Source organism: Mustela nigripes, chromosome 1, assembly GCF_022355385.1.
Source record: "Mustela nigripes isolate SB6536 chromosome 1, MUSNIG.SB6536, whole genome shotgun sequence".
NCBI classification, from domain to species: Eukaryota; Metazoa; Chordata; class Mammalia; order Carnivora; family Mustelidae; genus Mustela; species Mustela nigripes.
Window position 1 is genome coordinate 171,821,551 of NC_081557.1, and position 144,179 is coordinate 171,965,729.

The 144,179-nt window shown below is 39.5% G+C and overlaps 1 protein-coding gene and 1 long non-coding RNA gene across 2 annotated transcripts; one reads left to right on the forward strand and one right to left on the reverse strand.

Moving 5' to 3' along the window:
- Positions 1 to 13,111: 13,111 nt before the first annotated feature.
- Positions 13,112 to 13,507, reverse strand: LOC132014274 (uncharacterized). Its single transcript, XR_009403264.1, has 2 exons — positions 13,450 to 13,507; positions 13,112 to 13,348 (listed from the first exon to the last, which is right to left on the reverse strand). It is a non-coding gene; the product is annotated as an uncharacterized LOC132014274 (long non-coding RNA).
- Positions 13,508 to 17,905: 4,398 nt separating this feature from the next.
- EGF (epidermal growth factor) lies at positions 17,906 to 115,662 on the forward strand. Its single transcript, XM_059377287.1, has 24 exons — positions 17,906 to 18,510; positions 40,173 to 40,372; positions 42,816 to 42,997; positions 43,366 to 43,593; positions 44,560 to 44,762; positions 58,202 to 58,327; positions 59,423 to 59,545; positions 70,653 to 70,775; positions 71,672 to 71,797; positions 72,877 to 73,013; positions 75,682 to 75,830; positions 80,266 to 80,370; positions 81,539 to 81,762; positions 85,745 to 85,912; positions 86,790 to 86,939; positions 90,028 to 90,138; positions 94,574 to 94,690; positions 95,372 to 95,497; positions 98,839 to 98,961; positions 100,421 to 100,565; positions 105,564 to 105,728; positions 109,084 to 109,201; positions 111,987 to 112,092; positions 114,585 to 115,662. The coding sequence occupies exons 1-24, from the start codon at positions 18,384 to 18,386 to the stop codon at positions 114,824 to 114,826; spliced, it is 3,624 nt and encodes a 1,207-aa protein (XP_059233270.1). The 5' UTR covers positions 17,906 to 18,383; the 3' UTR covers positions 114,827 to 115,662.
- Positions 115,663 to 144,179: the final 28,517 nt, after the last annotated feature.

The window sequence follows — 144,179 nt, forward strand, 5'->3', positions numbered from 1 at the left end:
GCCTTCTAGTAAACCCAGGTTGCTGGGCCATCCCTAGCAAAGGGGACTCTGACCTTATTTCTCTCTTTTTCTCCTAATAGATGTGGGGGCTTCTCTCTCACTCATTTCCCGTGTTAATGGCTATAACTGGAGCCAACTGGGGTTAGTCTAACTCGAGACAGAGACCATAAGGAATATTCCCAAGCAGCAGCCGAAACTCTCTTTGTTTCAGGGAAGTTTCCTTGTCTTCTCTGGCTCTACTTGGACTGCTTAAACCTTCCCCCCTTGCTGGTGGGAAAGCATGGTGTCTGCTCCTCTCTTGGAGCTGATGGGCTCTAAAACTGGGAATCCTTTCTCTGCCTCCTGGCAGCACTGTTTCCTCGTTTCTGTACCAATGTGCTTGCAACCTGCATGACTAGCCTCTAGATCATGCACCAGGGCTCCTTCTCTCTTCACTGTCAAGGAGCAAGAAGAGCAGCCCCTGCACTTAACACCCCCCAATCCAGATCTTCCCATGCATGTCTCAGGTAAACATTCAAAGTGGAGTGGGCTCAGGGGAACATAAATCAGTATTTGAACTAAGTTGTTTTTTTTTTTTTTAAAGATTTTATTTATTTATTTATTTGATAGAGAGAGAGAGAGATCACAAGAGAGGCAGGCAGAGAAAGAAGGAGAAACAGGCTGCGAGCTGAGCAGAGAGCCCGAAGAGGGGCTCGATCCCAGAACCCTGGGAGCATGACCTGAGCCGAAGGCAGAGGCTTTAACCCACTGAGCCACACAGGTGCCCTGTTTTTTTTTTTTTTTTTTAAAGATTTATTTATTTATTTGCCAGAGAGAGAGAGAGAGAGAGAGCAAGCGAGTACACACAAGCAGGCAGAGAGGCAGGCAGAGGCAGAGAGAGAAGCAGGCTCCTCGCTGAGCAAGGAGCCCGATGCGGGACTCGATCCCAGGACCCTTCGATCATGACCCGAGCCGAAGGCAGTAGCTTAACCCACTGAGCCACCCAGGCGTCCCAGAACTAAATTAAGTTTGTTGGTTTAATTAAGATAGACAAGTCTTTGAAGTTAGAGCAGTAAATGTGAAGCTTTTATTCTACCAAAGTTTACTGAAGGTCAAATAAGTTTGTGTTATTTGTTAAAATTTGTTAGCAAAGAAATTACTAAACTGATGTTTAATTGTCTGTCTCAAAGTTTTAATGGGTATTGCTGAAGTAACTTTCAAAGTCTTTAGTAACCTAAAAGTTTAAAGTTTTGGTTGGATGACAAATGGAATTAAATTTGTTAGACATCTAGGTTTTTTCCAGATAGGATAAACTGCTAAGTCATTAATTACTGGATGTAGGTTTGTGCTTTTGACTTCTTACTGCAAGGAAACTAAGAATATTTAAATCTGTTGGTAAACATGTTTTATACTTAACTGATTGATAAGTCTGCCTCTTTTTTTTTTTTTTAAAGATTTTATTTATTTATTTGACAGACAGAGATCACAAGGAGACAGGGAGGCAGGCAGAGAGAGAGAAAGGGAAGCAGGCTCCCTGCTGTGCAGAGAGCCCGATGCGGTGCGGAACTCTATCCCAGGACCCTGAGATCATGACCTGAGCCGAAGGCAGCGGCTTAACCCACTGAGCCACCCAGGTGCCCATATAAGTCTGCCTCTTAAAGAATTCTGTTGTAACAGTTCACAATTGGTTTATATTTTGTCTTCACTAGAGATTAAGACGTTTCTGAGAGTACAAAATTCTGCTAACTGTAAGGCTGATGGAAATGAGAAAGCAACCCTGTATGTAGGAAAGTAGGAGATATGTAAGAAAGATTTAAGAAGTGAGAACGCATTTTGTTAAAAGTAAGAGAAGGTAATTTTGTTCTAAATGAGATGGTTATTTGGAAGGAAATGACTTGGGACAAAACCTGAATGCAAAGGAAAGTTGTAGAAGGTTTGTGAGGGGAAATCTTCAGAAAAAGAATTTTAGGTATGGTCAGGACGGACTAAGATTAACTGTACACACAAAAAGGAGGGCCTAAGAAAATGATTAGTTTTGTCTTAAAGTGAAAATGTCTGGTTACACCAGAACATGAAAGGAGATAAACCGGAGGGTATACAGTAAGTTGTAGAAGGCTTGGGGAAGTGACTTTTATTTGCCTTGGTTTATGAGTTTAAAAGAAAACAGTGAGATACTCTCCTCATATGCATTTAACTTTAACTCTTTATATTTTAAAATTTTTTGAATGTCGACGATATAGGTCGAAGCAGCTGAACGTTTTTGGCATCCAGACTTTTCTCCTCTTCCTTATGCTAGGTGGAAAGACCCCCTGTACAGGCACTTGGAAGGGTCCTGATCCTATCCTCTGCAGAGAACTCGGTTTTGTGTTTTTCCTCAGGATAAAAATACCCAACGCTAGCTTCCAGAAAGATGGTGCCGAATCCTCGCGTCTCCAACAGAGGATGGCTCACCTCACGTTGAACGGCCAGAACAGACAGAGAAGAAGACGTCTCCCCCCTCACAGCCGGAGGGATGTTTCATGCAGAACTCTGGAAACTGGTTGCTGCCCTGGGACCAATCGGAGTGCGAATAGCCAGAAATGGTTATACTGCCACAAAAGACTATAATCTGACTTTGCGGGCCTGTGTTCCTGGACCTTTTTTACTGGTAGTGGGCTTGGGATCAATAGTTCTCATCTCTTTCCAAGGGGGACATCTATTGTATAATATCCATTGTGACCATTGTTGTGTTAACAAATTGTCTACCTGTGTCCCTATTCAGGCACCACTTGTTGCTGCCGGAGTGACAAATGGACCAGGAACGTGAGGGTAATAGGATGAAGAAAAGAACTCAAGAAGCAGAGAGATGGGGGCAGGAGGAGCACTGTTGGACATCCTCCTCAGTGCTCCTCCTGCTCCGATCTGCTTCTCGAGTTCTTTTCTTCATCCTCTTACCCTCACGTTCCTGGTCAATTTGTTGCGCCGGCCGCGACAACTTATTTACTTGAGAGAAAGCATGTATGGTGGAAAGGAGCAGAAGGAGAGGGAGAAGCAGACTCACTACTGAGCAGGGAGACCGATGCAGGGCTGGATCCCAGGACCCCAAGATCATGACCTGATTGGAAGGAAGATGCTTAACCAACTGAGCCACCCAGGTGCCCTGGAATTTTGTTTTTCCATCTTAATATTTTCATGTAAGAAGGTATTACCATGAACCCTTTTGGTACTTTTTCTCCTTTCCCCTTCCCTCATTCTTCAAGCTTCTTTTTCAAGAAGGGGCTGTTAATGTGAAAGTCAAGTGTCAACTGGGTCCTAGTCAGAGGCAGCAGCTTCATACACCTGAGCCTGCCCCCTCCTAGACTGTCTGCCTCATGGGCGCGTCAGGACCAAATGTTTTCCAAGGTGTCTGGTCTTGTGTGATGTGCACACCTAGGCTAGGAAGGAGACAGACCCACTTGCCTACTCTGTGCTTGCTGGGGTGGCTGTCAAGGCAGTTTGGAGTCCTCTATTCTCTTAGTTTCTTTGTCCATCTAGCTCTTCATCCCAATGGCTTCCGAGGAAGAAGGGAGGAAGCATGAAGCCTCATTTTGGTCTAAGCCCAAACCATATTTGCTAATCCATCTTCACCAAGGTGTCCTGTATGCTGTGATTTACTGTGCCTTCAGGACTGTCACTGTTATCTTCATGTATGTAGCAATGGTCTGTGTTTATGGGCTATTGGAGCAAAATCTAGAAGGGAACTAGAATGGGAATAGAGGAAGAGTAAATTGTTGGTACCCCACATTTTCATACATTCTCCTAGAAGCATCTCATGGATGACATCCAGAAAATATTTATGGGGTGTCTGCCATGGATAAAACACTTTGTAGTGGACAAAGTCCTCTAAGAGTTCATGATCTAAATGTGTGTAAGTGCCTGTGGGGTTGAGTACGCTTGACTCTACGTGTATGTTCAAACCTGTACTTAACTAATCATAGTGCAATGTGATGAGTGGTAGAAAAAATATTAGCAAAGAGCAATGAGAACAGAAAGAAGGAGGCATTTGACTCCTCCACTTCTTAGTTTATGTCAGACTTCCATTTCCAGTAGGAGATTTGACAAGTGTGCTTGACAGCCTGTTGTATGTGACAAAAGATCGAGAGATTTGGGTCTCAGTTTGTTCTGCCACTAACTGAGATACCTTTTGTCTATGGGCCTCATTTTCCCTCATTTTCTGGTTAAAAAGGATGTTGGGAATTGGCTTTCCATGATTCCTTATAATATGCTGTGGTTTATTCCTTTCAGGAAATGAACAATAAGCTGTAATTGGCAATTCACTGCCAATCACAGCTCTTACTATCTTTGAGTCAAAAAATACCTTAGAAGCCATCTGGTAACAGCCCTCTGAATTCAGAGAAGGAAACCAGAACCCAGAAGGATGAGTATTTTGTCCAAAGTCAGAGCCATTCTTGGTCCCCAGGTTTCCTTGTGTTAGTGCAGCTGAATTACTCAGACTAGGAGGGGAACAGAATTCAGTTAAGAGTTGCTGGACTAGGGGGCACCTGGGTAATGCAGTCAGTTGAGCATCTGACTCTTGGTTTCGGCTCAGGTTGTGATCTCAGGGTGGTGAGATCAAGCCCCACATTGGGCCCCACCCTGGCAAGGAGTTTGTTGAGACTCTCTCCCCCTCTGCCCATCTACCCTGTGTGCTTTATGTCTCTAAACTAAATAAATAAATCTTAAAGAAAAAAAAAAGAGTTGTTGGACTAAATGCCTAATAGAATTTGACCGAACATGATCAGTATAAAACAAATGCATACAATCCAAGGGATTTTAGGTGAGATACATTCCCTTGAGCAATCAACTGGACATTCTTGGCAGGAGGTAGTAAATGTGATTGGGGAAATATCTGTGAATACCATTCTTTCCGTGCTCCAGAAATGTCACCTTTCTCAGGAATGTGATTAACTGGGTGTTTAGAAACATAAAAAAAGCATGTGAAATAGACAGTTAAGATACTGAAAATTTTCCTCTATTCATTTTAAAACAAATAGCATGTTTACAGCAGATTAAGTAAAAGGCATACTATTGGGTTTTGGTGAGCTTAGTGTTCTCTCTTGATTTGTTTCTTGATTTTATCAGCAACTTCCAGGTGAATGTGAAGTACAGAGTCAGTAAGTACGAACTGCTCCAAGCAGTGTGTCATGCTGGAAAAAATAAAAGAACAGAGCCATCAAACAAAGTTCTGGCTTAAAATAGATTAAGTCTAGGAAAGATCAATCTTATAAATATTAAGGGAATCCAAGCACCAAATTCACTCCTGTGCCCTCCGACTTTGCTCTCAGTTGGCCTCCTTCTTGTCCCCATCCAAGAACAGCATGGACAGCTGTGATAGAAAACAGGGTGTGTCTCTCACTATGGGGCTCAAATGCCACACACGAGATTCTCTCATCATGGCATTTGAGGTTGAAAGCCACATACTGGCTTTGTTCCCTAGGCAGCTGGGAGGTTGTGTGGGGTCACAGGGCTTCTCATATGGGTGCTTGGGTTCACCCTCCCAGTGGCCTCATTTCCTCCTTGGGTAGAAGTGATGCATCTACATTCCCCTTTAGGATTCCTCAGATTTTTCCAAATGATGATTTGGGATTTTACCTAGAGTTGATGTCATTTTGGGGGGATGACTTCTGTGGCAGAAAGACCTTTATATAACTATCACCTTCACAGAGGACTTTTCTGTTAATTGGGTTTTGGGAAACTATTTGCCTGTGGGTAGATTTTTGAGTCTCCATATTTGCATGTGTGCATGAATACACACACAAATGCACACATGCATACTGGAGATATTTTCCTCGGCTTCTTTTTCACTTTCCACTCGCTAGTCATTCATTTCTTCACTTGACAAGGAGACACTAAGTGTCCTCTCTGTGCCAGGCACTGTCTCTATTGATAAGATGTGTGCTTGGTCATGGGACTTAGCAATATGGTAGGAGTACTTTGGAGTAGTTCCAAGATAATTAGCTTTAAATAAAAACAAGCCAGTCATCCATATGAAAAGTTGCTCAGTTTCATTCACCATCAGAGAAATACACATCAAAACTACAATGAGATACCATCTCAAACCTGTCAGGATGGCTAAAACCAACAACACAAGAAATAGCAGGTGTTGGTGAGGATTTGGAGAAAGGGGAAACTTCCTGCACTGTGGTGGGAATGAAAACTGGTGCAGCCACTGTGGAAGACCATGTGGTCCTCAAAAGTTAAAAATAGATTTACCTTATGATCCAGCCAATTGCACTACAAGGTATTTACTCAAAGAATACAAAAATACTAATTCAAAGGGATACATGCACCCCAGTGTTTATAGCAGCATTACCTACAGTAGCTAAATTGTCTATTAACTGATAGATAAAGATGTGGTATATACACACATGTGTGTATATATATATGTATATATATATTATATATATATAAGAATATATATATAATGGAATATTACTCAGCCATAAAGTACTGTATGTGGTAGATAGGTGTATATATACGTGTGTGTATATATAGTATATATACAATGGAACATTACTCAGCCATAAAAATGAATGAAATCTTGCCATTTGCAATGATGTGGATGGAGCTAGAGTGTACATTGCAAAGTCAAATAAGTCAGAGAAAGGCAAATACCACATGATTTCACTCATGTGGCTTTTTTTTTTTAGATTTTATTTCGAGAGAGTAAGAGAGAGAAAGAGAATGAGTTCACAGGGGAGCAGATTCCACACTGGCCACAGAGCCCAAAGTGGGGCTTAATCTCAGGAACCTGAGATCATGACCTTAGCTGAAACCAAGAGTCAGACACTTAACTTAATGAGCCACCTAGGTGCCCCTCCCTCATGTGGAATTTAATAAACAAAACAAATGAGCATAGGACTAAAAAAAACAAAAAACAAAAAGAGAGAGAGGTAAATCAAGAAACAGACGCTTAACTACAGAGAACAAACTGATGGTTACCAGAGGGGAGGTGGGTGGTGGTGGGTGAAATAGGTGGTGGGGATTAAGGAGGGCACTTGGGATGAGCACCGGGTATTGTATGGAAGTGCTGAGTCACTAAATTATACATCTGAAACTAATATACAACATACACTATATGTTCACTAAGTGGAATTTAAATAAAAATTAAAAAAAATAAGTCAGTCACCAAAGAATAAAAATTTTAGAGAGTCATGAAGGAAATGGGAAATTTATAATATCTAGGAATTATACCCAGCATCAGCTTTCTTAGTTATGTGAACATGAGTTAATTAATGTAGTTGATCTTTTCCTCAGAGTGAAGGAGTTTTTTTGGTTTCAGAAGTAGAACGTGATTCCTGTGGTGCTGCAAGACTGATTCAAACTACACCAATGCTTTCAGATAAATGCCTAGCCTATAATAAATATTTTTCAAATCCAGAAGACCTTGTAGTTTAATGCACGAATTATCACTGATATATTAAAAAATGGTAAAAAAAAAATTATGGTTTTCCCCATAAATGTAAGTCTTCAATTTACAGACACAATTTCTACCTTTGTCTTTTAATCCCTGGGCCAATATGATCCAGATCTGACTACCTTCCTGGGGGCTATATTTTTCAACTACAGGCACTGATTTTTTTCTCAAAGAATGGTGAATCATGAAACCAAATGTTCTTGTTGAAGACTCAGATGTGGATAAAGATTATTATGTATCTAATATTTGCTACACAGAAAACAATCCACCTGGAAATTTGTCTTAAAGCCCTATAGTTGTATTACATTACTAGCTTAACACTTATTTGAGCAGAGAGAAATGTTTAACACTATTAAGAAGACAAGCTTGATAGGAAGTGTTGGAAAAGTCTCGTCTTGAGACACATCGGTGAGCCAACTCCAAATATTCTCTAAAGGAATTTAAAAGGATTTACTTCAGTAAATCTGTATGTATACATAAAAAATGGACTGAAAAGAAACTAATAAAACAGTACTAAGTGCATGTTTCCACCCACACAGGCCTAATTTCAAGAATTATGTCAAGTAAACATCTACTTATTGATTTTCAGGGAAATACTATCCTGTCAAGGCTTCTTATGTTTCTCCTCCTGTGCTGGAAACATGTAATACGTTGGATAAAAATTAATTTGCTAACAATGGGCAAGATAGAGATTTGAAATATTAAACCAAGCATCCTTTGGAGAATCGTTTTATCTTATGGCCCAGTTTCTAAATAGAATGTGTTGTTTTGGACTCCTGAATGTTCTTGACATGAACTACTGAGGCTGATACAGAATCCTTACCTATGAGGTCTTGAATTCCAGATGGAATTCTGAGTCAAGTGTGGCTCTGTCAGACAGCAAGGGAACATTCTAAGGGAATTACATTCTAAATGTAATTTTCCTTTTAATAAGCAGGGCTGTCTGAAGGACAGCACTATTAGAGGCAGCACACCCGAGGGCAGGGTTTTTAGGTTACAAGAGAACTGAATTTAATGCTCTTCATCTGAAGGTCAGTGGATATCTTACTAAGTCTCCTTCGAAAGTACAACTGTAGGCCTTAGAGATTGGGACCGGCTGGGATTGCAGAAGGGTCAACATCCTTTTGGCTACAGATTTACTACACCAATCTTAGGAAAGGAAAAGAAAAAAAAAAAAAAAAAGAAATGGCTAGTTCAAAGCCCAGAGTCCTATTTGATGGATGTAAGATGTTCAGGTTGCTACAAGATTCCCACGGTTTTCCACCAGGCTCAGATGGTAGTTCAACAGTGTTGTGCCAGCCAACAGGAGGAAAGGGCAGACTCACAGAGGATGCTCATTTAGAAGAAGAAAGCAGCACTAATGATCTATACCACCTCTTGAATTTGTGTTATCCTGCAGAAAGTCTTATCAGTTCAGTAATTCGATTACTCTACCAAGATAATGTAATTATGTTTAATTTTGTAAGGTATACAACAGTGATCTCCTATCTTGGTGTTAGCGTTTCAATAAAGTTTTGGTTATGGGCAAAAAATAAAATTACAACTTTAAGAACCAAATCTTAATTTAAAAATGAGGGGAAACCCATAACCTCACTGCCTATTCAAATAAATTATTATCAATTTTTCTGTGTCTCTTATCTGTTTTACAAAAATAATAAATACTATAATTATAGGACAGGTAAGAGTTTGTACATTTTTCTACTAATATTGTGGAAAACACCTTCTTTTTAATGAGTATGTCATAGTCTCATAATAATTTCTTAACTATTTCTATTATTGTAAATGAAACTTTCTAATTTTTGCTACCATGAATAACATCACAATACCTTTTTGTATGATTATAACTTCTTTTTTTAGTAGAGAGATTATTCCTTTAGTGAGAAATTGCCAAGAGTGAGATTATATGGTCAACGCCTATGAGTATTTTTATGGCTCTGAAATGTGTTGCCAAATTGCTTGCTAAAAGGGTTGTACCAAATGCAAGTTGGCTTTTAAAGGTCAGACTTATTTTGATACAAGATCAACATATGTGCTATATTAAACTAACCACTTATCAACTAGTGAGGAACAAAACATATCATTTCCTAATTCATAGAATTAGGAATTCTGCCATATTGTGAATGGGCCAGGCAATCACAAACCTCAGTTCTGTTCATTTTGGTTTTAATTCTAAAGTGGATCCCTTCTGGAAGTTACATTTAGAAAAATTGTGGCCTGATGCCCAGAGAAGATAATCTCAGTGCTTCTTTCTGCCTCAGTACACATAGTAGGAGGACCAAGCCTTTACTTGTAAATATGCATAGTGAGCTCAATTTCATTTTGTAATCTTCCCTTGAAAGGATTAAGAAATGACGATTACACCTAGTGCCCAAACTCCCTGGAAACAAGGTAATTTTCCTTTTAAGAAACCAGGCAGTCAGAATCTGGTGCATAGTGTAAAAATACCAGGCACAAGCAGTTCTATCTGCACAATGACACAGTTGTATTATTTTGTTATTCTTGGTTTAGGAGATACATTTAATGAAAAGGCTAAAATGAATACATAAATGGATCCAGGGAAACTGGAGCCACAGGTGACCTATAAGAGAATGAATCCTTTCCATGGCATAGATTTAATTCAGGTGAATGATCACAGGATCCAAGATTTGGTATTTTAACAACTGCCCCAGGATGTCTTGGTCTCAGCGAAAGTGGCTAAATCCCTTCCTCTTTTCTTTCTCTAATATACATAAAGTCTTTGTGTAGGGTTTAGAATAACATTATTTAGTTGTTACTCCACAAATGCCTGCATTCATTCTTCAGGTTGTTTTCTTATATTCTCATTTGACTTCCCTGTCTGGAGTACTGAATTAAACTTCCTTGATAATCAGGATATCTTTAATTAATGTAATGGCTGTCTCTCTCTCTCTCTCTCTCTCTTTTTTTTTTTTTTTAAATCTCCAGGCACATCTTTACGGATCACTGAAAAAGAAGACTTCGTTTCTCAAACAACACAACCAGCAGCCAGAGGGAACTTATCAGGTGGAATTCTCAATGCAGGGAGACACCAAGAAGTTGGGAAAAGGAAACAGAAGGACGGATATGGTAACCCGTATTTTCCTGTTGGTGCCCTGGTCTCGGGACCTGGCACAGAGGATGGGAGTGATGGGTGCCCATTTTAGCAGCATTAGCAAAATAAAGAAGTCCTAGAGACTAGACATTTACGCATAAGCTCTAGAGTCAGACAGACTTGGGGTATATGTGTCTCAATCACTTCATAGCATCTCCATTACTCAATTGCTTTGAGACTCTGGGCAGGATCCTGAACTTCTCTAACCACAAATTCACCTTCCATAAAACAGAATTAATGTCTACTTTTCATAGGACCAGAGAGAGGTTTTCTTTTCCAGTCTTCTTCCTGATGGTGGCTACTGGCTGACTACAAGCAAAGGTAACTGATATTTGAGAAAGAAACCATGACTTCTAATTTTACTTTTAATCTGACTTATGTATCGTGAGTAAAACATTAGGCTTTGGACTCACTGAAAAAACTCCTTATATAATGAATTATTTAGCAAGGTTGTGAGATACAAAGTTGATGTATGAAAGTCAATTTTACTTCTATAAGAGCCACGAACAAGTGGAAAATAAAATTGAAAAATTATTCATTTACAGGAACATTTAAAAACATAAAATACAAATAAATTTAACAAAAGATATATAAAGTTCTACACTGAAATGTGAAAAACATTGATTAGAGAAATTTAAGACTTAAAATAAATGGAGAAATATATAATGTCCATAGACTGGATGACTTAATATCATTAAGATCTCGGTTCTTCTGAAATCGAATTACATATTCACTGAATATGTATGTGGAGAAAAATAAATTTCTATTCCAACCTCACGTAATATACAAAAATTAACAAAGATGAATCACAAATCCCAACATAAATGCTAAAACTCTGAAAGTGTCTAGGAAAAAAATAAGGAGAATATATTGAGCCTGGAATAGGTGATAAATTATTAGACAGAACACATACAAAAAATGTAAGCATAAAGAAAAAGTGAGTAACTTGGACTTCATCAGAATTAAAATATTTTGCTCATCAATGAAACCATTAAGAAAATGAATGAACAAGCCACAGACTAAGGGAAAATATTGTAATACACCGATATGAACTTATATCCAGAAAATACACAAAGAACTATAAATCAATAAAACAAAAAAATGAAAAAACCAATGAAGTCGGCAAAAGATATGAATACACAGCTCACAAAAGATGCATGATCGATTAACATAAGAAAAAAATGGTCAACACCATTATTCATCAGGGAAAGGCGAATTAAAATTGTAATGTAATATTAAGTTATGCTTATTATAATATTTAAAATTTAAAAGATGGACAATACCGGATGTAGGTGAGGACATGAGACAACCAGAACTGACACGCACTACTGGTAAGAGTATAAAATCCAGCGGCCCCTTCAGAAAAGTGGCAGCTTCTTATGAAGTTAAACATACACTTAACCTATGAACCAGCAATTAGGTATTAACAGAACAGAAATAAAAACATCCATTGTTTTTATTTTGATCACACCCAAAAACAATCCAAATGTCCATGGACAGGAGAATGGATCAACAAATTGTGATATCTACATACTAAAGAATTCGCCCTACAATAAAAAATTAAGAAGTACTAATTCATGCAAGATGGATGAATGTCAAAAACCCACTGAACAAAAGAAGTCAGATCCAAAAGCAAAACGACTCTATGTCTGCATTCATATCAAGTTCATGAACAGACAAAACTAACCCGTGACGATGTCAGAACCAGGTGTGCCTGTGGATGTGGGTGAGACTGACTGGAGGGAGCACAGGGGACAGGTGGGTGGTTTCGGAAACATTTTTCATCTTGGTCACTGTGTTGGTTTAATGTGTCTATACGTTTACCAAAGCTCTTCAGATTTTATACATATGATCTGTTCCCTATACATAAATTTTATTTTAATAAAAAATACAAAATGAATGCATTGCCAATGTGAGTCAAGCTGGGAAAACCCAATGAAAGCAACTTAATTTTGTTTCTCTGGTTATTTAAAATTTTTAAAATATATCATTTACTCAAGTCTCTCCACCATCTGCTTTGTACATCCTTCCAATTTCAGGTGGTAAACTATGATATTTTCCCCCAAGTAGTTTCTGTCCTTGGAGGGAGACGAAAGGAAAGAACTATTTCAGTTCTTATAAATATTCTAATAAATATTTTAGATTTCAGTTCTTATAAATATTTTAATAAATATTTTAGTTCTTATAAATATCTGTATCTTATAACTATTATAAGGACAAAGAAAGAACTGCAAACTATGGTTTACATTTTCATCAGTTTACAGCAAGTAGTTTTTTTAAATTTTTGTTTGAGAGGGAGAGCATGCGCGGGGGCCAGGAAAGGGGAGAGGGAGAGAGAACCTCCAGCGGACTCTGTGCTGAGCTCGGAGCCCAGTGCGGGGCTCCATCCCACACCCCTGAGATCCCTGAGATCATGACCTGAGCCAAAACCAAGAGCGAGAGGCTCAACCGACTGAGACATCCAGGCACCCCAAGCAAGGAGTTTTAATCACATGAGGTTTATAGCATCTCTAGGCGCTCCTGTCAGCCTTCTAACAGTCTTAAAAATAAATAAAATAAAATAAAATAAAATAAAATACATAAATAAATAAAAATGAAGATTTATTTGAGAGAGAGGAGAGCGAGAACAGGAGCGGGGAGGAAGTAGCGAGGGGCTGAGGGAGACGGAGAAGCAGACTCTTCCCTCCGCCCGGAGCCCAGCGTGGGGCTGACCCCACGACTCTGGGATCAGGACCTGAGCCGCAGGCCGAGGCTTAGCTGACGGAGCCACGCAGGGACGCCTAGTCCACGCTTCACGAACTACGCTTCCTATAGATTCAGTGGAACTGAAAGTCGGGGGGAAACCGTGAATCACGCATGATTAAAAAAAAAAAAAAAATCCAGAGCCCTTTCTCTAACCCTTAACATTTTTATAAGTTAAAAATACCCGAGAGCAGGGTGAAGAAGTCATACTCGGAGGAGGTGACCCGGAGGACTTGAGGCCGGATGCCCCGCTAGGTGGACCAGGCAGTGGGAGGCTCCCCACCTCCAATCCTGGGCTTGGAAGGTACGTTCCGCTCATTGTTCCTGTAGCCGGAGCCATTTCAAGGATGCAACCTTGAGAGAGCAATGCAGTGCGAGGCGCTGAGGGATGTGTGTGATTGAACCCTGTTAAGGCTTCCAAATAAACTTCAAAGCTTCTGGCCAGTGAGTGCAGAGACCCGCTGATCTGGCAACCTCCTATGACGAGCCTCCTAAGTAAGTCCCCTTGCTTATTAAAACTGCCACCTCCCTAGCTTATCCTAAAATGCGTGTAAAAAGCAGGTGCTTTATGTTAAAATTGTGTGGTACATGCTCTGTGTGGAATTCAGAGGAAAACCCAGATTCAGTGATTAACAATGACAAAAAAAAAGAAAGCAAGTAATTAGCCATTATTCAAGGAAAGCAGTGGTGCTGTTTCCCTTTTGTGGCCTTTTAGACTTTTGTTGCCCCCAAATTCCATGTTATTGGAAACCTACTTTCCACCTGGTCTTTGATTTGTTTGTTTGTTTGTTTTCTTAGAGGGAGAGAGTGGGGGGAGGTGCAGAGGGAGTGGGAGAGAGAATCTTTAAGTAGGCTCCACACCCAGCGCAGAGCACCAACCCCCGGAGGGGTCAAGTTCACGGTCCTGAGATCAGCTCCAGAGCCATAATGAATCAGCATCCATCCACTGGGTCTTTCTTGAGAGGGTTTTTATTTTGTTTGTTTTGTTTTTCTGCCCCTTTCTCTGGTCTCTCCCCGCCCTTCCAGTGCAGGGCCAGTTTCAGATTTCACCCAAGAAACTCCTCAGGTTGCAAACAAACAGGCTGAGATTCTGTAAATAAATGCAGTGCAGTCTAAAATGAGCTTTTCTTTTAATTTTAAATTTTGCTGCTACTTCATAGAATTATAGATTATGGATTTTTGTGCTCTTTTTTGTCTGTCCAGTTTCTGGAGTCTGTTTTCTTCCTCTTGGTCAGAGGAAGACTTGGTACCTTTTTAGGTGACTGGGGTAGGAATTAGCTGAAAAATGGAGCATGGGCAGGATTCCTCTTTTACTCTTGTTCACCAAGAGCTTTTTAAAATCTGATTTCATTTGGTAGAAGCATGGCATTACTTAATCTGTGCATTGAGCATAGCATTGCTTAACTGGATGGTAGATAGTGACTCCCTTTTCTTAAAAAAATAGACTGTTTTCATTAAAGCAGTTTTAGGCTTACAGAAAAACTGCAGAAAGTTCAGAGAATTCCCATAGTCCCCCCTCTTTCCCCTATTATTAATACCTTGCTTTGGTGCTCTACATTTCTTACAATTGATGAGCCACTATTGATGCATATTGTTATTAACTAAAGTCCATAGTTTAGAGTTCACTCTTGTTGTTGTACATTGTATGTGCCTTGATAAATATATAAGTGTATAATGGCATGTATCCACCACTGTTGTATCCTACAGAATAGTTTTAGTGCCCTAAAAATCTTTTGTGCTCCCCCTATTGACCCCTGACCACCACCCTGACTTCCTGATCTTTTTTACTGTCTCCAGAGTTTTACTTTTTCCAGGATGTTATAAAGTTGAATTCATGCAGTATGGAGCTTTTCAAATCGGCTTCTTTCACTTAGCAATATGCATTTATGATTCCTTCAGGTCTTTAATGGCTTGACAGCTCAGTTTATTCCTGAGTGATATTCTGTTGTATGGATATACCACAGTTTATTTATCCGTTCTTTTCTTGAAGGACATCTTGATCTCTTCCAGTCTTAGGCGATTATGAATAAAGCTGCTATAAATATTTTCTTATCAAAACCACTGTTAACAAGGAGACGATAATGACTTTAGAGTCCGTGCCCTCCATAAATGGGTGTGATACTGGGAAAATTTCTCAGACTTTCTGATCTCTGGTGTCCTGATTTGTGAATGGCGAGGTGGTGGGAAGGTTGGAGGTGATGTGAATAAAGCATGTACTTCGCATATGCCTGGCTCCTTGGGAACAGTCTGTTGATGGTGTGGTGATGGTGATGACGAACAGCAGTTGGGCATACAGCAAATCTATAACCCAGGAGAATTAGGTGCTTTGTGCTTCAATAGGAAAATTTTATCTGCAGAGTAAGAATGGTGACCAGCACGTATAACCGTGTCTCCCAATAGCCTCCCTTCTCCCACTGATGTCCACTTATGCTTAAAAACATTCGGAGCTGTCTCCTTGCCATTAATACCCCGTTCTCTTACTAACCTGCCAGCAGGGTTTCCTCCCATCCATCTCTGTCCCCTCAGGATCTAAGGACCTCATAAATAAGCATTTGTTTTTCTTTGTCCATTTCCGTTCCACGTCCTATGGTCAATCTGGCTTTCCTCCTCTCCACGCTGATGTGAGACTTCCTGTTTATCTCCCGAAGCTTCACTGCATGCTCCGGTCTGCAGTTTGCGACAGTTGCCCCTTCTTTCCTGACACCTCCGGAATCATTGGTGACTGGCCTTTCATTAGCTCATACTCACAAACTACCTTCTGTTGTTGTTAATCCACCTAAGCAAGCTCTTGAACTTAGGGGGCCATGACTTCTGTTTTGTGTACAGGGCTCTAGCACACATAGATGTTTAATTAACTGATGAATTAGTTAATTTGACTCAATCCCAGAAACTAAAATGGGTATTTGGCCCATCAAACTGATTTCTGGGCGCCTTTAAAATATGGGCAATGTTCATTTGCCCAGAAGAGGTTCAGGTTTATCTAGGAGTAAGAATATGGAGTAATAAAATATCTCTGCAAGTCCTTTCAGCATGGGTAGCTCTCGTTTAAGGTTTTGCTATCTGGGCAACCCTGGTTTTCTGTGGATGAGTTGAGCTTGATCTCTTACATCAGGCTCCAGTCTTGACGTCCACCGTAGCCATGCTGATTCCATCATCTCCTAAGGGGCTTATGCTCAACATCAATGACCCTGTTAGCCCAGGTCACATGTAATTAGGAAAGTGAGCCTTCTTACAACCAAAAAATAAGAAGAGACTCTACATCCAAATAGAATATAGTTGTGGATTACTTCATATCTGTGCTCATATCATTCATTCCTCCTCTCTCCACTAATTCAGCCCAGTGCTTGACTGTCCTTCTAGTCCTCGTCCTCTGTAACACTGGCAATGCATTCTGCTGAAGGGGAAGCTTAACAAGGTTAGTAACTTAGTGCAGGTTATTGGAGGACATTCATTCTGAGTTTCGAGTCCAAATGAGTCCAGAAAGCAATGGAATATTCCATATATTTCCCCATGTGACTTCTGCTGCCTGCCAGGGTCTGCTTCTCTTGTGAGAAATCAGAGCTGTCTGGCTGTGGCCGGCTAAAATCAGAGAAATCCTGACTTTAGCCATTTCAGAAAGTGACCCAGTATCAGAGGAATGATGAGGACATAAATATGAGTGAAAGGCTTGGAGTTCTTCCTTTGCTCTCTCAGAATGGGTGCTCACTACTTTGACTGTTGTGACTATCGCTTTATCTACATTTTGACTAGCACTTGGAACACTACCTCTAGGCAACTTAAACGAAAACTTGTTTCCCAGGGTGAAGTAAACGGGAAGAAAATTCCATTGTTCATCAAATGTGGTATAAACGGTTTGCCTGAGCTGCCTATTTCTGGGTGCATTCCTGACAAAACAACCAAGGGGGCAATAATGGGTACTTCAAGCTTTTCTTTTCTACCCCTGATATGTGAAAAGATAGCCTAAGTTATCTGGGAAGGGACAGCAGTCAGCTGTGCTGGATTTCCAGTGCTTCCCAGATTCTGCACCATTAGCTTATTTTTTCCAACGGGGCTCTGTAATAACAACCTACTCCTTTCCCTGCACTCCTGGCCCCTTCTGATGTTTTGTTATGCTCATGCTGAAAGAAAAGGTGTCGGTGCATACTGTATCTCTTCATTTGGCTTCAGGGATTTCCCTTTGATTTGGAAAGAATAATCTCTCAAATTCCGCTCTAAAATATACAGGAGAAAGAAAAAAAGATAAAGCTCCAGGAATGTGTGCTGGTGTTGACATTTTGTTCTAATACGGCTCATGTGAATGATCAATTACTCCAAGTCTTAATTATCCGCACTGTGGTTCGCCAAGGATGTGTGTGGCCCGGTTTAGCTTTATTGCCATCCCTCCAGGTATGAAAACAGCCACTCTCCCACAGGTACCTCCTAGACACCAGGAGCAACTCCACAGCCCTCTCATTGCTCTCTCCCTGGTTCTGCCCGGAATATTTATGGTGAGTCGCCAGTTATCTCCTCCCTGGCAGCCGTCCCTGCTTTCCTGCAGCAAGCAATTGCCCACACGCACATTTGCAAACAGAGGCTCACTCAAGTGTCACTGAAGGAGACAGGAGGTGGAGCCAAAAGGGCTTTAAAAAGGAAAGGGAGTCATTCTACTTTGCAAAAAGAGAAACTATGTTTGGGGAGGAATCCTATCTCTGTACTTCTTTTTCAGCCTCAGCAAGGGTCGGTCGGAACTTTCCATCACTTTCCTTTTTTTCCTCTCTCTCTCACCGCGGCCTACACTGCTCTGCCTGTCACAGGGAAGTCAGCAGCAGGCCTCTAGAAGTCAGCGGCCGTGAAACTGTGAAATTTGTCATACGGGTGTCAGGTATGTCTTACTGACTTCCCAAGAATTTTGATAAAGAAATCTTGCCCCGGGGGTCCCCGACAGGCTGCAGGCCACCGTCTTGAGTTGAAGAAGGAAGAGCTGGAAGACTATACAGCAAAGGAGCAGAGCGAAAGATGCCCCAGGGCTGCAGGCCAACCCAGGGGGACACGCTTGGGGTCAGACGTACCCACTCTGCCCGGGCTATGCTCAAGCAAAGTCAAGTGATTTTCTGTTGAAGGTTCAAGCCTATCAAGATTATGCTGCTCGTCCTAGTCATTCTGTTGCCAGTAGTTTTTAAATGTAGTTCTGCTAGTCTCTCAGTCCTGGAATACTGGAACTGCCCTGAAGCCTCTCCCTCAGGAAAGGGAAATTCTACTTGTGTGGGTAAGTCATCTCATTAAAAGGAATTCATATCCTCCCAGAAACTGCCTTCATATACCTGTCCATTCTGTTTTGTATACTTGGGTGTTTTTTTCTGATTTGTCTTTGGGTGGGTGTATTTGGGTAATTTTTATTCTCTAATGCAAGTACATTTCCTTCTGGTTGTGAGAGGTAATCTGCTACCAACTATAAAAATTCACAGCTCTCAAACTGTTCTTATGTGTTTGAGTGAATATGTCTCATTTGTAAGTAACTGAACATTTCTTTTCATGTAAACTGCTGTATTTATTCTGACATGAGGAGTATCTATTCACTTGGCTAGTCAGCTTTATATTGGAAGCTGGGGAAACAGATGGATTTTTTTGGGGAAACTGTTTCTATATAAGCCATAAAGTTAAAAAAAAAAATCCTTCTTTCTGATAACTTTGTATAAGAACTCAGAAGTTGCTAAAACACTCGTGAAAAATGGGAAGGGAATAGGGAACAAATGTGGTTCTGTCATTTTGAAAGCCAAGTTTCAAGTTCAACCTCCTCTCCCCTCTCCTGCTGTTTCTGAGCTCTGAGGGCAACTTCAGTTTTTGACTAACAGGTGCATTGAAACTTTGAGCACTGCTAAGAAATGACAGTATGCCACACACCCCTCCTATATTAAAGGGGTTTTCCATCAAGGAGAAATGGAACTTTTACCAGACGCAAAGAATCATCATGCTTGAGAACTTTGTCTGAAAAACATCTCTCTCTCTCCCCACTCCTGCTTCCCCTTCTTCCCTTCTCTCCACCTTCCCCCCCAAAAGGCCCCCACGAACCTGTTCCTCAGCTGTTGGAGCAGAAGTAAAAACTTTTGGACAGTTATGTCAAGTGGATTGGAGACTCTCTGGGGCAGGAGAATTTTCTGAGACTAGTTGGCCAGTGCCCCGAGACAGGCTCTGCCTTCTGCATGGGATGTGAGGGGAGATGGTAGGAGCCAGTCAAGAAGCAGAATCTGAGAGAGCAAAATTTTAGAGAAATGAACTGCTGCATATACCTTTAGAGGCTCAGGGAACAAACTGACTGATTCCTGCTTGCAAAGGAGCCTCTGCCTTGGGCTCCTCGCTGCCCCTGCAGGTGGCTCAGAGCTGCCACCACTAAGGCTGGTTGCACCAAGTAAACCTAAAGGCCAGGCTAGAGACAGTGAGTCAAGCGGGACTGGGTCAGAGTGGAAGGCTTTAGAAGCAAACACACCTCCTTTCAAATCCATTCTACCTATTGAATACTTGAGCAAGACTAGATTGTTGCTGGGAACTAAGTATACCCCCGTTTCGGGATTGTCATGGGGATGGCGTGAGATGACACATAAAATGCACCCAGCATGGAGGTTGCAGGTGGTGCTCAATAATGTCCCTTGGCCCTTCCACAGCTTGACTAAAACCCTTTGATCAAGTCATACCAGGAGGTGCCTTATTTGAACAGTCCTGTGACATGGCACAGACCCCAGAGAGTGTAGAATGTCTGGATGCCACTTGGTGATTCCGCCTCTGCTCCCTCGTTCCTTGCAAGTCACTGGTTTAAACCCCCTTGCTTTACACTCCACATCTCATGTTAGCCGATAACTGCCTGGGTCACACCCTGTGCCCCCTGCATTTCAGAGGATAGTATTCCTCCCCTCTAAATAGATACAGTGCTATCTAATTTTCTGCCAATTAAATTCTACTGGCCTTTTTACTTGCCTTTGGCATTGAGCCAGACCACCTCTGGCCAGCAGGAAGAACGCTTTGTGGTTTGACAAAGTTCAGGTTACTTTGTGCAAGGTTGTCATTCATGTGACTGCTAGCCGGGTAAGTCACTTGATAACACGGAATTGGGTTTTTTCATTCTACCCTCCACCATCCTTCCTGCCTCTTTTTTTTTTTTTTTTTTAATTGAATGAGTATTTTATTAGCCACATTTGAGCTAGAGTTAGGTGAGAACAGCAATAAGGAAAACTGCTGGCAAGTGGCTTCTGAACTTTCAAGCCTGTTTGCCCTGGAGGAGAAAAATCAGTTGAAAAAAGGAACTTTTCCTGTTTGCCATGTGTACCTGTATTATTTGTCTGAACTTTCTTAGTAAATAAAGGGTGAGGAAGAAGTACAGGCCAACCCTGAGACAGCTGGCTGCAGGAGGGATCCGGGGGTACTAAGTTAGCCAACTGGGAAGATCGCTCTTCGCCGTAAACAGTGAGATCCTTGATTTCAGCACTGGCTGAGGCTTGGTCAGTTTCCCAGTCCTGTGCCAAGCAGAGTAATTCCAAGATCAGAATCTTGTTTGATTTTTCAGCCAAGGTTATACAAAAGTTTTTTTTTTTTTTAATCTAACTGCAAAGAAATTATAGAAATGATCTTCTACACATACCATGTGAATGAAACCACCCCCTCAAGTACTCAGTGGTTTGGGGCTTTTGAGGGGCCATCAAGCTTAGTGGTAAAAAAGCTTTAAGTTTTGGAGACAGGCCGGGGTTCAGATACCAGTTCTACTGCTTATGAATCAAGTCTCATTTTTCTTAGTGCAAAACAGAGATTTTTTCCTTAGTGCAAAACACCCTCAAAATTGTTGTCAGGATTATGTTAATGTATTTGTTTTCAGTGCCGACCATACATTATAATCGCCAGTGTCTGGGTTACCACCTGGGGCCATCTGGGTCAGAGTCTCTTCTGGGGGTGCAATCCAGGCCCCATTTTCTTTTTTATTCTCCTTTGGCAATTTCACCAGGCATAATGAACAGCTTCGGTCCAGGACCACTAAATTAATACATAAGAAATGCTTAAAAAAAAAAAAAAGTGCATAAAACAGAGCCTGGCATATAATTAGCTCTCAGTAAGTCTTAGCTGCTATCAGTATTTTTATCATTGTTAACATTATTTTTATTGGTGGCAATATTAGTAATATTTTCTAAATGTGGCTTGGTTTCTTCTACAATAATTAAATTTGCTTTTTTTTTTTTTTACACACAGAAAAAAATGACACATTGAAAAACTTGATGATGGTTTTACCACATTAAAAAAGTAGTCAAAATAATTTCAACATTTATAACTTGTATTTTTGTAATCAGAAGAAATGTTTGTTAAAAATACAAGAACACATCAAACTGACTTTAGTCAGTGTCCATGTGGAACTGCAATTCTGTTTGTCTTTCTGTGTGACATCAACTGATAAAAATTGCACTAAGCACCAATTAAATCTGCTTGCTAGATTTCTTACCAGTAATAATTTTATTTTAATAACTATCAAAAACAAGCCACTTGAAAATGATTATTTAAATTTCTTGCATATTTTTTTCTTGTATTTAGAACCAGTTTCTCTAAGATGTTTAAAGTTGTTGTGGGCTTATAAAGAAATAATAAAATAATTCTTTAAATGAATTTACATTTTGAACAAGTTGTGGTTGTCCAAATATTTGACATTTTAGTTTAGAAGTTGGAAGGTGGGAATTCTTTGCTTTTGTTCAGAATTGAACAGCTAATTATTTTCCATTAAAAGTAAATGGACTAGTAATTTGGCTCACATAAATTCAGACTCTTCTATGTTTTGGACTAGTTTAAGAAGCATATAGATTTTTTTTTTTTAAGATTTTATTTATTTATTTGACAGAGAGAGATCACAAGCAGGCAGAGAGAGAGAGGAGGAAGCAGGCTCCCTGCTGAGCAGAGAGCCCGATGCGGAACTCGATCCCAGGACCCTAAGATCATGACCTGAGCCGAAGGCAGCGGCTTAACCCACTGAGCCACCCAGGCGCCCCAAGCAGCATAGATATTAACTCTTTAAATGTTTGGTAGAATTCAGCCATGAAGCTATCTGGTTCTGGACTTTTGTTTGTTGGGAGTTTTATAATTACTGCTTCAATTTTATTGCTGATAATCCATCCATTCAAATTTTCCATTTTTTCCTGATTCACTTTTGAGGGTTATATGTTTCTAGTAATTTATTGATTTCTTCCAGGTTGCCCAATTTTTTAACATATAATTTTTCATAATATTCTCTCATAACTCCTCTAATTCTGTGGTGTTGGTTATTATTTCTCCTCTTTCATTTCTAATTTTATTTGCATCCCCTCTCTCCCTCTCTCTCTCTCTTTTTAATGAGTCTGGCTAGAGGCTTATCAATTTTATTGCTCTTTTCAAAGAGCTAGCTCCTGGTTTTGTTGATCTATTATTTTTTTTAAGTCTGTTTTATTTATTTTTGTTCTAATCTTCATTATCTCCTTCTTTCTGATTTTGGGTTTTGTTTGCTCTTTTTTTTTTTTAACTCCTTTAGGTATAAGGTTAGGTTGTTTGTTTGAAATTTTTCCTGCTTCTTGAGGTAGGTCTGTATTGCCATAATCTTCTCTCTTGTAGCAGCTTTTACTACATTCCAAAGATTTTTTTTAAAGATTTATTCACTTATTTTGAGAAAGAGAGAGGGAAAGAGCAAGTATACTTGAGAGCACATGAGCAGGGGGAGGGCCAGAGGGAGAGCGAGAGGGAGAGAATCTCAAGCAGACTCCCTACTGAGTACAGAGCGGGATGGGGGGCTTGGTCTCACAGCCCTGAGATCATGACCTGAACCTGAATCAAGTCAGACATTTAGCTGACTAAGCCATCCAGGTGCTCCTGGATCCCAAAGATTTTGGACCATTGTGTTTTTATTTTTATTTGTTCCATGTATTTTTGATTGATCCAAGAACCCAGCAGGGGTCCGCCAGGACCAGCCAAGAGGGTTCTTAGGTATATGCAAGGCAAAAATCAAACAAAAGCTTTGAGGGAGTGAGAGCAGAGTTATTGAAGATATAGAAAAAGTAAAGGTACTGGCAGAGGCTGTGAGACTCAAAAAGGAAAAGAAGAATCTCATATTTGCTTGGGGTCTGGGGTTTTTACTGAGGATTGTGGTCTGGTACACGTTACCTCCCAGGCATCCAGGAACTGGTCAGATCAAGGACAAAGGCCTGGGTGTCCTCCATAAGTTACTTGGAGCTAGCGGGTCTCGGCGCCTAGATGTCTAACCCCAGTTGTCTGGAATATGGACAAGAAGGCCTCACCCAGTCCTTGCCCAGTCCTTCCTTGGATGTTATCTGTTGTGCTGGAAGACTCTCAAGAAATCATTAACTCCTTGCCCCTTACAAGGAAGACATACATTATTTTACTATGAGGTATGTGTAAAATCGGGGTACAGGTCCGAGCAAGAATAGAAGCAGGAAGAGGAGCAAAAAGCAGATTTTTATGGAGCCCTTGAGTTTTCCTCTCTCACTTTGATGCAGGAATTTAGTTAATGTATGAAAACTTCAGTTGTTTCAGCCACATACGAGGCAGAAACTCGTGCTCTCATCACCTCTTGACCTTCCTCCTAAGCCTGAAGTTTGAGTTGGTGTGTGTGTCTGTTTTCACTTTATGACCTTGGTTTTCTGATTCTCCCAGGCCTGGCTTAACCATGCTAATGTCTCTCAGTGTCTGGGTTTCCCAAGGATTTCCCAGGATACTTAGTCCCCTGGAATTTGTGTGAGTGTGAAGGCATTTGAGAGCCAGCAGACCCCTGTGACAATGACTCATGGTAATCGTTGATTTATTTGCAAGCCCCCTCCCAGTGACAGGAGAGAATAGCGGGCTCAGAGAAAAGCACTACCTTCTTTCCTCCCTTCGGAACAGCCTATCAGTGTGCCTTCATCAGCTTTGTATATGTAAGTGGATTTCATTCACGAGGTGGTTCTTTCTGTGGATAGATGGTTGCTAGGATACAGAGAGTCCCAACAACATCATGGCAGCTGCCTAGTTCTTCCGCACATGGTGTGGCAGTTGAGAAATATTGTATTTTATTTATTTCAATACTTTTCTGGTTAAAATTTCAAAAGCTTGAAGAAGGATCTTTCTTCTCCTGTAGATTCCATCCTTGTATAAACAGATCAATGATAGAGGATCAAAGTTGATACTATGAAGCTGCTGACACCAATCCTGTGTATTACAGGCCCTTCCCTTATGAGGGTTAAAACAGGCACAGAGACAAGAGCTACCAGAATATTCTGGTGTTTTTCTCCCTCCCTCTGAAGTATATAGTTATTCTGTTTACTGTAGAATTTGCAACAGAAAGGAATTTAATCTCTCCTTGGTCTGCAGGGAGACTGCAAAGGCTATTGTCTTTAACATTAATTTGTCCAGTATGTGGAAATGTACATCTTTTAGATTCAAGCAGCATTGTTGAGAATTTTAAAAGCTCTAAGTGGATCCAAAAGTTTATTGTATTTTGGAAAGCAGATTTGGAAAAAACTGAAACTTTGATATGTCCTGGTTATCCTAATGAATCATGGCAGCAATTTCATCTAAGAAGAAAAAAAAGGTATATGAAGAAAAATTTTCATCTAAAATTTCAATACATTTAAAAGCACCCAATAGGGAACCTGGGTGGGTGACTCAGTGGGTTAAAGCCTCTGCCTTCAGCTCAGGTCATGGTCGCAGGGTCCTGGGATCAGCCCCGCATCGGGCTCTCTGCTCAGCGGGGAGCCTGCTTCCCTCTCTCTCTAGACTGCCTGCCTCTCTGCCTACTTGTGATCTCTGTCAGTCAAATAAATAAATTTTTAAAAAATCTAAAAAAAAAAGTTATTTAAAAAGCACCCAATAATGCCCAAGAAAGGATGATATAGGTGACTGTCTTTCTTTTTTAAATTTAACTTTTTTTGTTTTTTAAAGGTTTTATCTATTTATTTGACAGAGAGAGAGAGCACAAGCAGGGGGAGCTGTAGGCAGAGGGAGGGGAGAAGCAGGCTCCCAGCTGAGCAGAGAGCCCAACATGGGGCTCTATCCCAGGACCCTGGGATCATGATCTGAGCCAAAGGCAGACGCTTAAACAACTGAGCCACCCAGGCACCCTCTTTCTCCCTTCCTTCCTTCCTTCCTTCCTTCCTTTTTCTTTCTTTCTCTTTTTCTTTCGTTCTTTCTTTCTTTCAGATTTTATTTATTTATTTGAGAAAGAGAGAGAATGAGAGAGAGAGAAAGCACATGCACAAGCAGGGGAGGGGCAGAGGGAGAGTGAGAAGCAGGCTCCCCACTGAGCAGGGAGCCTGATGTGGGGCTCAATCCCAGGACCTTGGGATCATGACTGGAGCTGAAGGCACATGCTTAACTGACTGAGCCACTCAAGTGCCCATACTGTCTTTCAATATTGATATATTGTCTTCTGGAAAAGAAAGCCAAAAAGAAGCACACTGTGCGTGAATATCCCTCTTTAACATAAACCAGGTCGATGCACATGAAATGACCAGATTTTATCACTTCCGACAGAGAGGATGAAATGTCATTTTTGAAACAAAGGACACATTTGAAGCAGAGTGAGTTGTGGTTGTTGCATTACCCACGTGAATTGAACTTGTCACCAAAAATGAGGGGCAGTTGCAGACAGGTGATTCTGGTGTCACTTTGCTTGTTGTCTTATTTTGCATGAAAGCCTCCCCTACCCTCTGTCGATGTGCTGTGCCTGGCAGGTTGTGTTAGGTCTCAGCTTTTTAAATGGATAAGGTTCCGTTATGTAGCTGATATGAGCTGCCCCTGCTTACCTCATAGGATTTTATGAAGACTCAATTAATTCATGTAAGGTGCTTACAATCTTGCCTGATTTAGTGAGTTTCCACTAGATACTAGCTGTTACTTTCTACCAAAGACCATAAGCTGCGACATTAGGAACATCTTCACTTTGTGAAATTTTTCTAATGCCATTTCTTCAAATTTGTAATGATGCTTAAAGAAATCTGAAGTTAGTGTCTTGGGATGAACAAGGCCTCACCATCATCTTACCCACTCTTCTCTGTGATTTGTCATTATCCTTGATGATAAAGTATGGCACAAAATCCCCAATTCATTATTTTTTCCTAAGTAATTATTCTATTTGTCATATTTGCCTTCAACATTCTGAAGAAATTATATGAAGCATTTTTCCCCCTCTATTTCTATAGCTATGCATGCAGCTGGGGCCTAGGACTAAGTACTGGCCAGGGTGGAGTTAATAAGAACAATGAAATTGGACTCAGAAAACATCTAGAGACCAATGCTTAATTTTCTTTTGTTTCTATCTATTTGTTTAGGGATGCTCAGAATGTAGTATCCATGGGCAAATATCTATTTGTTTCACTTTGCAGTTTGGGAAACATTCTTTTAAAGGCAGTTAAAGAAGATAATTGTGTTAGTTATAGATGAGATCCACACCACATTTTTTACCTCCAATAATATTTTTCCAGATGTAATCAGTTGATGAATTTTCTAGAATTCCTCCAGAGGTCCAAGCATACGTCACGGCAAGGGTGGGCATTGTTTTTTTCAGGTTAAGTGTTTATTTCCTTTTGTAGAGCTTATAGTGACACATTATTAACTTGGTGTTTGAAGTTGAGAGAAGCAGAAAGAAGAAGACATTTCACAGAAAATAGGAGTTAAGGTGAATAGCATCTATTTATGAATTTACCACAAGCTTTGGCTTCTTCACAAAATGTTCCAGACAAGGAAACTATTGAATTCTGTAAGACCAGCAGGTTAGGAATTGAATTGTTAATGTTAGATTAGAAAGACCTAGAAGATCATGTATCCAGCGGCCTCCTGTTACTGCTGAAAAGCTGAGATCCAGAGGGGTGAAGTAATTCACTAGGATTCTATAATACTTTGAACTCAGGACCCTGGACTCATAAAATTTACCATGTATGTGCCACCTCCCATGATTGATGGTTGAAAGCCCACCAGTGTAATGATTAGTTCTCCTTACCTAAAAGTATTAATAATATTGGGTTGGTTTAGGTTAAGTCTCTTAATATGTCTAGTTGTTTATATTTAAAGCACCTTGAAAGTAGGACTAAGGTTTCCTTTTAAATAAATTATACCAATAAGTTAATTCAAATCAATTCAACAAATGTCTATTCAACATCAATTATGTGTTTAGACTGACAGTGTTAATATCATTGATTTAAATGCCCAGGGTCTCCTGAGGGGACAGAGGGGTTCCCAGCTCAGATAGCTGGATGTGGAGTGTTTACCTGATGACTTATAGACTATATTAGTTGGATTTACCAAAACTAACTTTGACAAAATCCGACAAGTGGCTTAAAAACCTTCCTGCAAAGGAACTAAAGATTGCAGACAATGCTACTAATTCAAGCTCAAGAGAATAATGAGGGAAGGACAGAAGGACACTTTTCTTTTTCCTAGAATAAGCTCTTTCTTGGTTGCATAAGAGACAAAAACAATGTAAGTCTCTTTAGACTTGACAAAAAAAATAAGGAAAAAATTTAATAAGAAGATAGTGCGAAAACTGGATTTATGTTTATTAATATTAGCGATGAACCACACAAGTATAAATTTTGCCTTGAAATGTTAGCTAACGGTAACATGAAGCCTTCAGGACAGACAAGATATTTTAATATGAGCATCCAGGAATGCAAAATGACTTTTTCTGCTTTTTACAGATGTGCTCAAAGTTTGGATATATAGGATATATTTACTAAGCTTAATGACAAAAATTTAATTATAATTTAATTTAATTATATTGGATATATAAGATATATTTACTAAGCTTAATGACAAAAATTTAGAAGGCTCTCAAGATTTCTGACATTACAGCAAAAATAGAAAAGCCTCTTACTATTAGTGAAATACATATTTCTCCTGCTTCCTGCTGTGGTAGAGCACAGCTAAAATAATACATGGAAAACCACATAACAACAGATTAAAATGTGTTCTTTTGTCAGCAGACACTGTTGAAAACTTCACAGAAAGCATTACCGAAATTTTGAAGAGAAAATATTGTAAAAATTATGGAGTTGAGTAAAAATAAAGGTGTTTCTAAATATAGCTTGGCTTATGGCATTTTCCAGAAAGTAATAGTCAACACTTATATGACTACTCATTGTATGTGAGGAAAAATTCTAAGCACGTGGCATGAAATAATTTGTTTAGTTTTCATAATAATTCTATGAGGTAAGTACTATTATCATCTCCATTTAAAGATGATGAAACCAATACGCAGAGAGGTTAAGTAATGAGCTAAATGTCAGACAGCTAATAATTAGTGGTGCTGGGAAACAATCAACAGCAGCTTTCTGTCTTAGTGCTAGTGATCTTAGCCACTCTTGCATTCGTCTTTGTTTCAACAATGAAATGCACAAAGAACGAATACTTTTTCATTAACCAATAAAGGAAAAATGCATCAGAGAAGAAATTTTCCCCATAGTCAATGACTTCTTTATCTATTGACAAATGTGTTATGAAAAAAGTAGTAGAAGTGTACCCAGTGCCAATGGAACCATTGAATTTACTGGCATATCAGCAAAAGAGATTCTTAGGTAAGATCACAGCGGGCCCTATACCACAGTCCTTGGCAGTCTCCCAGGGCAGCAGTGTTGTCAAGAAATTGAAACTAGAACTGCATAAAGTGCAGTGGGGTATCACTGATGACTTGACTTCTCCAAAACAAGACTGAACTGGATTCTTTGTGATACTTTGTATTGGATGTGGGGGGGGGGGCAGTAACCATGAACCTATTCTTTCCATAGGCTTGCCATAGAGCATCCTCAAGCAAAGCACACAAGAGAGCTAGTGTTACATAGTTTTCTTTTCCTTTTCCTTCCTTCCTTTTTTTTTTTTTTTTTTTTTAAGATTTTGTTTATTTATTTGACAGGCAGCAAGAGAAGGAGTGGGAGAGGAAGAAACAGGGTTCCCGCCAAGCAGGGAGCCGGATGTGGGGCTTGATCCCAGGACCCTGTGATCATGATCTGAGGCCAAGGCAGACGCTTAACCAACTGAGCCACTTAGGACCCCATAGTTTTCTTTTTAAAAAAGAATAAGTGTTTCAGTGTGTTCTTGTTGTTGTTGTCTTACCTTTTCTGTGATGACAAATAGATGGTACTAGTATGCTACTCAAAAAAATAAAATCAGACATTTTCCCCCTTCAAACTGAAGGTGATGTTCTAACCATGAGGAAGTAACTGCTGATTGTAAGAAACTTGTGTATGAAGAGAGCACTTTAAGACAGGTGTTTAGAAAAATCTCCATTGTTATGTGATTAGGTTGTTGAACAACCTAATGTCAGTATGCCACCTATTAAAAATTCTTATGTCTGCACTCTTATAAAACAACAACAACCTTGTGAGCAGAGTTTTTGGAACTTTAAAAAAAACTTCTAAATAATTTTTGTTCTTTCTAATTGGTAAAAAGAAAATATGACACCTTCTGGTTAGTTTTCATTTACTGGTTGAAATCTAGGAAGATAGAGATTTGCTAGCCTAATTCAATAAAATCTGTGAATGATGTGTTTTATGATTTTGTGTATACAGCCAGTGAAGACAGTTCTTCCATTCGACATAAATATAATTGTGAAATATGTTTGTCTCTGACAGCTATCAAAGTATCAAAACATTGAACTTTAAGCCAAATTTTTTAATTCTTATGTTATATTCAGTCTTTTTTAGTAAACATAAGCTAATCAGAATGTATTGCATAATCTCAATTTTTCACATGCACAGGGACTTTTGGGACTCTGGGATATCACCAGCTGGAAATGTTCAGCAGAGAGTAGGAAATATAGTAGAAAAACACAGAAGACAGATCAAAATAGGCATTTCTGAGTCTTATCATGTGTGTGTTTGTGGGTATGTGTGAACATCTGGAAAAACTTTTCTAATGCTTTAATGTTGGTGAAAGCAGTTTAGTCTGGTAGCAGCAGTCTTTAAATGAATTTGAGCATACTTTATGCAGACAGGATGAAAGAGATTCAAACATGCTTATTTGAGACGAGGGATTACCTACAGCACAGGAACCTTATAACAGGATTCACTGTTCTATAAAACTGCATTTTTATGAATTTTTAAAAAGTTACACTGAGCTGTGGTATTAATCAAGAGAAATTAATGGAATGGACTAGAATGCCCAGAAATGGACTTGAGGTAATATGGTCATTTGATCTTTGACAAAAGTGCAAAAGCAATTCAGTGGAGAAATGATAGTCTTTTCAACAAATGATGTAGGATCCAGTCGGTACCTATGAGCAAAATAATGAACCTCAACCTGAACCACCTACCTTTGCAAAAATGAACTCAAAATGGATCGTAGATCTAAATTTAAGATGTAAAACTATAAAATTTTTAGGGGAAAAAAAAGGAGAAATCTTTGTTTTGGGGTTAACAGTTCTTAGAAATGACACCAAAAGCGAAGAGAGGGAAAAAGTTGATAAATTGTACCTCACCAAAATGAAAACTTTGGCTCTGCCAAAGGCAGTGTCAAGAGGATGAAGAGGCATGCTGCCTGCTGGAAGAAAACATTTGCAATTCATGTATCTGACAAAGCACTTGTATCCAAAGTGTATTTTTAAAAAATCAAATGAGACAATAAGAAAACAAATAACATAGCTAAAACTAGGCAAAGGATTTAAGCAGTTTCTTCACCAAAGAGAATATAAGGATGCTAATTAAGTCCATGTAAAGATGCTCAATGTTATTGTTATAGACTGAATGCGGCCCATGTTTATGTTTTAATTTCTGGAACTTGTAAATGTTACCTTATATGGCAAAAGGGACTCTGCAAATGTGATCCTGCGATGGGGTGGATATCCTGGACTATTTAGGTGGATCCTAAAGGTAATCATCAGTGTCCTTATAAGAGGGAGGCAGGAACATGCAGGGGGAAGAAGACAGTTTAAGTGGGGAGAGACTTGAAGAGTCTGCACCACTGGCTTTAAAAATGGGGAAGGAATACATTAGATATAGGAAATATATATATATGGGGTGCAATATATTATAAAATTAGAGATGTAGTTATCCAGATGATGTAATTGTAGGAATCCATTTAAAGGGACCCACTTTAAAAACTCATTATTATTATGATGATGATGTAAGTTTCAGGTGTATAGCTTTATAATATGACATCTGCATATAATGAAGTCATCACCACCACAAGTCTAGTTACCATCCATCCCAAATGGTTCACTCCCTTCCCCTCTAGTAACCACTAGTCTGTTCTCTGCATTTATGTTTGTTTTATTTTATGCCTCCCTCCTGCCCGCCTTCCTTTTTCTTTCCTCCTTTTCTTTTTTCTTTTCTTTCCTTTCTTTTTCCTTCTCTTCTCTTCCCTTTCCTTCTTCCTTTCCTTTCCTTTCCTGTTCTTCCTTCCTCATTCCAGATAGGAGTAAAATTTCTCTGTCTGTCTTTTTGCTTACCACAATACCCTCTAGGTCCATCTATGCTGTCACAAATAGCGAGATGTTACTTTTTGTGTAATATTCCGTTCTGTACATCTATGTACCATATCTTTATTCATTCATGTATTGATGGACACTCCATTTGTTTTTGGTTTTTTTTTTTAGATTTTATTTATTTGACACAGAGAGAGAGAGAGATCACAAGTAGGCAGGGAGGCAGGCAGAGAGAGAGAGGGGGAAGCAGGCTCCCCGCCGAGCAGAGAGCCCGATGCGGGGCTCGACCCCAGGACCCTGAGACCATGACCTGAGCCGAAGGCAGAGGCTCAACCCACTGAGCCACCCAGGTGCCCCACTCCATTTGTTTTCTTACAGTGGTGATTGTAAATAATGCTATAGTAAACATAAGGGTGCATATATCTTTTGAACTAACATTTTTGTGTTGTTTTGATAAATATCCAGAAATGGAATAGCTGGCTCCTATGGTAGTTCTACTCTTAATTTTTTGAGGAATCTGCCTACTGGTTTTTTTAGCGACTGTGCCAATTTACAGTCCCAACAGTGTGTGAAGTTTCCTTTTTCTTCACATCCTCACCAACATTTGTTACACTTGCTATTCATTGTCTTTTGGATAATAGCTATTCTGACCGGTGTGAGGTGTTATTTCATGGTTTCCATTTGCATTTCCCTAGCATAATTAGTGATGTCAAGTATATTTTCATGTGTCTTTAGGCCATCTTTAGGTCTCCTTCGGAGAAATGTTGACTCAAATTCTCTCCCTACTTTTAAATAGGGTTGGTTTTTTGTTGTTGAGTTGTAGTTGTCTGTACATTTTGCATATTTACATCTTATCAGATACCTGCTTTGCAAATATCTTCTCCCATTCAGTAGGTCACCTTCTCAGTTGATGGTGCTTTCCTGTGGTGTGCAGAGCTTTTTTATTTGATGTAGTCCCATTTGTTTATTTTTGCCTTTGTTACTCTTGCCTTTGGAGTCTGATCCACAAAGATGGCACTTAGACCAACATTAAGAAGCTTAGCTCTTATGTTTTCTTCTAGGAATTTTATGGTTTCAGGTCTTGCATCCAAGTCTTTAATCTATTTGGAATTAACTTTTGTGTAGGGTATAAACAGTAGCATAGTTTCATTCTTTTGCATGTGGCTGTATGAGTTTTCCCAACACTATTTATTAAAGAGACTGTCCTTTCTCACTGTAGGCTCTTGGCTCCTTTGTTAAAGGGATCCACTTTCTAATCAGTTCCTGGAACATGAATGCAGAGACTCTGGCCTTAGGGTGAACATGCCTAGAGCAGTGTTTCCTAAAATGGGTTTCTTAACACAGTTGAACTATCAGACAGTGCCCGGTAAGAGTTCCTGTTAAATTCAATTGTAAATAAACAGTACAGCATGATGTTTAAAAGCTAGACTCTGTGACCAGAAAGATATAACTTTATTATTTATAAATAATATAAATCTGTTATTTATTGGCTACATAACTATGGCAAATTAACTGCTCTAAACTTCAGTTTCTTCTTCTATACGGTGAAAATGCCAAGCCCCTACCTCCCTGTGTTACCCGATTAAATGAAATAATGCATCCAATGAGCTACCCTAGTGATAACACCCAAGATGTCAGCTATTATTATTCTGGTGATATTCACCACCTGCCTTCTTGGAGTGTCAGAAAGTGTCATGGCACATTAAAAACTGAGAAGTCCTATTGAAAAGAAACAAAACAATTTTTTAGAACCTTCTAGTCTCAGTATCCTGAGAACCTGGAAGTGGACCTCTTAAGCTTGATGACACGAATCAGGCTGAGGGTTAGGTAGAGGCTACTTTCTGCGTTAGATGACACATGTCCACCACCACTCTGGGACTACGTGGCAAACTTCACTCAGGTATTCCAGGAAGCAAAATTGAGCCCCAGAGCTTGTCTTACAGAATTAAGATTTAAATTCACCTCTCTGGCTCCCCTTTCCGGATGTATTATTTCTGGGTCACTTGGTGTCTCTCTCACCTGCCTTGAATGTTGACAGTAATGAATACGCTGAGAAGAAAGCTATGATTGCTCTCAAATTAAATATGTGCCCTTTCAAGTACGGTAATTAAAAAAAACAACAACAACAACAAAATCAAAAAGCCAGGAGATAGAGATGGACTTTTAGAGTGAAATAAAACGTCCTGCCTTCTTAAAACCCAAGTTACTACTCAAGTCAGCCCCTTGAGAGGCAGTAATAAATGACTTTTATCAGGAGTTTATGGGGGGAGCAGTAAGAGGAAGCATGAAGCTTTCTTCCATCAGGTCTATCAGTTTATTTATTTATTTTTTAAGATTTTATTTATTTGACAGAGAGAGCACAAGTTGGGACAAGAGCAGAGGGAGCAGGAGAAGCAGGAGAAGCTCCCTGCTCAGCAGGGAGCCCGATGGCACTTGATCCCAGGACCCTGGGATTATGACCTCAGCTAAAGGCAGACACTTAACTGACTGAGCCACCCAGGTGCCCCAGGTGTGTCAGTTTAAATCTACATTCTTTTTCCAAGGTGGTGTTGAATCCTGAAGGTCCAGAGCTCCCTTTTCACTGTCTGTCCTGTGAACTTTCAGTCTATCTCCAGATTTAGAGCTGGATACCAGTGGTGGGGAGAGCAGGGCACCATGCTGTCTTGAGAGACGACAAGGATTTGCTGTTAATCAGGTTGCAGGATGTTTCTGTGTTATCTAGGTCCTGTGCGTCTTTGCCCCCAGGATGGGACCTTTGCTATCTTCTTTTATTGACCTCTGTGAGGCCACTCCCACCAGTTCAGAGCCTCTGATGAGGTGCCTCTTTGAAATACTCTGTTTCTTGGGACACCTGGGTGGCTCAGTTGGTTGGACGACTGCCTTCGGCTCAGGTCATGATCCTGGAGTCCCGGGATTGAGTCCCACATCGGACTCCCAGCTCCACGGGGAGTCTGCTTCTCTCTCTGACCTTCTCCTCGTTCATGCTCTCTCTCACTGTCTCTCTCTCAAGTAAATAAATAAAATCTTAAAAAAAAAAAAAAAGAAATACTCTGTTTCTGCTGCCCACTTCAATCAAAACCTGCTTGTCCTAACTGACCTCTGAACCAGTTCTTGGAGTCACTAATAAAAGTCATCAGTGTGCTCCAAACATTCTGTCCTCCTTCCTAATTTCCGCAGATCCTTTACGAATCCCCAAGGTTGGGTAGTCAGAGGTTCTGATTGGTTTGCTGTGATCTGTTTGCTGTCTTTGGGTTTGTATTCCTTAGAAATGATGTTTGCTTTTCTATGCACTTCCCTTGTGCTGAATGGCACCCAAAATAAACGGCACAGATTTTGACAGGGGCAAGTTTAGCTGTTCAAACATGCATACCCTGCTGACATTCAAATCCATGGATTGTACCACACACTGATGTGTACAGAGTCACTGACAGGTCTGAAAAACCTTAACTGATTTATCATTTCCAGTGGTAGTATAGAATGACTATTCCACCAACCCTGATTCTCAAAGTCTTTCATTCTTTAAAAAAACTGTATTACATTTCAAGTCTACAGATACTTACCAGGCCCTGGGCTGACAAAATGATGCCAACAGTGTAGGAAAAGAAATGAACAGTGTTTTGAGAGAAGTTACATGGGGTGCCTGGGTGGCTCAGTCAGTTAAGCATCTGCCTTTGGCTCTGATCATGATCCTGGGTCCTGGGATTGGGTCCCGCATGGGGCTCCCTACTCAGTGGGGAGTCTGCTTCTCTTTCTCCCTCTGTTCCTCCACCCCCTCCCCTGTCCCTCTGCTTGTGCTCTCTCGCTCACTCTCTCTCTCAAATAAATAAATAAATAAATAAAATCTTTTAAGAAATAAAAATAAAATAAAATCAGTTACATAAGTAAAATGAAGATTAACTCAGACCAAGGCAGAAGAAAGGGCAATATTCGGCTGCTAATTCCAACTCAACCACCAACCAGTGGTGGGTCCTTGGGAAACATCACTGAATTTCCTCATCTGAACTAGATCTATGATTTCCAATTTACCAAGTGTAAGAATCATCTGGAGTGTCTATTAAAAACACAGATTGCGGGGCGCCTGGGTGGCTCAGTGGGTTAAGCCGCTGCCTTCGGCTCAGGTCATGATCTCAGGGTCCTGGGATCGAGTCCCGCGTCGGGCTCTCTGCTCAGCAGGGAGCCTGCTTCCCTCTCTCTCTCTCTGCCTGCCTCTCCATCTACTTGTGATTTCTCTCTGTCAAATAAATAAATAAAATCTTTAAAAAAAAAAAAGAAAACACAGATTGCTAGCCCTCAGCCTAGCCCTACTGAATTGGAATCTCAAGGGAGGGGATCTGCAAAAAGACCCACACACACTCACAGCACCCTGTGTGATTCCTTTCAACAATTTTGGGGAACACTGAATTACGTAATATTACGTAATATATAGGGTCCTTTCAGTTCTAAGAGACTATGATAAACCCTGGATGCCATGATTCACCAGTGAATTGGAAAAATCTGAAGAGAATATTCATTAGTTAATTCATACTTAATTTAATAAATTTAATAAATAATAAATAATAAATAAATAATAAGTAATTTAATAAATATTAATTAATAATAATAAATATTAATAAATATTTTCTATTTTTTGAAAAGTTACTAAAGTTAATGTTATGGTTGGTGTTTTAGGGATCTAGGTATTCTTCAGATTTTTCTTTTCATTTTTTTTTAAAGATTTTGTCTATTTATTTGACAGAGAGAGACCACAAGTAGGCAGAGAGGCAGGCAGAGAGAGAGGGGGAAGCAGGCTCCCTGCTGAGCAGAGAGCCATACACGGGGCTCGATCCCAGGACCCTGAATCATGACCTGAGCCGAAGGCAGAGGCTTGACCCACTGAGCCACCCAGGCGCCCCAGATTTTTCTTTTCTCTTTGATTTATTCATTGTAATATCTGGCCTGTCTAGTCCATGGTGTTCTCTTAAGCATAAATGAGATCAGGATGTGAAAATTTGTTGCTATCATTATTATTATTATTACTGCTATTAGTATAATAACTGTAGGATTGACTCTGATTTTATGAATCTGTAGTATCTGCTGGTGTCTTCAGCTTTGTTCTTATGGTTGAAGCCAGACAAATAAGCAAAACACAATCATTTCTTTATTTATTAAAAAATTTTGAGTATTGATTATGTACAAAGCATTATGTTACAGTCTGTCTAAAATGTTTAGAGTGCCTTTTCTTTCTCTCCCTTTTTTGTTTTTTAAAAGTTGGAAACCTCCCATTTAGTAATACTTTTATTTATTTTTTTAAAAGTTGTATTTAACTTCTATACCCAATTTGGGGCTCAAACTCATGACTCCGAGATGAAGAGTCACATGATCTTCTGATGAAGTCAGCCAGGTGTCCCCATTTTGTAATACTTTTATTTATTTATTTATTTATTTATTTATTTTTTTTTTTAAAGATTTTATTTATTTATTTGACAGAGATCACAAGTAGGAAGAGAGGCAGGCAGAGAGAGAGGAGGAAGCAGGCTCCCTGCTGAGCAGAGAGCCCGATGCGGGGCTCGATCCCAGGACCCTGGGATCATGACCTGAGCCGAAGGCAGAGGCTTTAACCCACTGAGCCACCCAGGCGCCCCTTTTATTTATTTTTTTAAGATTTTATTTATTTATTTATTTGACACAGAGAGAGAGACAGGGGGAGAGGGAATATAAGCAAGGGGAGTGGGAGAGGGAGAAGCAGGCTCCCCACTGAGCAGGGAGCCTGATATGGGGCTCGATCCCAGGACCCTGGATCATGATCTGAGTTGAAGACAGACGCTTAATGACCAAGCCACCCAGGTGCTCCCCCACCAATTTAAAAAATATTTTTAATGAATAAAAAGTTTTATTGGTCTTATCAATGTTATCAGTGCAGTATAAAATTAATAATACGGGCACATTTATTCAGTTTATAGAGAATTATGACACACATTTCAAAGAAATGATTTCTAGTGCTAAATCTACAGGCTGACAGATCAGTTGCTCTCAGTTTAGGGTGTCTATTGTATGCCTTCCTCTCCTCTAGGACACATTGTTTTGGGAGAAATGAGTTATAACCAACATTTTCATCCCAGGGTTCAAACCTGAATAGTGGCACAAGACTATGTAGTGAGACCTCGGTTTTAGGAATCAACAATGGCAAATTATACTTATGTGGCGCTCCACAATTAATAAAATACTTTCCCATCTAAAATTTTATTTCTGGGACCCCTGGGTGGCTCAGTCAGTTAGGCATCTGCCTTTGGTTCAGGTCATGATCCCAGGATCCTGGGATCAAGCCTCACATTGGGCACCTTGCTTAGTTCCTCCCCTTCGTTCATGCTCTCTCTCTCTCTCTCAAAATAAATAAATTCTTAAAAAAACCCACAAAATTTTAGGGGTGCCTCGGTGGCTCAGTGGGTTAAATCCTCTGCCTTTGGCTCAGATCATGATCCTAGGGTCCTGGGGTTGAGCCCTGCATCAGGCTTTCTGCTCAGCAGGGAGCCTGCTTCCTCCTCTCTCTCTGCCTGCCTCACTGCCTACTTGTGATCTCTGTCTGTCAAATAAATAAATAAAATCTTTAAAAATAAATAAATAAATAAATAATTTTATTTCTTCCCCAGTAATTCTCTGACGTGGGCAGGGAGGTCTTGTGAGATGTGTAGGGAAGCTGTGGTGCCAATACTAGAAACAAGGCCTCTCAGCTCTCAGTTCAGTGCCCTTCCCATTTCTTCTATGGTACCTCTGGTACATACAGCTGGAGTGGGAATAGAAAATGGGCTTTCCTTGGGGTGCCTGGGTGGCTCAGTGGGTTAAGCCTCTGCCTTCAGCTCAGGTCATGATTCAGGGTCCTGGGATCGAGCCCTGTGTCCGGCTCTCTGCTCAGCAGGGAGCCTGCTTCCCCCTCTCTCTGCCTGCCTCTTTGCTTACTTGTGGTCTCTCTCTGTCAAGTAAACAAATAAAATCTTAAAAAAAAAGAAAAAAGAAAATGGGCTGTCCTCCATATCTGCGCAAGGATCTTCTATCACAGGAAAGATACAAGAAGAGTGATGGAGCTAATTCACTTGGACACTCATGCTGGCATCGGTTTCAAACTCTCAGGATCTTGCACTTCTTCCTTCCTCTTGTATCTATTCTGATATCCTCTAAAGTGGAGTTAATGTCTTCTGACTGTTGAACATAATCCCTGAGTAAGAGGAGGTTAATCCATCATTTCATTTAATCCTTAGAACAATAAACACATTTACTATGTCACATTAAGGTATTAAAAGCTAATGTGAAAACAGAATAATGTAAACCTAGTGGGGAAGCTAGACTATGATAGCATTCATCTCCAGTGGCCCACTCATCCCAGAGTTTCCACAGTTTTTTAAAGGCACAGTGGGAGGAGCTCAGGCAGAAGAGACCAAGGCATTTAACCGGGCTGCAGGAGACAAAGCTCTTCTCCTTAAGCATCTAAGGCAAGCTCTGTGCAGAGTCAGCTAATCACTGGTGCCGCGGTTTCCAAAGAGAAGTATCGCATTCCCCAGCAGGTGTTGACGACTCGGGAGTCCAAGTGGGAAGGTGGCCATCGCCTGGAACAGGAGACGATAGGGTTAGGGTTCAGGGCTCCATCCTGCAGGAATCAAAAATCCAGGGAGATCCACCACCCCAATTGAGAAATAAAAATATAGGGCAACTAGTTAAATTTGAATTTCAGGTAAATAGTGAAATAATTTTTTGGCGTAAGTATGTCCCGTGCAATATATATGCAACTCAAACTTGACTGGGCAGCCTGTGTTTTATATGGCAATGCTAACAGGGACAACACACTTCAGAGCATTCACAGGGTGTGTTCCTTGCTTCCGCTTAAGACCTCTTGTTTTCGGGCACCTGGGTGGCCTAGTCTGTTGGATGTCTGCCTTCAGCTTGGGTCATGATCTCTGGGTCCTGGGATCGAGTCCTGCATTGAGCTCCCTGCTCAGCTCCCTGCTCCCTCTACCCTTCCTTCCTGCTCATGATCTCACTCTCTCAAATAAATAAATAAAATCGTAAAAAAAAAAGCCCTTTGTTTCCCCTATCTTCTCTGTCATTACCCTGAAGTTCTGTTCATAAGGTAAGAAGAGGAGGTGGGTCCCATTTCCAAAATGATAATATCTGTAATATTATTTCCATTTTGCATAATTAAAATTTATATTCATCCAGAGCTTATCCAAAACAGAGTTTAGGAGGTGGCTTCTTTTTTCATATAAAATGGCATTTTACAGGTGAGAGTAGAACGTGGTTTTCTCTTCAAATAGTTCTTTTTTCCTGAACATTTCCTTGACAATGTTCATTTCTTACAATCCATTTGTGAAGAAGATGATTTGTGAAATTAATGGAGAACATCCACAGGAACATTTTCTTCATATAATCTTCTTTACTGAAAATACAAAACCAGGAATTAAAAATCAAACCTACTTGTATTGGTTGCCATGGGGAAATATTTAGTCTAAATCAGATGAAATATTGAAAACATACAGTTTGGTTTCTCTCTTCCCACCCAGGTCCTGCACCCTTCTTAATTTTCTCCCATGGAAACAGTATCTTTAGGATTGACCTGGAAGGAACTAATTATGAGCAATTGGTGGCAGATGCTGGTGTATCAGTGATCATGGATTTTCACTACAATAAGGGAAGAATTTATTGGGTAGATCTAGAAAGAAAACTTCTGCAAAGAGTTTTTCTGAATGGGACAAGGCAAGAGGTAAAGTACAACCCTAAAGCATTTAAGGGATTTTTGTATAGGTTGACAAACATGGTATCATTAATTTGTAATGAACAGATGAATGAAAATATTTGAAAAAATATTGAAATATTTCTGACATTTGTAGGTATTTGTTTAATTTGTATCTGTGGCATGTTACTGAACAAACTCATCAATGTGGCACTGATACTCAGAAGACCCCAAAAGGAGTCAGGATGTCAATGGAATTTTGAAACTATATAAATTTATTAAGTCAGGTCACCACTTCATGGTTAAAAGAGATTACTTACATGATTACTTTCAGTTCCAGTGGTTCTCAGCTGAGGACAATTTTGCTCCTCCAGGAACATTTGGGAAAGTCTGGAAAGACTGTTGGTTATCACACCTGTGCTGGCAAGGAGAGAGAATGTGCTATTAGCATCGAATGGGCAGAGCCCAGGGATACTAGCCATCCTAAAATATAGAGGATGGCCCCCACACCAAAGTATTATCTGGCCTCAAATGTCAGTTGTGCTGAGTTTCGGAACCTGATTTGTTGAATGTCATGGGTTTTTAAAAAGCACCTGATATTTAGGAAGAAAATATTTTTAATTCTTTTTTTTTTTTTTTCAAGATTTTATGTATTCATTATCCGTTTGAGAGAGAGCACGAGTGAAGGGGAGAGGCAAAGGGAGAGGGAGAAGCAGACTCCCCTCTGAGCGGGGAGCCTGACTTGGGGCTCAATCCCAGGACTCCGGGGTCATGACCTGAGCCAAAGGCAGATGCCCAACCATCTGAGCCCCCCATCCCCCAGGCGCTCCACCTTTTTTGATTCTTAAGGTGTTTGCACTCTGGGGGAAAAAAATAATAAAGCAGGTGTCAGATATAAAGTATTTTGCTTCAAGTACGTACAAAAGATCTTTGATCTTTCTCTGTGACTGGTGGAACCCTTAAATGAGTCCCAGGAGGAATGTTCTCTAGATTCCTGAGAGATGGATTACAGAGACGCGTGACTGGAGAAACTTAAAGCGTTTATTCCCAGCACAAAGTGCCCACTGTTTCATTTGTTTTTCTTCAACTCTTTCTCCCTTCAGTTATTCTTAAAAGCTTCACTAAGTGCTAATTTCTTTTATCACATTCTGGGACTTACTAATGTCACCTTTAACAAGAATGGTTACTCATTATTCTCCAGCCATCTGTAAAATAGTTTCGAAAATCTTGAATCTCAAAATCTGGAGAGTTTCCTGCCACAGACTATGGAAAAAAGTTAAATACTTGTGAATTTGTGTCAAAATATTAGGAAAGGATTGACCTGGTGCCGAAAATCCACCATTATATCCCTCTCCTTTGGGTTAAAACAGTGTTACAAAAAACACCTGTTAAAATTCACCTGGGGGATGCCTGGGTGGCTCAGTTGGTTAAGCGCCTGCTTTTGGCTCAGGTCATGATCAAGCCCCATATCCAGCTCCCTGCTCACTGGGGAGCCTGCTTCTTCCTCTGCCTCTGCCTGCCATTCTGTCTGCCTGTTCTCTCTCTCTCTCTCTAACAAATAAATAAATAAAATATTTAAAAAAATACAATTTACCTGGGTGAGCTAATATATTAATATGTTGGCAGCTGGTTCAATGGCTTGGCTCGATTACTTTGCATGAGGTATAGGAATAGGGGAAGCTTGTGAGACTAATCTCTGCAAAATCTGAGTTCAGTGATGTCGTGTCAGTGGCTAGAAATCAGCTGTGGTGGGAATATTAATAAACCAAGGAAATCTGCAACCACACAGATCAGTTTCTCCCTACCTCCCACCCTCCACCCCCCAAGAAGACTGACCGGTTTACCTGCACATGCTGGAATTAGGAGGTAAAAGAGGTTTTTGTTTGGTCATTTTATCACTACAGAGCAGGAAACGGTACCCAAGGGGCATAAGGAGAGGCTCTGATCTTTGGGCTATAGGGTCACAATATGAAGGCACTGAAGACTTGTAGAAAAAGTGGGGCCTGATGGAAGAGAAGGGGCCAGGAAAGTGGGGCTCTAATGAGAAATTGATTTATTTTAGAAGTCTGTGCACAAAGGTCAAGGGCATCTTGCCAGATTTTGGCAAAGCTTAGAATTGAGTTCAGCTGAGAATGTGGAAAATTCCATTAGTAAATGGATAAACTGTCTTTAAGATAGCATGGAAATCTCTCTTATTATAGTTGAATTTGTTAATGCATTATGGTTGATTGCTTAATTTCAATAAGCCTAGGATAATTTTTCACTTTAAAGCCCAGAAATATTCATGAGGGAGGGTTAACATTGCTCCATCAAAACAATGGCACCGTATCTGTGACTATTTCATGATTTAAATAGTTTTATGAATGCACAAAAAAATGACAAGTATTTAAAAGAATAGACTTTTATACATAAAGATAAAAACAATGTTGATGTGAATGAGAAAATAGTAATATTTTGAAATTTGATTTTACAGAGAGTATGCAATATAGAGAAAAATGTTTCAGGAATGGCAATAAATTGGATAAATGAAGAACTTATTTGGTCAAATCAACAGGAAGGAATGATTACAATAACAGATATGAAAGGAAACAATTCCCGAGTTCTCTTAAGCGCCTTAAGCTATCCTGCAAATGTAGCAATTGATCCAGTAGAAAGGTAACTGCTGTTTTCAGACATTGCAATATATATAAAAATTGGATGATAATTCATAGAATCAACATTTTGAGCTCAGAAGGACCTCCTCCCTGAGAAGGTTGCCTGGATTTGAACCAAGGCAGGCTTCCCTCTACAAGTGGGGCTCTTGACTACCATGATTTCCTACTAGAGAAGCCTAATTCCTTTTTTAACTTGAAATTACATGGAATTTCCATAGCAGGGCAATAAATATTGATTGAATTGGAATTTCCTTCAAAATAGTCCAACTCATCCTGAGTGGCTATCCAGGGACCGCTGTCACACTGAGAGTTGGCCATTTAAGTGACTTTACCTTCAATTACATGCCTATATAATGTGTTTGCTCTCAGGGTTATATTTTGGTCTTCAGAAGTGGCTGGCAGCCTTCACAGAGCAGACCTGAATGGCCTGGAACAGAAGATTCTGTTAGAGACGTCAGGAAGAGTAACAGCTGTGTCAGTGGATGTGCTTGATAAACGGCTTTTTTGGATTCAGTACAACAGAGAAGGAAGCAATTCTTATATTTGTTCCTGTAATTATGATGGAGGTTCAGTCCATTTTAGCAAACACCTTACATGGTAAGTTTGGGTTTTAGTGTAAATTAAAGCAATTGCCACTTAAAGTTTGTCCAGCTGAACTGGTAGAATGGCTTAGCACAGATTTGGAAGTCCAAAAGGCTGGATGAGTACAAGTCCTAGATTTATCATTTATTGGACAAGTGACTTTGGGAAGATTACATGACTTTTCCTCAGTTTCCTTTTTTGCTGTGTGTGTGTGTGTGTGCGTGTGTGTGTGTTTAAAGATTTTATTTATTTATTTGAGAGAGAAAACACAAATTGGGGCCGGGGGGAAGTGGGAAAGGGAGAAGCAGACTTCTTACTGAGCGGGGTACCTGATGTGGGGCTCTAAGATCCTGACCTGAGTTGAAGGCAGACGCTTATCCATCTGAGTCATCCAGGTGCCCCTCAGTTTCCTTTAATGTGGGGATAATAGCAGTAACTATTTTATTGTGAAGATTAAGTAAAGAAATGCAAATAAAAACATTTAACAGAGTTTTGGCATCTAATAAGTTCGCACATGTTGGTTATAGGTTATAGTTGTTCTTTTTGGAATTACTGTGTCCTATATTTGTAAAGCAATTATGTTTCAATTAATATGCTATCTTGCCTGTAACTGACTCACCAGCTTGTGGTAAGAGGCAGAAACTAGTGAAGTGTGAAATGGATACAACCAGAATCCACTCTTGGAGAATTTCTATTTTCTTCTCTATTTCTACTTTAATCACACTTAAATGCTGATTAGCAAAAGAATGGGACAATGAATCTGAAGCTAGAAATTATACCCCATTAATTCAGATTATGAATAAATAAAATTTTAAACTTAATATCTGCTTCTAAACCTAAGTGGGATATAATCGAAAAGGTAGGTAATTAAAATTCAGTCAATAAATTGAAATGAAGTGAAACGTTAATAAGCCTGGGAACAAATGTTCTGCCATTCTTTATATTTTTCTGCTTTGTTTGTTTGTTTGTTTTGTTTTTTAGGCACAATTTGTTTGCAATGTCCCTTTTTGGTGATCGGATCTTCTATTCAACTTGGAAAAAGAAGACAATTTGGATAGCTAACAAACACACCGGGAAAGATATGGTTAGAATCAACCTCGACCCATCATTTGTACCACCTGGTAGAATCAAAGTAGTTCATCCACTCTTACAGCCCAAGGCAGAGAGTGATGCTTGGGCACCTGGTGAGTCATCTTTGACCTTGAACCGAGTCTGGAATTTTGTCCCCACCTATCTACCTGCTGAAGCCAGACATTTAGGGGCCATCCTTCGTGTCTTCCACTGCGCCAATTTTCAGTCTACTGCCAAATCCTTTCCATTTTACCTTCTAAATACATCTCTAATATCCACTTTTCTCCTCTACAGTCCAACAACCAACATTTCTTGCCTGGCCTGTTGTAGTAGCCTCTCAACTAATCTTTCTGTTTTTTCCTCTTCCCTTTAAATAGTTAATCTGATCCATTAACTCCCCTGCTAAAAATCCTTCAAAAGCTTTCCTTTGCATTTATATTGAAATGTAACATTTTACCAGGCCTATCAATATTTGATGAAACTGATCTAACACTACTCCTCCTCCCCTCGCTAGAATCTGACTCAAGTCTTTCCATAGTTGCTCAATATGCTGTCCCTTTCATGCCTTTAGGCTTTTGCTGTCACTCCTTTCTCAGCCTAGACTTTGTCTTCAGTTCTAGCTTAAGTATCATGTCCTCAGATTAGCCTTCTCTGGTCATCCAGTCAAGAGGAACCTCTTCAGTACACTCTTCTCTGAACTTATCCCAAGATGTAATTACATATTATCTTGCTTTCTTTTTGATTTTATCTCCCACTTGATTATAAATATTGTGCAGGCAGGGACCATGCCTGTTATTCATTTGTTTGTTTATTATTTAAACCTCCCTACATTCAGTGGTTACTGATAAATTTATAAATGAAGAATTTTAGATAACATTAGTAAAATGGAAGGTTTGACTGAATCTAGTCATAGTCCCAAATTTCTACTTCCAAATGCAGTCTCTGAATTCTTTAGCATACACTTTTTTTAAAGTAGACTCCTCAATATGGTTCATATACCACACAAATGATGTACTAACATTTTCTATATGTAAAAGTTTAATTTCAAGCAGGCTCTGACATATATTTACTCTTATCCTCAATTAGCCGGGAGAGGTTCTGAGATGGAATTCTTTGTTTTCCTTCCATCTGTTGGGTACCACTAGGGTTTGGCAGTAGTGTGGGAAATGGTAGGGACTGTGGGTCCCTGCTGCAGTTTGTAGATGAATGTGTCTTTTCCCACCCTAGACACAGGTCCTGAAGAGAGCTGTGGAGACTGAACAGAAGGACAAGCATGAGATTGCTGAAGGGAGGCTGGAATCTAGGGGAACTAACATTACTATTTCTTATATCCTCAAAGAGCTAACTAATAGTGTGAGGACTTTTTTTTTTTTTTAAGATTTTATTTATTTATTCGACAGACGGAGATCACAAGTAGGCAGAGAGGCAGGCAGAGAAAGAGAGGGGAGGAAGCAGGCTCCCCTCAGAGCAGAGAGCCTGACACAAGGCTCGATCCCAGGACCCTGGGATCATGATCTGAGCCGAAGGCAGAGACTTGAACCCACAGAGCCATCCAGGCGCCCCCTGTGAGGACTTTTTAACTGATTTCTTTAAAAACTTAGGTAGAAACCATAATTTAACTTGGGTGACGACTCTGCTTTCAATGCAAGGATGAAATAAATTCCAAGAGATGAAGTGTTTATTCAGATAAATTATTTTTTTAAAAAACTGATTTAATTTACAAAGAGGAAGTTGTGGGAAACAATTTAGCTGTGGGTTGGAGCATAACATTAAGTAACTACCTAGTGACAGTGTTATAAATGAGATGGTGACCGTATTCTACGCAATAAGGTGGCGAATCTGATATTCCGCCAGATACCTTCCATGGGAAATTTTGACTCAAGCTTTCTTCACATATGACTCATTGTCCAAGTGGTGGTGACTCACCACCAAATTAGAACCAAGAGTACTATGAATAAGTAATTATTGAGCCTCACTTGTAATCGTTATAGATACGTCCATCACTGTCGCTTACATTTCTGTATAAGTGCATGCTTTCCAAAGTGTTTTTGTGACCGTTATCTTACTGGCTTGCCATGGTAACATTGTGACGCAGAAAGGTTGGCAACTATCGTACTCGTACTCATTTCATAATTGAGAAATCTGAAACCTGGAGAAGTAGAGTGATTATCCAAGATTACACAGCTTGTTAATGAGGGTTTTGGGAGAGAAAACAATCCTGGTGATGAGTCTGTCAGTTTATTGTTCTTTCTACCATAAACACTTGAGCTCTTCAGAATCCTCTGCTATTACTCAGCTTTTTTGAAAGGGAGGTCAAATATGATCATTAAGAGCATGACGTTTAGTAGAAAATCTACAGTGATTCATTAAATAACAGCTTCAACCAATCTGGCAAAACATGGACTTTGGTTGGGATGCCACGGCCAGCTGCAGAGCTGCTGGCAGACTTGAAATGCAGAAGGCAGGTGGCATTGGAGATATTGGCTCCAGCTGGTGACCAACGAGCAAAGCCACAAAACTTTGCAAGGAAGACTACAGTAATTTGTTGGTTTAAATACTCCTTGGCTTGTCCATTTGGTTGGGCTGGTTACAGAGGAACTGGCTGCCATAGGAGGCTGAGCCCCAAGTCCGCTTCACGTATATGCCAAGGGCAAAGGACTCTTGATTTCCAAAATTACTGTTACAGTAGCCACCATTAAATAGGTTTAAATTATGTTAGTGCCTGGTAGAGCAGGAATTCTTCATGTGCGATTTAGGGACTGTCAATCTCTTGATTGTATGGGTGAAGATGAAAATGTGTAGTCGTCACTCCCTACCCAGGTGATGTAAAGCTGCTCTCAGCTTCTACAAGTGCCTTCACATTTAAAGACATGCTACTTCTAGAGGCTGGCTAGTTCCTCCTAGATAGTGAGCTTATGACTTCAGCTCCTCTGGAGAGGTGGATGGTGGTCGTACTTTGGTTTGCAAGGCATTTAGTAGTGAGATTACTTCAACGGGCAAATGACTGAGAAAAATCATGTAACCTAGTTGGCCTTATGTTTTACATAAAATTTAAGTATATGCATGTGAGTACCAATAGGCTTTCTTCATGCAAATGCCTAAACTATCATTTATCAAAGCATGTTCTACAAAACACTGGTTCTCTGGGATTTAATGGGGTCATTTGGGGGCAAAAAAGTTTCAGGGTCAAATGATTTAGACATACTGGGTTAAATAAAATTCAATAGGAGTCTTTTCCCCGAGTGACTTCTCAGAATCATTCATATGGTCAAGTGCGTTGTTAGTCTCTAAGGGCCATACAACCTATGGCATTTTCCTATTTTATTTTCTATGCACCAGCCCACTTGACTCCTGAATCTATTGTTTCTAGCCCAGACCTTTTTCTTGAGATCTAGACCAATTAAAAAAAGAGAGACTGAGGCACAATAACAGTTGAGCTGCAGAGAAAATTGATTTAAAACATTGGGGATTTATTCATAGCATGCGAACGTGAGCAGCCCCAATGAAGTTCACCCAAAGGCAAGGGTGAGGTTTACAAATGAGCAAAGCCACAAAACTTTGCAGGGAAGACTACAGTAATTTGTTGGTTTAAATACTCCTTGGCTTGTCCATTTCGTTGGGCTGGTTACAGAGGAACTGGCTGCCATAGGAGGCTGAGCCCCAAGTCCACACAGCAGAGCCACTGTTTCACCATCAGGGTGGTTTCCTGATGTGGTCACCTCATCTGGGCCACACCTGCTTGCTGTCTGCACCCTGCAGGCTCAGGGTCCTGCAGTGGCACTTGGAAAACTTCCTTATCAACGCCCATATATTTATCTGCCTTCTGAGCCTTTCTGCTTGAGTATTTTGCAAATGCTTTAGGCACAAAAAAAAAATAATTGACCTACTAACTTTCACAGCTTATCTCCCAAGCTTCAGTGTCCCCATCTCAACGAGTGGGGACTCACCTCCATCTCCCAAGACAGAAATCCGGGCATGAGCCTTTCCTCACTCTTTCCTCACTCCCTCTCCATGAAATTAACCTCCAGCCTCTAACAATTCCCCTGCCTGCAGTCTAACCACTAGTGCCCTATTCAGCAGCAATCCATCCCTACATTCTACTTAATCCGTATCCCTGCCTCCCTTCTCCGTGCTGCAGGGGGCATAACCCTTCAGAAACGAGAGCCCAATCATGCCATTCCTTGGTTAAAACGAATCAACAATTCTGTTGCCCGTCATGAAAATCCAGTCTCTTTATTTACCCTGTTCACTGCGGTTCGCAGAAGGTTCTCCACTGCATCTCTCACCCTTGTCTGCATTACATTCCCTGCAGCTACCCTGCTCAAAGATTTAATTTCCTCCCACAAAACATGCTCGCTCTTCCCCCCAGGCCTTCATGGCATGTTCAGAAACATGTTTTCTCTTTCTCTGCACAGACTTACTCTCTCTTCATCCTCTGAGAAGTAGCTCAAATGCTACATCTTTCAGAAACACTTTCTCTGCCCCACTCATGGTGAGCCTTGGTTAGCTTTTCTCAGAACAACACATTTCCCTCACTTGGCATTTCCTGTTAGTCTTCCTTACTCCTATGAGGACCGGAGGATACCTCTTCACTGTACTCCTAGTGCCTAGAAGACATTTTACAAATAACAGTTTAAAAAAAAATTTGCAAGAAGCTCAGAGATATGTTCCAAGTGTTTTGTATAGCCTATTCCATAACAGAAAAAAAAAAGATTTGTTCTATTGTATAGAACAAATTAAAAAAAAATAGTTGAAAAAAGAAAAATGGATAAACACCCTTTGTCACTCTCTCCTCTAAATAATATCCTGACACCAAATTTTAAAGAGGTATCATGTCTTAGTGCATGTTGTCTTCCTTAGGTGTTATAAGCCCCTGCCTTCCCTTGGTCTGACAGACAGTCTGCTCCCTTTGGTGTTTTATGACTCAATCCCCAATGTTTTAAATCCATTTTCTCGCTTAACTCTCTGTGTGCCTCAATATATTTTTCTTTTTTCCTTGAATTGGTCTGGATCTCAAGAAAGAGGTCTGAGCCAAAAATAATAGATTTGGGAGCCACATGGGCTGCTGCATAGGAAATAAAATAGGAAAATGCCACAGACTGTATCATCCTTAGAAATAATAGAAATCATCACAATTATCGAGTGTGTAAGGAATTATCTGTGCTGGCATTACTCATATCATCTCATTTAATTTTCACAACAATCCTATGAACTAGGTGTGATTATTACCACTGTTTGATTAAAAAGCTGAGTTGCAGAAGTATCATAATAGCGTGTTCAAGGTCACACTGTGGAGGAATTGGGGTTTGAACCTAGGCAGAGTGACACCATACTTTTTCCCCAACCACAGTGAATAAATTCAGCAATATTTTATATAATGGCAATGATATTACTATTCTCTTTCATTTCATATCTTAGATTTTGCCTTATTTGTTCAGGGGAAACCTTTAATTTGGCATATTCTTATCTATCCATGGCCTCCTGGTGGTTAAATGCTTTCGTGTGCATAGATCATGGGGCCAAAATATCTCTCTCTCTTTCATACCGCCCCCCCCCCACACACACCCTTCTCTCCTGGCTGTCATAGAATTGGTCTCTCATTATTTCAAGCTCAACTTCCAGGGATTTTTGCAACGAGTTTTACTGCTCATATATACTGCTATAAAAAGTTGATATATTTTTGCTTTCTTCTCTACTCTTGAGATGTAGATTCCAGTTTTATGTTCATAAGAGATTTTCCAAGACATATTCTTTGGAAAATGAAGGGTGTCTACCATCAGGACTGTGTGAAATACTTCAGATTCATTTCATGAACAAGAATATTGCTGAATTTCTTTGGTTCTAGATTTCATGCAGGAGAATTGCTTCCACCTGGAGATCTACCTGCTTATGGAAGTGATAAGTAGAGTTAAAACTGCTCAGGTGGGACTCCGATTCATTTTGATTATGTCATTGCTAGAATGTCTACTGTCAATCCTTGGTTATTTGGAAACCTCTAGAAAAGAATCATGCAGAAATTTGAGTATTTTTTTCTTACAATTTTTTTCCAAAAATTTTTTATGGTGGTTAACTACACATAACATAAAGTTTACCATCCTAAGTATTTTTAAGTGTACATGGAGCATCTGGGTGGCTCAGTCTGTTGGGCATCTGCTTCAGCTTTAAATCATGATCTCAGGGTTCTGGGATTGAGTCCCGCATCAGTGTCCCTGTTCAGTGGGGAGTCTGCTACTCCCTCTCCCTCTGCCTCTCCCCCCTGCTCGCTCTCTTTCATTCTCTCTCTACAAATAAGTAAATAAAACCTTTAAAGAGAAAGTATTTTGCAGTGTACAGTTCAGTGCCATTAAGTTATCCATACTGTCATGCAACATCATACTATCCATAACTCTTCTTATCTTATAAAATCAAAATTCCATACATGTTCTCTGTACCATCTCCCAGCCTCTGGCAATCACCATTCTACTTTCTGTCTTTATGATTTCGACAGCTCTCAGTGCCTCCTAGAAGTAGAATCGTACAGTTGTCTTTTTGTGACTGGCTTTTTTCACTTAGCATAATGTTCTTGTTTCATCCATGTTGTAACATGTGTCAGAACTTTCTTCCTTTTAAAGGCTGAATAGTATTCCACTGGGTGTGTATATTACCACATTTTGTTTATCCATTTATCTGTCGATGGCTATGTGGGTTACTTCCATGTGTTAGCTATTGTGAATAATGCTGCAGTGAACCTGGGCATACGAATATCTCTTCAAGACTCTGTTTTCAGTTCTTTCGGATATATACCCAGAAGTGAATTGCTAGATCATATAGTATCTCCTTTTTAATTTTCTGAGGACCCACCATACTACATTCCAGACAGTGGCTATGCCATATTACATTTCTACCAACACTTATTTTCTGTTTTCAAATGATTTTAAATGATCAGTTCAAACATCCAAATCTCTGTTATTTCTCATGGAAATCTTGGTAAAATATGGATGGCTATATCTTCCTAAGATTATTTTTAGATAGTTATTGACATTTTGTTAATGAGTAGGATCATACAAAGATACATGCTGCTGGGGCAATCATCAGACTGGTTTGAGGCAAAGCTGTATTTTATTTTTATTTTATTTTTAAAGATTGTATTTATTTATTTGACAGAGAGAAGGACAGTTAGAGAGGGAACTCAAGCAGGAGGAGAGGGAGAAGAAGACTCCCCACTGAGCAGGGACCAACCCGGGCTGATAACCCGAGTGGAAGGCAGATGCTTAACGACTGAGCCACCCAGGCACCCCCAAAGCTGGGTTTTAAATGCGAGTTTGCTCTGATACGAAATTCTGCCCCTTGAAATGCCTTTTAAAAACTTGGAATGGTTCTCTATCACTTTTTTGTCTTCTTTCTTGCCCTCCACTCTAATTTTTGCTGGTTTCCACATGCCTGACTGTGGACTCTGTTTATTTTCTAATCTGAGGCATTTCTTTGCCATTTATTTGTTGAGGAAACAGGATCATTTGTCCTGTAGAATTTTCCACATTTTGGATTTTACAGAGATAACACTATGGTGTCATTTAACATGATTCCGTATTTCCTATACACAGCAAGTTTGGGTCTAGAAGCCTGATCAGATACTTTTTGTATGAATGGTGGCACTGGAGATAGTACTGTATGCTTTACTACTGATCAATCACACCAGGGGCCATGTGATGCCTAGTTGTGGTTTTTACTATGACGTTCAAAATTTATCAGCAGTTTAGGTGTTGCAAAGTGGTCCATCCATTGTAAAGTTTCCCATCAGCCTTTCACATAATAGCTTTAGAAACGATTGATTATCATTGCCTAGAACCTTTTGTCATTAGATTTTCAAGGAGATGACATTGTATCACTGCTTATGCATTTGTTAGCTGATGAACTTTTCTACATCAGCTACAATTTCCCTGGGGAGGATCTTTCATAGGAAAAGTAAATTAAATATTTGATTCTTTCCTTTATCTGTTTTCAGAATAAAGGGTCTTTTTTTTTTTTAAAGCATCTTGATAAACTCAGAGATTTAAAAAATATTTAACATGTTTCTATTCATTGCTGTTAATATTTTGACACTCACATTGCACCATCTTTCTCCAGGAGGAGCCCCAAACTGAGGCTTCTAGCCTTTGTGGGAGAGATGACCAAGAGGGACCTCAGCTGCCCTCTCCTAGTAACTGGTCCTGGCAGCCGGGAAAGCTGAGTTGAGGCTCTGTCTGGGCTCATCATGCAGTCCTTTCTGGGGAGTACAATGGGAGTGGGTTGGTGACATGGGAGAGGCAGGGACACCTTGCATTTTCATCTTTATGCTAGGAGCTAGCCATGGTCACACTTGTCAGAAATGGGTACAAAACAAGAAATGACTGAGTGGGTCCAAGGGGCTCATCTGGAGTAAAAAGTCTATATATTTTTTTTTTTTTTTTTTTTTAAAGATTTTATGTATTTATTTGACAGAGGGAAATCACAAGTAGATGGAGAGGCAGGCAGAGAGAGAGAGAGCGAAGCAGGCTCCCTGCTGAGCAGAGAGCCGGATGCGGGACTCGATCCCAGGACCGTGAGATCATGACCTGAGCCGAAGGCAGCGGCTTACCCACTGAGCCACCCAGGCGCCCCAAAAGTCTATATATTTTTTTAAAGTCTTCAGAGGCTATTGATTCTTTGAGGGGTTTAGATGAATGAGGATACCAAGTAGATGAATTCTGGCTAAGTGGCCTTTGTTTTTACTGTAGTTAAGAATTCCAAGAGACTATTCTTGTATTTTCTTCCTCATTATTTTTCCATTAATAAGGAAGAATAAACCTATATTATACAGTCTGGGAAGGTGTTTGAGGAAATTGAAGAAGTCATTTATTCAGGAAACTCATTACTGAGGAAGACAATAAATAAATGAAACAAAACATAACTAGGTTCTGGGGCACATGGGTGGCTCAGATGGTTAAGCGACTGCCTTTGGTGGAGTTCCAGGATCAAGTCCCACATTGGTTTCCCCGCTCAGTGGGGAGTCTGCTTCTCCCTCTGATCCTCCACCCTCACGTGCTTTCTCTCTCTCTCAAATAAATGAATAAAATCTTAAAAAAAAAGAAAAATTATAATATTGTATATATAATATATATTTATTCTATAAAAACCTAGCTATATATATGCACATACATATGAGTATACACATAAACATACACACAAGCGTGTGTGTATCTATCAGTCAAAACATGGGTCTACAGCCAGAAGGCTTGAGCTTGCGTCCCAGGTTTACCCCTTATTGATCCTCAAGACACGGTTTCCTAATCTGTAATGTGAAAGATACATGTGCGCTGCATAGCTCAAGGGCTTGTTATGAAAATTAAATGAGATAATGTAAATGGTTTATAAAATGTTCTTTGAATTTTTTATTGTATGTGCTAAATACTAGGGGTGCTGATAATGAGGTATAAGAATGGTTAAAGGGAATGGGTTCAAACTGAAGATACTAGAAAGGCTTTCTCGATGAGGTGAGTCTTACACTGAATTTGAGAAAAGTCGATGGGGATAGCCACCTACATTATTTCAGAATTGGGCCAGGGTGAAATCTACAGATTAACTCAGCGGTAGAAGAGCTCAGAGAGCCTCTGTGTTAGGCAGGCAGGTATCCAAGGCACAATTGGTGGTGGACATTAACGCCACGATTAGGAGCTTTAATTTGATCTCAGAGGTAATTAAGCTGCCCTGCTGAGCTGTGGGAAGGGGTGTTATCTGAGGTCAGCAGCAGCTGGATGAATGCTAGCTTTGGCCTAATTTGAAGCTAAAGAACAGCAGAAGATTAAGAAGATTAAGCAAAAATATAGCCTTCAATCCTCTATGTTTTGCCACTTCCTAAAATGACCTTTTAAAGTGTTTAGCGCTTGGGGCACCTGGGTGGCTCAGTGGCGTAAAGTCTCTGCCTTCGGCTCAGGGCATGATCCCATGATGGAGCCCCTCATTGGGCTCTCTGCTCAGCAGGGAGCCTGCTTCCCCCTCTCTCTCTGTTTGCCTCTCTGCCCACTTGTGATCTCTGTCTGTCAAACAAACAAATAAATAAATAAATAACAACATGTTTAGTGCCTGAATTCAGGTGGCATCCTCAGCCTAACCATTTAGAGGAGAATGGTGATGCTGTTCTGGCTATCTTCATCGTTGAAGAGTGATATATATGGCTCATGAGGACCATGCAAACCATGGGCACCATGGTAGCTTGGAAGGGGTACTGGGTGAGTGGACGCTGACTGTCTGAGTTCTAACACTAAGTGGGAAATTGTAGGAGAAATGAAATAAAGGAGTTAAGTTGCAGGTGACATGATCACAGGTTTTTTTTGGTGCATGAAGCCTATGTCTATAGTATACCTGTGTTGTGAAAGGCACCATGCTGGGTGCTGTTTGGGCTATAAAATGTGAATGGGATTCGCCCCTTAGCCTCAAGAAGCTTATTGGTTAATAGAAAAAAGAAGCATATTTACATCATCGTCATGACCATGGAATGAGTGCGATGATGATGGTAAGAGCACAGGTACGTGGAGGCGAGAGGTAGGAGAAAAGCACAAAAAAGTGATAAATAATAGTGGATCTAGATGAAGAATGCAGAATTTCCTGTACCCTGGATGCTAATTGTGTTTCTTCATTAAGCAGTTTGACTCCTTATTAACACATTATAAGCAGTAATTAGGGTTTGAGACTCCTTAGAGGTACAAACTTAGAGGAATTTACCACAAACATCTGATTCTGTATAGAACCATAAATTTTTTTTTTTTTTTAAATAAGGGATCTCGGGCACTATTCCAAACTTTTATTTCATGAATTAAGAAACCAAGATGAAAGAGATCATGATGCGATGTACAGGCAGAACCAGAAAACTTGGTTTTCCTAGTCCTTAATCCTGTACTCACCTGTCATGCTGGGTTTGGTAAGATTTTTATGAGGGATATTGCTAGGAAACATAAGTCCTCATTTTTTGCGGGGGGGGGGTTATATCAAGAAAGTAGTAGCACTTTGGTGCCTTTAAAAGGCTGAGTCAGAGGACTGCTTCTTCACCTTGTAGATAGGGTGCTGTTGGATTCATGAATCATTTAATAAAGCCTATTAGATCTTCAAATTAAAAGAAATGTCAACTTGGACATTTCTGTATTTTTATTGTTATTCCCTTGCAAACTTCATAAAAATTAAAGTTTAAAAATTTTAAAGATTAAAATAAAAAAAATGTTTTTTTTTTTCCTGACATTCAGAGTTGGTACATTTTGTCTTTTAATCTTAGTCATTTACTTTTAAAATCTGGGTCATTTTATTTTTTCATTTTGCTTAGTTAAAATTTTAATATATGAAGCATGCAGGAACCTGAAAGCAATGTAGCTATCTATACATGTGTGCTTGGTCTGGAAACCATATATAAGAAATAAAATGTTTGGGATCAATATCTAAGAACTATTCAGTGTAAATCTGAACTGATTCAGTAGGTAATATTGCAACAGTATCAAATACTCAGCAAGATTGATTTTGTATTTAATTCCATCATGAGCTCTGAATAGACAAGTTTAAAATAACCAAGTTCACAACACAGACTTGCTAAAAGGAGGTATTAATAACTGAGGGGAGGCTGGGATGTTTCATTAGCGCAGTAGGCCGTTTCTCAAAGTGTGGTGTAAGACTCTCCACAATAGACTCACTCTGATTCAGCTGAAAATGCGGAGTCCTTAAAGGGTTTTATTCTTGGATTCCAAAAAAGAAAAAAAAAAAAAGAAAATGCAAAGTTCTGAGTCTTTCTCTTGATGGACCAAGTCAGAATCTCTAAAGGGCCAGTAGTCTCAATGCACACTGGGGACATTTTCAAGAGGGCAAGAATAGGGGCGCCTGGGTGGCTCAGTGGGTTAACCTCTGCCTTTGGCTCAGGTCATGATCTCAGGGTCCTAGGATGGAGTCCCTCATTGAGCTCTCTGCTCAGCAGGGAGCCTGCTTCCCTCTCTCTCTGCCTATCTCTCTATTTGTGATCTCTCTCTGTCAAATACATAAATAAAAATCTTTTTTAAAAAAGAGGGCAAGAATATGTATTTACTGTGTCATGGTGTTATTGGTCAAGAAGAATGTATAGGGACTTGAAAAAGAAGGAAATTGGTAGAGTCAGAGTGAGGAGACATCTTATAAGTAGATAAACAGAGACTAGAGGAAAAATCTTACATGGAAATGGTCTCAGCTTCTTGAACTGCGGAGCAAAAGCTCTTCCTGGTTTGTTGCTTGTGCCATTCACAGCATGTTTTTAGCAGCCCTTTCGTTGGACCCTTGGCTCTTCTCATTTTTCAGAGGCTCTCACTGATCTCAACCCTGCCACGACCCCAGCTTTCCCCTGCCGTCTGTCACCTCTTGCCAGAGTTCTGACCTCTCTATCTATTTGGGTCTTGAAATCTGCCCTCAGGATTAACTCTGTATTTCCCAGAACATTTTACAAAGGTCCCATCATTGTTACAATGGGCAAAAGTAGGAAGGAACAAAATTTGAACAGGGATATATGTATTACTAGTTTGTCTCTTGACGCTGGCTCTGAAAATCAAAGGTGCAACATTGTCCTTTTGTTGTTCCACGTATTTGGCTAATCCAGTCCAAGCACCTATCTCACTAAGCAGATTTGACTATCTACTCTGGGTTGTTTTGTAAAACATGGAATACCAGCAGCAATGGACTCAGAAATTTGGGGATAAGACACAAGGCTTGTGGTGTATTTTAAGTCTGAAAGATGTTGTTCTTTAAATAAGGATCCTAAAAGCAGCTAAATATATATAAATATATATATATAAATATATATATATATTTAGATCGATCGGACCTATAACTATTATACTTAAGAAAAGATGTTCTTAAGATTAAAGATTTTTTGTTTCTTAAACAGATCTTTCATTTTCAGAATTTTTGTTTATGTGCTTTTTCATTTTTTTAATAAAAACAAACCAGAATGAATGAAATAAAGGGGATTAAGAATACAGTTCTCTTGATGAGCACTGAGAAATGTAAAGAATTGTATTTGTATAAAGATAAATGTATATAAAATAAGTAAGCAGAGGGGGCACCTGGGTGGTATAGTTTAATTGCCTGACTTTTGGTTTCGGCTTGGGTGGTAAGCTCAGGTCATGATCTCAGGGTGCTGAGAACCAGCTGGGCATCAGGGTCATGTTCAGCCCAGAGTGTGCTTAAGACTCTCTCTCCCTCTACCCCTCCCCACTGCTCTCTCTCTCAAAAAAAACTTAAAAAAAAAGTAAAGCAGAATGAAACACTAAGTTGCATTTAGTGTTTATAGCTCAAGGAATGAAATCGCCAGCTAATTAGGATGTCCAATCCTGAGCGCTTTGGTAGGAATAATAAATTAGAGAAGTGGGCTGCCTCTCTGAATGCTTCAGAATCCAGGCTCATACTGCTTGGCTCCAGAGCAGAGCCACTCCGGGAAAGACAGCACCCCTACTCTTGTCACGGGAGGTATTAGACTTCCAAGAACCACAAAGGGATCAAGCAGTTTCCCTGTTACAATACATCTCCACTCCAAATAAACCATCTTCTCTTTTAGATCAGAAACTCTGCAAATGGAGGAAAGGTAGCTGCAGAGGCAGCATGTGTGGTCAAGGCTCTAAATCCTATTCGTGCACGTGTGCGGAGGGATATACTTTAAGTCCAGATGGAAAGTACTGTGAAGGTAACGTACGGGGGGTGGGGTGGGGTGAGGGGTAGCTACCCAAAGCAATGACAGCCCACCTGAGCCAGTAGCTGGTCTTCAGTGGGTCCTCCAGAGCCTTGAAGTAGAACCAACTTGAACTTTCTTCCTCTTTTGCCCCAGAAAAATAATTTTCTTTTTCTTCTTTTGTGAAAACCTTCATAATAACTTTCAGATCATCTCTATGTGTTGTGTTCCTAGATCCAGTACTCTTAGAAGCTACTCAGAGCTTGATATGAGGCAGGGATTCTCTGAGTGGACTCCAGAGACCTATGAGGGTTTCACAGTGGCAAAATGTTAGCATTTTCAAATTTTTAAAGGGAGTACAGTTCCACAGCTATCATTATATCCTCAAAGAGTAAAAGTGATTCCCACACCACATCTCATAAAAGTCTGGTAGGAATCTTGAGAAGCTATGTAACCAAGACTGTTTATCTATTTTGAGAATTCAGGCCCATTTCAGTGAACCGGGGAGAAATACTGTATTCTTTGTCCTGGTAGGTCAGTCCAGTGAGTTACTAATGAAAATCTTTCAATGGCTATAGCACACATTCAGTAGAGTTAGTTGGGGTGTGATGTCAGGTAAACCTGACACTGAGGTGTAAGTTACCATATCCTGCTCACCTGGGACCAGTGGGAGAGAGCCATAGCATAGCAGCCTGAAAGCTGGGTTTCAACCACAGTGAAGCTGCTGGGGAATGTTCTACATTCAGGGAAGGGCTCCTGTCAGCTCTGAGAAGGCTGAAGAGCAGATCAGGGGATGTCATATCCCCATCTCGAACTTTCAAGAGTCCCCGCCTTCAAAGCCTACATCTTTTCATGGGAAATTGTGTTACTTTTTCCTGAAGGCAATTCTGGTATGAAAATACAGGTTTATATGAATGTATAAACTGAGACAGTAAAAATGGCTTTCATGACAGTCGAACTGACTTCTTTCATTCTTTGTGAGGGTAGCAAAAACATGGTCAGTTATAGCACTTCTAAGTGTGTGATATTCTACTTTGTGCTGACTTATTAGCAATATTACAATTTATTTAAGAAAATAACCATCTATGTTTTATTGTTGTCATTGCATAGATGTCAATGAATGTGCCTTTTGGAATCATGGCTGTACTCTTGGGTGTGAAAACGTTCCGGGATCTTATTACTGCACATGCCCTGTAGGATTTATTCTGCTTCCTGATGGGAAACAGTGTCATCGTAAGTATTTATTGCACTATTTTCTTTCATTTTCAGTGATGTTTCTCAGGTGGCTATGATCTGGGTTACAGATAGCCATAGCCTTGATCAGCAGTATATATCAGAATTACTTTGATGTTTTATTATGTACATGAATGACATGACCGAAGACCTTTTAAATCAAAACCCCTAAGGTTGGGGAAATAGGTATATAAATCTCTCTATATATACATTTCTTGTTTATTTATCCATATTTTCTTGTATATCTCTGAAAGATAAGCATGTAAAAACACAATCATGATACATTATTATATCTGAAACATTCGCTCTAATTCCCTGCTATCATCTATTATCATGTCACAATACCATTGTCACACCTGAAAAAATGAGCAATAATTCCCTAATAACACCAAATGTCTAGACAGTGCTCAACTTACTTTAAAAAGTTTTTTTAAACAGTTGGTTTGTTTGAATAACCATCCAGACAAGAGCTATGTGTTATATTAGCTTAATACTTCTCTTTTGTTCTACAGATTCCCTCACCTCTGTTTTTTTTCTCCTTGAAAGTATCTGTTGAAGAAACTGTTTTTTTTCCTGTGGTTTTTCACATTTTGGATTTTCCTGATCACACTTCTGTGATGTCCCTGTCTTTCTGCAAACTTGTGGTTAGATACAATGCTTGAGCAGATTCAGCTTTGACATTTTTGGCAGGATTGCTTCCTAGGTGTGTTTATACTTCCATCAGAAGACACATGGTATCTGGTCATTTCTCTTTCTGTCATCCATTATAAAGTTCCTTAATAGTCTTTTTTTTCTCTTTTTTCAACAAGTTCTGGCCAATTTTTTTTTTTTAAGATTGTATTTATTTATTTGAGAGAGAGAGATAGAGCATGAGCATGGGTAGAGGGAGAGGAAAAAGCAGGGTCCCTGGTGAGCAGGGAGCCTGATGTGGGGCTCAATCCTAGAACTCTGAGAACATGACCTGAGCCAAAAGCAGGCACTTAACCAACTGAGCCACCCAGGCACCCCTCACCAGTTTTTTTTTTTTTTTAAGATTTTATTTATTTATCAGAGAGAGAGGGGGGAAGAGAGTGAGCACAGGCAGACAGAATGGCAGGCAGAGGCAGAGGGAGAAGCAGGCTCCCTGCCGAGCAAGGAGCCCGATGTGGGACTCGATCCGAGGATGCCGGGATCATGACCTGAGCGGAAGGCAGCTGCTTAACCAACTGAGACACCCAGGCGTCCCTCACCAGTTTTAATAAAGAAAAATTTTACATGATTTACTTTTCACCAGTCTGTTCTGGACATATTTCTTTCTCTTTAAAAAATATGTATTTTGTTTTATTTTTATTCTTTTAAAAAATTTCTGGTATAATTAACATACAGTTTTATATTAGTTTCTGTACAATATAGTGATTCAACAATTCTCTGCATTACTCAGTGTTCATCAAGATAAGCGTCCTCTTAATCCCCTTCACCTGTTTGCCCTGTGCTTCCACCAATTTCCCCTCTGGTAACCATCAGTTTGTTCACTATAGTTAAGAGTCTGCTTCTTGGTTTCTCTTTTTCTTTTTTCATTTCTTTTGTTTCCTAAATATTACATACGATGAAGTCATATGATATTTGTCTTTCTCTGAGTGACTTATTTCACTTAGCCTTATACCATCTAGAACCCTTCATGTTGTTGCAAATGGCAAGATTTCATTCTTTTGTATGGCTGAGTAATATTCTATCAAGTATGTACACCACTTCTTTATCCATTCATTTGTTGGTGGACACTTGAGTTGCTTCCATAATTTGGCTGTTGCAAATAATATTGCAATAAACATAGGGGTGCATATATCTTTTTGAACTAGTGTTTTGTATTCTTTGGGTAAATACCCACTAGTGGAATTACTGGACCATATCCTAATTCTATTTTTAATTTTTTGAGGAACCTCCATACTGTTTTCCACAGTGGCTGCACCAGTTTTCATCCATACCGGCAGTGCACAAGGGTTCCTTTTTCTCTACAGTCTTGCCATGTTAGGTCCATTATTAAACGAAACGAGACTGAGACAAAGTGAAAGTTATTTAAAGCTTTATTTTATGATAAGTATTAGAAGTTAGACTGATTGGTCAGGGGAATGAAACTGAGACAAGGTGAAAGTTATGCAAAGCTCTATTCCATGCTAAGCATTAGAAGTTAGACTGACCATCAGGGCTGTCTCTGAAGAGAGCGACCCCTCCCAATCTTACAGATTACTTTTTATTGGGTGAAACTGCAACCCATATCTTGGTATCTCAACCTACTGGGTTTGTGTGTCTCTTGCTGATTGGCTAGTTCCATCTGGTCTGGTGACTTGTTATTTAAGATTACCCCATACCAGGAACCGTTACAAACCGTTACAAACTGTTACAAACCGTTACTTTTTGGGAAGGCTTAGTCAGTTAACATATTCAGTGTGAATAATAAGATTGTCATCCTTCCCAAGATGGAGTCATTTAGGTTTGAGCAAGACCTTCTCACTGCTAAAAACAGTACTTCATACTGATTAGATGTCTCCATCTGGTCTGACTCGTCCTTGTATTCTGGGCTCTGTTATCAGGAACTAGCCGACTACATTTCACTGGTTTCCCAGACTTGTTTCTAAGTAAGTTTCTCTTGAGGGGGAGAGTCAATTTAAGTTTACTGCACAAACAACAAAATGGCTATTTACCCAAGATGGAGTTGCTCTGGCTAAATAGGTCCTTAAAGCCAGAACTTGTTGTTTCTTATGTTTTTGGTTTTAGCCGTTCTGACAGGTGTAAGGTGATACTTCCTTGTGGTTTTGATTTGCATTTCTCTGGTGATGAGTGATGTTGAACATCTTTTCACGTTTCTGTTGGCCATCTGTAGGTCTTCTTTGGAAAACTACCCGTTCAGGTCTTCTGTCGATTTTTAAATTGAATTATTTGGTTTTTGGGCATTGAGTTGTACCAGTTCTATTTATGTTTGAGATACTAACCCCTTAACAGATATGTCATTTATAAATCTCTTCTTTTGTTCAGTAGATTTTTTTGTTTTGTTAATTATTTCCTTTGTTATGCAAAAGGTTATTATTATTATTATTTTTAATGTAGTCCAGTAGTTACAAACCGTTTTTGCTTTTGGTTCAGATGCCTTAGGTGAGGTATCTTGAAAAAATTTTCTATGTAAAAGAAATTACTGCCTGTTCTCTTTTCCAGTGTTTTTATGGTTTTAGGTCTCATGTTTAGATCTTTAATCCATTTTGAGTTATATTTGTGTTTGGTAAAAGAGAGTGGTCCAGTTTCATTCTCTTACATATAACTGTCAAATTTTCCCAATTTTCACCAATTTTTTGACATAATTTTTCATAATGTTCTCTTATAACTCCTTTATTTCTGTGGTGTTGGTTTTTATTTCTCCTCTTTTCATTTCTGAGTTTGAGTCCTCTCCCTCTCTTTCTCTTTTATGAGGATGACTAGAGGCTAATCAAAAAGTTCCCTTTTAAAACAGCTTTTCTTGAATCCCAAAGATTTTGAACTGCGTTTTTTCCTTTTCATTTGTTTCTATGTATTTTTATTTCCTTTTTGATTTCTTGATTTGCCCACCCATGGTTTAATACCGTATTATTTAACCTTTATGTATTTGTGTTTTTTCCTGATTTTTTCTTGTGGTTGATTTCTAGTTTCATAGTGTTGTGGTCAGAAAAGATGTATGGTAAGACTTCAGACTTTTTGAACTTGTTGAGACTTGTTTTGTGTTCTAACATGTGGTCTCTTCTGAGAATCATCCATGTACACTTGAAAGGAATTGTATTCTGCTGTTTTAGGATGGAACCTTCTGCACATATCTGTCAGATCCATGCGATCTGATGTGTTAACAATGCCACTGCTTCTTATTGATTTTCTGTTTGGATGATCTAGCCATTGACATAAATGGGTTGTTAAAATTCCCCACTATTATTGTATTACAATTGAGTACTTCCCTTATGTTAGTTATTAGCTGCTTTATGTATTTGTTGGGTGCATAAATATTTACAATTATTAATCTTTTTGTTGGATTGTTCCCTTAATGGTTATGTAGAGTCCTTGTTTGTCTCTTTTTATAGTCTTTCAGCAGTTTGAATATATTATGCAACTTTCTTCTGTCCTGCAAAGTTTCTGCTAAAAAAAAATCAGCTGTTAGCTTTATGGGGTTTCCCTTGTATGTAACTGTTTTTTTTTTTCTCTTGTTCCTTTAAAAATTCTCTATCAGTACTTTTTGCTATTTTAATTATTACTGGTTTTTATTTGGACTTCCTTGGGTTGATGTTGCTAGGGCCTTCTCTATCTCTTGAATATGGATATCTGTTTACTTCCCCAGATTTGGGAAGTTTATAGCAATTATTTCTTCAAATAAATTTTTTGCCCCCTTTCTCTCTCTTCTCCTTCTGAGATTCCCATAATGTAAATGTTATTAGGCTTGATGGTATCACTGAGTTCCCTTAACCTGTTCTCATTTTTTATTATTCTTTTTTCTTTCTCCTTTACAGGTTTACTGCTTTCCATTAATTACCTTGTCCTCCAGCTCACTGATCCATTTTTATTTTTACTTCCTCTAGTCTACTATTTATTCCCTCTAGTATATTATTATTTCAGTTATTGAGTTCTTGATCTTTGATTGATTCTTTTTTATATTTTCTTTATCTTTGTTGAGGATCTCACTGAGATAATCCACTCTTTTCTTGAGTCCATTGAGTATCTTTATGACCATTACATTTAATGGTTTATTAGATATATTGCTTATCTCTATTTTTGTTTATTTCTCTTGCTGTGATTTTGTCCTTTTTTTTTTTCAGTTGAGATATATTCCTCCATCTCCTCACTTTGTCTAGTTCTCTATACCTATTTCTTTTTTTTCCTTTTTTAAAAAAAATTAAGCTTTTTATTTATTTATTTTGGAAAGGGAGAGAGCATGAGTGGGAAGGACAGAGGGAGAAAACATTGAAGCAGACTGCATGCTGAGTGTAGAGCTCCATGTGGAACTTGATCACACGACCCTGAGATCATGACCTGAGCCAAAACTAAGAGCTGGATGCTCAATCAACTGCGACACACAGATGCCCCATTTCTATTTCTCTGTGTTAGGAAAGTCATCTGTGTCTCCTGCTCCTGAAAGTAGTGGCCTTATGAAGAGGAGGTCCTATAGTCCTCTGCAGTGCAGTGTCCCTTGTTCACCAGAAACTGGCACTTTAGGGGTGTCTTCTATGTATGTCGGGTGTGCCCTGTTGTAACTGAGCCTTGTTTACCTTTAGTTCAATTATCAGCAATGGCTCTTTTCACCTCTTCACCTATTATGGAAAGGATTTTGTTTCTATGTTGTTCTTTTATTGTTGTTGTTGGTCATGATAAGTGTACTCTTTAATCCCTATCACCTATTTGACCCATCTCTCCACCCAACTCCCCTCTGGTAACCATCAGTTTGTTCTCTGTAGTTAATAGTCTGTTTCTTGGTTTGTCTTTCTCTCTCTCTTTTTTCCTTTGTTCAATTGTTTTGTTTCTTATATTCTACATAAGAGTGAAATCAAATGGTGTTCATCTTTCTCTGACCTATTTTGCTTAGCATTGTTCTTTCTAGCTTTAACCATGTCATTGCAAATGGCAAGATTTCATTCTTTTTTATAGCTGAGTAATATTCCATTACAGACACATACACACACACCCACACACCCCCACACACCCACACAGTTCTTTATCCATTTACCTATTGATGGGTACCTAGGCTGCTTCCATAATTTGGCCATTGTAACTAATGCTGCAATAAACATAGGGGTACATGTATCCCTTTAAATTAGTGTTTTTGTATTTTTTGAGCAAATATCCCTTAGTGCTATTCTGACAGGTGTGAGGTGATATCTCATTGTTTTTATTTGTATTTCCCTGATGATGAGTGTTGTTCAGCATCTTTTCATGTGTCTGTTGGCCATCTGTGTGTCTTCTTTGGAGAATTATCTGCTTATGTCTTGTACCTGTTTTTAAACTGGATTATTTGGTTTTTGGGTATTGAGTTGTATCAGTTCTTTATATATTTTAGATACTACCCCATTATTAGATATGTCACTTACAAATATATTTCCCATTCAGTCATTCTTTTGTTTTGTTGATTGTTTCCTTTGCTGTGCAGAAACTTTTTCTTTAGTATTGGGAGCTTATTTTTGCTTTTGTTTTCCTTGCTTTAGGAGACATATCTATAAAAAATGTCACTGTGGCCAATGTCAGAAAAATTACTGCCTGTGCTCTCTTTAAGAATTTTTATGGCTTCAGGTCTCATGTTTAGGTCTTTGGTCCATTTGAGTTTATTTTTGTAGATAGTGAAAGAGAGTGGTCCAATTTCATTCTTTTACATATAGCTCTCCAACACCATGGTGTCCCAACACCATTTGTTGAAAAGACTGTCTTTTTTCCCATTGCATATTCCTGACTCCTTTGTTAAAGATTGTTGGCCATATAGTTGTGGGTTTATTTCTGGGTTCTCTATTCTGTTCTATTGATCTATGTGTCTATATGTATGCCAGCACCACACTATTTTGATCACTACAGTATTTTAGTGAATCTTGAAATCTGGGATTGTGATCTCCAGTTTTGTTTTTTGTTTTCAAACAAAAACTGGCTATTCAGTGTTCCATACAAATGTCAGGATTATTTGTTTTAGTTTCCTTCTGTGAAAAATGCTATTGGTATTTTGATAGGGGTTACATTAAATCTGTAGATTGTTTTGGATAGTATAATCATTTAACAATAGTCATTCTTCCAATCCATGAGCATGGAATGTCTAGTTCCTTTTGTCATCTTGAATTTGTTTTTATCCGTGTTTTATCTGCTTGGAGTGGCACTCCCTCCCAAGGGATGTCTTGCCATGTCAGTTTGTTCCCAGTCATGTCTCTACAACTAGCTGTGAAAGGTTGTCTCCCACAGTCTTCAGGTTGTTTTCTGGGTTATTTACCCTGATATAAAATTCGGGTTTTTAGAGTACAGGTTTCTCACCTCTTTGGTTAAATTTATTACTAGATATTTTACTGGTTTTGGTGCAATTGTGAATGTGATTTGTTTTTCTTAATTTCACTTTCTGTAGCTTCATTATTAGTATGTAGGAATGCAGGACATTTCTGTACATTGATTTTGTGTCCTGTGACTTTACTGAATTCATTTATCAGTTTGAATAGTTTTTTGATGGAGTCTTTGGGGTTTTCCCTATATAGTATCATGTCATCTACAAGTGGTGAGAGTTCTTCATCTTCCCTACCAATTTGCTGTCTAATTGCTGTGGCTAGGATTTCTAGTACAGAATAAATATAATCATGACTGTGTACATCCTTGACCCCTGTGTTATTAATGGGCCAGTCTGGGGCCACTTTATGATTGAGTTGGGTCACAACAGATGTTTGCCAGAGCTGTGGCTGCACCACACTGCAGGGTACTCTCCCTGTGTTGTCTCCCGAGCAGCTTTCAGTGGTGGCTGGGGCTTGCATTCAGACTTAATGTCAGTCCCCAGCCTGCAGCTGGAGTTGCAGTCAAACTGGTGTGTGTGGTTATCTTCCCCTCTCCTCAGGACAGGAGTCACTTTGGAGTGGGGCTGACCCCTGACTGGACTGCTTGCATAAAGCCAATTCTGTGGCGCCACTTGGAATGCTTGCCTAGGGCAGGTTGTATGCAGTAGGCGTCCACAGGAGAGGGTATGGGCAAGGTATGTTGTTGAGAGCTAGGTGGAGAGTGTTGGCACTACTGGCTTGCACAGGTGTCTGTGTATCTGGGCCAGAGGGTAGGGGAGAGAAATAGCACTAGCCAGCTCTTTTATTCTTGGAGAAGTCACCCGAAGATCCTTGCCCCTCCTGTGAACACATTCTGAGATTAGTAAATAAATCCCCTTCTTGTATACTCCAGGTTTTTTTTTTTTCTCACTGCTGCTTCTATGCTGTATCTCCCTGAGGCTCTTTGTCATGTTCTCTCTTTAAAGGTAGGGATTCAGTTTCCCCTTGCCTTCCAGCTCTCCCAGAGCTGAGCCTACTGGTATCCAAAGGTCCTGGTGTTGAGCCAAGCCTCTCTAGTTTTCATAGCTAAATGTTATGGGGCTTCATCTTCCCAGGGTGGGTCCCCCTGTGCCTGGAGTGGCTGCGATGGGGTCTGCTCTTCCCCATTCTTCATGCTTGGAGTGCCACTCCCTCCCAAGGGATGTCAGTTTGTTCCCAGCCATGTCTCTACAACTAGCTGTGGAGAGGTGGTCTCCCACAGTCTTCAGGTGGTTTTCTGGGTTATTTACCCTGATATGGGTGTTATCTAGGTGTATCCATAGGATGAGGTGAACTTCGTATCTTCTTATTCTGATGCCTTCCATGAAAGCTATTTGGGCATAAATCTGAAGATATCAAAATCACCTGGGTCGTTAACAGCTAGTGTGTTAATGACCTCTCTGATATTTTCCACATGCTGTGCCTAATTTAATGTTATTGTCACTGTAGTGATGGATACTAGTTTTGGACAACATGGCACAGTACTCTATTTTAGATTTCTGCAAGGCTGGGCAACAGTTGTTGGTGAGGATGACCAGTTTTGTTTGCCTTGTCTAATAATTTTCAGTGTTTTCTTGTACTACAGTATGCACTTTCCACTCTTCATAATGGGTTGGAGCCTAGAGTTGATTTATTCCAGCAACTTTTACTTGTTCTATGAGGACACCATCTTCCTGCCTTAGGTACAGGACAGTTTTCAAACAAGAGAAGACACTAAGATGGTTAGGAGTGACCAGAGTCCAGTGGTCTTTCAATGAATGGTTGTGGTGGCCATTAACAATAATACATAGGTCCGTGACTTCACCAAAGGTTTCAAATGGTGAGATCTAGTTGTATTATTTAGTCTTAGTTATGCTTCATAAAGAGCACTTTCTCTCATTAACTTTTTTGTTACCTCAAGATAGAATTCTTACATTAAAGTCAGGATAAATGTTGAATTTTTTTTCTTCCTTTATTTATATAAGTAAATGATATGATTCCTTAATATTTTCCAAAGATGAATGGTGAGTGTTTTTTAAAAATTATTAGGAAGTCATGGGTGTTTAACATTTTTAATATGGTTCAGCCTATTACAGTTGTTGTCCTTACCGATGAGCAAATTGGCCAGTGGGAGCCTCTTCAAAGACCCCAGTAGTCTTCAAAAGTTGCCTTGTTATCTCATAGGACATACTTTCCAGACTTATCCTGTATATTCTCTGTTCTAGACGTGGCATTTGAAATTTCTTAAAGAGAAGTGCTCCTTTTTAATGAGAAAATTATATTTAGAGAACATAACCTGCTATTAAGTTAGTCATTGTGTCTATCGTTTTGGGGCATCAGAGTTAGGAATACGCTTTTTAAAAAGAGAAATATGGGGACACATGGGTGGCTCAGTCAGTTAAGTGGCTGCCTTTAGCTCAGGTCATGATCCTAGGATTCTGGGATCAAGACCCACATTGGGCTCCCTGCTCAGCAGGGAGCCTACTTCTCCCTCTTCCTCTGCTTGCTGCTCCCCCTACTTGGGCTCTCTCTCTATCAAAAAAATAAAATCTTAAAAAAAAAAAAAAACATGCTATGAATGTATACGGACACACCCATTTTCAATTTAGGATCACATACTCAGGTCCTTCCTGTGGATTTCTTATTGAATCTACTACCATAGCTAAGTAGAAATTAAAGTTTAAAACCATGTATATTGTCCAGTCCTGTTCCAGAGATGACAGTGAATATGTCAGTCTGAGTGTCAATGTGCTTATGGGATTTGAGGCTCTTAAAAATAGATAATGGTAGTGAGTTTTTTGGAAATCACCCACTACATTTGTGCTTGTCTGTGGAATTTGCCCTTCTTCTCATACCGTGTGATTTACCTGTTGGCAAATATACATAAGTGCATGATGTTAATCTGTTACGGAATCCACTGCGTGCCACGCATGACATGCATAATCTCACTTGATTGTCAAGGCTTCTAAGACCTCTATGGTACACATACTTTATATTTTAATCTTTGATTTACTTGGAATTTATTTAGATGTATGGTATAAGGTAGAGATTTAGCTTTTGCCTCAAATCATTTCTCGGTTATTTCTGTGCCATATCAGATGATCTTTCACATGCTCCATGATTTAAAATAACATTTCCACAGAGGCCCCTAGGTGGCTCAATCTGTTAAGCACCTGGACTCCTGGTTTTGGCTCAGGTCATGGGATTGCATGAGGCTCTGTGCTCAGCGGGGAGTCCACCTGAAGATTCTGTTCCCCTCCCACTCCTGCAACTCATGCGTGTGTGCTCACTCTCTCTCAAATAAATAAATAAATAAATAAATCTTTTAAAAAAAAACTATCACATACTACACATACTACATTCTTATACATACTACACATACTATCACATACTACATTCTTATACATACTTGAGTCTTTTCTAAATTGAGTTTTCTATCTGGTTCCGTTATCCTCTCTGTCTAATCCTGCACTCATTTAGTTAATGCTCCTTTATGATACATTTTGATGTTTGTTAAGAGCCTCTCCTTCTCTTCCTACACCTAACCACACTCTTACAATGTTCTTCATTTTTTTTTTTTTACATATACAATTAGTTTTCCAGATGAACTTGCAAACCATTTAACTAAGTTCCATTTAAAATATTTTGATGACTGGGGCACCTGGTGCCTCAGTGGGTTAAAGCCTCTGCCTTTGGCTCAGGTCATGATTTCAGGGTCCTGGGAACAAGCCTTGCATCGGGATCTCTGCTCGGCGGGGAGCCTGCTTCCTCTTCTCTCTCTGCCTGCCTCTCTGCCTACTTGTGTTTTCTCTCTGTCAAATAAATAACTAAAATCTTTCAAAAAAATACTTTGATGACTAGTAACTTTGAAAATATTTGATATAAAAGAAAATAGAGGAAGCTAGAAGCACTTTCCAAAATAAGGTCTTTCTTTAATTTTTTTTTAGATTTGAGATCCTTCTTTATTTTTATATCTCTCTTACCATAGCATTTCATAAATATCTGATCCTTGATTTAACGTACTGTTTTTAGCATAGCATTTTTGTTAGCAGTTGATTTTGCTAAATTTTCACAAACCTGACTTAACACTAATCTTGACCTTATGCTTCATTAATTAGAATTAATTTCCTGTCCAAACAATACGTCCAAGTGTAGCTATGACTGTGTTCTGACATCAGATGGTCCCGTATGTTTCTGTCCTGAAGGCTCAGTGCTTGAGACAGATGGAAAAACATGTAGTGGTAAGTTTATTGACTTTTGTTTGTTTGCAAACATTAGTTTTCTGAGTGACACCTAAAGATTGATCTTATTTATAAAGGAGAAGAGACTTTCCAACATTACACATTAAAAGATATTTGTACAACAGAGTAACATATACATTTATATCAGGTTTTTGTTGACATATTTTCTGTTTTAGACAGCAAGGTGTAGTAGTTGCCAGGGCTTTGGGCTTTGAAATCAGACAGCTCTGAGGTAGTACTACCTGTTGGCAGCAGTGTTATTTTGGACTAGTTACTTGCCCTTCCTTAGTCTGATTTTTTTCATCTGTAGAAGTTAGTCAGCCCTGCTTCCTGGATTTGTGGCCAACATCGAACAAGATGATGGGTGCAGAGTTTTTAGCCTATTCCTTGCAACTAACAAATAACTCTCTACTTCATCTTCATAGAGACTTAAGCATATAGCAGGCCAGATGTAACTTAGAATTAGCATAAGAGCTATATGTGGCTTTTTTTAAAAAACAAAGAAAGCAAAAAAACTCACAAGTCCAAAAATATATGTGAGAAGAAAATATATTACTCACTAGCAAGAGTTGAACCAGTTGTCAGACTCATCAAAATATATTCCTTATTCCAGCTGCTGTCAGCGCAGTGGTCTTCAAACTCAGTGGTAGAACGGAGGACAGAGGCTCCTGTCCTCCATGTGAAGGGTTAATATTCAAGCTATAAGGTTATAGGAAAATAGAATACGGTGACAAATTTCCTCCTAGTCTCTGAAAAATAACCTTGATTGCAGCAGTATAAGATATTGTGGAAATGGTTTTAAAAACCCTCACGTATTGGGCTCATTCAGTGTTTTGATGAAAAATTGTTATATTTTTGAATGATATGGTGTCATCAGCAAGTGCTTGTTTTCGTAGGCTGTTCGTCACCTGATAATGGTGGGTGTAGCCAGCTCTGCCTCCCTCTCAGCCCCGTCTCCTGGGAATGTGGTTGCTTTCCTGGGTACGACCTACAACTGGACAAAAAAAGCTGTGTGGCATCAGGTTAGTGCTGTGGATGTTTGAAAGTGTGTCTCTGCAAAAAGATTATATGAAAACACTTTATTTAGAAATACGGGGAATTAAATTGTATTTGGCTTCTGAGTGGAACGTCTGATTTTTTATTTTTCTGAAAATAGAAAATGAATCACATAGTCAATATAAATAAGAATCACATAAATAAATAATCATGTTTTTGAGGAATGTTTCTAGTTTATCAGCACTCAGCAAAGATTTGCCATTACATCAAGTATGGCATTCCAGTATATGCGAAAATCATGACCAGAACTGTTTTAAAAGACTTCATAGTTTAGAGGTGTTTAATAAATATTTGTTGATTGATTTGATTTCCATCTCTTCAGAGAATGTAACCATCATAATACTTTGACAAATTCTGTCCTTTTTATGTCAAGATTTAATATGCAGTTGAATGCTTGAATAATTTTTTCATCTCCTGACATTCTATCTCTTGTGTCCTTCAACAGCCTTGGATTCCTAGATTTATATCAAATTGATGTTATCTCTCCTGAGGTTCATTATGCTTATAATCTGGGGTAACATAATGAGGAGCCTGCAGAGTTTGCCTTACACCCTGATACTCTTAACTTCTCAGGGCCTTCGTGAATATAGCGTAATCTGAAAATTATCAGGGGTCTTGTTATTAACTCAAATAATAATGCCCCCCTTTCAGAAGTGCCAGGTCAGAGAAGTGTATTTATCCCGACATGAATTAATATTATCTGCTAACATTAATATGTTTCCATATGTGTGAATCAAGGAGATTATGGCACTAAGACTTGCATTATCTGGCTATGGTGCTGGCTATTTAATGCTGGCTCTTTTTATAAGTAATTTACATTTTAAAAGCAGGTACCTAGACAGAGGGGAATCCAGTAAAATGGAATTCTGGTAAAATGTCGCCTCATAGGAGAAAACTTCTTTCCGGTCTTAACCTACACCACACTGGTGGAATATTAAGTAGGTAAGAACTGCAGAAAGAGGGCACGATGAAAGGAGAAGTCAGAAGTGCTTACTGGGTTCCAAGACATATTTTAAATGGAGGCGTACTTGAATTTGGTTAACAGGACCGCAGCCATTTTTATTGTTTGCCAATTCTCAAGACATTCGACGCTTGCATTTTGATGGAACAGAGTATGGAACCCTGCTCAGCCAGCAGATGGGAACAGTTTTTGCCCTTGATCACGACCCCGTGGAAAATAAGGTATGGCTTTGTCGTTGAACAGAGGTGGCTATGCCTTAAGGACAGAGTAGAGGATTTTATCCCAGCAGATGATCTGAGCTATTTGAAAATCCTCTGCTAAGTTCAGAATGATTAGGTGCAGAGAAATGCAGATATAGACCCTGGAGTGTAATTTGGGAATTGTTAAGGGCTCTCCTATTCTCATAACCCTACCCTGGCCCTTACTGTGACTCAGCTATTTTATTGGAAATGATAAATCAGGCTCTTAAATTTAGTCTCCTCTTTGGAGATGAGATTGGGAGGCTAGCACAGTGCTGTACCCACAGGAGGACTGCCATAAATAGGTTTTCCATTATTTGCCAATAGCAGAAGCGGTGGGAGGCTGGGGTAGGTTATATTTGTGCTAGGTTAGAATGTGCTTGAAATGATATGGTGTCTTCTGGAGTTTAATCATATGGTAGTTATACATTTACATAGCTATTAGTTAACTATTTAGTTATGACTAGATAGTGCATTCATTCCTAGAGTTTTAAACTTTGTATTTTTGTGTCTTCCTGATTTGAAGCAGTCAGGTAAATGGTCGAAGGAGACAATGAAACAGATTGATTGGGTTTAATTGCTATGGTTTGGTAGCCAAATATAACTCTTTTTGCAAAGAGAAGCTTTATACTTAAACACTAATAAAAAAAAAAATCCTTCTTTCTTTTCCTTGAACTGAATCTATATGACTTACTTGAAGAATTATATTAATAGAAAGAAAATAATAGGAACAAAATCAGTTCAAGATTCGTTACCAAACTAGTTTTTTTTTTTTTTTACCGACATAATCAGCATTTATAAGGTGACTAAAGAGACCTAGAAGAACTTGCAGTCATGTGGCTGCTTTTCATTTCCCTTGTCAAGTTCTCCTGTCCTTGCTCTTCAAACTGGGGTCCTTGGACCGGTGGCACTGTTATCACCTGGGGCTTGTTAGTCCTGCGGACTTCCAGGCTCCACCTCTGACCTCTGAAGCAGAGTCTGCATTTTAACAAGATTTCCAGGTGATTCGGGTGTACACTTGAGTTTGAGAAGAGCTGTAGCTTAGTGGTTTTAATAGGAGAAGTACCCATTTTTGTCTTATGGAATAGAACCTTTTCTGTTTCATCTGTAGCGAAAGATGATAACCCATTGGTTAATGAGTTACCACTTCATGAACATTCTCATCATTGATTAGAAGTTTAGGTACATTTATCTACTCAGCTAAAGTCCACAAATGCTATCATTAAATTGTCAGCTGACCCACGGCAGTTCTTAACACTCTCACAAAATTCTTGTACCCGTTGGCTAGTCTGCATAGGAGAGTGAAAAAGAGCCTTGCACTTACTTGCAAGTTTATGGTCTGTTGAAGATGGATTAATTAAAATGCAATTAAATATGGTTAGAGTTGAAAGAAATGTTAGCAAATATCTAGTTTAACTTTGTCATTTTTCCAGTTGAAAAGACTGAATTTAATGACTTGGCCAACTCAATTAAAACAAAGAAGGGCCTGAACTGGGAGACAAACCTGTGTCTCCAGACTTGTAGGGACGTGTAGGGCTGTGGGTTGAGCAGTAGAAGACACAGCCCAGCTGGTAGCCCCCACTAAACTGTCCATCATTGCTCCCTTTCAAGATGTAGAAGCCATTAGAGTTCAAGTACAATGGCTTGGTTATTGATCAATTATCAAAGTTTAACAAATTACCCAGTAGTAATAGAAATATGTACCAGGCATAGGAATAGATCTATATCTATATGTATATAAATGTACACAGATATAGGTATATCTCCTTTTTGGATTCACATTATTATCCCCATTTAACCAAGGAGGACACTGAGGGTGTGAGACCTGGAGGAAGCTGCTTATGTTTACACACATCTGGGAAGCAGCAGAAGTGAAATGTGGAATTCCATTGCAGGTGTGTCTCCAAGGCCAAGTTCTTAGTGGTTGCACTATATGATCTAAAGATTTACTAACCATGTCTGTACCTATGTTCCACATTAATTTTTTTTTTAGAGATCTAAATATATTTTTTATTGCAAAGTAACTTTAAAATTAGCAGTCCAGCTCTGTTCTTTGAGCACAATGCAATAACATATATTATTATTTTATAAATAATTATTTGTTATTCCACTAAATAAATACTTTAGTTTCTAAGGTTATCTGCGGTCTGATAGGTTATAAACTATTGATAACATGAGCCATGGGAAAGAAACATGTCTTTTGTAAGAGCAGATATGCTTTTTACTGCTTTTCCAGTTGGTCCCTGTTCTTTTTCCTTTTCTTTTTTTTTTTTTTATTAAATTGATTTCTTTATTTTAAGAAAAACAGTATTCCTTATTTTTTCACCACACCCAGTGCTCCATGCAATCTGTGCCCTCTATAATACCCACCACCTGGTACCCCAACCTCCCACCCCCCGCCCCTTCAAACCCCTCAGATTGTTTTTCAGAGTCCATAGTTTCTCATGATTCACCTCCCCTTCCAATTTACCCCAACTCCCTTCTCCTCTCTAACACCCCTTGTCCTCCATGCTATTTGTTATGCTCCACAAATAAGTGAAACCATATGATAATTGACTCTATCTGCTTGACTTATTTCACTCAGCATAATCTCTTCCACATTCACTTTTAAAAACAAATCAGATAGAAATGCCTGTGTTCTTTTTTGTAGATATACTTCGCCCATACAGCCCTGAAGTGGATAGAGAGAGCTAATATGGATGGTTCCCAGCGAGAAAGGCTTATTGAGGAAGCTATAGATGAGCCAGAAGGTCTTGCCATAGATTGGATTGAGCGTAAATTCTACTGGACGGACAAAGGGTATGCTTCCTCCTTCACTTGTAAGCCACGAGGGATGGGAGTGAGGCATAGGTGATAGCGTGGTCTCAGCCTCTGCTTTGAACCCAAGAGAATATAGCTGGGCACTTGGGTGGGACTGGAGGAAAGATGCCCCTGATGCTGTCCACGTTCCCTCCACTCCCCCAACACTACCAGGCAGGGTGGTCCTTGTTTCATCAAGACTGGATCTATATCCAAGGGAGAATTGTGAGGACCAAAGAAGTAACCTAGGCTTTTGATCTTCAGGCTGTGATCAGAGAAAGGCAAAGCTTGTCTGAATACAATCACTGAGCATCCTCTACGCATCTGCTCTGGATACCCCATATCCTCGGTAACGTGGGCAAATGCTTGTTCCACGCACGTGTCAGTAGAAGAGATGTAGAAAGAAGGTGGTGCATAAATCATTGCCAAATGAAGGGTGTGCACACCTGGAGGGGCTTGGAAGAGGCTCCAGGAATCAGCTAGTCCCACCCCCTCACTCTACAGACCAGAAGACACATGTTGTCTCCTCGTGAATAAGCCTGAAAGGAGGGAGCAAGGCTGAACGTGGGAGTTATGAGCCAAGTCTTCATGAGAGTGGAGAGATGGTCTACTTGCTCTGATGCTGGCTTTCCCAGAACTAGAGAGAAGCTAGGCGGTTCCTGTCCTTTAGGCGTACTGCTGCCCTGGCTGTAGAGGGGCAGGGGTGCTTGGTGTGTGTGTGGCTTGTGTGAACCCAAGGAATGGCGGTGGTGGGAGGAGGGTGGGGAAAGGAAGTGGCTGCATCTTTTCTGTGTGCTATCGAGGGCCACTCCTTGCTTCTGAGAGAGGCCGCTAACCACAGAGAACAGGCAGCTATCACAAGACGGTATGAGAAATTCTCTGTGCTCTAGGATGTTTGATCAGAGCACTTAAAGCCACAGAGTGTAATGGTAGTCAATCTATCAACTGTGTCAAAGTGAAAGAAGGTAGAATTAATTAGGATTTCACCTCTAGGAAGTCAGTGGTCCCAATCCGGAAGGAGAAGTCCCAGGGAACAGTTTTATAGATCTGGGGGTAGTTTTCCTATGTCCCAGAAAATTTTTTTGGTCTGGATAATCCATGGGAGACAATTGGTGTCTCCCATGACTCCCATTAAAAATGAGCCAGATGGGGGCGCCTGGGTGGCTCAGTGGGTTAAACCTCTGCCTTCAGCTCAGGTCATGATCTCAGGTTCCTGGGATCGAGCCCTGCATCGGGCTCTCTGCTCAGCTTCTCTGCCTGCCTCTCTGCCTACTTGTGATCTTTCTCTCTCTGTCAAACAAATAAATAAAATCTTAAAAAAAAATGAGCCATATGCATGACATGGTGTACAGTTATCAATAACATGGTACTTTTATATTCACAGTAGTCCATTTTCATTCATTCATTCATTTTTGTTTACTTAAACATACCTTTATTCCTTTATTCTTTGGATATTTGTTTATTGAATATCTGAAATGCATCAGACGTTATGCTAAGAGCTTTATCGTCATGACACTGTGAATCCCCAAATGATAAGTTTTCTTATCCCCAATTTAAAGATGAAAAAAAACCTGGGAATTAAAGAGGTAAGGTAGCTTCCCCAATGGCAAGCAGCCAGCAAGAAGTAGATCTGGAGTTTTAGTTGTAGTAATGATAAAAATCATAATAACAGCCTCCTCTGTGTGGAACCTACTTAAAAGGATGTTTTAAAATGTCAGTTGTGTGTAATAACAGAGTTTGTCTGCGGCTGTTCCCAGAAAGGTAAGTGTTGGTCCGGACAGCAGATGTCAGCCGCCCTTGGCCTCTCCAAGGATGCCAGGTCTCCTCGTATTTCCTGCATTTGCATGGCACCTTTAATTTTCAGTGTTTGATTAATGGCCCCATGGTACCTATTGCAAGACAATGCCTTCAGGAGATAGGCGGGTACCACTGTGGGCTGGAGAATCAGACCTCAACTTCCCAAGTTCACGGACTTCAGTAATAACAAGCCCTTCTAAGTCCTCTTCCCTCTAATGGCAGCTGTTGAAAGGAAACCTTTAATTTGTCTGGAAATGAGAGGTTTATAGCTTGAAAACCTCAATATTAGCTAGAAATTGGATTTAAATAACTGAGATTCCAAGCTCATGCTATTAGATTATATGGTAACTCTTAGCCAATTGAAAGAACCAGAGTGGATGCCTACAGTTTATATTGGCTGAGGAAAAGACATATTCACATTAACATCTCACTGTAGGAAGGAAGCTAATTGATCATTCCACTGGCAGTGCATTAAGGAATCCTGATTCTTAAAGTCAAATGCCCAGCAAAAATGAATTAGGAGGGCAAAAATATATGTTTAGATATATTTATACCTCCTGGGAGGTATAAATCACTCTTCCAAGGGCTCTGGATGGACAAGTCCTGGCCTGGAAACAGGGTGGGTTTTGGGGCATCCCAGAGGCATCGAGACCAATTAGATCATGGAAAAAAAGAGAAAGACACTGCATTAGATCAACGGTCTTGCTTGAACTCATGCACCCAGATGTCCATGCTTGTCTTTGCTTTCTCATCACCTACACTGGAGTTAGAGATTTGCTTTCTGGCTGAATGAAATAGAAGTGTATTACTGGGTGAGCTCCTGCGGAGCTGTGAAAGTAAATTCCAGAAATCCTGCCTAAGACAGCTCCAGCGTCAAGAGCTTACGTCCGTCTTGATTCTCATCAGTTCACTTCTGCTCAAAACAGTAAGAACTTAGAGATGATGTAGCCGTGAGATCAGAACTAACAGTTTTCTCTCCCCTGGTCACAAGCAAGTGGCCTCAGAATTCCTTCCCTCCCACTCAGACACATTGAGTTCAAAAATACCTTTCAGCCGGCAGTACCTTGGCGACGGATCACTTCATCTGGAAATAGAATTATCTTTTAAGAGTGGCTCTGTTGTGCAAATGGCTTCCAGTTATCCAGCGCCCTGAGTTGGTGGTTTGTACCGTGTACTTGACCAGCACAGGCTCTGAGCCATTTTTGCCTCTGCCTCCCTCCCACACAGAAACTAGGAGGAGGACTATCTGAAACCCCTTCCCCACTGAGTGGCTAGAAAGTACACTCACATAAACCACGCATCCTCCTCCTTAGTGTTTAGTAGAACAGGGAGGAGAGAATAGTTCTGCCTTGTGTTTCTGGTCAGGCCTGTTGTATGTGGACATTGCCCACAAGAGCGAGGGATGGGCCTTTCCCGATGTTGGTTGAATGAATTAAAGATAATTATACTTTCCAGTGTAACAGGTAGGGAAACAGGCTGAGCAGATGCCACAGGGTGGGAGGGGAGGTGGTTGTTCTCCCAGCCTGTGGTCCTGCCTGCTCCTGGTTGCCGCTGGGAAGCCCAGCTTAGTAAACAGGGTGAGGCACGCCGGGAATAAGGCATCTGTCTTGAGTCTGCCGCTTGCATTCTTTACGTTCCCTAGACTCTAATTCCCTCAACCTCTCCTGCGGGACTCTGAGCTCTATAAGGACAGAGGCAGGGTTTTGTTTACTGTTGTCTCTAATGCTTCAGCAAATCTTTGACACATGGTAGGTGCTCAGTAAATACTTACTTGTAATAAAGGTCAATTTAACAAATAGAAAATTTAGGAAATGAGGATTTTCTCCTCTGCCAGATTCCATAGGTTTTTTTTTTTTTTTTAAAATTTTTAAAATTTATTTATTTGTCAGGGGGCACCGCACAAGCAGGGGGAGCAACAGGCGGAGGGAGAAGGAGGCTCCCTGCTGAGCAAGGAGCCCAAGGCAGGACTTGATCCCAGGACGCTGGGAGGGTGACCTGAGCCTGAGCTGAAGGCAGACACTTAACCAACTGAGCAAGCCAGGCACCCCTATTTTTTTTTTAATGTAAAGATTAGCAATAATATTTCCGTACTCCCATTTGTCTTAGAATCATATGGAAGAAAACAAAGTCAACAGAAATCTCGCCTCTGCTGTCCTTGTGCTAGCTGCCTCTGTCACCCTTCGAGGCCTACTCTCTCTCCTCCCTGTGATCTGTGACCATGAAGAAGAGAGCTGCTCCCCTCTGGCTTCCAGTGGGTTTAGCAGGAACTGGGGGGTTGTGAAGAAAAGGCGTCAGTGGTATTTACACTCCTGACTTTGTCCTTGCCAGGCCCCTGACACAGCCCCCTCTTACCTTATCCTTGCACTGTGTATTTTAGTTGTGTGGGATAAATACTGGGGTGCTGATTAGAAGGTTGTTTAAAAAAATAGAATTCATGGGTGTATGTGCTGACAGGTGTGTATGTATGTGTGATGACCTGGACTTGTGTTGAGAGTATGTGGTCTGTGTGTGCACACATGTGATGGAGGTAGTTTAGAATGCCTATCTTTGCATTTCAGTAAGTAACAGGAAGAAGGAGTAGGTTTGTTTAAAAAGGAAAGTTGATGTAACAAGCTCCTTTTTATTACATGCATCTTAGGAAATCTCTCATCGAAGGGAGTGATTTAAATGGAAAACATCGTGAAATAATCATCAAGGAGGATCTCTCTCAGCCACGAGGAATTGCTGTTCATCCAATGGCCAAGTAAGTATTTGTGAAAATAATGCACTTTCCCATAGGGGTCATGAGAGTTCATGTTTGATGTACTAGTGTCCAAAATTTGTCGTAAGACCTCAGGTGTTCAGGGGAGTCAGAAATCAAGAAAATCCATGAGATTGGTTCAAACTTTCAGAAATGATATAGCTAGCATGACTTCATCATCCTTTTAGGTCTTTAGACTTTCTATTCTTACATAAAAGTTTTGTTATTCCCATAACCTTCCTTTTAAGCCAATTTAATTTTTTTATAAAAGAAGTGGGCTATAATTCATTAACCAATTAGATGTAAGAAAACATAAGATGAGTTTGAATGATAGGTCATTCCTAGATTTAGATAACTGGAAATAGAAACCATGAGAGATGAGAGGACTATGTTGGTAATCGTGAATTTGACATATTGGCGAAAAATGTTGGTTTAAGTTTAGAGAATTAAGGAAAATATTGTATTCCTTCCTAGTTGTTCAAAAACAAGGATTAAAAACTAGGCCTATTTTATTTCTAATGGGAATTTTTTGATGGTCTATGGGAAATAATATACTGGCAGTAATTGATCATTGATTTGGAGCCAGCCATGTGATTTAAAAAGTGAGAATGTAACCATCTCTAAACAAACCAATATGAAAGATAATGAACCATATTGACCTAAAAAAATGTGCCTCAGCATCCAATTCATGTAACTTAAAATTGACCAAGTTAAGTGAGTACACTGTATAAAACTAGATAACAGATAAATATGCTATTTCCTTTATGTTGCAATTTTACATGTAGAGTGAGTTTTATAAATGCATAGCACCTTTGCTAACATGATTATATTGCCTTTTGTAGCATGACATGCTAATTTAAGAATATCTTCTTGAACACACTTTCAATTAGTAATATAGTTCAATTTTTCAAACTAATTTATTTCTTTATTTCTTCTTTATCTAATGATCTGAGACTTAATTCAGCATTTCCTGTCCAAGATGCTCTACATAGACAAGATAATTTTTGCTATTGAGAACATTACATGTCCAGAGTACACTGCTATACTTTCTATATTCCTTGGTGTACCACTTCAGTTTATTCTAAAGTGATTTACATTGATGTTTTCAGTGATGAAAGAATAGAAGAATTTTTTTTCATGCAAATTTTGTTTTATGCTTTCTTGATTAAAGGAAATTATTCTGGACTGATATGGGGATTAAGCCACGAATTGAAAGTTCTTCCCTTCAAGGCATTGGCCGATTGGTTATAGCTGGTTCTGATTTGGTCTGGCCCAGTGGAATAACAATTGATTACTTAACTGACAAATTGTATTGGTGTGATGCCAAGCTGTCTGTGATCGAAATGGCCAATCTGGATGGTTCAAAACGCCAAAGACTTGCCCAGAACGATGTAGGTGAGGCTTTGGGATGGGTGATTTCTTCCTTTTGTCCTGAGTGTTGACAATTGTTAGATACAAAATGTGTTTACACATACACACAGACAGACACACACACTCAACTCCCCAGACACACCTGTCCCTTAGCCATATATGGTGAGAGAAGTATGGAGACAAACACACTGACAGATTTCTTTGGGGACTTCTGAGCTACAAAGATTACCTTCACATTGGAATACTGGATAAAAACATGATGATTTATAAGCATTTCTTTTTGCCAAAATCAGAAGGAAAATATTAAAAATTTTAATACCTCTTTGGGGATAAGAACTTTATTCAGTTGTCATTTGTTAGGTTTTAGACAATGACGTTTGTACAACTGTCATAGTATTACCTTTAGGTATTAATGAATATACATTCATAGCCAAAGATTATTATAGTTTTCTTTCCTATTATATTTTCAGATTTTTCATGGGGTGACATGTATGTTCATAAACATATTAAAATGCTATAGTCTATGCTGAATGTTAAAAAAGAAATACTGGGGATGTCTGAGGGTCAGTTGGTTAAGCATGAAACTCCTGGTTTCAGCTCTGGTCATGATCCACAGGTAAAGAGATTGAGCCCTGGGTTGGGGTCCCTGCTCAGTGGGAAGTCTGCTTCCCCTCTGTCCTTACCCCCACTCCCGTGAGCCTGAACTCTCTTTCTCTCATAAATAAATAAATCTTAAAGAGAGAGAGATGAATACTGAGTATACCAGGAGCCACTGCATTTTCTTGAGCAGGAAATACATATGATAAGACTGGCACATCCCTGTAAGCATTTAGGTAGCAGTATTAGGGTTGGATTGAAATCTGGAGAGAAGGAAATTAGTCACAAGGCTGTTGTCTAGTCAACAGTCAATGTAGGCCTGAGATAGAACATTGCCATTTCAAAGTAAAATGGAGGATTAGAGTATTACAAAAAAGTCAATGCGAATGAAAAACTTCAAGAATTTGGTAATAGAATATCAAAATGAGAGTCAGGGAGATGCTAAAGATGCTTCAAAGATTCAGAAGCTGGTTGGTTGAGTAGATGCAAAAAATACGGCCTATCTCTTCTATGAAGAAGTTGCTTAATAATTCCATATTTATTTTGTCTATTCTTTTTTGGGGTTAGAGGAGATGAATTTCTAGGTATATATTATACACTAAATTGATTATGATAAGTAAATTTAAAATTTTATGTAGTTCCAAGATTCCTTAAAAACTAAGGGTATAAGGGGTGCCTGGGTGGCTCAGTGGGTTAAGCCTCTGCCTTCAGCTCAGGTCATGATCTCAGGGTCCTGGGATCAAGAATCACATCGGGCTCTCTGCTCAGCAGGGAGCCTGCTTCTCCCTTTCTCTCTGCCTGCCTCTCTGCCTACTTGTGATCTCTGTCTGTCAAATTAAAAAAAATAAAATAAAAATTAAAGGTATACTTTACAATAAATCATAAGCTTTTGTAAGATCGTAGACTTTACTCACCCAGGCACTTAACAGATATTTATGGAATCATTTTGGGAAGTGGAGATACAGTAGAGATACATGTTTGTTCATGGGAGGCATATATTATTTAAGAAATACATCACCCAAATAAGTGGGAAATTATAGCTTTGATACATGAAGGCTTAAAAGGATTTGAAGATTCCTAACCAGAATGTAAAGATACCATATGCTAACCCAAAAAGCATAACAGATACTTTGTAAATAATTTCTATGCTTTTGTAATCTGTGGCTAATACAATTTCCTGTTAAAAGCCATTATCGATGGATTTTGGGGAGGGTATATGTTGTAATGAGCCCTGGATATTCTATAAGACTCATGAATCACAGACCTGTATCCCGGAAACAAATAATTCATTATATGTTAATTGAATTTAAATTTTAAAAAAGCTATTATCAGATATTTGCTATGAAAAGATCTAAGTGACCATTTCCATCATTACAGTGCCATCTACTGGCGTATAAGTAAGTGGTGGCTTTTTGGCCGCTCACTCAGGATTTTTAATGTAAAGATTGAAGGATTCATTCATTCATTCATTCATTCATTCGTTCTTTTTTTTTTTTTTTTTAATGAGAGAGAACGTGCGTGGTAGAGACTGGGGAGGGGCAGAAGGCAAAGGAAGAGAGAGAATCTTAAGCAGGCTTCAGGCTCAGTATGGAGCCTGACACAGGGCTCCATCTCACAACTCTGAGATCATGGCCTGAGCCGAAATCCAGAGTTGGACGCATAACTGACTGAGCCACCCAGGTGCCCCCGAAGTAATTCATCCTTCACTTAACATTCAACCGTGGCTCTTCTATTTAAAAAACTAACGAAGATTGTTTCTAGTGTGAGGTATTTGTTGAAAAACTATAGCTAATTTTCATCAACTATATTTCAGTATTAAAAATAAGAAAAATAAAAAAATTTTAAAGAGATTTAAAAAAATAGCTAATTCTGACACGTGCTACAAATGGGTGAACCCTGGAGACATTATGGTGAGTGAAATAAGCCAGGCACAAAAGACAAATACCATATGATTCTATCTACTTGACGTATCTAGAATAGTCACATTCATAGAAAAGTAGAATGAGGGGGGTGGGAAATGGGAAGTTGTGGTTTAATGGATATTAGAGTTTCAGTTTTGCAAGATAAAAAATTTCTGGAAGTTGGCTGTATAACAAAGTGAATGTCCTTAACACTGCTAAAATGTATGCCTAGGTTAAGATGATATATCTTATGTTAGAGGTATTTTGGCATAACAAAAAACCCTCATATCTATATTAAAAATGTCTGTGCTGCATTTATGGCTTTAATTGGGAACAAAAGGCTAGAGACTACTAAGATTCTCTAAGGGCTCTGGTCAGTAATGATGGATGGAGACTCATTGTCACCAGCACAAGTCATTTTAGTTTGCTGCCAGAAGAGGGAGACATTCATCCTAATCCACCAAAACCACTGCTCATTTGCAAAAAAAAAAAAAAAAAAAAAAAAAAAAACTGGTCTGGGAAATGTGACTGAACAAGATTAAAGGTTCCAAATTTGGGGCTCCCTAGCTTTAGCCTCTAACCACTTGAGACAGTGTATTACAGCATTTCCCTGCTTACTACCAATACTTGAATATCTTATCAGGGCAGTTCCAGGGGCATGGAGAGGTGGGTTAGTTGAGGTAGGGTCAGAAGAGCCCACTTAGGGGTTGACAGGAGCCGTGAAAATGGAGGCAGTAGGTAATAAATGACTTTTAATCAGCTTGGCCAAGACGGGAAGGAAAAAGACAAGAGGAAGCTAGAGGGGTCAGGGAGATGGGGATATTAATGAGCTAAGGGAAGGCAGCTAGTAGAAGGAAGAGAGTGAAATGTAAAAGAAAGGGATAATTAACTGAACAAGGTGTGAGAGAAGGCAGGAAGAATGAGACCAGGAGCACAAGCCAGTGCACTAAAACCAGGTAACAGGAGAGGCAGGAAAGGAGGTGGGGGTCCAATGCAGGGAAATGTGTTGCTGGAGATGGGAATTTAAAGAGACTGTTACTGAGTTACTTCGAATTGTTAAAGGTCCTTACAACAACTTGCAAATTTAGCCTACTACTTAGTGTTGCCACTTAAAATACAAGGAACCTAGTGCAAAAACAGGTAAAATAACTCACTGAAGTTTAGTCTATAGGGACAGAATCACCAAATACAACATTGCTGCTCTAGCCTCTTCCTTCTTGATGTTCTGTCAATCAGCCCACATTCTCCCATGCCCCAAATGCTGTGTGACAATGTGAGCACCTCATACCACTGGGCTCCCCTTCTAGAACAAGGTTCCCTCACCATGTGGGTTTTCCCTGGTTCAGGCATAGGTAGTGGTGTGTGTCTTGCTTAGCAGCTATAGCAAAGGAATGCTTTAGTGTGGGAATCACATGAGCATGTTGTAAGCCTTGTTCTTTTAAAAATATTCATGGCAAAGACAAGATGTACTTGTCTTGGATTCAAACTTGGATATAAACTGCTTTCAGGGCATCCTTTTGCTGTGGCTGTGTTTGAGGACCATGTGTGGCTCTCAGATTGGACTATGCCATCGGTAATGAGGGTGAACAAGAGGACGGGCAAAAACCGGGTACGTCTCCGAGGCAGCATGCTGAAGCCTTCATCACTGGTTGTAGTTCATCCATTGGCAAAACCAGGTACACTGGCCATGTCACACAGTGTTTCTTTGGCTGGCATCTGTAACTATTTTAATTGATAGGAGAGGAGGAGGATATCGCAATTCTCACTAATCTGGGTGGATGTTAAGATTTCCTGAGATTTGGATTGGGTTTAAACTGAGACAATCTGGTAGTAAATTTGGGCTTCATCTTTCCATTCTCATGTTTGCTTCTCCTGACCAGCTTCTACTTAAGTTGGTCCTTTCCAAGGAGTCTTGGGTTAAGGGCACTGAGGGTGGAAATGAGGGATGGGGGGTGATTTAGACACCTGCAGTAGATGCTTCTATCTCGACTGGGGCATTTCCCTACCCCCTGAGAGCGCCAGGGCCTGAACATCATCAGTGTCCTGTACTAACTTCCTTCTGGATTGCCCCTTGTTGGTTTGACTAGATTATGAGTCAGCAAATAGGGATCATACCCGCCTAACGAGCTTCTTGAACAGAAGTACTGACTATATTGGGGTGCAAGGGTGGCTCAGTGGGTTAAGCCTCTGCCTTCGGCTCAGGTCATGATCCCAGGGTCCTAGGATCACATCGGGCTCTCTGCTCAGCAGGGAGCCTGCTTCCCCCTCTCTCTCTGCCTGCTTGTGATCTCTTTCTCTCTCTGTCAAATAAATAAATAAAAATCTTAAAAAAAAAAGTACTGACTATACTCAATAAATATACACAAGGTAATAACATTCCAAGCTGATCTTAGAACTGGCTCCATTAGGAAATCTTCTGAAATAGATCTTGATATAGGTTCCATTTAGATACACTGAAATTTTCCCCCCAAAAGCTGTACGCTGTGATCTGTATCAATGGCACTTTTTTGGATCTCCAAGCCCATCTGTGAATGTTCCTCTTTTCCCCACAAGGAGCACAGCCCTGCTTACATCAAAATGGAGGCTGTGAACATATTTGCAAAGAGAGGTTTGGAACTGCTCAGTGTTTGTGTCGTGAAGGTTTCGTGAAAGCCCCAGATGGCAAAATGTGTCTGGCTCTGAATGGCCATCAGATTCCGGCAGGTAAGATGATAAATTGTATGGTTAAATTATTTTATTTTGGCTCAGGGATATAGTTCTACATCAATCCTCATGCTTCTGCTGATGTTTAATATTTTGTTTTTAAAAGCTTCCCTGCTTCGGGGCGTCTGGGTAGCTCAGTCAGTTAAGTGTCTGACTCTTGGTTTCAGCTCAGGTCATGATCACAGGGTGCTGAGATTGAGCCCTGCATTGGGCTCCATGCTGGATGTGGAGCCTGCTTAAAGATTCTCTCTCTCCCTCTGCACCCCCCACCCCACCCCCAAAAATGCTTTCCTGCTTTTAGGGATGCTGAGTCTTTTTGTTTTGTTTTTCTGCTCTCATGAGTTTGGGTTTCTTACTAAAGATTAAATTCAGTCGACCTGCTCTAGTTGTAAAACTAACAAAAGATACTATCCAAAACATTGAGTGTCAGTCTCCACCCCTCCCTGGCATTTACAGTGGAGTGGCCCAAACTTGGGGTGAAAAAATGCCAGCATTTGACCACCTCGGATAATGTTCAGAGACATTTTGTTTAGACATTTTATGGCCTCAATTTTAGAGGTAGTTATATACAATCCTACCACATCACTGGTCTTAATATGAAAAGCAAAGTTCTTTATAGTAAATAACTTTAGGATAGTAAATAAGTGTAGGGAATGTAGCCTGAGAAGGTTTGGATCCATGTTTAAAAAACTAAGTCTGAAACAAACAAACAAACAAACAACAAAACAAAAAAACTAAGTTATGACTTTGAGGCAGAGGAAAGGAAGAAGATATCAAATGTGATGTGTAGCGAGTAGTGCTGATCTGCTTCCCTTGAATGGGGATGTAAGCAGTAGTAAAGATTTTTTAAGAAATTGGTTTATCTAGTAGGCATGGTGTAAGTTTGGTGATAGATAAGCGGCAAACATAAGGATTGATTTTCCATGGACCAGAATTGAGGATTTTGGATTTTTAGAATTTTCCATGGATTGTTGCTTTAGAAAAACAGTTGTCAATATTTTTTGTTTTAGGACCCCTTTACACTCTTTTTAAAAAAAGACTTATTTATTTCTCTTAGAGAGAGAGAATGCACATGCGCTCAAGTGTGTATGTGAGCAGACTTTGCACTGAGCAGGAAGCCTGACACTGGGGCTCGGGGCCACCACCCTGAGATCATGACCTGAGCCAAAATCAAGAGTCGGACACCAGGTGTCACCCCAGGACCCTTTTTCACTCCTAAACATGACTGAAAACTCCAAAGAGCTCTTGTTAATGTGGGGTATATCTATCAATATGTATAATATTAGAAATTAAAACTTAAAAAGTTTAAAAAATATGTCCATTATGCTATAACAATATTCTAATATGTATGAGCATCACATATTTTTAGGGAAATAAATGAAATAACTATTTTCTAAAACAAAAATATACAGTGAGCATAATGGCACTGTTTTGCATTTATATCCTAAAGTCTGGCTTAATATAGAGCAGATGGATTCTCATATCTGCTTCTATGTGAAATCTGTTGCTTTGTTGTTTTGCTTGAAGCCTATGAAGAAAATCTGACCTCACACATAGATTTGGAAAAGAGAGGATTGATCATTTAATAGCTTTTTTAGATGACTGTTTTGTGTGTCTTCTTTCGATACTGTGGCAGAACTGGACAGGTCGTAGTTTCTTAAACCATAGTTGCAGTGTGAATCTGAAGCCACACCAATAAACTTTTTGTCACCAGCTATGTTAATATCCAGTGGTCTATTTTGTACGTTGAGTGACTCTTTTACCAATGCATGATTTTGTGGTGTCATGTTGGTCATATGAAAATACGGATTGCCTGAGTTGTGCATATCTTCCAAGTGTCACACATGTAAATCACGTTCATTAATTATTACCATCAAACTCATTAGACGGGTCTTTGAGTTTTGGTATTTTTGGTCAAGCTCAGGGTAGAGAAGAAAAATTTTCAAAATTCTACTTTTTACTGGGAAGCTAATATTTATCATTAGCTATAAGTACTGTCAGTTGTTTTTCTTGAAATGACAGATTCACCTCATTTTTGAGAACATGCTTGCCAAATTTCTAAGTGTTCATAACAAACTCTGTCAGTCAGCCTTCCAAGTGAAAATTATATTCAATGTAAAAAGAGGATAGTTTCAGCTTGCAGCTCAAAGAGTACACAGTGCTTTTCTTCCAGATGACCAGACAACCATTGTCACTTCATAATGTACCCAGAATGTTTTATATATACTTCCCATTTTGTTATATAGAATTTTAAAGAGCCAAGTATTCCATGGTTGAGATTTTAAAAAATGAATAATGCTTAACTGCTTCATCATGGCTCTTCTTAAGTGAGACAGGATTTGTTTGTGTATGTGTGTATGTGAATGTGTACAGTGAAGAACATGACTTTTAGTTGATTTTGGTGCCATAGACTTAATTCATGTTAGGATGCCAGCAGTCTTACCTGATGTCCAATGTCACATGTATTTGCATTTTGTGAAAATAGTTTTGACTTTATGGACTCTGTGCATGCAATGGGAACCTGGGGTCCAAGGACCACAGTTTGAGAACTTAGTGTTTTAGGAGATCCATTTTTCCTATGTACTACGGAATTGCATAGGTCCCATGCCTATGTTAAATTATCACTTGTTTATACCCTTACACATTTCTAAATACAGGTAAAATAAGTATTGAAAGTAACCTAAAGGAGGAGTATACATGGAAGGCAGGTTAGGGAGATCATCTTATTAATTTGTCCTTAGTGGTGGTGGGTTGTGATTGTGAGTTGATAATGTCCGTTAGGATCTTAGATTCTACTCTTACTGTATTTGCCGGTACCTAAAAGAGTCCTTTCTTTTTGCTCTCTGGCTCCCCCAACCCTCAACCATCAAGTGCTCTGGGAGAAACTGGGAGGGTATGGTGTAGCGGGCAAAATTTTCCAAGTCACCAAAACACCGCTAGTTTCCCTGAATGCTCTTGCTGTACAAGTCTACACTCAAACAACCAGCACACAGCCATAGGTACAAATTAAGTCTAAGTTTCTTGATCATAAAAGTACACAGTGCTTTTCTTCCAGATGACATTAACTGTATCTTTTGATCTTCACTAGGTAGTGAAGCAGATCAAGGGTTGCCATTGAACGTCTCATCCACGAATAGAGGATCTGAAGAGAGCATTACAGAATCTCAGAGTCTGCTAGTGGCTGAGATCATGTTATCAGGTATGAACGAGGAATTCTCCAACATAGCTTTGGCTCCAGCAATTTCCAGCCTACTAGTTAGAATCCTGTATTCGCTCTCTGACTTTGGCTAAGCGTACACAAAACAAGTCAAGCCAGACTTTGGACTCAAACTTTGATCCTTTTTTTCTGAACCGTGTGCCTGAGGAAGATGGCACCATGTTAGACTGGACATGAATTTACTCATCGAGAGTCTTTGAGCTGAAACTTCTTTGAAGAAATCTAACTTGGAAACAAGGGTGAAAATTAAGATGGAACAGACTCAAGTTTGTCCCCATCCAGACCTAGTAATTTTGATATTTAGCCCATCTAGCTAGACTTCCCTTAGTGTGAAAAGTAGATAGTAACTGATAAGCAAATATGGTTTGGTTGCTTCAGCTGCTCCAGAGGTTACAAAGAGCAAATAGTAGAATTGTGTCCTATATTGCACATTTATCACCAGAATGCTAAATAATTTGTTCAGTATATAACAACTTCAGGGAGCCTAATTCTTTTATACTCTATATTTACTCATGAGGTCAATGGTTTTCAAACTGGGCTTCACTCAGCCCAGGAACCTCTGCAAGCCTCACCCCTTCTTCACAGCTCTCTACCTGTAGTTGGCATAGATCTCCTTTGAAACACGGTATTTATTTATATTTCTAAGATTTTATCTTAACAAAGTATCTATGGCTAAAAATAAGTTTGAAAGCTCCACATTAAGACCTTAGATACACTTAAAGTGCTCATTCAACTTTTGTGGTCTACAGACTACTTTGCCTGTGTAGGATACCTGGAGACCTCTTCCCTTTCCCTATTATAAGAACTTATCAGTACAGGGGCACTTGTATGGCTCAGTCAATTAAGTGTCCAACTCTTGATTTCAGCTAAGGTCATGATCTCAGGGTTGTGATATCAAGCCCTGCATCAGGCTTCCTACTGGGTATGGAGCCTGCTTAAGATTGTCTCTCCCTCTCTCTTGGTCTACCAAGAGAAAAAAAAAAAGAAAGGACTTACCAGTAAGATAAAATACACAGATACACAGAGGTGGATATTTTTGGTAATTACAATTTGTATGGAGCTTTAGAGTTTACTAAGTACTTTCCCTCTAAATTGATTAAAAAAAAAAAAAGATTTCTTTATGTATTTGAGAGGGGATTGGGGAGTGGCAGAGGGAGAGGGAGAGGAGAGAGAATCTCAAGCAGACTCCCTGTTGAGCACAGAGCCCGATCTCACAACCCCAAGATCATGACCTGAGCCAAAACCAAGAGTCAGAAGCTTAACTGACTGAACCACACAGGCACCCCTCTAATTTGATTCTGACTACAAGCCATCACTTTACAGATTTGAAACCTAGACTAAGATATATTAAGGTAATGACTTTACCAAAGATTTTTGAAAATTATGGCCAAATAATTAATTCATATCCAGATAAAGCCTAGAAAACACTAGCACATTAGGAATATTACTCATTTAGTGATTATTTATTTGCTACATGCTGTGCTAAGCACTAGGGATACGATGATGAGCTAAACACAGACCTGTTCTACAAGGTCACAGTCTGAAGTCAAGAAAAATAAATGATGGGATAAAACAATATAAATAAATATTAGCAGTATTGAGAACCATTTCAAAGTTGCTAAGAATCCCTAAATGTTCACAGAGCACGTTTTGAAAGACTAATGTTTGGGAGACTCAAAGACCAAGGTAATGAGAGATAGTAAATTAGGCACATGGGTGGGATAGTGGAGTGATAAGATACCCAAATATTTGGAAAACACATACTGTATTAAAGGCTGTATTTGCCTTCATACCTGAGACTATACTCTACCTTGTGCAAAATAGATGGAAATGACTGTCTTTGTGAGAACTGCCTCCTCTTTCCATATCTGAACTGTGTTCTATTTTGTCTTAGTCTATAAAGTTTTAGTTCTAGTGGTGGTAGGCTAAGGGCTCATATTTGTATTTTGTAGTGAGACTTCATTTAAACAAAGTATCTATGCTAAAAATGAATTTGAAAACTCTAGAATAGATTTTAGGTTAGGATCAATATATTCTTATTCCCCAAAGACATACAGACTGCTATGTAGCAAGTAGATCTGTCTACAACAAGGCAAAGAAATTCAATCATAAGATTTCCTTGTCAAGTTTACTAAAATAATGAGTTTTTCTAGGTTCATGAATAAAATGTGAAATTCTGAACGTGGCCTGTTGGGTGCTGTCTGAATCAGTCCTTATATACTTCACCAGCCTCTGTGTGGGCCTTTTTGTCCTGGACTTTCTCTGGCTGGCTTCAGTCGCACGGGCTTTGCCTGTAACAGATAGATGGTGTGTTCCTAGCCCACAGCACTCTTTCTACACCCATCCAAGTCGTATGTATCCAGATCTTAGCTTCAGATCCCACTTAGAAGCTTTTCCTAGTCTCCTAAGTGGGAGATGAGAGTTATTTCATCTCCCTTAGAACCTGGTGTTGTGGGGCCCTGGGTGGTTCAGTGGTTTAAGCCTCTGCCTTCGGCTCAGGTCATGATCGGGCCCTGGGATCGAGCCCCGTATCAGGCTCTCTGCTCAGTGGGGAGCCTGCTTCCTCCTCTCTCTCTGCCTGACTCTCTGCCTACTTGTCATCTCTGTCTGTGAAATAAATAAATAAAATCTTTAAAAAACAAACAAAAAAACCCCAAAACCCTGAGAACCTGGTGTTGTTTCTTGATAGTGTGTATCACACCTGTACTTCAATAACTAATCATACAAGACAGCAGAGGCCCTGTCTGTATTCTCCATCACTGTATTTTTGGCTCATATTAGGATCTAGTGTGTGATAGGTACTTTTTAAAAAATTAATTTTAGTAGTTTAACTAATAGGCCCTGGATTCTTTTTCTAATGTCATAAGGCTAATTCTAATTCAGACTGTCACAATACTCTTCTTCTTTATCATCCTTATTTACATATGTATAAAATTTATTATTCTCAGTTTTTTTTAAATCATTTTTTTCCTCAGTCCTTACAATTATCATTTGAAGTAGACTGGACAAAAAAATGTCACCTGTATTTTGCAGAAGAGGGCTGTGAAGCCCAGGCACTTATTCCTTCCAGAGCCAGCTTGTGTCAAAAAGAACTTTGGCTCTAGCCCATCCCCCAGCCCCCAACAGCATATCCAGTGCTTTTCATTATGCAAAAGCTGCCTTGCGGTTTGCAAGTTACCAAATAAATCCTGAATTATATTCTAATTTAAGGCAATTCTGCAACTGATTTAAAATGTCTTGGGTAATTGGATCTTGTCCACCATACACTGAGCAGCCTAGTGACTTGAGAGCTAGTCTTCCAAATAAATGCCAAATCAAATGGATAATTGATTTAGTCTGAACTTATCCATCTTGAAGAGTCATGAGTGACAGGAGATGACCAAGCAAGAATGAAGGGCATGTGTTCCTGCATGAGAAATCTCATTCAAATAGCCAAGCAAATCAAATGCAATGACCTAATGTGTGCATTTACATGGGACCTGAATCCTCCTGTGATCATCTTTCTTTAATTTATGGGCAAGTTTAGAGGACTTCTTTTACCTCTTCTGTATTCAGGTAAGCAAACTTACCAGTGAATAGAGAGATGATAGTTTATATCCTGCTGTGGTAGGTCAGATCCCCCCAACTCCAACTGCGGCATTTGGAGAATGATTATATACATAAGTAGTCAAAAGGAAAAAAAAAAACTTGCTCATGTTTATGGCTCAACATGCAGCTCTGTCCCCCGGGGCATTTGCATTTCAATGGACTATGAAATGAAACGATCCATTTACAGCTTTTAGTTTATATGGTTCATGACTTTGTAAAAGTGCCTTGAGGTTTGCAAGTCATTGCATAAATCTTGACAATAACCATACATTGTGTCATACATATTCTCATATATGAGACATAATTTTAGTAAATTGACAATAAATCTTTTTATTGCATCTTGTATCATTGTAATAAATTCTTATTTTTTGTATCTCTGCCATGTTGGTACCCAGATCTACTTGTTAAATATTAGTCTGTGTCTTCTGGGGGCATAAGAATATATTGACCCCTATTGTATGTCCTAATGGTTGAGAATTCTCAAACAATAAAACTTTTGATATTTGAGCCTATTACTCCTGGAAATTTTATAGTTCAAGTTTGCAAATGCTTTTTAAAAAGTTATAAACAAGTTCACACAAGGTTCTTTGAATACCAATAGATCTTTAAGACTAAAGATTTACTGAAAGCATATAAATGGGAGCATATAGCTTGTGGACCCTTTAATATAGATATAGTTTAGAGGTCAACTAATTGTTTCTCTTTGGAGGTTAACCTGTCCCAGGACTCAGGAAGGAAGTGCTAGAATGTTCTGTAGAACCCAAAACATTCAAACCCATTTTTCCTCTAAGGCCTGCAAATAATCTGATGGGGTTCTTGCTCTTTGCAGACGCTGATGACTGTGGTCCTGTGGGATGCAGTTCACAGGCTCAGTGTGTTTCCGAGGGAGAAAATGCAACATGTCAATGCTTGACAGGATTTACTGGGGATGGAAAAGTATGTTTTGGTAAGAGCAAAGGCCAATACATGTATCTGGAAAATAGGGAACCAGAAACATTCTTTCAGATAATACTGATTCAAAATCTCCAGAGGATTTATGTAATCATCAGGATAGAATAAATTAGTTCATATTAGCTAAAATGATAATGAACAGCATATCTAGAAAATATGAAACATATAGTATGTTGTTATATTATAATTACATGATATATGCAGTTGATATTAAGGAGAAAATTTTATAATTAGTTTTAGAAGCATGAATTTGAGCTTGAGTCAAATTTATAAATTCACCAGTTACAATAAGAACACAAATTTCCTCCCCTAAAAGCTGAGGTCTTAAGTTTAAGTTGAATAAATTGGTTGTGCTGGATAGGTTTCCATATTACATTGAGTGCCTTGAAATTTTAAGTTAGTGATTATTGTAAGAATCTCAGTTTTTATCATCTGCAACCCTGGCCCAATGTGATGTATTTACATACACTTAGCTAAGCAGACACCTAAACAAGCTGTAAAAATTGGTTTGGACGTGAACTTTAAGACCAAGCTACGGAGTTTGCATTACATTTGCAAACAGTATCTGAAAGCGGTTGAGTGATTGGTTGTATGAATGCTTATACTTCTGTTTTTCCCATGATTCTCATTTAATGCCAGGATTGTCTACATATTTCACTAATCATTTTGCCCGCAGATATAGATGAATGTGAGACGGGCATCACTGTTTGTCCTCCCACCTCCTCTCAGTGCGTCAATACCGAAGGTGGCTATGTCTGCCGGTGCTCAGAAGGCTACCAAGGCGATGGGATTCACTGTCTTGGTAAGAGAGCATGTGTGCCAAGGGAGGAGGCCAGAGGCAGGCCTCTGAGGATGGGGAAATGCTGTGGGTGTGGTGGGTCAAGAAACGACAGGGTATAATATAAGTGCCACCCATGTTAACACTCAAAGAGAAGTTACGTGAGCTGTTCAAACTGACATAGGTCGATTCTGGATGAACAGTCAAGTTTGTGCCCTTGTGCTAGGATGGGACTAGTCAGCTTCAAGATGCTGCAGAGGTTGTGGGTCCCTCTGCCTTTCTCATTCTTTCTCTGGAGTTGAGTGACGCCAGTGCCCATTAATACTCCACACCTCAAGCCATCATGGCGGGGAGTCGTACAGCATTTTCGTTATCCCTGGATTTTGCAGGTGAGCCGCGGTGAACTGCAGAGCTAAGGGAGGCTTGTTGGAAGTCCCTGCTCTGGGCATAAAGGAAAGGGGGGAGTGGTTCTGTGAAAGGGCTCACGGGACAGCTCTGGAGGAGTGTCAGTAGACGGGAGATGCAAGCCACTGACATTCTGATACAAGGAAGGAGTGATTAAGATGTCTTTCATAATCACCGTCCTCTGCCAAGGTCTGGGTGTGGCTTCTGGGTTGGGAGCTCACTTAATGGCTGTCTCATGCCATGTCAGGTGTCAGGAACATAGCAGCACCCACAGGTAGGGACCTGCCTGAAGCCACCCTAACCCCATGAAGTGCTTACCTGGAGTTTAACAGGGCTTTCACATGTCTCTAACAGTATTTTCTTTGCCTTCTGAAAACATGCAGATCTTTTCATGGTGAGGGGCAGATGACCTGATAAGAGACTGAAATAATACTGCTTTCTCCCACATGCTGAGGTTAAATATGAACCATCAGTCACGACTACCAAGTGTTTTTGGAGCTGGCTGGTTTAAATCAGACCTTTATCAGATTAGTTTTGTGGAGTCCACAGTCATTTGTAAATAGTCTTTTAAGCACATAGTTGGCTGTCAGTCAAGAAAATGTCACTGCTCTAATTAATCAGGCTCATAGATAATTTAGACAAACAGGCTTTATATTTAATTTACTTTGAAGAGGAAAGAAGGTATGCCTTTTGGATGTTTAAACTCCTTAAACTCCGGATTCTGTATTACTAACCTATTTCCTTCCAGCAGTGAACGGGCAACAGGGTATCATGGCGCAGCCTGCCTGGGGCAAGGAGTCCTCAGGCCACAGGGAAGAATGGGCTGATTCCTGTTCTCTCTCTCTCTCTCTTTCTCCCTCTCTGTGTTCCTTCCCCTCTTCCTCCCCTGCTATCTCTGCCTCACTCTCCCGCCCTCCTTCTTTCCTTCCTTCTTCCAGATATATGTAGATAGAGTGCTTTACATTGTGCTTGGAACATAATAAATGCCACATAAAAATAATAAGTTATTCTTATTCTTAGGAGTGGTTGTGTTTCTTGACCAAGAGTATACCTTTGTTCCTAGTTCTTGGAGAAGCTCTGTCTCTCAAGGTTCACAGAGATTATAAAATTACAGAGAAAGAGAGATTACAGAGATAAAGAGGTTATAGAGATTTCATAGAAATTATAGTAGGAAGTACGTAAAAAAAAAAAAAAGACTCATTTTGAGTCATTTGGGATAGCAGTCCAATGTGACAAATATTTATTTGGCAACTCTCAGTGCAGAGACATAGTGCCCGGAAGTGCGAGGAAGAGCAGAATGATGAAGGTAGTGCTTGCTTGCGAGAAGAGTAGGACCTGAGAGACAGGGAGCTGTGATAAGTGGTGAAGGGGGGTGTGCATTATGAGAGAAGTAAAAACTACAGTGAAAGTTCCCAACAGGAAGAAAATCTGTTTGAGGTATTAAGAAAACTTCGTGAAGGAAGGATCGCTGTGCATGGACATTGGGGCATGAGGAAATTTTCATTAGGCAGAAATGAGAAGGAATGGGGAGCATTCCAGGTACGAACATATGACGGGTCTATCTGGGGCATAGACAATGGCCTACATGAGTACTAAGTATAGGTATGTGAACTAGACGGCCTTTCTGCTGTGGTTTGGGGATGGGGGACCTGGTGTCTCTTTTTTTCCTTATAAGAACTTCAATCCTATTGGATTAGGGCCTCACCCTTACAACCTCATTTAACTTTAATTACTTCCTTGAAGGCCCCATCTCTAAATATAGTCATGTGGGGGGTTGGAACTTCAATATAGAGATTTGGGGGGAGATACAATTCAGTTCATAACAGGTGGGTTGCATTACATATGTAGAAGACTAGAAGTTGAGGGTCATTAGGGTTTTATTTCTCTAGACCAACCCTATCTAATAGAACTATAATATATGTTACCTATATAATTTTAAATTTTCAAATAGCTCCATTACAAAAAGTACAAAGAAATAGGTGAAATTAATTTTTATTTTATTAAGCCCAACATATCCAAGATATTAACATTTTAATATGTAATCAATATAAAAATCATTGAGATATTTTTTAAATTTTATTTTTTTCAGTGATCCAAAATTCACTTTTTTTTGCACTATACCATATTTTACATTCTTTCTTATTTTATTACTAAGTCTTCAAAATCTGCTAAGTGTTTTACACTTACAGCATATGTCATTGTAGACCAGTCGCAGTTCAGGTGCTCACACACCCACACATACTCACATACAGAGGGTGATGGCTACCATATTGGGCAGCTCAGCTCTGGGTAAGGGAGCGGTTGAGTCAAGGGGTGCAGTGATGGGAGATGTGCTTTAGGATGTTAATCTGGCGCCGTGTTTAGGAGTAGAGTGGGGGAGAAATGGTATGCAGGGAATGTGGGGAGGCTGTCTTATAGTAATGTAAAATTGAGGAGAAGAAAGATTTAAATGTTAGGCTGGTGGTAATTGAGAAAGAAAACAGTAGTAGTTGGGAAAGAAAGGGTTGACTTAATTTATGTTTATGCAGAAAAAAAGCAGAAATGTCTTACATGCTCTAAATATATATCAATGACTGGATGTCTATTGGCAAAAGTTAAGAACGAATCTTCAGGATCTTATTTTCTAAATGTTTGCCTAGAGCTGGTTTACCAATCTCCAACCTTCCCACTGAACTGCATGTTGGGATGTCTCCTTTCCTCCCAAGCACTGAGAAAACACTCAGCCTTATTTCAGGAGTTAAGAGCACCTGAATGGGCAGGCAGCTGAGGGACCCACTTCATCCTTGTGTCCAGCATTCATAATATAGTTTTTAATAAAAAAATACAGAGGGTCTGAGAGTGTGCAGCATGGGAGAGGTTGAAGCTGTTCCCTTCCCAGAATGTTGGCTTTTCCAATAATATAACCCTTTGTCCTCTTCTGCACCTCACTTTTCTCTTCCCTACTCCCTTGTTTCTGGCAGATATTAACGAATGCCAATTGGGCAGGCACACCTGTGGGGAAAATGCCACCTGTACAAATACGGAGGGAAACTACACCTGTATGTGTGCCGGCAGCCTGTCTGAACCTGGGTGGATATGCACTGGTAGGTTGGTGGGTGGTCTAGGGCCAAGGAAGGGACTTAATTCTGGAAAATTCTATACCCCAATGTATTTGCTCTGAAGAGTCTAGAAATTATTCGATTCAACCGGGCTGGTGAGTTTACGTTCCTGATTAGGTGGATGCTGAGCTTGGGAATGTGTAGTAGTCAAGTTTTCTTAATTTAATAACATCTGGAAGAAATTCCTTTCTTATTACTTACAATTCAAAAGGTGGGAATGCAGGTGGTTCTCTTTAACTATGAGACCAATGTCTTAATTTGTGATATTGATTTCTGGGGCTGCTGGAAAAACTTTGCAGGTCAGGTCAGGTCAGGAAAGATGTCTGGACCCTTAGCATTTTGAATCACTTTTAAAGCTTTTCAAATATTACCTTAAAACATTAGTATTTCTTGATCTGAATTAGAACTTTAGCTCTCTCTCTCTCTCTTTTTTTTTTTTTTTTAATGTTAATGGTCAACTTCTGCTTTCTTGAGGCTCTCCCCAAATGGCAATATCTTCTCACAATCTGTACCCTAGAAGGGGAGCTGGCTTCACCTCAACCCTGGAAACCAGGATTGGGGTCTCTTTCACCACCACTCCCAGCAATTCACCTGTCTCTGCTCTGCAAGCACAAAACATCTTAAGAAAGGAAATTTCAGGACTTACTTGGGTCTCTTTTTTTTTAACACATTATTTTTCTCAGATAATTTGCTCTTCTTAAAGGTATTGAGAGACTGCTAATATTTATGTAGCTACACACCGTAATGATTTCCTTTTAAAGAGCAGACAACCATTCAATAAAAGGGACTTCGAGGGATGGCTGGGTGGCTCAGTGGATTAAGCCTCTGCCTTCAGCTCGGGTCATGGTCTGAGGACACTGGGATTGAGTCCCACATCGGGCTCCCTGCTCAGCGGGGATCCTTGCTTCCCCCTCTCTCTCTCTGCCAGATGCTCTGCCTATTTGTGATCTCTGTCTGTCAAATAAATAAATAAAATCTTTAAAAAAAAAAATAAAAGGAACTTTGCCATTTTGACATTCCCTCTGTTACAGTAGAGTTTCTATTCTGTCAGACTTACCAGTCTGGTTTTTGAGGGCTCCTCTGATATTTACATCATTTTTAGAAGAAAGCATTGTGTGGGAGAAATTTTTGAGGCTTCCAGGATACTGGGGGTAAGTGACTGGTCACTGGTAAAAGACCAGTGACTCGGGATTCATGAAGTCATTTAGAATTGACTATTTCCTTGCTTGCCTCCAATATGCTTTCTGAAGCTCAGAAAGAATGGCTGGCTTCATGGTGAATGACATGAAGTCTGGTTAGGAAAATGAAAACTGGAGTTGCTTCTGAGTTCTTGTCACTAAAAGGCACTAGATCACAAATTGGTCACAAAGACTAGTTCTGAATATTGATCCCTGGAAGACCTAATCGCTTCAGAAAGTGAAAGTAATGTCTTTGATTCTTGTAGACTCTACCCCCCCTTCTCATCTCATGGAGGACGGCCACCATTCTGTGAGAAATGGTTTCCTGGAATGCCCCCCATCCTATGACGGCTACTGCCTCCATAACGGTGTGTGTATGTACATTGAAGCAGTTGACAGATATGCATGCAAGTAAGTCAAGCTGTCTTTGTGATGGCACAGAGATATGGGACTGAAGTTCATAACTTTTAGATAATTCATAAAATTCATATCAAGGAGATTTTTTCTATAATTGGGTTTTTGCTAGGGAAAACCATATAAACACACGTATATAAATTGTGTGTGTGTGTGTGTGTGTGTGTCTATGTACATACTGCACCCTCCTTGCGTATATAAATATACATTTAAAGAACTGGTGATTTTCCCTCTTAACTTAATGTTGCTACTGGTACAGTCTGGGGCTGAAACCTCTCGTTCTGGCTGAAAACTTAGGTTTGTGAACGAGTTCCTTGAAACTTGGATTTATTTCCTGCCGCATGTGTGGACAACATCCACAATATGTTTCTGAATTTACAAAAAGATTATATATACACATTGGACTTCTTACCCTCAACTTTCGAAAATGGAAAACAATTATTTTTCTTCAGTTTCTAATTCTAATTTTTCTAATTCTAAATTTTTTAATTCTAAATTTTTCTAATTTTTCTTCAGTTTCTAATAGTTGCTTAGTAACAATTGCTGGAAGTGGCCCCTGCTTCTGTTTGTTCCTTTTTTTGTCCCCATGACAGTTTCGCAGTGGGGACCGTCAGCTGAAAAGTAGATTTGAGGGTGACCTGAAACTGTAGGTCCTCCCACCGTACTTACTCAGAAAACACTTCCTTGGAAGCAATATCTAGTTCTGCATCAAATTTTACTTTTAGTGGATTTCATATTTTCAAGTCAATCAGAGGGAACTGGTAGGTCCTGAAGAATAAATGGGTCCCCTGTGGCTAGACTACTGACTCACTGATCATTTTCTCTGCCTGAGGAATAAGTGATAAAATATTCTGATCCTCATGAATAGAAGCTATAAGCTTAAAGGCTTTTATTATTTTATGAATAATAATCAGCAGAAACATAGTCTAAATTGTTAGAAGAACAAGTTGTATTCTGTGACAAAGTGAATGGCCTTGCATTATAAATCACATCAGCCAGACAAAAGTGATGAAAAATGCTCATGACTGTTAGTGAAACTGACTTAAATCTCATAGAATTCTACCCTCATGTTCATATTTGCATGCTGTAATTTCCCACCCTAAGATAAATCCAATCTTCACAATAGTTGTCCTTGATTTTGATAATAAGAATCAATTTTTTCATGTTCATCATTCCTTATTATCCAAAATAATGAAATTATGAAATAAATGTCCTACTTTATTAGATTGTGGTTTATTTTTCTCTATGATACTTAAACTTTAAATTATAAGAGACATTACAATAGTGTGAAGGGTACTTCACAATTATGAATTGCATTTAGTAGATTATTTTCACTTGACCTGATAACATCGATTCATTAAATGATTTATGAACTCTTTAGTACATTGCTTTTCTTTCTGTCATTAAATCCTGATGAAAATATCTTATTCCCTGATAATGTTTTAAACATGAGTTGCTACAAAATGACAATTAAACTACAGATAACACTCATATTTAAGGACCTTTAATCAAAAGCAATATTTAAAATATCACCAGAGGTCCCACTAGTCTAGGTCGTAACTTTGTTTTTGAATTTTACATTTAATAAAAATGTAAAATTCAAAAACAAATGTTTAATCAGACATCCAACGCTTTCCTCCTTTCGCCTTGATGACTTCACTTTGTATTTTTAAAATTCTGTCATGACACATCTCTAGGAATGCTCACCAGCTCTAACTTTTTTTTTTTTAAAGATTTTATTTATTTATTTGACAGAGAGAAATTACAAGTACACTGAGAGGCAGGCAGAGAGAGAGAGAAGGAAGCAGGCTCCCTGCTGAGCAGAGAGCCCGATGTGGGACTCGATCCCAGGACCCCGAGATCATGACCTGAGCCGAAGGCAGCGGCTTAACCCACTGAGCCACCCACGCGCCCCCAGCTCTAACTTTTATTAGAAACACTTGATCGGCATCATTCTGCAGAGTGCTCTCAATACCGTGAGAAGGTTTATAAAGGGCTGTTCTTCTTTCCTTGCTTGAAGGCATTGGAAGACCCCTCCATATACAGAGATCCCCTGGCTATCTGGGGTGCAGAGAATGTGAGAACTGAAGTCCCCATGCCCCACATCTTCCTCAAAGGTTCCCTGGTCCTGACATTCTCAGAAGACCAAACCTCCTGAGCTAACAGGAGATTCTTATTCATTCTGGTTTGGCTTTGAACCAGCCCACACACTTCTGGCCAGGTCTTCTTGAGACCAAGCGGCCCCAACACCAGTGCTGTGAAAGGTTGCATGAGAAAAGAGTTGTGTGGCCAAATCAGTCTGAGAAATGTTATATACTCTAGCCCTCAGTTCTTGATCACAGCACAACACAATGTGAAGTCTTGACCTTCCTTCAGAATTTCTTGAAATTATTTGACCAACTAAACTCAGATTTGAATAATTTATTGGAATAAATAAACCCAGAAATCTTTTGCTTGGTTTAACCAAAGTAGTTGATAACCCAAAGAACTAGTAGGGAGGACCCATCTATGTGAAATGTTGGCTGACTGGTTTGGGCCATGTATGGCTCAGAGAGGCCCTGATACTACAGCTTGCTTTTGCTCCCCAGGACTCTTGCACATGTGACTGACATATTCCTTGAGACCCTAAAGTCTCTGAGATTAATATCTAACAGGTTACAAGTAGCTGCTAGGTATTGATAATGACTATAACCAAAGATAGCTAAAATTAAAACAGTATCCAGGAAAGCCTGGAATAACTTGATGGTCCTTTTATACTTCCTACACTCAGATCCTGTCATCTCTTTCATGATGTGTTCTAGAAGAATAGCTTTTCAGTGGTGTTAGAGCTTAAAACCCTTTTTGGAAGTAGCCCGATGTAGTAGAAAGAACACAAGCTTTGAAATCAGAAAACCATTTGGATCGAACCTGCCATTCACTGGCTAAGAGCAAAAAGACAAAAAGTAATAAGTATTGGAAAGGATGTGGAGAAAAAGGAGTCCTCACACATTGTGGGTAGAAAGATAAATTGATATAGCCACCATGGAAAACTGTATGGAATTTCCTCAAAAAGTTAAAAATAAAAATACCATATTATCCAGTAATTCTATTGGGTATTTACCCAAAGAAAAGGAAAACACTAATTCAAAAAGATAGGTACACCCCTGTGTTTATTGCAGAATTACTTATAATAGCCCTCGGTATAGAAATAACTGAAGTGTCCACTGATATGTGAATTGATAAGGAAGACACGTGTGTGTGTGTGTGTGTGTGTGTGTGTGTGATGGAATATTGTGCAGCTACAAAAAAAGGATGAGATGTACCATTTGAGACAACATGGATGGACCTAGAATGTATTATGCTAAGTGAAATAAGTCAGACTGAGACAGACAAATACCATATAATTTCACTCCTATATGGAATCTTAAAAAATGAATAAACAAAAAAGAGGCAGAATCAGACCTGTAAATACAGAAAACAAACTGATGGGTGGGCGGGGGGGGGGGGGGGGGGGGAGAATGGGTGAATGGGAGTAGGAGATACAGTCTTCTAGTTATGGAATGATGAGTCACAGGAATAAAAGACATAGCATAAGGGGTAGCGTCAGTGATACTGTAATAGTGATATGTGGGGACAGATGGCGGCTACACTTGTGAGCAGAGCAGAATGCATAAACTTGTCACACGGTTATATCGTACTCCTGAAACTGATATAACATTGTGTGTCAGATATATTCAACCAAGCAAGCAACCAACCAACCAACCAAATCGCTGCCATTCATCTGCTGTATAACCTGGTACAAATTACTTAACTCCTTTGAGTCTTACTTTTCTCATCTGTAAAATGGGAATCTGCTATTGAAAGGAAAATGGGTAAAAGTGCCTACACAGAGTCTGATACAAAGAGTGCTTAACAAACGCTAGTTTCTTCTTCTCTCCTAAAGTGACTTTCCAGTGCTCTTACGACCAACTCAAGGTAGAACTGGGACTAGGACTGAGATCTTCTGCAGCTTTATCTCATGCTTTTTCCCTTGCTGTCTCTTCCCACTGTGGGGACCTGTTTCCATTCCCTGGCATTCATTCCTCTGGGTCCTTTTGCAGTGAGGTGCAGATGGAGGTTGAGCCAGGGCTGAGCTGGGAGGAAATTCCTAACAAGTGAGCAGCTCAAAATACTTAAGAGGGTATTTTTGAAGTTTATGCTCCTGTGAAGGGTAATAGAATACAATTGTACCCAAGCTCCCATAATTTCTGGAAGTATATGTTTCCAGTAGATGGCAGCATTGTTTCATTTACTTTTATCTATGCAGTCACCCTGTGTGGTGGTGGCTGGTGATGCTCCTTACAGTTTCACGCATGAAACACCATGAAAGCCCCTTATATTCCATTTAGTTTTTTTCTCCTTTGAAGAAAGTATTCAAACATTCATGGGTCGCCACCGAGACCTTTTCCCTTTGGGCCAGTGATGATATATATCTATTTATTTATTTATTTGTTTGTTTGTTTATTTTTTAAGAAAAGGGTTTCCTTGGCTGACGTGGCTGTCCTTCCTGTTCAGAGACTGCATATTCTTTTACAAGTCTGGTCTCTAGTGAGGGACTCTGCCTTCAAATTCTTCCTTCCTTTGACCTATACTCTCTGCAATCTGGCCAAACATTTGTTCAAAAACTCTCATGGCTCTTAGGGCAGAGTTGCTTTGTGTTGGTCTTAAAGGTAGCTCCTCAGGATTTTAGCCGAACAGAAGCTGATCTTTAATCAATGTTCTGCAATGCCTTATAAAGGCGGGATGCAAATAATTCCTTATCAATCCCAGGGCAAACAGACCAAAGGGGGAAGTCCATGCTGCATTAACTTGTAAATCAGAGAGCTTTCAGCTGACCCCTGATGGATTTTCCATATGCTCCCAAAGAGCTGAGTCTGGAAATGCAGAGGTTGAAAGACAGCAGGATATGGAATCTGAAAATACATAAGCGTTTCTGGCCAGGGCTTAGCGCTGACCTCTGTTTGTGTGTTGTTACAGCTGTGTCTTCGGCTACGTCGGGGAGCGCTGTCAGCACCGAGACTTGAGATGGGAACTGCGCCACGCAGGCCAGGGGAGGCAGCGGCAAATCACGGTGGTGGCCGTCTGCGTGGTGGGGCTCTTCTTGCTGCTGCTGCTGGGGCTCTGGGGGGCTCACTGCTACAGGTGACTTTGTCTTTCCCTTGGCATTTTCAGCCTCTCTCTACCACCTCCCCAGGGAATGCCTGCCTCCTCGAGATGAACTTCTACACACTTGCTACATTTGTTTAAAGGGGGGGACTGACAGTGAAAAGGAAAACAAGCAATGACTAAGGATTTCACTGCTCTGAAGCCTCAGTGGTTTTGCTTTTCCTTGTTTGGTTCTGGTCTTTGTCAGTATATCTACATTGTTTATGGTTTTTTTTTTTTTTTTAAGCGATTTTATTTTTTTGACAGAGAGGGAGGGAACACAAGCAGGGGGTGGAAGAGGGAGAAGCCAGCTTCCTGCTGAGCAGGGAGCCGGATGCAGGGCTCCATCCCAGGACCCAGGGATCATGACCTGAGCCGAAGGCAGACACTTAACTGACTGATCCACTCAGGCACCCCTATGGGGTTGTTACTGAGCATAATGCATTTTTGTATTCTATCTTTTTTTCTTCTATGCATCACCTGCTCCCCCCCATAGGCTGGGTAAGTAATTTTGCGTGGCTGCCTTCCACTCAGTCGATTTACTACAAAGTATTAACTCCTGTTCAAAGAATCATTACTTTCTCTCACTTGGGGTTTGTGTTTTCAGTAATTTCAAGGTAAAAGTTAAAAACTGTGGAGCAAAAATATTTATACATTTAATTAAAAGATTACTACATTAAGGTGAAGGGATCATTTTCCATTTTCTTGCAAAGAACTTCATCTTCATCTTTTCCAGTCGTTGTATGTGCTGTTAGAGTTTGTGCTGTACAAAATTATTGAGTCATAACACATTTGGGCAGAGGGGAACTTTGTAGAATTACCTAATTCAGTCTCATCATTTTTTTTTTTAAAGATTTTATTTATTTATTTGACAGAGAGAGATCACAAGTAGACGGAGAGGCAGGCAGAGAGAGAGAGGGAGGGAAGCAGGCCCCCTGCTGAGCAGAGAGCCTGATGCAGGACTCGATCCCAGGACCCTGAGATCATGACCTGAGCCGAAGACAGTGGCTTGACCCACTGAGCCACCCAGGTGCCCTCAGTCTCATCATTTTAATCTTGAAGAACCTATGACCCACTTAACCTATGGCATTAATTCCTGGAATTGTAGGGAAGACCTACACCACCATCTGCAGAGGAAAATCAAGCACATTTGCCAGGGCTACTCAACCACTCAGGTGGCAAATGGCATGTATTATGGAGAATTTCAGCGTTTGATCCAAGACCTGCTTCTCTGAGATCCCACTGTATCCTAGCATTGTGGTTAAGAGCGTGAGCTCTAGAATCACACCACCCAGGGACAAGTCCCAGTCATGCTTAAGGAACACCAGGCATGTTATTTAACCTTTGTATTCATTAATTTCCTTTGTTATAAAACGGGAACAAAAAACTATACTTACCTCGACTTACTGTAAAACTAATTGAGTTAATTTAAGTAAAGAGTTCAGCGTAGAACTGGCAAATGGGACTTAATGATCAGTGTGTTACCATGATGATGACTTTCTATGAGCGGTCATGTGTCCCTCCAAGTCTGAGATGTTCTGAACCATTTTACACCTTGAGAGACAAGGTTCTCAAGCACAAACTTGAGATTTTTAATTCAGAGGTCCAACAGTAACCATTTCACTTTTTAGCCTGGTGTTGGATTTGTAGGAAGAATATTAAGTAACCAAGATTTATCCTATTGAACAAAATGCCAAAAGAAAAGTAGATACTTGGCAAACAGTGTAGAAAAAATGGAAGCAAGAAAGTCAAGTTCATGTGTGTCATAATTATTAAGTACTTTTTCTTATTCTGTGGGTTATTACGTAGTAAGTAAGTTTTATGTTCTGTTGCTGTTCTTCAGAGCTCTGGATTGAAAGCTCTTGTCAGTTTGCTGTCTTTTTGGACTTGGAATTCAAAGACCAGCTTAGTGGGTTAGTGTAGACTTTATATACAAATCAGAACAAGTTTAGCTTCTGATCCCTGTATCCCTAAAATCAAAAGTGATAAGAACATTTCTTCAAAAACAAAACAAAACAAAACAAAACAAAAAACCCAAACAAACAAAAAAGCCTCATCAGCACTCTTTCCAGCTTATCCCTCTGCAAATTTTCAGCTGCGTGTTTGACTGCATTCAAGCACTTTTATGTGTTGATTCTGAGAAGATCAAATTAAAATAGCTAGTTTAAATATTGCCATGTCACTAAAGTATACCAATAAATATAGCTCTAGTCTTGAGTTGCTGTTAGGTGTGTTGAACGATTTTCTTTAAAAAGTTCAAATCAGTTATTTCCTCCTTTTGTAGCACTCCTTGCCTGTCTTGGCCAGACTGAGCATTTGACACTCTTTGTCTTGTATATCTTTCAAGATTGTGGAATGAAGTAATTTTTTAAATGTTGTAATATTATTACTTCAAAGAGTTTGATTTCTTGGAAGGACCTACTTGTAAGAAAATCCACAGGAAGTGTTCTGTCACAAACTATAACTTTGTTATTTTGCAACTTGGAACTGTTTCTATTAGCTACTTGATTGAATATTTTCCCTGATGCCTTTGATTAAGAACAGTACAACATATACTCTCTCAGCATCCATTGCAAGAACTCACAGTTCCTTAGAATGGTTTTCACAGCAGTGCTTACCGTCCTTACTACCGTTGGTCAGATATCCTGGCAGGCCTATTTGCCAGAGGGTCACATTCCCTTAGCTGCCACCTGCCCAACATAGCAGCACTGACTTAGCTGCTACCTGCCCAAGATAGCCGCACTGTTTTAGGAATCTTGAGGCTGGCTAGCGGTCTTCACCACCATATTTACTTCATTGCCTTCCGTTAATTGGCTGCTCAATATATCATGTACCTGCCTTTCCCTCTAGAGACTACAGCTCTGGGGACAGGGATCCTGGCTTCATATTACCTCTCCCTCCCTTTACTCCCCTTTCCCTCAATGCATGACACCATGACCTCTATAGACTTTGTTCTTTGTGTTTGTCAAACAAATAAGTATTTATAAAGCTAGATTTGGAGGCAAGAGACCTATTCTACTTCCTAGCTTGGCAACATGAGATAGTATTCTCTTGGGTCCTCCTCTCTGTGTGTTCTTGTGTCTGATGCCTTTGAGTAGGAGAGGGCACCGAACTAGTGGGACGAGCCCAGGCATCTCACAGAACCTTGGAAAAAGTGAAGTATCTGGAAAGTTGTGCAGAAAAGAATGCTTAGAAAACCCAAAGTTGTGCTCCTAGTTTTCTTGATATTTCTCTCTTAGGCATTTTAAGTACCTACATTTCAGTGGCAAAAGCAGTTGTCCTTGACCTTCACTGAGTGGGCTACTGGTTGTGTTTTGTTTTGAAATTGTCTCACATTTTGGCTTTATTGCAGGACTAAGAAGCTGCCATCAAAAAATTTAAAGAATCCTTATGAAGAGTCGAACAGAGAAGGTAGCAGTAGCAAGCCTACAGACAGCCAGGCTAGGATGGCCTCCTGTCCCCAGCCTTGGGTAATGTGACCAAAGTACATGAAGCAAAAAATTGAGTTCATATGGACCCCAGTTCATTTTTTCTCATTATTTTTCTTCTATCCTGTAGCTTCTTCTTATAATTTCCATTTTTATGGGTTATGTGAGACGTCCTTCCCAGTTATTGGGTAGTCTCTTTCAAATGGATGACTTAAAAGCCCAAGATTGTGCTCTACCTTTCTTTCCTTTTTTTTCCCCTTGTGATTTCTCCTATGGCGGTTTGTTTGTTCATTAATTTATTTTAGTGAAATACAGTAGATGCTCTTATCTACTTAAGAAAAAGAAATCTTTTTCTTAAGATTTCTTTTCTTCACATACATTTTAAATGTCTAAATTTCAGCAGCAAATAGTTGCCAGATGTAGCAAATAAAAATACAGGATGCCTAGCTAAATTCATACTTTCAGTGAAGGCTGAAATTTAAATTCAAATTTAACTGGATGTCTTGTATTTTATCTGGCAAACCTATACGTTTGCCAAAAAGCACAGTGATTGGGAAGTTCAAAATGCTTCATAAATTACCCACTTCAGTAACTGATCTTGAAACTGAATAGGGCTAGCTCGAGCTAGGCTAAGCTCCCTTGAAACTGTTGGGATTTCCATTTCCAGACACCTGTCAGGGACAACTTGAGTGGTTCAGTGCATGCCGCTGGTATGATGTGCGGCATGTATTGCACAAGAGGCTGGGATATATGGCAGATCCATGGGGATTGAAACCTGTGAGCTAGTAGGGAAAAGGTTCTTAGGGAGCTGTTTTGGAGGGACAGAGGCAGTGTTTGTTTCCTTCCCAAACCACCTCCCCTCTGTGCTTCCCCTCCCCCACCCCAAGAGTAGCTGCCCCAGGGCCATGCTTCTGCCTAGCAGGTCATCGCTGATCCCGCCTCTTAGAGGCATCAGCGTATACTTGTTTTCTGGCTGAAACTTAAACCACAAAAACTTAAAATACAAAAATCAAATAAGAAATGTGAAGTCTAGCCTGACCCTCCTCTTAACTGGCCGTCTTAATCTTCAGCAAGTCACTGAAAATCCTGTTTCTTCTTCAGGACACCTAGGGGTTTGGATTACAGGACCTCTGAGATCCCTTCTGTATCTTTGCATTCCCTAAATGTGTGCTCCTGGATGGACTTACCTAAAGAATGTCCTCAGTTCTTTGAGCCCTCATGACCGTGGACTTCTAAATGACATATACTGCACCTATTGGTCTATAGGGTGTTTCATTCAGGTTTTGAGTAGCAAGTTTAATTCATGGTATTGAAATCATGGAAAGGAGGGAGAAACAATCTGTATCTAGTTTTTAAAAAACCTAAAACAGTTGCCACTGTCATTAGCAGCTTGTTGGCTCAGAGCTATGGCAGAAGGCCTCGGGCTGCTGAGCTCAGTCCCCCTGGCCGTCCTAACGGTCCACCGTAACTGTCACCCACACCAGCTGCTGCTGCAGATACAGTGGGAGTGGGCGACAGCCAAGCATCTGAACCAGCAGGAAAAGCAGCAGAACCAAATCTGGTTCCATCAGCTGCCTTTCTCATCTCAGCCTAGGATTCTAGGACCTCAGTTCTTCTGGCAGAAAAACATGTGGCTGGAAAATTTGCCCCGCAGAGGGCTGGATTTTGACTTTAGTCAGAAATAATGGGTATGTGCCCTGAAACAGTGAGTTGTGTATTGATTTGGCAATATGTTGCTGCAGGGAGACCATTAAGGGAGAGAAAGCAGTGAAGGATAATTAGCATTGTGGAAAATAAGAAAATGAAAACACATGTTCATGGGATTTGCCAACATTTCTCTTCCTAATTGACTCCAGTCGTTATTCTTCCTATAATTTTCTCAAAGAGAAATATGACCAGGGAGGTTTTCTTTTTCTTTTTCTATTCCATTTTTCTTATTGTACTTCTGAGTTATGGGCTCCTCCTGGGGAGGGGCCATCTCTGAACCGACAGTGAGCATGATCAGCTAAAATCTTAGGGCAGTCCCTCTGCTGGATTACTGATTGGTGAGGAAAGACTTTGCAAATTGTACTCTTTGTTCAAGGGCATGAGTTAACTTATAGCATTGATCTATTTTTTTTATTGGTCTATTTTAATATCAAATCTATCTAGTGTAAGTGAGAGCCAGTGAACTCTGCTCAGCCTGCATTGCAAGTGCCCAACAATCGCAGATAGTACAATAAGGACAAAAATAATTAATTTTTTGACCAAAGAGAAATGCTGAACCTTTCTGGGCCTGCCTTTTAGAATTCTTGTTTCTAAGGTGTTCAACGATGAAAAAGCATTTTGAGGATCCCTGCAAAATAGTAGTTCTACTAATAGTAGAACCCCAAATTACCAAGAACTTGGTAGCATGTTTAAATGAACTTCATTAACTAAAAACACACACATATTTGAAAAGTTGGAGTGCATACATATATGAGATCTTATTTGTCTGGTCTTGGGGTGATGCTTAGAATTAGGGAATCTAAGGGATTCTTGGAATGCTTAAAGTAAAATGGTGGGATCGTTGGGATCCATGATCCAAAAGTTGGGATTCTAGAATTAGAATAGATTCTCCAGTTAAGTATTGATAGTGCCCATTTGCCTTTATCGACATAAGGCTCCTAATTGAAAACAGAATCTTTCATTAGCAAGAGAAAGAAATTTTACAGGGCCTTCCTTTCGGCTTTCACCTTCCATACAATGAACTTAATGAATCCATAAACTTTGGCTCCATGTATGTTGAGATCACTGATGAATTATAGCAAGGTCCTCTCTCTCCTTCCCTCCCTTGTGTTCTCTGCAGTTTGTGGTGATAAAGGAACACCAAAATCTCAGGAATGGAAGTCAACCCGTGACCCTCAAGGACGGCGAGGCAGCAGATGTTAGCCAGTTCTCCTCTCTGGAGCCAGGTGAGTGGCTGTCTTCATCTGGATCCTGAATGTTTTTCTGAGTCTCATGGAAGTGCAGACACAATAGTTAAACTATATAGGAGCTATGCGAGTGGCTGGGCTGGATTGAAATGCCTCAGAGCCTTGGAGAGATGCATTTGGATTGGATTCTTATTGTGCACGAAGTGACCATGTTTCCTCAAAACTCTGGTTGCACAGCAGTTTGCTAGATCACTTTGGGCCAGCACACAACTCTTTCTTTTGAATTCGGTGGGATTTTGTGGTCAGTCTTTGGGATCTGTATTGGTAGCTGTAGGTATAGTTCTGGTGAAATTGTAAATGGCTCTAAGAAAATGTGTTCCATGCTCTAGTAGGAAGGTTCCTGTGAATTTAAGTTGATCTGCGGGTCCTCCTGGGGATTTGGGAGTTTTCACATCTTATCAGGGGCCAGCCCTCAGCCAGATGCCAGAGTCATCTGTGAAGTCCATGCAGGCTACTGGGAGAGGATCCATAAAATCATCCCGGGTTCTCGGGCTGCTCTGGGACTCAATCTGTCTCAGGTGGAATTGGAATTAGATACTTTGCAACCTAGTACCTTTGCCAAGAATTGCATGATGATAATAAACATCTTTGGCATGGGGCTCAGATGTCAGTTTTATTTCATAACTCAGAGGACAAAGTTGAACATGTTTTGAATTATAAGCTGTTATAAAGTTTCAAAGAAACATTGAACCCATAAAACATGGTTTCTCTGGATGCCTGGCTGGCTCTGTCGATTAAGCATCTGTCTTTGGCTCAGGTCATGGTCCCAGGGTCCTGGGATCGAGTTCTGCATTGGGCTCCTGGCTGAGCAAGGAACCTGCCTCTCCCCTGCTTATGTTCCCTCTCTGTCTCCCTCTCTCTCTGACAAATAAATAAAATCTTAAAAACAAAACAAAGCAAAACAAAACACCAGTTTCTCTGCTGAGAGGGGCTTCAGCTCTGCTTATATTTTCTGATGTCTGACCTTTGGGAATATGCTTGTTACTGGAGCCCCTGGGTGGCTCAGACTGTTAAGCATCTGCCTTCGGCTCAGGTCATGATCCTGGGGTCCTGGGATTGAGCCCCACATTGGGCTCCCAGCTCTTCAGGAAGCCTGCTTCTCCCATTCCTGCTTGTGTTCTCCTTCTTGCTATGTCTTTTAAGATTTTTTTAAAATCTTAAAAAAATATATGCTTGGGGGTGCCTGGGTGGCTCAGTGGGTTAATCCTCTGCCTTTGGCTCAGGTCATGGTCTCCGGGTCCTGGGATCGAGCCCCGCATCGGGCTCTCTGCTCGGCAGGGGGCCTGCTTCCTCCTCTCTGCCTGTGTCTCTGCCTACTTGTGATCTCTGTCTGTCAGATAAATAAATAAAATCTTAAAAAAAAAAAAATGCTTGTTACCCTACTCTCCTCTTCAGATTTCCTTACAGACAGAATGTAGGATTCTAGTTTAGAAAAACTCATTCACATCTGTCTCCTATGTATATTGCCATGTAACCCAAATTCAGTAGAACGTTTTTTTCCCTTGATGAAGGCCTTGTATATTAGGATACACTTAAGAATTGATACAATTTTATATGTAAACTGTTACCGGTGTTGTTACCTGCATAACAAAAACATTTGGCATTTTCAAAAGTTGTTTGGGTTTTGTTGTTAATACTAAAATTATGAGAAAGTAATAGAATGAATATCTTATAGTTGCGTATTTTCTTGAAGAGCTAAAAGCACATAATTCTTTGTTACAAAAGTAATTCAGTATAGAGGTACATATAATTTTTCCAGTTAACCAGAAGCACAATGATTGGACCAAGGTGTGGTTAAACTCAGAAAATAACTAAGGACTTGGTTAGCTGAGTACACAGGAAAAGATTAGAATATCTCCCTTTTTGCTTACTCTACTACAGTTTGACTCACTCTCTGTGAGCCATTCATAAAACTGTCTCCCAATTTGAGTGATCACAGCCCAATCATGGCCAGCTGTCTCATAAAATGCATGAGGTGAGAGATCCAAAGTAGGGAAAGAGGAAAATGAGATAAAAGATCGAGATTGGCTCTGAGCCGAGTCCTTCCCTGCTCCTGGAAAACCCCTTAAAACACAGGCTGTGCTAGTGGTGGATCCAGGGAACCATATTCCTTGACTTCAGCCAACACGAGCTGGTGCAGGTTAAGTTAGCATCATGTTGTAGGCAGAGTACCACTCTAGGGACTAGGCAGGCAAATGCATTGGAAACCTGAGCTCTGTTCCCAAGACTCCCAGAAGGGGAGAGAAGTACACAGAGAAAGTCAAAGAGGAATGTCAGGTAGCATTGCCTTTGAATCATCTCATGCAACCAAGAGGAGTTTTTTAGAAATTGGGTCCACATAGTCTGAGAATGGGTTGATTCTGTGTCTCTCTCGTCTTTTGGGCCTACCCTCCAGTCACTGTTATTTGGGCGTCTCTTGCCGGACGTTGTGAATGATGTGAATCCTCAGGTTTCTTTTTCTTTTCATGTAGGCTTGGTGCAACGGACATCATGGAGAAATGAACCCCAGGTGTATGTGGCCACAGAGCAAGGCTGCCGCACTCCACTGTCCAGTGATAGAGGCTCTGGTCCCCAGACAATGGAGCAGAGCTTTCCTCTCCCCTCCTGTGGGGCACAGCCCATTGCTTTGGGGATTGAGAAGCCACATTCTCTCCTATCGGCTAACCCATATGACAACAAAGGGCCCCAGATCCACCACCCCAAAAGAAGCTGACTCAGTGAAAACTAGAATTAAAAGGAAGATCAAAAAGGATTAACTGTGTTGATAGATGGTAATACTTCATCTCAAAAGGTAGAGGGAAAATATGGATTTTGGTGACATAATCTCTACCACTCATTACCCCTCAGGTCCTGGAGACAAACAGGTAGTCATGATTTTGTTTCTTCAAGCAGTCCTGTTGCAGATTTTTCAAGTAAGAGTAATAGAGAGAATCACTAGGGAACTCACTGGAAACCAAAGCACGGTGTTACTTTGTAAACTGTGTTGACTTCAATAGTTAAGACAGCTAGGTACTTTTCCTCTGCAGCTCCAAAAGAAATTGGGCTAAAAGCAGGCAACCACAGTGGTTTGGTCAGTTATAAGATAATTCTTTTTATCTGAACAGAACATTTATCTAAGTCTTACAAAATGGTTAGAATATTAAAATTGCTGGTCTGATACATTGTGGGCATTTAACCTATCACTGGTTTGATCTATGCTGCTGATTTCACAGAATGAATTTTGATAAATTAATTAAAAACTGTATTAACTTAAACCTGATTTCTTCAGAATTAGTTGACTTATTTTTTCTATCTTAAAATCTTTGAACAAAAACATTTTACTTTAAAAAATTACCCGGAGACATCACGTTTCCCAAGCATTACTATTCTTTCCCCACAGAATATTTTTTTAAATGAAAATGGTAAATTTTCCTGTCATGTTTTGGCACAGAATTTGTACTTATTTTCAAATATGCAAATATGAGATTGCAAGCAAATTTCCGGATTTATTTTCATTTTGAACAGTCGATCTCTTCTAATTATTTCAATAAAATCACTATGAAACAAACATTTTCTTGTATTCCTGATTAAATAATAAATTATAGTTTAGGGGATATTCGAGTTGAACCAAAGTGATTTGCCAGAGTGATTGTCGAAGCTTCCTATTGCTATACTCTTAAAAATAATTTTGAAATCTATTGGAACTTTATAAAGTAAAACTTCCCAAGGTCTTCTTCTTCTTCTTTTTTTTTTTTTAAATATTTTTATTTATTTATTCGACAGACAGAGATCATGTAGGCAGAGAGGCAGGCAGAGAGAGAGAGGAGGAAGCAGGCTCCCCGCTGAGCAGAGAGCCAGATGCGGGGCTCGATCCCAGGACCCTGGGATCATGACCTGAGCTAAAGGCAGAGGCTTTAACCCACTGACCCACCCAGGTGCCTCCTTCCTAAGGTCTTCTAATTAAACCTTGTTCTTGTAGCTAAGACACTGTTATTACACATCATACTACCTAATACAGTAAGTATAAACTGTTCGGGCCTTTGGATTTTTCAGCTTAAGCATCAGCTAGTCCCTTTGCTTACTTTTTCTTGCATTTTTCTTCAACTCCTTAGACTGTGGTCAGTCCAGAAGTCAGCATAAAAAGGAGTTGAAGCACATCTCTTCAAGTAGAAACTTAGGAACTTTAGAAAAGGTTTAGTGGTGAGGAGGATAACTTAGATAATTATTCAGTATGACCCCTTTCCCAGATTTATACAAATACAGATTTTTCTGTATTCTGTATAAAGTTTTGCTTTGACAGTTGATACCCTAAAGGATAAGAAGACCTATTTTTTTTTTCTAATGAGTGAAATGACCTCAGAAAACAATACTCAGAATATTCCCAGCTATGGGGAAATTATATTCCGAGGTGTGAATCTTTTTTCTCATTCCCAAAATGAGCATTTCTGAAGTTTTCTGGGTGTAGATCTTACAATTTAAAAAAATTTTACTACCTCTTTCTTTTAGAATTTCAATGATAACCGAAGAGATGACATGAGACCACTGTAGCTCATAGCATAACATTATCTTTGAACCAGATACTCCATTTCCTTCAAGCCTTTCAACGAATCTGATACCTCATAAATTGGGACCATGTTAAATCCCAGACCAGGCTGGAACACTGGCTCCCCCATCAAATTAAACAGAAAACGTACTTCACATTTTGCAATCAACAAATCGCCATGAAGAGATGGCTTCCTTTCTTGTGGTTCCATGTTTCTACAAGAAATATCCTCTTTTAAAAATTAATTTTTAGGAAAGAGCATTTTCATCTGAGATGTTTGATTTGCATTTTTCCCAGACTGAATATTTTTATTTCCTAACTCTCATGGTCTCATTCGGCATAGTGCCCAATTGTGATTCTATTTGACTACTTGTCACCTACTACGTATAAAATGAGCATTCAGCCCCCTTCTAGCATCTAATGAAGGCTTAGGACACTGTATTCTTTCAAAACCTGTTCCACATATTAGCCTTGATTTCCAGCTCATATCCTTGTCATGTGAATAAATGATTATTGTGTGATAATAAAAAATGTGTTAAAAGCACTAAATAATAATCCTTAAAAATAATTTTGGGAGAAAAAGAAAATCCCTAGTCATCTTCTTGTTATGTTTTCCTTTTCTTTCTTTTTTTAAGTCTTTAAATAAGAAACCCTACTTCTATGCATTGTTTCAACCTCAGCTCTTCAAAGTTAGACATGCCTGAGACAATTCTGCCGTTTAGAACTTCATAGGACATCTGTAGCTAGTGACCATATGCTAGCCACAGCTTAGCCCCCTAGGAAAGTATGTGGCAGACATTTAGTATCATGTTAGTCATGGACACATCTGAAACAGAAGCATTTAAATTATAAAATGGGAAAATTTCCTAGCTGTGGTCCTATTTTTTCCCTCTACAGCAATATTTGGCCCTTCTGCCACGATTCAGTTTCTGATGGGCCAGAAGAAAATTAAGATGCGTTGCACTCAACAATGAAGACTTCAGGATGCATTCTTCTTCTTTTTTAAGTTTATATTTTAATTTCAGTTAGTTAACATACAATGTTGTATTAGTTTCAGGTGTACAACCTGCACAACCTCATTAGCACAGGTATAGTGGTTCAAAACTTCCATACAGCACCCAGGGCTCATCACAAGTGCCCTCCTTAATCCCCATCACCTATTTCACCGTTCCTCCCCACCCACCTCCCCTCTGGTAACCAGCAGTTTGTTCTCTAGAGTTGAGTCTGTCTCTTAGTCTGCCTCACTTTCTTTTTTTCCCCTGTGCTCATTTGTTTTGTTTCTTAAACTCCACATATGAAAGAAATACAGTATTGTCTTTCTCTGATTTATTTCACTTAGCATTATACTTTCTAGCTCCAACCATGTCATTGCAATGGCAAGATTTCATTCTTTTTATGGGCTGCATAATATTCCTGTGTGTGTGTGTGTGTGTGTGGTGTATACACAATATTTTCTTTATCTATTTATCAGTTGATGGACAGTTGGACTGCCTTCATGGTTTGTCCATTATAACTAATGCAGCAATAAACCTTGGGGTACATGTTTTTGTATTCTTCGGGTAAATCCCTAGTAGTAAAATTGCTGGATTGTAGGGTAGTTCTATTTTTAACTCTTTGAAGAATCTCCATACTATTTTTCACAGTGGCTGCACCAACAGTTTGCATTCCCATGAACAGTGCACTTTCCTCACCAACACCTGTTGTTTCTTGTGTTATTGATTTTAGCCAGTCTGACAGGCATGAGGTGGTATCTCACCCTCTGGTAGTTTTGATTTGCATTTTCCTGATAGTAAATGATAGTGACTATCTTTTCATGTATGTGTTGGCCATCTGTACATCTTTTTGGAGAAATGTCTGTTCATGTCTTCTGCCCAGTTTTTAAAATGGATTATGTGTTTTTGGGGTATTGAGTTTTATAAGTTCTTTATGTATTTTGGATACTAACCTCTTATCACTTATGTCATTTTCAAATATCTTCTTTCATTCCACGGGTGGCCTTTTAATTTTGTTGATTGTTTCTTTTGCTGCACAGAAGCTTTTTATTTTGATGAAGTCCCTGTAGTTTATTTTTGCTATTGTTTCTTTGTCTTAGGAGACACATCTAGAAAGAAGTTGCTCAGCCAATGTCAGAGATCCTACTGCCTGTGTCTTTTATAAGATTTTAATGGTTTTAGGTCTCACATTTAGTTCTTTAATCCTTTTTGAATTTATTTTTGTGTATGGTGAAAGAAAGTGGTCCAATTTTATTCTTTTCCATGTTGCTGTCCAGTTTTCCCAACATCCATTTGTTGAAGAAACTGTCTTTTCCCACTGGATTTTTTTTCTTTCCTTATCAAAGATTAATTAATCAAATAGTTGGAGGTTTATTTCTGGGCTGTTCTACTGATCTCTGCAACTAATTTTGTGCCAGTTCTACACTGTTTTGATTATGGCAGCTTTATAATATAGATTGAAGTCTGGAATTGTGATGCCTTCAGCTTTGCTTTTCTTTTTCAAGATTGCTTTGGCTATACAATATCTTTTGTGGTCCATACAAATTTTAGGATGGTTTGTTCTGGCTCTGTGAAAAACACTAACTGGTGTTTTGATGGGGATTGCATTAAATGGATAGGTTGCTTTGCGTGGTATAGACATTTTAACAATACTTTTCTTCCAGTCTATGAGCATGGAATGTCTTTCCATTTCTTTTTTTTTTTCTCTTTATTTATTTATTTATTTAATTTTTAATTTTTTATTTTTTATAAACATATATTTTTATCCCCAGGGGTACAGGTCTGTGAATCACCAGGTTTACACACTTCACAGCACTCACCAAAGCACATACTCTCCCCAATGTCCATAATCCCACCCCCTTCTCCCAAACCCGCTTCCCCCAGCAACCCTCAGTTTGTTTTGTGAGATTAAGAGTCACTTATGGTTTGTCTCCCTCCCAATCCCATCTTGTTTCATTTATTCTTCTCCTACCCACTTAAGCCCCCATGTTGCATCACCACTTCCTCATATCAGGGAGATCATATGATAGTTATCTTTCTCTGCTTGACTTATTTCACTAAGCATGATACGCTCTAGTTCCATCCATGTTGTCGCAAATGGCAAGATTTCATTGTGCCGTCTTCAGTTTCTTTCATCAGTTTTATAGTTTTAAGAGTACAGATCTTTCACCTCTTTGCTTAGGTTTACTCTGAAGTATCTTAATTATTTTTGGTGCAATTGAAAATGGGTCTCTTTTCTTAATTTCTCTTTCTGCTACTTCATTATTAGTGTATAGAAATGCAACATATTTCTGTACATTGATTTTGTATCCTGGCAACTTCACTGTATTTATCAGATCTAGCAGGTTTTTGGTGGAGTCTTTCAGGTTTTCTATATATAGTATCATGTCATCTACAAACAGTGGAAGTTTTACTTCTTCCTTATGGATTTGGATGCCTTTTGTTTCTTTTTGTTTTCTTATTTCCATGTCTAGGATATCCAGTATTACATTGAATCAAAGTGGTGAAAGGGAACAGCCTTCCCTTGTTCGTGACCTTCGGGGAGAGGCTCTCAGTTCTTTCCCCATTAAGGATGATATTTGTGAGCTTTTCATATATGGTCTTTATTATGTTGAGGTATGTTCTCTCTGAACCTACTTATTGAGGGCTTTTATATGGATGTTATACTTCGTCAAATGCTTTTTTTGCATCTATTGAAATGATCATATGATTCTTATCCTTTCTCTTATTGATATGATGGGTTGTATTGGTTGATTTGTGATGTTGAACTGCCCTTGCACCAAGGAATAAATCCCACATGATTGTGGTGAATGATTTTTAAAATGTATTGTTGGATTTAGTTTACTAGTATTTTGTTGAGAATTTTTGCATTTATACTTGTCAGAGATTTTGGCCTGTAGTTCTCTTTTTTTAGTGGTGTCTTTATTTGGTTTTGGTATCAGGGTAATTCGGACCTCATAGAGTGAATTTGGATGTTTCCTTTTCTATCTTTTGGAGAAGTTTGAGAAGAATAGCTGTTAACCCTTCTTTAAATGTCTGGTAGGGAATGCCTGTGAAGCCATCTGGTACTGGACTTTTGTTTGTTGGGAGTTTTTCTGGTTTTGTTTTTGTTTTTTTAAATTACTGCTTCAATTTCATTGTTGGCAATTGGTCTACCCAAATTTTCTTCTTGTTTCTGTCTTGGTAGTTTATATGTTTCTAGGATTTTATCCATTTCTTCTAGCTTGTCCAATTTGTTGGTATGTAGTTTCTCCTAATATTCTCTTATAATTGTGTTTCTGTGATTTTGGTTATTATTTCTCTTCTCTCATTTGTGATTTTATTTATTTGAGTCCTTTTTCTTTTTTCTTGATAAGTCTGTCTAGAGGCTTATCTATCGTATTGATGTTTTCAAAGAACCAGCTCCTGGTTTCATTGATTTGTTTTATTATTTTTTTTAAGTTCTATATTATTTATTTCTGCTCTAATAGTTATTATTTCCTTCCTCTGCTTGTTTAAGGTTTCATTTGTGTTCTTTTTCTAGATTCTTTAGATGTAAGGTGAAGTTGTTTGAGATTTTTCATGCTTTTTGAGGTAGGCCTGTCTTGCTATAAACTTTCCTCTTAGAGCTGCTTTTTCTGCTTCCCAGAGATTTTTGATCATTGTGATTTCATTTTCCTTTGTTTCCGTGTGCTTTTTTTTTTTTCTTGTTTTATTTCTTGGTTGACCTATTTGTTGTTCAGTAGCATGTTATTTAACTTCCTTGTATTTGTGGTCTTTCCAGATTTTTTTCTTGTGGTTGACTTCTAGTTTCATAGCCTTGTGGTCAGAAAATATGCATGGAATGACTTCCATCTTCTAAATTTGTTGAGGCTTGTTTCGTGGGCTGATGATATGTGATCTATTCTGGAGAATGTTCCATGTGCCCTTGAAAAGAATGTGTATTCTGCTGTTTTAGGATGGAATGTTCTGAATATATCTGTTAAGTCCATCTGTTCCAATGTGTCATTCAAAGCCACGGTCTCCTGGTTGATTTTCTGCTTAGATAATCTGTCCATTGATGTGAGTGGCGTGTTAAGGTTCCCCTAGTATTGTTGTATCATTACTGATTACTTCCTTTATGTTTGTTATTAATTGTTTTGTTTGTGTATTTGGGTGCTTACATGTTAGGTACATAAATATTTGCAATCGTTACATCTTCTTAGATTGTTCCCCTTATTATTAATAGTATCCTTATTATTATTATTAGTCTCTTATTACAGTCTTTGTTTTAAAGTCTACTTTGTGCAATGTAAGTATTGATTGTCACTCCCACTTTCTTTTGACATCCATTTGCATGTTAGATGTTTCTCCATTCCCTTGCCTCTTCTAGCCTGCTATTCATCCCATCAGGCATGTTTCTCATTTTGCTTTTTGAGCACTTTATCTCTGCTATCTTATTCCTTATTTCTGTGGTAAGGGTCTCATTCCTGTCTTCTACTCTTTTTGGAAGTCCAGTGACTATTCTAATGATCATTACTTTAAATTCTCTATCAGGCATGTTACTTATCTGTTTCACTTAGATCTCTGGCCATGGCCCTGTACTGTTCTTTCACTGGAGACAGATTTCTCTGTCTTCTCATTTTGTCTAAGTCTCTGTGCCTGTTGCTATGTGTTAGGAAAGTCAACTACCTCTCCTGTTCTTGAGGGTAATAGTCTTATGAAGAAGAGACCTTGTAGTGCCCTGCAATGTAGTGCCCCCTGCTTTCTAGGGCCTGGTGCTTCCAGGATTGTCTCCAATGTATGCTGTGTGTGTGCTCTGCTATTTTGTCCTGGCCACTTTATCCTTCAGGCCAGCCATCTGCAGTGGCTCTCTTCACCTGTTATGGGCAGTGTTTGGTCCCTGGCCTGAAGGTGGTATGTTTTAGCCAAGTGTGTGCTGGTCTGTTTGTGAAATGAGCCCTGTCATCACCACCACCAGAACCAAGGCTCTGTAAAACTCCAGGTCAGGTGATGGTTTGAATAGGGCTTTGGGCTGGTCTTCTGGGGGAGGGGGCCTGTTGTGCTGAGACTGAGTCTCCCCAGCATGACTGGGAGGGACAGTTCCAGCAGAGTGCAGGGAGGTGGGGCTTGGTGGTAAGCAAGTTAGGTAGTGAGTGTCAGTGCTGTGCTGGTTCCCACAGGGGGCTCTGTTTTTATACTGAGGGGCGAGAGAGGGACATGGCACTGCCAGTTTCTTTGTTCCCACAGCAACCTCTCCATGAATGCTGTCTCTCTGGGATGTGCTCTGAGATTAGCGAATAACCTCCCACTGTGTGCCCCAGGTAATCTTCACATCACTGTTTTCATACTGTATGTTTCTGGGCTATTTGCTGGCCTTTTCTCCAATAGCAGCCTTAGTGCCCTCCAAGCTATCCGAGAACCAAGGATGCTGACCTTTAAAACTCCAAACTTTAACTCCCACTGGTTGCAAGAACTCAAGCAAGCCCCTCTTGCTTTCCAAGTCATTTGCTCAGGGATTCCTTTTCTCTTTGTGCTCCTCTGTGTACTAATCTGTCTTTCACCCTTTGCTACGACCATGCTCCCCACCTCCAGCAATGCCATGATCCATTTCTCTCCTAAGCCCATCGCCACACTTCCTAACTTCTTCAGTGTGGCTTCTTCTCTACATTTAGTTGTGTGGTTTGTTTTCCCTGTCTTCAGGTCCATTTCTGGGGTATTTAGGATGATTTCAAAGTTATCGAATTGTATTTGTGGGACGGAGAGAGCCTTGGGTCCTCCTACTCCACCGTTGTCTTCCACCCAGTTGTCAGGATGTGTTCTAAATGAAGAGTCATAAATCCCAAATTAGTGCCCGAGTTATTTGGGTTCTTATTTTTAAATTTATACCACTCATCTGCCAAAATAATGAAAGCATAGTAAAACTGTTATCGTTCAGAACTTTTAGGGAGTTATTTTGGACAGTGAGTCAAATGTTCACAGCTTGGTTTCTTTAGCTCTAAAATGAAGCATTCTTTGTGTGAAAACAACATAAGTCCCAGCAAGCATCAATACAAACTAAGGTGTTACTACTATTTCCAAGATATTGAGATGTTGTAGGCCTTAACTGCTTTAAATACTGATGCTCTTTTATCAGTCTAGGATAACTCCTTCTCTATCATTAGATAAAACATGTTAAGCATAAGTGTATCTATCATTGTATAAAACACATTGAGCATAAGTGTATCTATCATCATATAAAACATGTTGAGCATAAGTGATGCCTGGGTGGCTCAGTCAGTTAAGCGTCTGCCTTGGGATCAGGTCATGATCCTAGGGCCCTGGGATCAAGTTCCTCATCAGGCTCCCTGCTCAGTGAGGAGCCTGCTTTTCCCTCTGCCTGCTGCTCCTGCTGATTGTGCCCTCTCTTTCTCTATCTCTGTCTGATGAATAAATAAATAAATAAAATCAAAACCAAAAACATGTTGAGCACAAGTATACGTTTTCTTAATAAAATAAGGACTTTATTACATATAAGCCATAATAAAATGCTATCATTTTGGGATGATCAGAGCTCCTTTACTGCATATTAAAGGTTCTTAAATCTTAACCCACTGAGCCACCCAGGCGCCCTTAAAGGTTCTTAAATCTTGAGTCTGAACATTTTAACCTATTATTTACGTTACTTTTCCTGTGGACTTTCCAGCTGTCAGCCCTCATGGCTCCATCAATTACCTCCCATGCAAGCTCCTCATCTCACCTTTCTCATTCCTTGTTTTGTAAATGTGGTATTCAGATAACCAAGCAAGTTAGCATCATATATAAAGTAAGAATAAATGTATATTGAAGGCAAGTTTATGAATATTTCCTGAGTACAGTACATAAATTTTAGCCCTTAAACTTTTGGTATGTTGCAACCTTTATTTTTTCCTTACTGTTTTCAGCTGTATTCTTAGCTTGCTAATACATCAATTCCAAATAGATGAGGTGATGTCATTATGTATATAATGATGATACATGATGTAGTGGTTAAAAAGATGGTCTCTGAATTCCACAGGACTAGATTTTAAATACCATGTATCACCTACTGGCTTTGTAACCTTCTTCAAAATACTTAATCTCTCTAAATTTCAATTTCCTCATATTCACAATGGGGAGAATAGCATTACCATTGCCATAGGGTTGTTGTGCTTTGAAGTGAAATAATGCATGCATGGTGCTTACCATTAATGCTTGGTACAAAATTAAACCATATTATTATTGTTATTATTTTACCCCTTTTTGAGACCACTGTTTCAATTGTATTAGCTTCCGGTATGGTAAACTTGTTTGTACTACTTCTTTTCCAGGCGAGTGGCATATGAAGATCGGGCTAAGAGTAGAGCCCTAAACCCCTGGGTCAGAATTTCACAAGGTGGTGTACACAAATATCAAGACAGGCTAAACATTCAGTTTCACTTTTACATTAAAATGACCATCTTAGACATATATGTTTGGGATATGTTGGTCATTTTTTCATCAAGTTTTATACATTGGATAAAGAGCATTAATAATGACTATATTTGTTTTATGAGACAACATTGTACAGTTTATCTATGTCCAGGTAGATATGGGAAAATAATTCTTTTTGTTTTTATCTATTGTTTTAAAGGCAAGATGCTTATAAGCTAAAGAGGTTTTTGAGAAACCTCATAAAGCTTCTGAAAATATCAGCTGACTTTCCATAATGCAAATTATGTGTTATGAGAATAACCCCTTTGTCTATATATTCTAGGGAGATTATTCTCTAACACTTGTTGGCAGCTGTTAAACCAAGTAGAAATACACTGTCAAATGTGGACATTAGTTTTAAATACGTATTAATTTGTTAGAGCTGGAGACAGCAGCACAAAAGACACAGGTGGTGGCTTCTAATGATAGGTAAGCAAATATATAATTAGAATTCTAGAACCACTTGATCTCTGTCAACAGCCACTTTCCAAAATTTTTCACTATCATCACCAGCTTTTATTAGTATTTCCACCTGTTGCCTTAATGGTAAGGAAATACCACCTTAAAGCAGTATGACAATGACTGGGCTATGATGGAGCTTTTAAACCGTTTATACCCAAATCCCATTTAAGCCTACCTAGTCTTATAGATGTGGATATGTATGGTAGTTTGCACTATCAAAAAGACTTTGAATCTGTGGAATTAAAATATTTTTCTCCAGAATCATATCTTACATTTGCATTGTGGCTTCTGATTATTGTATTCCTTATCTTATTTAATCTCATTGGTTCTCACATCCAATCTAAAAAATTTAGTGGAGCAGATATTCTTTCCATTTTACTTATCCTTAAAGATTGTATCCAAAGTTGAAGGAAATTAAAGATGAATAATAAAACTTATTACTAGAGATAAGAAATTACTTCATAATAATAAAATGTTTATTTTTTCCAGAAATATATTACAGTTCTAAAATCATATACATATGATACCCATCCTCAAATATATAAAGCAAAAAATTGACATTTTATCAGAAGTATTGAAGAAAATAACATCACAGTAGATTTTGCCATACTGCTCTTGGTAATTAATAAACTTGGGAGATAAAAAAATTAGTAAGGACATAGAAGACGTTAAAGTACAGTAATTAGAATTGGATATATATGGGGCACATATAACTTCATGAAAATTAATATGTATGTGCTAGTCCATAACATAGCTTCAATAATTTTCTGGGGACCACATGAATGTGGTGATACAGACCATATTCTCTGATTGTAATGAAATTCAGTTAGAGTTAATAATAAAGTGATAAACAAAATGTTTGTAAATTACATAAACATTTCCTAATAACTTATGGGCCAAGGAAGAAATCATAATGGAAATTAGAAAACACATAGAACTGAACAATTGTGAAAATTCTATATACCACAATGAATGGTATATAACTAAATTGGTATTGAGAGGGAATCATATAAAGGCTATAGGATATATCCTTATACAGACGAAAATAAAATTAATGAGCTAAGAAGTACCCAACTGAAGAAGTTAAAAAAGGAAAGTAGAATAAATCCAAAGGAAGTGTAAGCGAAGACTTCATAAAGATAAAAGGAGAAATTATTGAAAAAAAGAAAAAATTGAGGTACCTGGGTGGCTCAGTGGGTTAAAGCCCCTGCCTTCAGTTCACATCATGATCCCAGGGTCCTGGGATGCAGCCCCACATAGGGCTCTTTGCTCAGCAGGGAGCCTGCTTCCCTTCCTCTCTCTGCCTGCCTCTCTGCCTACTTGTGGTCTTTGTCAAATAAATAAATTTTTAAAAAAATCTTTAAAAAAGAAAAAATTATAAGAATCAAAAAAGCCAAAAGTTAGTTGTTTGAGAAGTTTAACAAATATACAACAATATTAATCAAAAGAAAGAGAGAGAATGAACAACTAATATTATAGATGAAAAGGGCATAAAAATACCGGTGTGGTAACAATTTAGAAAGTAAGAGAATAGTATGAATGACTTTGTAACAATAAAATTTGAAATTTAAGCCAGTGGACAATCATTTAGGGAAAAAAAATTAGCTTACTGAAACTGACAGAGAAAGAAACAGAAAATCTGAATAGTCCTAAACCCATTAAAGAAATTAAAATATTTAACAATCTTTCCACAGGGAAAATATAAGCTTTAAATATTTCATGTCTTTGCATTGTGTCAACTTGGTCAACTGGAACTGTTTTTCAGAATTTTATTCCTGTATTTTATTCCTGTGGATTATTATTTCTCCAGTATTTCTTTTATTTTTTATTTATTTTTTTTAAAGATTTTATTTATTTATTTGACAGATAGAGATCACAAGTAGTCAGAGAGGCAGGCAGAGAGAGAAGAGGTAGCAGGCTCCCCACTGAGCAGAGAGCCCGATGTGGGGCCCAATCCCAGGACCCTGGGATCATGACCTGAGCCGAAGGCAGAGGCTTTAACCCACTGAGCCACCCAGACGCCCCTCCAATATTTCTTTTATACATGATGTCTGGTATTCAACAAAAAATTAATAGGTAAACCAGGAGATAAGACAATTGACCAAAAACCAAAAGAAAAGAAAAAAAAACCGGGCAAAATAAAAAGACCTGCAGGAGATGCAATTATCGAAGTTATCAGACATGGATTTCAAAATAACTTAGGTTTATATATTGAAGAATATATCCTGAGAATAAGAATTCCAGCAAGAATTTGGATTTATTAAAAAACTAATTGAAAATGACAATAACTAAAATAAAGAACTCAGTAAATGGGTTTAAAGATTAGACACAGCTGAATAGACAATTAGTAAGCTAGAGTGTAGGTCAATAGAAAATAAATATATATTTAATTTTAGAAGGCTAGAAGAGAGAGAATGGTAAAAGCAGTATTTGAAGAGATAATGTCTGAGAATATTTTATAATAGATGAAAAATAATAAACCAGGTTGAAAAATGCCACAAAATCAAATAAGAGAAATACAAAGAAAACCTCTAATACAAAGAAAATGTGAACATTTAAAAAGCATTCAGAAATAAGAAGCATAGTTTCAAATGAATGAAAATAAGACCGATGACAGAAATGATGAAAGCCACAAGAAAATAGAATAATATGTTTAAAGTATTGAAAGAAAATAACTAGATTTCAGCATCTAGCAAAAACATTGTTTACAAAAATGAAGGCAAAATAAGAACTTTAGATAACACAAATCTAAAAAACTGGATACCAGGAGACATGCACTGATAGAAATACTAAAGGAGAATTTTCAGACAGAAGTAAAATGACCCCAGATCAAATCATGAAAATACAAGAAATGAGGAATAATTGAAAGGGCAAATATGTGGGTAGATTTAAATGAATAAAGACTGTGTATGAAAAATCAAAAAGTTACCCACAAAGAATTAAATAGGAGGACTTGGTCTATCAAATAGCAGAAATTATTATAAAGCAATACAACTAAGAAGTGTAGTATTGTTGCAAGAATATACAGAAACATGGAATGTAAATGAACCACACATAGTAACTTGAAAGATGATAGCGTGGGCGGGGCACAGTGATGGGAAAAGAATGGACTGTGGGTAAGGACAGCCGAGGAAATTGGTTTTCCATATAGAATATAATGAAACAGATCCCTATCTTACACATTTACACAAAAATCAACCTGAGGTAGAATATAAATTTTAATGGAGAAGGCAAAACTGTTATTCTTTTAGAAACATTTATAAGAGCGCATATTTAATAGCCTTGGGTTAAAGAAGAATTTCTCAATCAAGGCCCCCAAAATGAAAATATCAGTAAACTATCATGAAAATTAAGAACTTCTCTTTCTCGAAATACACCACAAGGAGGTCAAAATACAAGAGGTACCTTTAAGAAGAAGTTTGCAGCAGATATAACTGACAAAGTTTGCTATAAACCTGGAATATATAAATATGTTCTAAAGGCAATAAGCAAGAGAAAACAACGCACTAGAAAATGAGGCAGAAGACGAAACACAAATGTGACCTAATAACCGCACGAAGTACCATTACATTATTATTCAGGGAACAAAGCACAATGGGATGCCATTTCACACCAAGCCTCTGGCAGACATTTCACTCAGACAAGTCCAAGTTTTAGCAAGAGTGTGGAACAAACAGTCCTCTCACACAGCTGGTAGGCTGTTGATTGGCATAATTATGTTGGCACTACCAAGTGAAGTTGGACATGTTCATATTTCACAACTTATCATGTTTAATCTGAGGCGTATATTCTAGGGAAACCCTTACACTTGTATCTCTCAGGGCACATATAAAATAGTTAATCTTTTATGCAAAATATCCATCAACAGTAATGTGAACAAGAAATTATCGCATGATCTTGGGGTGCCTGGGTGCTTCAGTCGGTTAAGTGTCTGCCTTAGGCTCAGGTCATGATCAGGTTTTATTCAGTGAGGCGTCTGCTTCTCTCTCTCCCTCTGCCTCTCTGCCCTGCTCGTGCATTCTCTCTCTCTCAAATAAATAAATAAAATCTTAAAAAGAAATTATTATAGAGTCTTATATAGAATCATTATTATATGTATTATATATAATATATATTATTATGATATGGAATACTGTATAATAGCTAAAAATAAGTGAATTGTAGCTACACACTTGAAAATAGGTTAATCTGAAAAATAGGTAAGAAATAATGTTCTATTGCTAAGTCTTGGTGGTGGCTTTATAGGTCTTTATTATTGTTGTTATTGTTAATTATTTCTCTGTAAACTGCCTACATGTAAGACAAAAAAAGGGGGGAAATGTATATTTCACAGTTCCAAAATGGTGAAAAGAACACAATAGAAAGTGTCCCTAAATTCTACTAAGCACTTCATGGATTCCAAAGCAGAATTACTCACATTCCTTGCATTTATCCGAGCTGGGCTTTCTGAAGTCTGGCTCTCTGAAGCCATGGAGCATACGGGCTAGGTCACCATGTTCTGATCTGGCAATTTTCCTCCACAGTTGCAACAGCCTGAAGAATGGCAAAAATGCTATTCCCCACCCATTTTGTGGGTTTTTTTTCCCCCCACACTTATTTATGTATGTATGTATGTATTTATTTATTTTTTTCACCACACATTTTGAACACATATGGCAAATAGAGGGATCAAAACAAGGAATGAGATCATGGAGGTTATGGGCAAAGAAAGGCTGTGTATAACAAAGGAGGAAATACATAGAAAAAATAAAAATTGACATTTGGAATGACCTGGTTGGGTATGGTAAAAATAAAATGATGTTTGCAATTATGAGGAAAAAGGGCATTCAAATGTTGGTGATTTGATTTGCTTTGACCTTCTATTACCAAAGCTGACCTTTAGCAATCCGTTGTTCCGTTTTTCTTCTTAACTTTCATTTTTGAATTCTGCTTTTCAAATCCTTGTGCAGCCTTCTGTGTTTGCTAAATTATTCAATAGATTAACATAGCAATGTGTATGTTTGTCCCAAGATGGAAATGATAATGAAACTGTCTGTCCTTCTCGCATTCATGAGATAATAGGTAGGGATAATTTTTTTTAAGTAATTAAGGCAGAAAGGCAGTCAAGATCACAAAATGGAAGAAAGTGGAAGCTAAAGACTTCTGCCTCCATCACCATTTTTAGTCCTCTGCCTCATTGGAACTCTTGGCACCAGGTTCGTCCCTTTCTCATTCCAAACTCACAGCTTTCTTCCAGTTTTTCTCTTGGACTCCAAACGACTTTGTATTCTCCCACAGTTGTTACCATCTTCTTATTCAAAATCTGCCGTGAAACTCAGCAAATTCTCAGAAAATAAGGCGAATAAAAAAATCTGGGTATGGACATTAGGGAGGGTATGTGCTATGCTAAGTGCTGTGAAGTGTGTAAACCTGGTGATTCACAGACCTGTACCCCTGGGGATAAAAATACATTGTATGTTTATAAAAAAATAAGAGAATAGAGGAATTCTAAAAAAAAAAAAAAAGAAAGAAAGAAAAAAAAGAAAAGAAAAGAAAAAAAGATTTGGGGGTGCCTGGGTGGCTCAGTTGGTTGAGCATGGGACTCTTGGTTTCGGCTCAGGTCAAGATCTCATGGGTGGTGGGATGGCTGGAAATCCGCTTGCCATTCTCTCCTTTGCCCCTCCCCCCACTCATGCTTGCTCTCTAAAATGAATATATCTTAAAGAAAAGGAAAAAAAAGAAAAATCTGGACTTCAGTGATCATTCAGTATACTCACGAAGGGAAGGAAGAAAAGAGCCTTTGTAGTCTTAGCCTTGCAACCGGACAGTTTAGTCATACAACATATCCTAAAGGTTTAGTTCCATGCTCAAAGTAGGATTTCCTCTCCCAAGTCTCTGAAGAGGGTCCTTTCACTTTACTTTCAACCTACTGCCTGTAATCGTGGGCAGCTTGGTGCTTCAGAGGACAGCTGTTATGCCATTGGAGTTTCAAGAACATTCTGCCTGTAACAGTCATCCACTGAACCAGCTCCAATGGCTAGATGACCAATTCTTCATTTAATCCTTTAAATACTAAAAAAATAGTATCTCCTTTTTCAAGACATGTCTCCTGAAAATCTTTTTTTTTCTTCCCCAGAAGCCAAATCTCCCTTCCTTTTTGTGCATTCCTCTATTGATTATATTTTTAGACCTTTCAGAAGAGCTGTTGCCTCTCCTTGGAGGCGGGGATCCAGAACATCAGTGTCCTGAAGAAGCGAGATGTCCAAACTGAACACCATATTCCAGATATATATACCATACATATACTCCAAATTCTATACCATCTTTCATTCCAAGTGCCCCCTCCCCAGCGTCCAGCTCGGTGTCCCTTAAACTTGAATATCCTCAAAATCATGCAGAAATCTTGTCACAAATGCAAATAATGGCTCATTAAGTCTCAGGGAAGGAGTGTACCTTTTTAACAAGTTCTCAGCTGACCTGGATGCTGCTGGCCCACAGATTCCACTTTGAGGAGCAAGTGAATTGAAAGACCGCTGATCCAGTTTCCCAATTCCAAATTCGTGGAAGAGGGAATCTGATTATCCTAGTCCAATTTTTGGGTTTGCTTACCCTGGATTACACTGCTCTCATTAGCTATTGGCAGGAGAACAGATGTACAGAAGACGGACATGCACTTTGGTCAGCCTCTACAGCAGGAGATGTGGGTAGACTGAGTAGTTCAAAATGTTAAAATACATCTATAGCGTGAGTCAGCTAAGAGCCCAAGGTCATGTTAATGTAAATGGCTCACCAAACCAAATTTTTTTAAAGGCTTTACTTACTTATTTTGGGGGGGGACAGAGGGAGAGGATCCCAAGCCAACTCCCTGCTGAGTGGAGATCCCTATGCAATGTGGGGCTCGATCCCATGATCCTGAGATCATGACCTGAGCTGAAACCAAGAGCCGGATGCTAACTGACTGAGCCACCCAGGCGCCCCATCACGAAACCAAATTTTGACTATCTTGCATTGTACCCTTTTCTTATATATAATGGGAGAGACTGCCATTTTCCAACATAATTGGTATTGTTCTAATTTCCTTTAAACCCTGTTCATACAGTTAAGTTAAACTTGTTTCTGATGTTTGCATAAGGAATATACCTGTCAAATTAAAATATTCTAGAAAAGAAAAAATTACGAATTGTCCACTTGAACTAGTTTTTGTAGTTTAGATTTTATTCTTCTGTCATTTCAATGAGATTTTGGAAGAAATGAAAGACTTGCTTTCAGCCAACCATCCTAAAGAAGGAGCCCCTTTATACGGTATTATTTCTCTTTCTGCCATCCCTGAACTCAGTGCAGATTTGCAGTTATAATAGTCAAATGTCCCTTTTCAAGAGCGTATCCAGGGAGGCGTGTATGGCCTTTCAGGGAATCTCTTGAGTGTGATTTCCAAACTACAAATGATGTCTAGAGGGAAACATTATAGTTTGGAACTGAAACCTACACCCTACCTCCTCCGCCACCTCCCGTCGCCCACATACTGTGCCGAACGCTCTCTCTTCCACTACATTGAGGGTACCGGAAATGATGGCAGCATTTTACTTTTACTCCCTAATCTAGATGTTTACTCCTTGGTAGAGACACTGTGGTGTGTTCCCCTTCCACTGGGCTCCAATGTTGGCTTTTTTTTTTTCCTTAGCTGCAAGGTCATTTCTAGCAATTGAAGTACTTGAAGGAGTGGGCAGTGGAGAGGGGTGATGGGGATGGATGCGACAGGATAATGAGAAAGTTCTCTGGCATGAGGCTGGGGAGGTCAAAGAAATTATTCCAGCTTGGGGAGCTTAGAAAGAAATCATGTAGCAATTCATCTCAGCCCTGGATTGTCAGAATTGGTCTTGCTGTTTGTTCACTTTTTAAAAAACTAGTCCCAGAAAAACCATATGACCCATTTGGGGTTTGCAAGAGGTCTTCCATAATTCAGAGGACTGGCACATTAGTTTAATCAGAAACTTGGCTTCTTTTCCATCTTTTCATTTTGTCAATTAAGAGGCATAGCCACAATGGATAAATTTATTTGGGATGCAAGGAAAATCAAAGTACTCTCAGAGATTTGTTGGGCCAAGGAGATATTCACCTGGGACCACTTTAGAGATCAATTTTCAAAGCCTCTAAAAAAATAAATGGAAGTGTCCTTTTTGAGTCTGTTAGCCTCTATACCACTGCAGGGTGCCTGATCTTGGCCGTTTTCATGGTGTGTCTATTCATCACACTAATTCAACACAAGTCTTCCCTTTTTTGCCAAATGGTAGACATCAAGACCAAATCCATAACTTCCCCACTCTGGTTTCTTGGCAGGAGTCACTTTTGTCCTTTTAAGCTGTGTGTAAGTTTTCTTTGGTAGAGCCACAGACATTTGGCCTCTTCCCTTCGGGGTTAGTTTTGAAGGCTTAAAGACATTGCCCTAATCTTCATATGAATATGAAACTCATTATGTTAGTCTGTCTAAAGTAAGTCTCATCTAGGGAGTTAATAAGTATGACTTTCGTGTCAATGTCATAAGAAGAGAAAAATAGATCTGATTCCTCTCCTATTAGTTGACACACATATTCATAGCTACAAAGCAAACAGCATTGTGGGGTTATTTTTTTTCAGTAACAGCAAATAATTTTTTCATTTTAATGTGAGAGCATGTAAAATGGAAGTTTGCATTTGAATACAGTTTCAATAAACAGAATCACTATAATTGCCTATTGGGATGACTCATGTTTTATAAGCATTGAATTTTTGGATATCCAATAGCAAGTAGAAAGCCCATGTGCCATTTTTTTTTCTTTTACAGATGTGATCTAAGCGAATAGCTATTTAAACTCTTGCCATCTCAAACTCTATTCAGACTACTGAATATTTGTCTTTAGTGCCTTTTCTCCCTTAACCAAGATAGTAATTGCCTTTGATTAAAAAAAAAAAAAAAAAAAAAAGGGAAAAAAAAGAAAAGATTGTGTGCCTGGGTGGCTCAGTTGGTTAAGCGACTGCCTTCGGCTCAGGTCATGATCCTTGAATCCTGGGATCAAGTCCCATATTGGGCTTTCAGCTCCGTAGGGAGTCTGCTTCTCCCTCCGACCTTCTCCCCTCCTGCTCTCTCTCAAATAAATAAAGAAAATCTTTAAAAAAAATCATTTTGTTTATTCTGCCAATGCTCCAAATCCCTTATTCCAATTTGTTTTATATCGCTTGCTCTGCTGTTCTAGCTTTCTCACTTTCTTCTGATAGGGGACTCTTACTTAAATCTTGTGAATGATTGTCATTAGTTTGTCAGAAAAAAATAAATTAATCCAAACCACTATTGATGCGAGTTGTCATTAGATTTATATACTTGATAATGGCATACCACAACTGAGCCTTTCCTGCTGACGGTCAACGGCATCTCGTGCAATGGTTTAAGTGGTGACACTTGTGAAACTTACCAAGTTCTGTAATTGTCAACTTTGATTTTTTTTCCACCATGCCTTAAATTAGAGATATATTTGTGCAGTGACCAAGACTTCCAAAAGCCAAATTCCTCATTTTTCCTGAAGAATGACTTTTTCCTAAAGGAGAATGGAGATCATTTACCAATTTTAGTCAGTTGTTCCTTTGTTTCAGAAAAGCTTGGAATTGAGACGAATTGGAAGAAATGTGTAATTTTTGACATGAAAAGTAATGAGATGGACATAACTCTAAACCAAACATTTTTCGCTCAGCTATGTAGGCTTAAACAGAGCTGGAATAATCTTCTTTTGCAACTCCAGGCATCAAGGCAAGGGGATTTCTGCTACGGCAGTGTTTGCGGACTATGGACAGGTACTACTGGTGGGAGGTGGAGTGCTTTCAAGGGGTACCTATGTGAACAGTTTATTATAATGGTTAGGTGTTTACTTTTATTTTTTTTATTTTTTAAAGATTTTATTTATTTATTTGACAGAGAGAAATCACAAGTAGTCGGAGAGGCAGGCAGAGAGAGAGAGACGGAAGCAGGCTCCCTGCTGAGCAGAGAGCCCGATGCGGGACTTGATCCCAGGACCCTGAGATCATGACCTGAGCCGAAGGCAGCGGCTTAACCCACTGAGCCACCCAGGCGCCCTTTTTTTTTTTTTTTTTTTTTAAAGATTTTAGGTGTTTACTTTTAGCCTAACATTTTATGATGGTTAATTTCAAAATACAGCCAAGTGGAAAGAATTTTACAACGAACACCCATAAACCTACTGCCGGAATTCTGTAATTAACATTTTACTCTCCATGCTTTATCACATGCATAACTGTCTATCCAGTCCTTGCTCTAGCCATCAATTCCTCTTATTTTTAATGCATTTTATGCATCTTATTTTTAATGCATTTCAGACACTAGTACGTTTCTCCTAAAACCCTTTAGTATGCAGACAGATCATTGAGAGTTCAATATTTGTTTATAGTTTATGTTTTTGTGGGAGTAAAATGTACTGTCTGACAAAATACATACAAATATCTGTGTAACCCCAAATCCTATAAAAATATACAATCTGGCCATCACCTCAGAAAGTTCCCTGAGGCTTAATCCCCATCTCTGTCTCTTATCCCCAAGCAACCACTATTCTTAGATATGTATTTTTATAACCACGGGTAATTGTACCTATTTTGGAAACCACAAATAAATCGAAATTTTACATTAGGCTTCTTTCACTCAGCCTAATCTTTTTCTTCATCCTTTTTGTTCTGCATTCCTCCTTTGTTCTGTTCACTCCTTTGTATTGCTGAATAATAGTCTGTTCTTTTTGTGTAAAGAGATTGTCAGTTTTCTTGGGTGAAGCCGTAGTTGTCAAGTTACAGGGTAGATAAATATTTTTCACTTTTATAGAAAATGTAGAGAATTTTTTTCCATAGTGATTGGACCGGTTTACATCACCAGCAGTGAGTGGGTTGCCTGTCCTATCAACAGTCTTTTTATTTTTACTCTTTCTTTCAATGTGAGTGGTTCTCATTGTATTTGTAATTTGATTTCTCTGGTTGCTTATATTTAATGTTTTAGGAAAAAGACAATTAGAACATCGAGTCTATGATTTCAACTATATCAGACTGGAGCCAGGGCCAAATAAAAATTGTGTCAATTCAAGATGAAGTTAAATTAAAATTCCAGATGAATAAGAGTTGAGGTGGTATATGGTTATGGCAAAATCTGTGAAGTGATTGGTGAATAAATGAAGTTTGGGAAATGCTGTTACAGAGGGGACTCTATTTCAGACTTCCTCTATTTCCATGGCTTTTTTGGATTGAATCAAAATATCAACATGTAAAAATCTTTAAGAAATTCATACTTTTTTTCAAAGAAGATGTACAGATGGCCAACAAGAACACAAAAAGTTGCTTGGCGTCACAAATAATCAGGGAAGCAAATATCAAAGCCTCGATGAGATACCACCTCACTCTCGCTAGCACGGTGGGGAAGAGAAACCAAAAAACAGATTCTTTTAATGATTTTTTTAAAAAGATTTTATTTATTTATTTGACAGAGAGATCACAAGTAGGCAGAGAGGCAGGCAGATCAACAAAGAGAGAGGGGCAAGCAGAGAGCAGGATGTGGGGCTCGATTCCAGGACCCTGAGATCATGGGCCTGAAGGCAGAGGCCTAACCCACTGAGCCACCAGGGCACCGCCCCCCAAAAGACTCTTAAATATAGAGGGGAGGTGCCAACTGGTGTTAGCTATTATTTGTAAGTGAGAATCCTGATGAGTGCCTCTTATATTATCAAGGACACATCTTTGCAAGATCATTCTCCTGGATTAGGGGGGCTCTGATTGTTTATGTAAACATCTGTCTACAGAAACTTCTCTGGGCAGTTTGTAGAGATTAGGTGCAGATTCCCGCAGAGCCAGGTTTAGAAAACTCCTCAACAGTCAGGAGGCAGGCTGGAAGAGAAGTGATGCCAATCAATTTACCGGGGAGCCACCATGGGAACCAAGAAGAGACTGGTTTGTCGCCCTGTCATCGGGGTTCCACAGTCTGTGTGAGGTGGGCTAGGGTGCGGTGGGGGAGAGGGAGGGAGAGGCTAAGATTCTTGGGCAAATCCGTGCCCCGTAGGTGTTTCCCTGGTGCTGCCCATGAGACAAGCGATCTGCTACTCCACTTCCCTTTGCCTTTCTCCATCCACCTGAAACTACCCGGGCATCTGCTCCCGGAGCTCGGCAATATCTGATAACACCTCTGAGAGTAATCCTACCTGTGTCTGCGGACAAAGACTCCTGTAACATGATGTAATCATGCGATTTCAGTTGGCTCAGCCGTCTGGAAAGGGTGATGTTCAGTCATTTGGTGGCACTGGAAGTAAGCTTGACATTACGTTTACACTCAGCGGCATACTAATCACGGTATCCATTAATGCGGCTACCTGTTGCGAGGCTGTGTAATTGCATTTCTGTTGGTACTATCTCACGGGCCTCAAAGAGTGATTGCAGATAGCAAGGAAGCGGAAGTTCAAGGACGGTGCGTATGACAAAGCGGTAAATGCAGGACCCTTGAATGGTGTCCTAGGTGTGACTCACAGGTGCCTAGACCGCCTGCTCGCGCACAGCTGAAGGCGAAGTGGCAGGGGCCCTTCTCTGGTGAGCAATCATTGCCAACCCCACATGAGCCTCGACTGTGGAGCCCGAACCACTCAGGAAAGGGAGGAGAAGCGGTGCTAAGGAACCAGTGGTTCAAGTGGGGTAGGAGTGCCAAGGTTCTCAAGGGTACCTACTCACTTATCCCCATCTCCATTCTCAGGATCACTCTTTTCCCATCAAGGCCCTGACCTTGGCTTGTGCTGGGAATCCAATCTCTCTCACCTTCTGCCATTCCTACAATTAAGTTTTCCAGCTGTAGGAGACCCAGGTTACTTTAAAAGCTGCCAAGGAGTTTTCTTTTTTTATTCTCACACTGTACTTTAACTTGTTGATTAACAGGTCTGCCAGTCATTTTCTCTCTTTATGAACCCTTCCAGCCCCTACAGTTACTATTTCCCACATACCTCCTAAATGCCTATCTTTTGTACCAGCTCATGCACCTCTTTCCACCTGTAGTCTATCTCAGTCCTCCCACTAAAGGTCTTCGCAATCACCATGCCAGGAATTAGTAGCACACCCCCTCCCACCGGGGATGCGGTCTCCTTTCCAACTAGTAGGTTAGTGATGCAGAGTCCTATCCTCTGTTTTGCTTCCTAGGGCCATATAGTACCAATACCAGCTCTCTTAGGATGTGGGGTTTCTCATTCAGGTTATTCATTGGGGAAGTGCTCTCTGGAGCAGTGGGAGAAGCAGCAATAAGGGCAAGAAGGAAAAACTAAATAAGGATGTGATGGAAGCTGGAGACTAGATTTCCCCCATGGAAGATCTGGGGCAGGAAATGCACGGCAGAATCGGCCCCATCAGCGGATACAGAAGACAGGCTCCTCACCCTCGGTGGGACCAATTCCTCAGAGCAGTTCCTGCCCCAGATCACAGTCTGTATTTTTTTGCACTGCCCCACCCCCCACCCCCAAGACACACACGGAAAGAGTGATATTCTCCATTGGGTTGTTATCAGCTGCTAAAACACATTTCTAGGCCCAAAATCGAGCTGCTCCTGTCCAGCTACCTCATCAGGAAACCCAGACTTGTCCTTGAATGCTCCGCTTGACCAGAAACACAGTATACCGGGTCAGCTGATCCGCGGGTGCCCAGCTAGCTCTGGGATCTACGCTTGGTTCGTGTTATTCCTTCTGATCTAAAAAAGGTTGACTATGCAGCCCCTGCCAATCAAATATTTTCTATTTTTCTCTTCGTGTCCCTTATTGTTTATCCTATGAGTGTGCCCTTTAGAAATAAGCCGGGAGCTGGAAGTTTAGCAGGGTTTCTTTGGCTGAGTTGACCGTCTCAATGACGGTCTCTCATTGGCTGGGCTGTAGCCAGAGTGGAAGAAGCGCTCTTTCTACCTGCTGGGATGGTAGAGCAGTAGTCATAAGCAAGGTCTCTCTCTTCCGGTTGAGTCTGCAGATTGATGACAAAGTAGTAGGGCAGGAGAGTACCCCATGCCAAACTTTCTGACTGACTCCCTCGTAGTGAGGTTTGCCTATATAAATTTTCACATTTCCCCTTTTGATCCAGATCTTTCTTTGAAAGCATCGCTGATTCATAATCACGCTCTTTATATTAGTGGTTCTGTCCCTCAGTGCCAGGAAGGACCTTTTGTGGTTGCCTAGTCCTCTGTAGGATGGAAAGTGCATAGCAGTTGGAAACTGCCACATTCGTGTAACAAGAAAGCTTAGGAGGGAGAAATTCTCAGGTACTTCCCACCAAAAGCCTTCTCAACAATGAGCCACCATCACCTTACTGGGTATAATGTTTTTTAAAAAGCTCAACAACCAACAAAATACAAAACTTAATTATACAAAAGGGAAGAAATGTCACAATTGCACATTGTGTGATGGTTCTAAACCAGGACTCAAGGTCTGACAGTAACTAACTTAAATATTTATTGGCACTCATTCCAACTTAGGGGAGAAAAGTTCTGTCTATGAAGGCAAACCAGAATCATGCATGCCTCCGGGAAGTCTCTGTTTAAAGCAGCCATGGAAGCAGAATTATGAATGCTGCAGGGACACACTAAAAGAATTAACCAAGTGTATCTGGAAAGATACAGCGCAGGCATAAACAGGAAGCAATAGCTAATCAACTATTTGCAAAATAGCAAAACTTCCAAGACATTTTAAAACAGTACTGTTACCACAAAAGAACTGTTTAGAACCCAATGTCTTATTGATAATATAACTCCTAAGATTGCAAATTCAGAAACCACAAATTTGAAAAGAATACAAAATGAGTTAATAGGGGTTTGTTTCTTCAAAGCCTCCTTCAGGATGGTCCCACTGGCTAGTTTCATCCAATGTTTGGCCTGGCTTTCACCAACCAGCATGCGGTTGGGTTAATTGCTATAAATCTGAGATGCCAGGTTGGTAAGTTTGAAAAATTTGAATTCTTCAGCAAACCTGTGGGCCCTCAGCCACTTGAAGAAACTCTTTAGCTATGACTCTCCATTCAGCCTGAGTCTAGGGAACATAAACTTGAGGTTTATTTAGATCCTCAGAAGACTTAATTTAAAGAGGTAGATTTTAACAGGTTCAAGAGAGGAGGGAGTGGGGAAAAATTCAGAGAAAAAAAGCAAGTTCAGCAGAGAGAACAGAGGAAACTGGTAGAGAGGTGGGGCCTGTGCTCAAGGCAGCCATCAGCAGACGCCCCTCCAAGGCCTCCCACCCCCAGCCATTTTGACTTCTTTCAAGTGTTTGCCTTAGTGAATTTAGAAATAGTATTTTGCAAAGAGGCAAACCTGAATCCTGAAAACATCCAGGAGCCTCAGGGTGCTATTTAAAATAGACATACCATTCAGTTTTGCTCCCACCTTCTTTTTCTCTTAAGGAGCCATGGCTTTCTTTCTTTCTTTCTTTTTTTTTTAAAGATTTTATTTATTTATTTGATAGAGGTCACAAGTAGGCAGAGAGGCAGGCAGAGAGAGGGAGAAGCAGACTCCCTGCTGAGCAGATAGGCTGATGCAGGGTTCTATCCCAGGGATCATGACCTGAGCCGAAGGCAGAAGCTTTAACCCCCTGAGCCACCCAGGCACCCTGAGACATGGCTTTCTGATTTAATTTTGAGTAAAACAAGTTTGGGGAGATCAAAAGTTCTTCATCATGGCCACTGAAACATTATTACTTTTGGTTAAATCACTCCACTTAGTTATAAAGGGGTCTGCAGAGGGGCCATAGTTTTTTATTATTTATTTATTTATTTGAAGATTCCATTTATTTATTTGAGAGAGAGAGAGCATGAGAGGGGAGAGGTCAGAGGGAGAAGCAGACTTCCTGCCGAGCAACGTGGGACTTGATCACGGGACTCCAGGACCATGACCTGAGCTGAAGGCGGTTGCTTAATCAACTGTCACCTAGGTATCCCAGGCTGTAGTTTTTAAACATAAAACTGACCGGAGTCTCAGTAGGGGGGGACACTCAAAGCACTATAACGACTGGGATCCTATTTCTTAGAGGTTTTTCAGGAACAGCCTGACCCTAGAAGGAATTAGACCGGAGGCTAGCACAGTTCCAGTAGAAACTATTTCCATCCTAGCTGGACTCGGACCAAACGCTGATGGGGTTCCAACAGGCACAGTTCTTACTAGAACAGTCTGATCCCCCAAAAGGGAATCAGACCAAAGGCCAACACAGTTGAAACTGGCACAGTTCAAACAGAAACAGTCTGAGTTCAGAAAGTCAGAGTGAGGCTAGCCCAGCTCCAAACAAGACTCAAACCAAAGACCAAATGGCACTCTGAGAGGTAAAAATAAAAACCCGGGCCTTAAAACAGATCCTGAATAAAGCCTGGAGAGCTCAGACCCAAAGTGTGGAGGTTGAATTGCAGGAGAAGACTTATCCCCAAACCCTAGGGCTGATGAGAAAGCAGTCAGCCCAATCAGCTCTGTGAGGACTGGTACCTGTGTTTGCTCACCAGCTGGAGACTCATTTGGGGGTCTTCGAGAGCCCTGTACAGTTCACCTATTAAGGTAATCTTAAAAATAAAACTGCCAGGGGCACCTGAGAGGCCCAGTCAAGTAAACATCCAGTTCTTGATTTCGACTCAGGTCATGATCTCGGAGTTATAGGATCGAGCCCCATGTGGGGCTCAGCATGGAATCTGCTTGTCGCTCTCCCTCTGCTCCTTCTTTGCGTGTGCTCTCTCCCAAATACATAAGTAAATAAATAGTCTTGAAAAAAGAAGGCTCATTGGAGTAATTTCCCACAAGGCCTCCTTAGGCATCCCCCATACACCGTTTTCCTAAGAATATCTAACTATTGGTTTCTGAGATAAAAGCTCCCTCGTCCTTTCTTCTTTCTTTCTTTCTTTTTTTTTTTTTTTTCTGTTTTGGTCAGCTGTAAGCCAAGCGAAGATTTTCAACTTGGCAAATTAATCCACTGTCTCCTGCTTATGACTGGCTAAAAAGAACACGATATCACATTATTTATTCACAAAAATACATGCTTTGATATGTGACTATGAATTAATTAAGCATTTGTGTAAAAAAATCCATTTTGCCTCAATGATTTCATGTAAGCACCTGAGAAATTGTTTTTTGGAAAGCTGCTGGGAAACTCCCAGAGTCAAATAGTGAACTTTCAACATGAATCTCTTTTTAATTTACAAGCAAATAATCCTCAGGCATGTTCGTATAGTTTCAAACTACTCTGGCTGGTCCTCATAGCAGAAAAGGGAAAAAAAATGTACTTTTCTGAAAGTAACTCTAATTTTCTTCCCACATTCAGCATACGTGAAGGAATTTGGGGGAAATTTTACACTTTGTGAAACCTATTTATAAATTTTTCTTATGAAAATATTATAACCACCATAGCAATCATAGGGAGAGGAAGTGCTTGATCGATCTTGGTGCAGGTTATTGGCTCTGAATATTGGAAGTGAAAGCTGTTGAGGTCTGTGGTATGGGATTGGTGGGTTGAAGTATCCTGTTAAAAGGGAAAACCTTACACATTTCAGTATTTGCAGACATTTTTAAGACAGGTAGATATGACCTTTCAGGAAAAAAGTGCCAAAGAGGTGGACTGCTTCCCTTGCCAGGAGACAGGGTTTTTGAGTAGCTCTCAGGAGAGCAATAATGGCCCAACATGGGTTTGATTGATTTGCAACTGGATAGGTACTAACTTGAAGAAAGTGTTCTAGAAATATTTGGAAGTTATGGTTTCTCTGTTGAACTGCCTTGAAAATTTAGCTGTCCCTGCAGGTGTTGTGTGATCTGTAAACCAATGTAGTGACTTGTGAGCTTTTGAAGGTAGGTGATGAAGGATGACAGTGGTCTGTTGAAAAAAATAAAAATTCTCTTTTCGGTCAGGAATGGTGGCTTGGCTTGCTGCAGGCTACCTAACATTTACAGATGACTCAGGATGGACCAGGCACTATCTAAGAACTTTAATGTATTTATTTATGAGGGAGATACTATTCCTACCCACATTTCATAGATAAGGAAATTGAGGTAAACAGAGGTTAAATAACTTGGCTGTGGTTATACATCTGGTTAGTGGATAGAGTGAAATTTAAACCTAGGTAGTTTGCTCTAGAGCACATGTTCTCCATTATTTTGCTACACAACCTCCAAGGGTATAGCCACAACTTAAAGAAGTACCTGTAGGCTTACAACGTTCAAGTTACTTTGAAACAAGGCCGCATCCCTGCAAGAAAGTTAAGTGAGGAATTGGGTTGTTTTCTGAAGAATTTAGTCAATTCTATTTGGCAGCTCATTTTTTGAAAAACTCAAGTTGCTGGTGATGTTTCTAAGTCCCTGATTACTGTTTAGTCAGTTCTCCTAAATTCTTGACTTCATTTTATTGACAGGTTGTACCAGCTGAAAACACCGAAGTGCAGTGATGCAAACGAAGTAGACCTTGAGCGTGTCTCCCTTTGCCGATGTGGATTTCTAGGAAGACTGTGGAGAGGGATATCTAATTTTAATTGGGGAAAAATGTTGGGGTCATCACAACCCTCATAGATCATCTGGAGTTGAGGGCACTGACGTCACTGAAGGTCAAAGGTCAGTGACTTGCTCAAGAGGACAGCAGCAGTTCAGAGAGCCGCTTATAGGCAGCCTAGAATGTTCACTTCCTCGAATAGAGCTCTTTCCA

Bases quoted from the DNA above. Each gene is read 5' to 3' on its own strand.
- EGF (XM_059377287.1), top strand. From the start codon at position 18,384: ATGCTGCTCGTCCTAGTCATTCTGTTGCCAGTAGTTTTTAAATGTAGT. The intron at 44,763-58,201 runs GTGAGTCATCTT...CTTCTCTTTTAG, and splicing joins GAGTGATGCTTGGGCACCTG to ATCAGAAACTCTGCAAATGG. The intron at 71,798-72,876 runs GTTAGTGCTGTG...TTTGGTTAACAG, and splicing joins AAAAAGCTGTGTGGCATCAG to GACCGCAGCCATTTTTATTG.